Here is a 143874-nt window from a genome sequence, read left to right on the forward strand (position 1 = left end):
CCTTGGAGAAATGGCTGATTCCAGTTCTGGGGCAGGAAATATATAAGATGAGCCTGGAGTATCTTGTTGCATCAGAAAGTGAGGAAACGATCAAAGACTCCTGAAAACTCCTGGGATCACATCAAAAGAACTCAGTGGCTCCAACCCACTGGCCAAAACATCGGACAACTTGAACATCAGAAAGAACAAAAATGAAGGGTTAAAACATCAACTATTGAAATCCATGAATTCATCATTGGTTATCTTTGGAGGATCCAGCTCATCATTTGAAAACTGGTAAAGAGAAAGAAGGGAAAGAAGCAGGCATGGATCCTGCCTTTCCCGTACAAACTGGACCCCACGGTAACCACGTAGATGGTAAGGGAATTTTTCATTATAGAGTCTTTCCAGCTAATGAATGAAGAAAGAATGATAGAATACCATTATTTTCTAACTCCTGATAATGGCAAGAGACAGAGATCAACGACAGCTGAAAACCATTTGGCAAAAAGCTGACGGGGATCTTTGTAATGGATGGATATCGTGTGCCTTCTGATGTGATATGATGTAGCATATTGAACATCAACCATGAAGTATTCTTACAAAAAAATGTTTAGTCCAAATCTGATCAAGCTTCAGACTTAACTGCCGGTTTATTGAAAATACTGGAGACAGAGAAACTTGTATAAATTAGAGTCCCGACAGGATGCAGATGGTGCACTCAGGTTAGGAAAATGAGAAGAGGGTTTATTACAAAGGTGAAGGCAGAACGTGAAGGATAGCGCAGGATCCTGGAATGAGGGACAGAGAAGCCTTTGCCAGTAGGAGGGAGAAAATACCAGAACCTGGAAGGGGAGAGGCAGTTGTGTGGAACAGCTGTCTTGAGAGGAACAGTTACCTTCAGTCAAGAAGCACAGCCAACCCAAGGTGGCCTTGCACAGAGGGAGTCGGGGAAATAAACACTTTGACCTCATTCTTCTCCCTCCCTCCCATTCCTACCAGGGCTCCCCATTGGCCAAAGCCAACTGAAACCAGAGGGCAAGAAAGCCTGGGTGATGGAGCCTACTGGGGCAGAGCAATGTAAAGAAGGGTGGAAGGTGGACCTGAATGGGGCAAGTGAGCAAAATCTGTCCCAAACATGATGACACCATAGGGTTGCCATCAGCAAAATCCAGAATGCAGAGAACTCGCCAGGATAAACAACCTTCTTCTTTTTTCTTCCATCAAATTACTTGCACAGAAGGGAGGAAAGGAACAAAGTGGGAGAACCTATAAATTAAACATTTTTCCCCTTAAATAAATTGCAAAGGGGATAAAAAGAAGGGGACCTGTGTATTAAAAGCCATTGGAACCATAACACAGATATTAAGTGTAGACCTGCAGACCCCAGTGCTGATAAATCAACTGGTAAAGAAGATATACTCCTGGCAAAATCTGGGAAGGCTGAACAGTGTCTGGATATTTGATTGTATGAAAGAATTATTGATAGGTTTTAATTTTTAGATATGACAGTGGTATGGAGAGAGAGAGAGAGAGAGAGAGAGCTTATGGAGGTGCATACTGAAGTATCTGCAGATGAAATGGTATGTCTGGGATTTGCTCCAAAATAATCAAGTGGGGTGGAGGGGAGTGGGAGGGAGGTATAGATGAAACAAGAATAGCCATGTGGTTTTTATCATGAATAGGGGGGATAGGAACATAATGGTGCACTATACTTCTCTCTCTACTTTTTGTATGTGCTTTGAAATTTTCCATTAAAAGAAACAAAAGGGGGCTTCCCTGGTGGCGCAGTGGTTGAGAGTCCACCTGCCAATGCAGGGGACACGGGTTCGTGCCCTGGTCCGGGAAGATCTCACATGCCGCAGAGCGACTGGGCCCGTGAGCCATGGCCGCTGAGCCTGCGCCTCTGGAGCCTGTGCTCCGCAACAGGAGAGGCCACAACAGTTAGAGGCCCGCGTACCGCGAGAAAAAAAAAGAAAAAGAAACAAAAGTAACACTACTCTTGTCTAGCTTCTTTTGTTTGTCTGTAGCAGTTTGTTGTAGACATCACTCAATATCACTGCATGTGGAGTTGCTTCTCTTCCATCCTTTAAAAACACATGTGCAAAAAAAAAATGTGTGTATATCTGCCACAAACATGACAAAAAACACCAGGAGAATGCATCCCGGATATCCACATATACGTACACTTTTTACACAAATATTAGCACACTATATAACAGTATACCTTGGAGATCACCCTACATCAATACAAAAACAGCTGCCATGTTCTTTTTTCCCTGTATTTATTTTTATATTATGTTTAATGAATAATGCATTCACAAGATTCTGAAAAACCACCCTCTAATCCTCTGCTCTTTTATACTAAGAAATATGATATAATTGCAAACATTTTCCCATAATGGGTGTTTGTTGTTTGACTTTGTGGAGGTGTTTTTCCATGCAGAATTTGTTACGGGCTCAAATCAAGCAATCTTTTAAAAGTGCTTTTGGGTTTCATGTTATCCTTAGAAAAGCCTTGCTCACACTGAGAAAACGAAAAACAAAACAAAACCAAAGCCCTACTTTTTCTTCCTATATACTTAGTTATTGTAAACATTTTATGTAAAAAATGAACTACATAATGGCATAAACGTAAATGGACAACCTAACAAGTTGTAAAATGAACAGTTGTGCAGTCACAATGGTCAAGAAACAGAACATTGCCACTCGCCTTCCCCACCAGGACACTCCAGTACGATCTTTCTCGATCAAAATCTCCTTTCCCCTTGTAGGAAACCACTATACCAATTTCTATAGTATTCCTTTTCGTGCCCTTTATAGTTTGACCACCCAATTATGCATCTCTAAACATTGTCTTTACTATGCATCCATGTTGCGCACAGCCATGGTTCATTCATTCCCATTGCTGTATAGTATTTTGTTGTGTGCTTGTACCATGATTTATTTATCCGGTTGGAATTCATCTTCGTGCAGGTTTGTGGTAGGACTCCAGTGGAATTTCTTTTCAGATGACTAGTCAATTGTACTAACAGTATTTATTGAGTAATCCATCTTTTCTCCACTGATTTAAATGCCATCTTTATTATTTATTAAATGACCTTATTTTTTCGGTCTACTTTCAGACTCACTCATCTGTCCCATTCATCTCTCTGTCTATTCCTGAATTCATAATGAACTATTACTCTCACTTTATAATACACTTTGAGATGTGGCAGAGTTTATCTTTTCAAATTTCTCTCTCTCTCTCCAGGACTTTGCTTGATTTTCCTGCATAATCTTTGGAGTCAATTTGTTAAGTTCCAAAATAATCCTGTCAGAATACTTAATTGCATCCCATTAAAATTGTAGATTGAAAGATGAAAGATGGTATTTTTTCTTTATTGAATCTTCTAACCAAAAATGGGAATGTACCTTTTTCCTTTATTCAAATAAGACTTCGAAAGTTGCGTTCATATATTTCCATTCTTTGTGAAGCAACCCATTCATTTAAACATTTGAATAGTATTCCATTATGTTTCATGCCATAATTTATTTAATGATTCCACTCTTGAATGGCATATTAATAAATGTTTCCAAGATTATTCTCTTACAAATAGTGCTGCAACAAACATCCCTGCATACACACATATTCAGGAAGGATACACTACCACAAGTGAACCTGCCAGACCAAAGGAGATTTTAAATGTTGACAAATATTGTCAAATCACTGTACAAAAACAATATCAATTTACACTCTCCCTAAAGGTATCCACGCATTTTTTCACACTTTGACCAATCCTACATATTTACAATTTTAAGTGCTCTTTCTAATAATCAGTAAATTATATCACACTGTGGCTTAACGAATACTTCTTTGATTTCTGGTCATTTATATTTCTTTTGAACATTCCCCATTCACATCCTTTGCCTGGTTTGATAATGGGATATATATCTTCTTCACATGGATTTTGTATAGGTTCTTTATTTTGTGTACTTTCCTTTTATTAAATTATGAAACATTTAAGTTTCTTTTAATGTCTCACATTACGGTTTTCTAATTTTCCCCATAAAGATATCATGCAGGTTTATTCCTAGACACCTTGTAAGCTTTTATTGTTATTGTAAATGGCATCTTTTGTAAAAGGACAATTTCTAATTGTTTGTTACTGGTATATAAGAACATAATTGATTTTTATCATTGGTGTTTTTTTAATTGATGTTGTATCTAACAACCTTGAAGAACTCTTATTAGTTCTAATGACCTGAATGGAGAATCTATTGGATTTTTTTCAAATTTATTTTGGCTGTGCCAGGTCTTAGTTGCAGCACATGGGATCTTCACTGTGGCATGTTAAGTTGCAGCTTGTGGGATCTTTTTAGTTGTGGCATGCGGACTTCTTAGTTGTGGCATGTGGACTCAGTTGCGGCATGTAGACTTCTTAGTTGCGGCATGCAGACTCTTAGTTGTGACATGCATGTGGGATCTAGTTCCCCAACCAGGGATCGAACCCAGGCCCCCTGAATTGGGAGCACAGAGTCTTCCACACTGGACCACCAGAGAAGCCCCACTACTGGATTTTTTTTTTTTAATTTACTTATTTTTTTTTTTTGGCTGTGTTGGGTCTTTGTTGCTGTGTGCGGGCTTCTCATTGCGGTGGCTTCTCTTGTTTCAGAGCACAGGCTCTAGGCATGCAGTCTTCAGTAGTTGTGGCGCATAGGCTCAGTAGTTGTGCTCACTGGCTCTAGAGCGCAGGCTCAGTAGTTGTGGCTCACGGGCTTAGTTGCTCCGCGGCATGTGGGATCTTCCCGGACCAGGGCTCGAACCTGTGTCCTCTGCATTGGCAGGCGGATTCCCAACCACTGCACCACCAGGGAAGCCCTGGATTTTTTTTTTTTTTTTGCGGTACGTGGGCCTCTCACTGTTGTGGCCTCTCCCGTTGCGGAGCACAGGCTCCGGACGCGCAGGCTCAGCGGCCATGGCTCACGGGCCCAGCCACTCCGCAGCACGTGGGATCTTCCCGGACCAGGGCACGAACCCATGTCCCCTGAATCGGCAGCGGACCCTCAACCACTGCGCCACCAGGGAAGCCCTGGATTTTTTAATGTATAAAATCACAGACACGTGTAGTGTCATGTGGTCAACAAGTAGTTAAGCAAGTCTTGTGACGCAGGAAATGGGGAGAGAGAGACAGAAGTGCAGACGCTGGAAGAAAGTGGAAGAAGTTGGAAGGAAAAGAGAGAGACAGAGAGAGAGTCAGAGGAGAGAGAGGCAGGAGGTGGGCAGAGGGCAAGGACTTTGGGCATGTGAAGTAAGTGGACAGGGCAGAAAAGAGGGTTTAAGCAAGTTTCTGGGTATTTTGTATTTCCCTTCATGGTGTTTGAAAAGAAAGTCGAGTTGTAACATTTGGGGGTGGAGCGGGCTGGACCGTGCTTGCATGATGACAGCAGAGTTTTGAGGCTGGACCTCATGGATCTGGCTTATACCTGCTACAAACATGCACAGACCAACCATAAGACTGGCTCTAGAGCAAAAGAACAAGAGAAAAAAGAAAACAGGCAAAATACTATATTGATATAATAGAACAGAGAACTGGACTGCAGAGAGGCAACATCATGGCCGTTCCAACATAAAGAGAAAAACCAGGAAATTAAAGAATAGTTTGCGATCATGAAAAACAAAAGAATTTGGTGATAAAATCATAAAATACATTAAAATAAAGTTAAAATCTATAATGTCCTTGATATACAATACAGGATTAGAGCAAGAATGTAAAATAATAATTATTTTATAATAATTAATAAATAACATTATTTAATAATGACAATATTATTGTTGTTGTAGTTGTTATTATTATAGCTTTCTAGACAGATCTGGGTTGAAATTCTGGATCCTCCACTCACAAGCTGGATGAATTTGGGCAAAGGAAGGCAATCCGTGAGATTACGAGGCCAGTGAAGAAGGCAAATCCGTGATAACAACACAGGCTTGTAAAAACAAGGCAAAACATGCACACTGGCTTAAGACCACGGGACATCTAGGCCTCAGCTGGGATTCCTGGACCAGGAGGCGTGGCCGCGGTGGGCTTGGTCTCTCATCCTCAATCTACCCCAGTTTTGTCCACAAGGTGGCCGTGTTCCAAGAGAGCCAGGCTCAGTACACAAGCACTTTTCAAGCTCCTGCTTTCATCACATTTGCTGATGTCCCACTGACCACAGCGAGTCCCACAGACAAACCCCAAGTCAAGGTGGGAGGGAGCTACACAAAGGTGTGGATATCGGGAGGTGTGGCTCCTTGGGAACCATTAGCGTGATGGCGTAATCATGTAATGTAAATACACTGAAACGTGCAAGGCATGCTTGGCCCTCAGCCTGTTCATAAGCTCAAGTCAGACCTTCCCCGGAGCAGCCCAGGCACAAGCAGGTGAGACCAGCAGATGGGACCAGAGCTGGTGCGATGTGAATTATTGCAGGGGACTGATGCTTTGATGAGAGGGTTGAACCAGGGGTGGGAGCGGCACAGAGGAGGTAATCAAAGGTCCAATAAGGAAAGAGGTGACAAACACAGGCTCTGGAGCAGGCAGAACTGGGTTTGAGTCTTGACTCTGCCACTTACTTGTCCTGTGGCACTGGGCTAATAAATTCCTCACTCCGGCCATTGGTTTCTTCATCTGTAAAACCAACCCCACAGATGGTTGTTAAGAATTAAATAAGATCAGTAGAACTTAGCCTGGCACAAAGAAGCAGTCCATAAATGGCAGTGGTTGTGACCAGTGTGACAAGGCTGGTGGTAAAGATAATGGTGGTCAACTGGGGACAGGGTCAGGGATGCTCTGGATGGGTGAATAAGAGTGCCCATTAGAGAATGGCAGGTGAGGGTGTCCCAGGCAGAGAACACAGCGTATTCAAAGGCACAGGGGTAGGATGAGTACAATGTGCTTAACAAACTCTGATGCCATTGGAGTGCATGGGGCAACTGAAGGAGGGGTGCCAGGGCACACTGTGTTTCCCCAAGATACCCGTAGTAACATCTCCGACCCCACATAATCTTCTGGCAGTGTGACTGTTATTGGCTGAACTGTGTCCCCCAAATTCATATGTTGAAGTCCTAACCCCAGTACCTCAGTGACTGCATTGAAGATAGGGTTTTAAAGAGGTGATAAAGTTAAAATGAGGCCATTAGGGATTAGAGCTCTAAACTCATCTGACTGTTGTGCTTATAGGCGGAGGAAATTTGGACAGACAGAAGCACAGGGTGTGTGAGCACGTGGGAAAGACTACATGAGGACACAGCAAGAGGGCAGTCGTCTGCAAGCCAAGGAGAGAGACCTCAGGAGAAAACAAACCTGCCGGCAACTTTTCTTGGACTTTTAGCCTCCAGAACTGTGAGAAATAAATTTCTATTGTTTAAGCGGTATTTTGTTATAGCAGCCTTGGCAAACTAATACAGTGACCTTGACATTCCTCCCATCCAGTGGAGGTCTATGTCCTCTCCCATTGAAGCTGGGTGGAGACACGCATGCTGGAACCCACCTGTCATGTTGTGAGGAAGCCCAAGCTAGCCTGCACAGAGGGACCGCATCGAGAGAGCCTATGTGGGCTCCTGCTGACCATCTAGCTGAGGTCCTAGCTCACAGCCAGCACCAATCGTGAGGCATGTGAGTGAAGATGCCTCCAGATGATTCCAGCTCCCAACTGTTGAGTCCTTCCAGCTGATGCCCCAGACACGTGGAACAGAGACAGCCTGTCCCTGCCATGCCCTTTCCAAATTTGGAATTTGGCACTGAATTCATGAGTACGATAAAATGGTTGTTTACCCCCCTAAATTTTGGGATAGTGTGTAACACAGCAATAGGAATTCCCAAACACTCTTCCAGAGCAGCTACCACCAGCCCGGCTTTCTCATATGAAAGCAAAGAGCACCATTCTCCATCCAGTACAACCCAACCCACCCCCCAGCCCTGCCACCAACTTGGCTAGAGAGCTATTGCTGCCACCTGGCGGCCAATAGAAAACATACACTGTTTTCTCTTTAAAGAGAAACATTTTCATTCATTCTACAAACATTTCACAGTTCCTGCTGGTGGTGGGTCAAGTGTAGTTTTTTTAAAAAGCGTAATCTAACGTTACTGTTTTGTGTATGCTTTCATCTTTGGTCATGAGATTTCATTTATAACTCCACAATTCCTTACATTCTCTTCCCAAATCCAAAATTCTCTGAAAAGTGAAAGGTTTTTCATCGGTTTACAAAAGCTCACTGAGTAGCTAAACCTAATCTGAACTGACATAAGGCTATTTATATTCTTTCATTAACATTTCACAGCAGAAATATTAATGTTTGATTATGGGGTGCTGACCCAGGGATGTTATATAGTAGATCGCATTTGTTCTCATGGTGTGGTCCCCAGGCCAGCAGCAGCATCACCTGGGAACTTGCAAAACATAGGAATTCTCAAGCTCCACCCCGGACCTATGGAATCAAAACTTCAGGGATGGGTCCCAGACTTCTGTGCTTCACCAAACCCTCCTGGTGATTCTGATTCATGTTCGAGTATGTGAGTCATTGATATAAAGTACATGCAACACATTACATTTATAAAACCCCAAAGTTCTGAACTCCAAAGCACATTTGGCTCCCTTGGTTTCAGATGAGAGATTTCTTGTGGACCTGTATTTTGAAATTTCAAGTCATATTAAAGGGAGCCATGAGAATTTTATGTTTAAAAAAGAGGGGGGGAAAAAAGAAAAAGGGAAGATATTCTTTGAAGGAATGGACAAAGGGTGTGATTAATAATAATCCAAGGGCTTCCCTGGTGGCGCAGTGGTTGAGAGTCCGCCTGCCAATGCAGGGGACACGGGTTCGTGCCCCGGTCCGGGAAGATCCCACATGCCACGGAGCGGCTGGGCCCGTGAGCCATGGCCGCTGGGCCTGCGCGTCTGGAGCCTGTGCTCCGCAACGGGAGAGGCCACAACAGTGAGAGTCCTGCGTACCACAAAATAAATAAATAATAATAATAATCCAAGCTAACTTTCGCTGAGTGTTTATAACCCACCAGGCACTGTGCCAGGAGCCTACCCTCACCAACTCCACGTGATGACCTTAGGAAGTAGGTATTTTTTTATCATGCCCATTTTATGAATGCAAAAACTGAGGCAAGGGGAGTGAGCAATTACCAAAGCTTGGAGGGGGCCACCACCAGGAGCCATGGTCTTCAGTAGTGGGAAACAGCCAACTCAGATGGTCTTGTTTCTTCTGCCCACTGATCGCCTGCTGGTGCCTCCCTTTGGCCAAACCCTAAAAGAAGCCAGAATACAAGGGAATCCCTACAGCTTAACCCCCAGCGATGCAGAGCAGAGTGAAGGATGGAGAATGGATCTGTAGCGGCCATTCTACCGCCTGTGTAAGTTTCATAATTGGATGCTATTTTGTTCTGAAAATATAAAAGTATCACACTGAAAGTATCCATCTGCAACTTGCCTTTTTTTTCCCCACTCACATTTTGTTTTCCAGATTTATCTATGTTGATACAGGTAGCTATATTTCAGTTCATTTTCTCTGTTGTTTAGAATTCCATCATATTGGGCTTCCTTGGTGGCGCAGTGGTTGGGAGTCCACCTGCCGATGCAGGGGACACGGGTTCGTGCCCCGGTCCGGGAGGATCCCACATGCTGTGGAGCGGCTGGGCCCGTGGGTCATGGCCGCTGAGCCTGCGCATCCGGAGCCTGTGCTCTGCAATGGGAGAGGCCACAACAGTGAGAGGCCCGCGTACCGCAAAAAAAAAAAAAAAAAAAAGAATTCCATCATATTAAAATACCCCTTAATTCATTGGTGTCCACTTCCTTATCGGCAGGCATTTAGAACGTTGCCAATCATTTGCGATTTCAGACAAAGCCGCCAAGAAATACCTGTTCCTACACAGGTGGGAGGCTTTCTCCAGGCCAAGTACCCTAAAAGTGGAGTTGCTGGGCCAACCTTCCTAAATAATGCTAAATTCCTCTCCAAGGCGGTGGTACCAGTGTTTGGTCTCCTAACCCCAGAGGTTCCTGTTTCATAGTCCTAGCCTGTCCCAGTATGGAAAGATCTTTTTTGTGGCCATTTCTGACAGCTGTCAGCTTTTCTCTCCTGGATGTTTTCTTTGCATTTCCCTAATCATTCTGAAGTTGAGCATCTCTTCAACCAATCTGTCATTTGGGGATAGACATCTTGCCCCCTTCCTCAGGTTTTGCATCTTTATCTTCCAAGCCTAGATTTCGAGAATTCCAAAAGACCTTTCCTCTCTTGTCCAAGGCAGCAACATGTGAAAAGTGCATTGGCTTTCCAGTGACTACCTGGGTTGTGAATATTACAGACTCTCTTTGCAATTCAGTACTGAGGAACCACTTTTTTTCCCTTTGGGTGGTGTCTGTCCTTCCCCAGAGGCAAAGAGTAACAAAACAACAATTGAGGGAAGACAAACTAAACCTGAGTTTATAATTTACAAAATATTATCTAGCTGCATTTTCAAGCGCTGTTTACTGAAGCCCCAGTGTAAGCCAGAACCCGTAATATGTTTTCCCTCAACAGCCTTGTAAAAGGTCAGGTCATTCATTCAACAAGTCCTTCCTGTGCTCCTCCTGTGTGCCAAGCTTTGTTAGGCCCCAGAAATTCAGCAGTAAACAAAACATACATGGTTCCTGATCAGAGATGCTCACCATCTATATATGAGCTGGTTAGGGCTGCCGTAACAGAAGACCACACACTGGGGGGCTTCAACAGCAGAAACTTATTTTCTCACGATTCTGCAGGTTAGAAGTCTGAGATCAAGGTATCAGCAGGGTTGATTTCTTCTAAGGCCTTTTTTCTTGGCTTGTAGATGACCATCTTCTTCCACTGTCTTCACGTGGTCTTTTCTCTGTGTCTAGTATCTTTTTTTTTTTTTTTGCCTCACCACATGGCTTGAGGGATCTCAGTTCCCCGACCAGGGATTGAACCCGGGTGCTGGCAGTGAAAGCCCAGAATCCTAACCACTAGGTCACCAGGAAACTCTCAAGTCTCCTCTTCTTATAAGGACACCAGTCATACTGGGTGAGAGCCCAACTCGAGGACTTTATTTCCCCTTCATCGCCTCTTTAAAGGCCCCATCTCAAATACGGTCACATGCTGAGGTACAGGGGGTTAGGACTGCAACATATGGATTGCATATGGGGTGGGGACACAATTCAGCCTATAACACTGTCAGATGGGAGAAGCAGACATGAATCCAACAGTCACAACCACGTGAACAATTACAGCTGTGGCTTCTGGGACCATGAGAACCAAAACCAGGGGGTTTGGCTGAGGGGCTTCTAGGAAGCCTCCTCTGAGGAAGTGACATTTTGGCTGAGACCTGAAAAAAGGGTGGAGGTTAAGCAGAGAACGAGGGGACAGCAGGCCAGGCAGAGGGAACAGAATGTGCTAAGAGATGGTAGCACCCGGCAGGGCATTGGAGGAACTGAAAGGCGGCTAGAGGAGGAGGTTGCTGGGGGCACCTCTTGGGATGGTGAAGCCTTGGGCCAGATAAAAATCCGCCCCCCCGACACCCGGCCCGCCTTAAAAAAATCCAGATCCCAGGCCTCATTCTGGATCTACTGATACTAAACCAGAATCTCCAAGGGGAGGGCCTCAGGAACCTGCATTCCTCCCCACACCCTGAATTTTTTTAGTTTGAAAAGATACCCCACTTGCAGAGAAATTGAAAGAAAAGTACAAGGAACCCTTGAATACCCTTCACCTAGATTCACCAATTGTTAACATCTTGGCCCATTTAGGCTTTTCTTTCTCCCTCCTTCGCCCTCTTCTCAGCAGGCATCCCCCAAGAATAAGATAAGGACCTTTTCATCCGTCACCACAATACCATTATCATGTCTCAGAATATTAACATTAATTCAGAAATGTCATCTAATCTACAAACAACAGTTCAATTCTCCATGGTCCAGAAAATTTCTTTTATAGCTATTTACTTTTTCAATCCAGGATCTAATCAAGGTCCACACATTATATATCTACTTTTGGTCATGTCTCTTTCATCTCTTTTAATCTAGAAGAACTCCCCAACTTAGAAAATATTAGCTTTTTAAGAGAGAGTCCAGGCTTGTGGAATGCCCCACATTCTAGATTTGTCTAAATTTTCCTCATGATTAAAATCAGGTTAAGTATTTTTGGCAAGAATATGACATAGAAGATGTCAAGTACATCTTATTGCATCACAAAGGGGCACACAATGTCAGGTCGATGCTGAGTTTGATCACTGGTTAAGGGGGGGACTGCTGGGTATTTCTATTGTGAAGGTACACTTTCCCCCTTTTTAATCAGTAAATGATCTGATTTTTGGAACCATGTGAATATTCTGTTACCCAACTTTCTACCCAATGGCTCTAGCATTTGTGGATGAATTGCCTCCTCAATCAATGATTAAGTGGTTGTAAAATGGCATCTGTATTTTTAATAAGTGCCCCAGGCAGCTATTCTACTCAGGGAATTTGGGAAACCCTGGGTTGTTACTATCAAGGCAACTGGAGGCTTTGACTAAGACGAACTGGTCACGAGAATCCATCAAATACACATCCCTAGGCCCCATCCTAAACTCAAGAGTGAGAGAGGGGTGCAAAGGACATGCCTAGGAATCAGCATTTAACACTCTCTTCCTTTCCTTCCGTGGGGTTATTCTATGCTCCCCAAAGTTTGAGAAGCACAGGTCTAGAGGGTGATCCTTAGCCTGGCTGCACATTGCATTTTAAACAACCCTGTCCCCGGGGTTTGTGATCTGTGTGTATGTTTAAAAGTAAGAGTCCCACCTCCAGAATCTGATTCAAACCGCCTGGAGAGCCTGGCATCGACATTTTTAAAAAGCTTCCTTATATATGGATAACTGAATCACTTTGCTGTACACCTGAAACTGATACAACGTTGGAAATCAACTATACTCCAATATAGAATAAAAAATTGTATTAAAAAAAGAATAAATGTGAATCATTAGCCATTATAGAGAAAAATAATTGCACACTGTGATATAAGAAATTGATTCTGTGTGGATTATTAACCTAAAACCTTAAAGCTAAGTAAACAAATTTCTTAAGAAAAAAAAAGCCTCCTTAGTGATTCCAACGTGCTGTCAAGTTGAGAGCCGCTGGGCTAAGACGGCTCTCTCTAAATGGAATATAAAAATGAAAACCCTACTTCCCCTTCTCCTCATTCCCCTTGAACACACAGCAACACAGGACGGAGCTCACCTGCCAGCCGAAAACATCTGGTGTTCTCTCTACGCCACTTACGCGCTCTTTCTTTGGGGCGCTTACAAAACAGGTCAAAGAAAGGTCACTTCCCTCAAAAGCACGGGGACATGGGAAAAAAGACACACACAAAGACAAGCAAGTATTGTACAATCGGAGTTTCACAGACCAGGAAACCGACACTCTGGAAGGGGAAATGACTGCCCAGCGAGTTCACGGCAGAGCCCAGACTCCTACCCGGGATGCCTTTCTCCCATCTGGTCATCTTCGCTTGAGCCCATGGGGCACCCTCTGCACTTCCTGCATTTCTGTTGGTTGGGCCTGGCCTGGAGCCAACATCTTCACCAGCAGAATCAGCCACTTATCCAGGCTTACTCTGGGCCAGGCACTGGACAATTGAAGTATAGTTGATTTACAGTGGTGTGTGTGTGTGTGTGTGTGTGTGTGTGTGTGTGTGTGTGTATTTGAGAATCATTTTGCTTTTTATTTATTATTTTTCGCTGCATTGGGTCTTCGTTTCTGTGCGCGGGCTTTCTCTAGTTGGCAGCGAGCGGGGGATACTCTTTGTTGCGGTGCGCAGCCTTCTCATTGCGGTGGCTTCTTTTGTTGCTGAGCACGGGCCCTAGGCACGCAAGCTTCAGTAGTTGCAGCGTGTGGGCTTTAGAGCGCAAGCTCAGGAGTTGTGGCGCACGGGCTTAGTTGCTCCACGGCATGTGGGATCTTCCTGGACCAGGGCTCGAATCCGTGTCCCCTGCATTGGCAGGAGGCTTCTTAACCACTGTGACACCAGGGAAGTCCCCGTTTTGCTTTTTAGATTCTTTTCCATTATAGGTTATTACAAGATATTGAATATAGTTCCCTGTGCTATACCGTAGATCCTTGTTGTTTATCGATTTTATATAGAGCAGTTTGTATCTGTTAATCCCAAACTCCTAATTTATCCCTCCCCCACTTTCCCCTTTCCCCTTTGGTAAACATAAATTTGTTTTCTATGTCTGTCAGTCTATTTCTGTTTTGTAAGTAAGTTCAATGTATCATTGTTTTAGATTCCACATAAAAGTGGTAGCATAAGATATTTGTCTTTCTCTGTCTGACTTACTTCACTTAGTATGATAATCTCTAGGTCCATCCATGTTGCTGCAAATGGCATTATTTCATTCTTTTTAATGGCTGAGTAATATTCCATTGTATATATGTACTACATCTTCTCTATCCATTCATCTGTTGATGGACATTTAGGTTGCTTCCATGTCTTGGCTATAATAAATAGTGCTGCTGTGAATATTGGGGCACATGTATCTTTTTGAATTAGAGTTTTTGTCTTTTCCAGATATACACCCAGGAGTGGGATTGCTGGATCATATGGTCACTCTATTTTTAGTTTACTAAGGAAACTCTATACTGTTCTCCACTGGATTAAGTATTTGTTGAGTGAATGAATGCAGCCAGCCCAGCACCTGCCCACCGGCAGACATTAAGAACCAGTGGATCAAATAACTACTAAAGTGAATCCCTATGAGGCTGGATTAGCTCATTTTTTCACACTCAGAAATCTCTAGACCTTCCTTATTCTGGAGACTTTGCATCACATCACAGCAACCATATAATTCACCCCAATTTTACCTTCTGTATAATTTATATGTAACTATGAGTTGGCATGAGTTGCAGTTGACTGGTTGACCCAAAGTTGTGTAGATATTTAATTCTATATTTGTAAACATCAATGTTTTAGATTTTATATGTTGGAGCCAATCCATTTATTTTCAGGTCCTCCAACATTTTCCATAGTCTATTAGAATGTTCATGGGCATTAGACCGTCTAATGGACCAAAGATGGCCTCAAAATAAAAGGAGGGACTTTCCTCCTGGGGCAGAATAGAGAGGTTTAGACATGGTCAGTGTTGCTTTCAAGGACCAGAGTATAGTTTGACCTTTTTTTTGGGGGGGGGGGATAAATACTTTATTGAGATGTAATTCACATACCATATAATTCACCCATTTAAAGTATACAATTTAATGGTTTTTAGTATGTTCATAGTCATGTAACTATCACTCCCATCAATTTTATTATATTTTCATCACACCAAAAAGAAACTGGTTATATGTCAATTATATTTCACTTAAAAAAAAAAAAAGACAACCGGTGCCCATTATCAGTCACTCTCCATTTGCCCCCAATCCCTCCTCCCACCTCTAGACAACTACGAATCTACTTTCTGTCTTTATAGGTTTGCCTCTTCTAGACATTTCATAGAAATGGTATCATACAATACGTGGTCTTGTGACTGGCTTCCTTCACTTGGCATGTTTTCAAGGTCCATGTTGTGGCATGTATTGGTACTTCACTCCTTTTGATTGTCAAATAGCATTGCATTGTATGCACACACTGTTTTCCAGATCCATTTATCATTTGATGGAGATTTGGTCTGTCACCCTTTGTTGGCTATTATGAATAATGCTGTCATGAACATTTGTGTACAAGTTTGTGTGGACATTGTTTTCACTTCTCTTGGGTATATACCTAGGAGTGGAATTGCTGGGTCAGCCAGAAACTCTATGTTTAACATTTGGGGGGAACTGCCAGACTGTTTTTCAAAGCAGCTATACTATTTTAGATTCCCACCAGCAACGTATGAAGTCTCCAATTTCTCCACATCCTTGTCAACATTTGTTATTACCTGTCTTTTTGATTATAGCCATCCTAATGAGTTTGAAATTGTATCTCATTGTGGTTTTTTTGTTTTCGTTTTGTTTTTGTTTGGCTGCGTGGCTTGTGGTATTTTAGTTCCCTGACCAGGGATTGAACCCGGCCCCGGCAGTGTAAGTGCCAAATCCTAACTACAGGACCCCCAGGGAATTCCCTCATTGTAGTTTTGATTTGCATTTCCTTGATGGCTAATGATGTTGAGCATCTTCTCATGTACTTATTGGCCATTTTTACGTCTGCTTTGGAGAAATGTTTATTCTGATTCCTTGCTCATTTTTTAAATTGTAATTTGCCTTTTCATTACTGAGTTGCAAGAGTTCCTCATATATTCTAGATACAAATCAGATAAATCCTTTGCAAATATTTCCTCCCATTCTGTGGGTTATTGTATTTGTTTGCTAAGGCTGCCATATCAAAATGTCACAAACTGGGTGGCTTAAACAACAGAAATTTATTTCTCACAGTTCTGGAGGCTAGAAGTCCAAGATCAAGGTGTCTGCAGATTTGGTTTCTCCCAAGGCCTCTCTCTTGGACTTGTAGATGACCGTCTTCTTCCTGGGTCCTCACATGACCTTTCCCCTGTGCAAGCATCCCTTGTACCTCTTCCTCTTCTTATAAGGACACTAGGTATATTGGATTAGGGCCCCACCCTCAGGGCCTTAGTTTGACTTAATCACTTCTTTAAAGACCTTATCTCCAAACAGAATTATTGATACAGTCTGAGGTACTGAGGGTTAGGACTTCAGCATGTGAATTTTGGGGGAACACAATTCAGCCCATTACAGTTATCTTTTCACTTTCTTGATGGTGTCCTTTCAAGCACAAAAGTTTTTAATTTTAATGAAGTCCGACTTGTCTATTTTTTCCTTTGTTGCTGGTGCTTTAGGTGCCATAGCTAAGAAACCACAACTTAATCCAGGGTCACAACTTATGTCTATGTTTTCTTCTGCGAGTTTCATGGTTTTAGCTCTTATGTTTCAGCCTTATCTGTTTTAATTTTTGTATGTGGTGTGAGGTAGGGGGTCCAAACTCATTCTTTTACGTATGGAAATCCAGTTGTCCCAGCACCACTGGTTGAAAAGACTATTCTTTAAATTGTCTTGTCACTTTTGTTGAAAATCAATCAGTCATAAAAATAAGAGTTTATATCCGGAATCTCAGTTTTATTCCATTGATCCATGTCTATCCTTATACCGTACTGCACTGTCTTGATTATTGTAGCTTTGTTTTGAAATCAGGAAATGTGAGTCTTCCACCGGATTCTGAGTATACTTGAACTTTGGATATCAAACATTGAGAGCAGTGTAAATGAACAGCACAGCATGGGGATTTGGACCCATACTCAAGGCATCATTTCAGGAAGCAGGCTCCAAGTTCTGCGCATGCCTTGGAGAGACGGATTCCCGCCCTCTCAGCCCACAGCTCTTCATGATAAATCAGTGAAAACATTCTGCAGCGAACAATGATCCCCTTGGGTTATTTTAAACATCACTTTAAGTCTTCCCTACCTGTCCTGCTCTCTAATTGCTCTTCTGAAACGGTGTCATTCACAACTGGATTATTAATGATCTGAGAGGAAGCCAGGGGTCAAATTGGGGAGGAGCTTTCAGAGAAACTGGGGAGGTTGGGGGCCCAGAATAAGCCCAATCCAGAGGTTTTCACTTCCCCAAGAAAGGTCACGGAGTTTCCTCAGCAAACAGGAAATCACTAAACTCAGGTTATACTGTCAGCCTCAGAAGAATGTTGCTATATAATAATAAGTAAGGGATTTCTTTGAACAAGAAATTGAATTGAATTAATTGGGTATCATCCCGAAACTCCCCAAACTTAAACCTTCTCTGTGCCCCACTGGCTGGCCCTGGGGTGCCTAGGGTTCTAGTCTGGAGGCTGAGAAAGCTCAGGAAACAAGGCCCTTTGTGCAGAAGAGAACTCTATTGTTCTAAAGCCCCTGTTCAGTGAGTGTGGATTCCAGAGAATGTTTGGGGATGGATTTTTTTTCCCTTTTGTTTGTTAACTTTCTCTCCTCTTCCTGGGGGGTGGGGGGTGGGGTGGAGAGAAGGGTCTTCTCAACAGCAACTTAAAGATAGTTAAATCCACTGTCCTCTAAAGAAAAGATGGTGCTGAGTGGAGGGGTCTTCAGCCCAGGAAAGAGGATTGAATTCAATGATAGGAGCCACCGGCTGTGTATTACTTTTTATCTCAGGGAGGCAGCCCCTTTCTAGATCCTGTACCTCCCAAACAGTGGCAGACGTCAGTGGAGGTACGACCACTTCCTTCCTCTTTCGCTTCACCTCCTTTCTTCCCAGAAAGAGTAAATGACGCGATTCTACGTCGCAGGCCACGGTCCCCATACTCCCACTAGTCTGGCTCTCGTCTCCCACCCCTCAGTTGGGGGACCTGATCCCACAAACCTGCCCCCAGGACAAGGCCTGGTTGGGCTCCTTGACGTCCTAGGAAGCCTTCCGACTCAGGCTTCAAGGTAGGAGACTTGAATTGCTGGCACTTGTACTAATGCTGTGTGACCTTGGGTGGTTTACTGCGGCTCTCTGGGCTTCCTGATGCCCTTCCATCAAATGGGAGCAAGAATCCAGTCCTGGGCTTCCCCCTTTCCAAGCTAGTAGTGTTGGAGGGTGGGAGGAAGCCCGTAAGGAAAACTCTTCCGAATCCTGGTCGCTTCTCATCCGCCTTCAATTTCCAGCTGCTCAAAGGGTAGGGTGGTGAAGGGGTGGGGAGCACCCAGAGACGCGAGGACCCTTCCTGGAGCTGCCTCGTCGGCCAGGCAGGGTAGAGCGCGCCCACTCCCTTCCCACGAGCTCAGGCCCCGCCTCGGGGGAGGAGCCGAGGGGCGGGGTGGAGGCTCGCGGTCGTGCGGAGCAGGCTTCTGTCGCCGCACTGGCAGCTGCGGCTCGGGGACGGACGGACCGAGCCACGGCCGGGAGCCGCCCGGGGCAGGGCTCGGGAGAGCGGGTGAGTTCCCCCGCGGCGCCGCCTGCTTCCCTGCGTTCTGCAGCTCGACAGGGCGGGGGATGAGGATCGCGGTGAGGAGGCGGTCCCAGCCTCTGAGGGTCTGGCTGGGGGTGTGTGTGGAGCTTTGGCTAAGGGCTGGCGGCAAGAAGGTAATTTGGGGGTGGGGGGAGCCTGGAAAGGTGGGTACCGGGAGCGCAGGACCCGAGAGTCGGGCTGGGGTGGGGGCGTTCTCCCGGGTCTTGCGCGCCAGAGATGAGGCCGGGGTACGGGGCGCAGTGGCAGTTTGTTGGCTGCGGCCGCCGTGGCCGGCTCTTGGGGCGGGCAGGGGGCTCCTTCGCGGGTTCTGGGCTCTTGGGTCGCCGTCTGCCGGGGAGCGCAATGCCGCGCAGAAGGAGCCACAACCAGCACCAGACAGCCCCGGCGCCCAGCCTCGGGCCCGGCACGGGGGCGCCGCCCCCTCGCGTGGCGGCGCTTGTTCCCCGCAGGCGGTGGCAGGGCGCCGAGAAGGCTCCTGCCTGGGCGGGAAAGGTCCCCAGGGCAGGCGCCCCCGCGTGCAGACCCGCCTCCTGCGGGATCCAGCTGACAGTGCCCCGCGGCCCCGGGGAGACCCCGCGCGTGGTTGTTCCCGGCCTCTCCGAAGGGCAGCCGTGCGCCCGCGGCTCGGTCCCCCGCACCTGGAGCTCTCCTCCCCTCCCGAGTCCCGCGCATCGACTCCTGCCGGAGGAGCGCCCCCGAGCGCCTAGGATGGGCAGAAACTGTGCAGCCCTCCCCGGAGAGGTCGCGCAGAGGGGTCTCCCCAAGGTCACCGGGGGCGCCCAGACTGAACTGTCCAGACTGTCCCGAGTGGAGAGCCAGGGGTGGGGGGGCGTCCTCTGCCCGCCTCCTTCCCTGAGGCCGACTCCCCGCCTCCTCCTTCTCCAGCCCGGACCGGCTTAGCGGGAGATGCTGAGGATGCAGCTCCCAGCCTCGGGCGGATAATTGGAGCTCTGAATCTGGCCCTCCCGGGAGGGCGGCGCGAAAAACCCGAGACCCGGTGCTCCCGGGCATCTCTGGAGCCCGAGGAGAGAGACGCGGCTCCATAAGCGCTTCTCAGAACCGAAAACCGAGCTGCTTGCGCGCCCATGTGACTGGATTCCACATAATGGGCCCCTGTTCTCTGTCAGAAGCGCCCACCAGCTCTCAGCGGCCCCGGGCACCAGGTGCCGCCTCTGAATCGCCCTCTGTGGAGGACCCGGACCCCCGAGGTATCAGGCGCCCTTGCCCGCAGGGCGCCCCCGGGAAGGGGCCTGCCGTTGGCCACTTCGGCCAGCGGGGGTACTTCCCTGTGGGCCCTGCCATTGCCCGTGTCTGGTGAAGCACCGGAGGAAAACTCTCCATCAGGGAGGCCTCCTCCGAGACTGGCCATAAAGCTTCTTAGCTCAGCCAGTGACTAGCTCTCTGCCCGAGAGCGAGGCCCTTGGCCTCGGAGCCTCAGTTGCCTCTAGGAAACGGGGCTAATCAGGCCGTGGGAGGATGGGGAGAGGACCGTGTGAGGTGCTGGGTGCAGCGGAGCTCGGCAGCGGGAGCGCTCCTCTGTTAATACCAGCGCCTCTCAGAACGCTTTGCAGTGGGGCGTGTCTCTTTTTAGGCAGGAGCTGAAGTAGAGCCCTGGTGGGTGGTTCTGCAGGGGCTGGGGGAGTTTCCACATCTTCCTCCCTCCGCTCTGTCATAAAGAGGCAGCTTGCGGGCGGCTGGTGGGCGCTGGTGAGACCTTTCAGCTCTCAGCCTGCTCCCGGACTTTCCCACACAGCCTCCCAGCCCCTCATCTCCCACCTGCCGCCAGGATGTTGGAGGCAAGATGTCAACCAGACACTTTGGACCTTCAACTTCGTACTCTGCTGTGAACTGGAGTCTACCCAACAGCGTCCCCCTCCCTGGAACCTTCCTGACCCCTCTCCTGGTCCCAGCTCTTGCCAGCCTCTGAATGTCTTCCTTCAGGAAGACCACTTGATCCCGCTCACCCCTCTTTTGGTCTCCTCCCTCTGTGCCGTTCACTGGCGGGCTCTGGGTTGGGGCTCCTTGCACCCTTGCGCCCTCTGAATCTATCCTGGCGTGGAGGGACATGGCAGGCAAGACCTAGTGCCTGCTCAGACTTCGTTCTCTTTGGTAATTGGTAATGGAGTGGAGGTTACATTTCTAATCCAGCTGTTAAGTCTGTTCGGGAGCCTGAGCCGCAGGGCTAAGAGGATGCTGACGCAGAAAGGTGGGTTTTTCCCCAAGGCAGTAACCTTCTGCAGAATTCATTTGGACTCTTTGGAAACTAGGGCCCCAGGTTCTTCTCAAAACCTGCTCCATACCCAGCGTCAGCATTCTCTAACCAACAGAGACTGCAGCCAGAATGGCTTTATGGATCACGGAAGGCATATACCTGGATTCCTGTGCTGTGTTTGGACCATCGGGAACCTCACCCAACCTTGACCCCTCTGCCAATCTAGCCACCCCCACCCCCATGCCACCTGCACCCAGGACTTGGAGCACTTGGTGTACAGTGGGTCCCAAGTGGCATTCTTCCAGCAGAGGCTAGGATGACCTTCTTCATCCTGAGTACATCCTAGACACTGGGATTTAAGGAGGACTTGGACAAGCTTGCCTCCTACAGAAAGCCACTAAGTTTGAAGAGCAAGGGAGTCAGATAGGCCTAGTTCAAATTACAGGTCTCTACTTAAAAGCTCTGTGACCTGGGTAGACTATTTACTCTCTCTGACTCCTGGTTTTCTCATCTGTAAAATGGGTGTAATCGTAATGCCTGCTCTGTGGGGTTGTGAGGACTCTGTGAGCCCGTGATGCACAGGAAGTGCTTCGTGCAGCACCTGGTATGGGCAGGAATGCAGGACATGGTTATCATCACCATCACCACCATTTCCTCCTTTGCATTGGGCTCTCACAGGTTCCCCCCTCTCACCCTCACTCCCCCACCCCCCGAATCTGGGGGACGTCAGAACTCTTCTGCCTCTAGCTAACAGGACACGGAAAGCCCCTTAGCCTGGAGGGGGTGCCGCTGATTTCTGGGAGTTCAAGTCCAGCATGGGCCTGTCTCTAGGAAGTCTGTCATTTGGCTTTTCTCATCTGGCTGCCGTTTTGCAGGATTTGTTGATTCGTTCAACAGATGTTTACTCCATTCTAGCTATTGTGCTTAGCGAGGGATTTCAAGATGAATCAGGCAGCTCTCAGGCTTCTCAATCTAGGGGCAAAAGGTGATAGTGAGGACCCAGCTTCACTGGCAAGAAGAGGAATGAAGAGTCGAGGGGTGGATGAACAGGTGGGCTCGGCTAACGAACCCAGGTCTCATTCCTGAATCCGCCACCTTGTAGCTGGGTGGCGATGCATTACCTCTAGGGTGGTGATGTGAGGAGAAAAGGGAGACCACATGGGCAAAAACCTCAGCTCAGAGCCTTCTAGATATTCATCAGTGCTTGCAAATGTTGGCTGCTATTATTATTAGTCTGCAGTGACCAATTGCAGACGGGCAAATTTTGCAGTAGGGGCACATTTGAGCCCTTCAGAGACAGATTTCCAGGTGGTGGCTAGCAGGGGGGTGGGCAGCCTGAGCTAAGAGAACAGCTTGTGCAAAGGCACAGAGGCTTAAAAGTGCTGGGTGTCTCGGAGAGCAGTGAGCAGGAGTGATAGCTGGAGCACCGTCCCCGTAGGGTGTGACTTAGGGAGGGGCAGGAGGCAAGGCCAGGGAGCAAGGCCATCCTGCCAAGGGGTCCCGAATGGTTAAACGCTTCCTCACCCAAAGCAGGCCCCCTGCAGCTAACGGAGATGTCTGATCGCAGCCTAGAATTAACTTCTGCAGGCGAGGAAGGGCTGGTCTGTGCACGTTTGCCAGTATATGAACTGTCCTTTCCTCTTCCTTCTACCTGGAAAGCACAGAGGTCCCCTCCTTCTTCCAGAGATGCTTTTGCTACTTCTGCGCTTGTTTCTCTCTTCCTGGGACGTTTCTCACTTGAAGGAAGGGGATGTGGGTGGAGGAGGCGTCACGATCTCATTCCCTCGTCCATAAGGTACCAAGGACTTTTCTGGATACTGGTCACTGACCAAGGTCTCTGCTCGTATTGCCATTGAATCCTCATACTGATTTATTGAAGTAGATGCGTTTATCCCCACTGAACAGAAGGGGAAACTGAGGCATGGGGGATGAGGTGATTTGCTAAAGGGCACTCAGCTTATAAGTGGCAGGAACTCATGTCTAGAGGTCTCCGAAGTTGCTCTGTGCTATGTGTACCGCCTCACGCGTGCCCTTGGTAAATACCTAAAGCTGACTGCAGAATGTCTGGTAGTACCCCTGGATGCTGGGCTGTAGGCATCTTGGCGATGGATCACAGTGGGGTGTGCTCCGGGTACCTGGGGACTGCCCCATTCTCTCCCAGCCCTGATTTTTGGGAAGGCCCTGCGTGCAGGCACTTGGCGATGGGGAGCTGTTCTTGGATGTCTCAGAATTCAGGGCTTCCTTCCTTGGCCCGCTGGGCCCCACGAACGTGCCTTGACGCAGGCAGTCTGCAGCTTGATTGATGTAGCAGGTGGCAGTGGAGCTCCACGGTGACCCCAGGAAGGAATGCGTCTTTTAGGATGGCTGGTTAGAGCATCACGTGACCACACACCCTACCTGTTTACAGAAGACATCAAAACAAAGGCTCGAATTTCCTTTTCTACAGGAGGCAAAGTTCAGGGCCACGGTTCAAATCCTGCCTCTGCCTTTCACTAGCTTTTGGGTGTTGGCCAGTTTCTTCACTTCCTTGCACCTCAATTTCTTCAACTGGAAATACAGATCACACACACACACACACACACACACACACATTCACACATATACATGTATATGTATATATATACAATTCAGAGTTGTCATAAAGGATTTTGTAATCACGCATAGAATTGACTTCCACATCATAAATATATTGATATCGTATCCACAAAATTTCCCTCCATGGCACTTAGCATAATTGCGATTATATGGCTATTTGTGGTCATTATTCTTTTACTCTGTCTCGCCCCCACTAGGCCAGTGGCTCTCAACTGGGGGCAGTTTGGCCCCCCAGGGGACATTTGGCAATGTCTGGAGACATTTTTGGTTGTCACCAAGTGGGTAAGTGCAGAGGGGGCGGGGAGCTACTGGCATCTGGTGGGTCAAGGCCAGGAAGGCTGCAAGATATCCTACAGTGCCCAGGGCAGCCCCCCAGAACAGAGAATTGTCCCATCCCAAATGTCAATAGTGCCGAAATTGAGAAAGCTTACACTGGACATGAGGCCCCTAAGGTCAGTGACTGTGTCTGATTCATTCAGCCCTGTGTCCCCAGTTGCCCAGCATGATGGCCGGCACACAGGAGACAATCAATATGCATTAAAGGGATGAATGAGTACTTGGAAGGCCTTATGTCCCTTGGAGTCCCAGAGGTTTGGCTTGCAGGACATTTTGAATGGACAGAAGTGATTCAGATGAACTTGAATGATGAAGAGCCAACTGGTCATTCAGGCCAAAGAAATCCAGACCAAGCTATTTTCCTTCTCGAGCAGGTGCTAGGGGGCCCGAATTATCAGCGCTGTTGCTACAATCACAGCTGCATTTTGCTCATACAGACGCAGGACCCACCTTTATCTGGACAAGCAGGCTGGGGCAGGGGAATGTAGGTGCTCATAAGGAACGCCCTGTCGGCTGGGCCCTTGGGATCTGCCAAGCTGGGGCGCAGCTGCTGTCAGCTTCCTGTTTTTTTCCCTTTCTGGTGGAATGAAGGAAACCCACTGAATGGCTATTTTTCCACTGACATTTACAGCAATGTGATAGGCCTTGGATTAATGAGGTCAAGCTCCAGTGTGAAATCTGCCCGATAACTTGAAGCTTGGCCAATAGGAAGACATGGCTTGTTTTCTTTGAGCATTTGATGTCTTTGGATGGCTTTGGCCAGGGAAGTAGGGGTCACGACTCTATACAAAAGAAGGGAATGTTTTACGCCCCAGAATCATAGAGGCCAGAGTTGTTGTCTCTTTTTCAATTCAGTGGGAAGGTTTATTTTCATGTGAGCTTTGAAATAATTCATTAAAGCAAAGGTTCATCGTGAGCCCCAGGCACCTGCTGAGCCTAGATCTGGGCTATTGAAAGGACCAGGCTGCTTTTCCAGGGCTCTCTGGGAGTTTGAAAGAAAAGAGTGGCCCCAAAGGGTGTTTGGACAGGTTAGAGGTGCGCATGGATTAGAACTTATTCTGACGGGGGAAGGGATCTTGAGCACAGGCCTCAAACTTGCTCACAGCCTTTGGGTTTCTGTAAAATACAGAATCTGATGCATTAGGTCTAGGGCCTGAGCATCTGCATTTATAACAAGCTCCCAGGGGGAGCCATTCTGCTGGTCTGCGAACTGCACTTTGGGGAGCAAAGGTCTGGGGAAGCCCAAGTCTACAGGTGAGGGGTCCCTGGTATCACCCACTCAAGCAAATCCAGCCTGTCGCGCCTGTTCGCCCAGCCATCTGCTCTGCAGGCTGGTTTGCAGGGGAGCAGACTTACTGCTCCCCTTCTCTGTGTGCCCAGACCTGGGACCAAGCCTGAAGGAAAGGCTGCTTGCCCGCAAGGAGCAACGGAGGGGCTTCTAGCACTTCCAGAAACGTGTGTCGGGGGACACACTATTCCTGGGTCACCTGGTCACCTGGGGCTTGTTAAACACACAGATAGATCCCTTGGCCCTAGCCCAGCCTACCTGAGTCAGAACCAGCCAAGGTGGGACCCTGGGAGTCTGTATTTTTAAAAAGTGTGCCAGGTGATCCTGGTTCACAGCCAGGCTGGCAGAGGGGAAGCCAAGAGGAAGAGCTGGCAGCACGTGGAAGTTAATTGCTCAGGAGGCCCGGTGTAAAGTTGTAGCATTGTGTATAGCCTGATGGCACACGGCTGAGGGAGGGACCTAAAGCTAGCCCGCTCCACTTGCCTAGCTCTGTACCCTGCAGGGTTGCATCTACCTGGAAGGAAGGGCATCTTTTTCTTTTTTTTTGCGGTACGCGGGCCTCTCACTGTTGTGGCCTCTCCCGTTGCGGAGCACAGGCTCCGGACGCGCAGGCTCAGCGGCCATGGCACGCGGGCCCAGCCGCTCCGTTGCATGTGGGATCTTCCTGGACCGGGGCACGAATCCGCGTCCCCTCCGTCGGCAGGTGGACTCTCAACCACTGCGCCACCAGGGAAGCCCCATCTTTTTCTTAATATTAATAATAATGGTTAACATTTAGTGCTTATTATGAGCCAAGCACTATTTAACTTTTAGTCCTCCTAGCAACTCTAAGAGGTGACCTTACCACGACCCTGATTTTACGGCTGAGGAAAGTGAGGTTCAATGACTTGCCCTTGTCACATAGCCAGTAAGTGGTGGAGTCAGGATTTGAATCAGGACATCTAGCTTCCAAGTCCTTTAACTTAATCATGATGCTGTCTGACTTTGGGCAAAAAATGCTGTTGCACTTCGTAAGCTGTCCCTGCCCTGAGGGAGTGCCTTTCTCTAGTTCTTCCCCAGATGGGGGAAAGGCTAGCAGTGACCTTGGCTGGCTCTGGAGTCAGACCTCAGTTGGATCCCTGCCTCTGCCACTTACTGTGACCTTGAGAAGCTATTTGCTAACTTTGCTGAGCCTCAATTTACCAATGTGTAAAACAGGAATAATAATCGTATGAGAGGCTATGATTATTTAGCCTGTGTCTGGCACATAGGATGTACTCGATACATTCCAACAATAATTATTACATTAGTGTCAGTGAAGTCAGTCACTGGGAGTCATAGCTTCAGAGCAGAGGGGATGGGCGAGCAGAGCCCTGTGTCACTTACATCCCGGGGACTGGGTCTGTTGTTTTGTTCACCCTGGTTACTTACGTCTATTACTTACCTAGGCACTCCTAGCCTTTGCTTCTTGGTGCTGGTTACAGGCCCCAGTGTCCATGCCAGCCTGGCGAGTTCTCAGAATTTCTTGGCTCCCAGAATGTTTCAGAGTCTCAGTCAGAACTGGCTTTATTTCCTGTCATCCAAGAGCAAGTAGAAGGCACACATTCTCACACTTACTTTCTTCAGGGCTCTTGGGTCTTCTTGGTGACTTTTCCTGTCCCCAGATTCCTTTCTGGAACTCTGTAGTCATCATTGCCCACCCCCCCAACCCATGAACTGGGCAGAGAAAAAACGCTTTAGAGTCATTGCCTATTGCCTTATTAAGAAACAGGGAAGAGTTTCTCCAGAATTTCATTTTTTTTTTAACGTATGAAATCAAGCTTTTGTTTTCTTATTGCTGTATTTTATGCTTTTTAATTATAAAAAGAAGACAAACTCATTATTAAAATTCAAACCGTACAGAAATGTGGGAAATGGAAAGGGAAATTTCCCCAATCATCATCCACTCATTTCTTTTTCCCCAGAAGAAATCCCTGAATGTTTTATGTCTTTCCATAAATTTCTTATGCATATACAAATCCACATGCATTTACATGTTTACCCTTTTTTCTTTTTAACACATCTGTACAACGCTTTTCTGAAACTTCCCTTTTCAGCTAATTTATCTTAGCATATGTCAACACATATAGATATACCTCAGTCCTAAAGGCTACACGATATTCCCGTAATAGAAATTTACCATAATTTGTTTTCTAGTCCCTTGCTGGCAGTGAAGATTATTTTGTTTTTTTCCCTACTACAAGTGTATGATGCTATGACATCCTTGCTTACACAGCATGTATCTTTGTACACTGGTATGATTTTATCTGTAAGGAAAATTCCCTGCAGTTTGAACTATGACATTGTCAAACTGTCCTCCCAAGAGGCCAAACCGATTTCATTTTTCTTTTTTTTTTCTTGGCACGGAATGCAAGATCTTAGTTCCCTGACCAGGGATCAAACCCATGTCCCCTGCAGTGGAAGCGTGGCATCTTAACCACTGGACCGCCAGGGAAGTCCCGAAAACCAATTTCTATTCCCTCGACCATGTGTGTGAATGCCTATTGCCCCAACCCCTTCTCCATCACTGAGTAACTTTAATTTTTGCCAGTCAGATAGGAATAAAATAGAAAGAATGTTTCTAGGTCAAGTTCCACAATACTTCAGATTTTATGACCCTTTAGACCGTGGCTACATAAAGATTGTTAAATATTCAAGAACTGCATTTTACTTGGCTTGATGCTTGGAATTAGAGACATAAAATTAAATTAAACCAGCTCCTGCCCTTAGGTTGGTCCCTGTCTCCTGAAGGAAGCAGACAAGTGGGCAAATAAAATAAGAACAAAGCTGTGCTAGAGAAATGCATAAGCTGAGTTCTGTTCGATAAACTCTTCATGGCTATCATAAACGAATTTGTAAAATACAGCATACACTATGTCCCGGTGCGAGGGGGGATACTTGAAATCCTCAGAAGAAAATGACTTGTTAGAAGCAGAAAAATCATGCTGCTTACCCCTAGTGGTGGCAGCAGAAGAGATGGGCAGCTAGGAAGGGAGAAGTAATTTTGAAATAGACTTTTTGGTAGTTTCCATGTTTACTAATGAGGTTTGTTTGAGGGAGGCTGTGCAGAAACCCAGCTGAGTTTGCAGCTGGTGCTGATGGCCAATCACTCGTACCTGGGCAAATGTGTATGTTAGTCCAGAAACAGTGAGAACAAAGGAACAGAAGGCTGGCTTTAAAAATCCACAACCTTGGAGCTCATAGAAGTTGGATGTGGGTGGCATGAATTGGCGGTTACTCCAGGGGTCACAGGGATGCGTGCTCTGAACAGTGCCCACTGTAGACTGGGTGCACAGAATGGGCGTTCAATGAATGAGTAAGCATCAAAGATGTCTGTGTCTTGTAAAAGGGCCTCCTACTCAAAAAGAATAGACCCATTTAGAAAGGGGTTATGACCACCTGATCTTCCCACCTGCGGGAGCCACGCCTTAGCTATGCATTTTCTTTGGGCTACCTGTCTTGGATAGCTCTTCATTCGCTGCAGTACCTTAAGAACAACACGCGACAAGGAGCAGCTGAGAATATCTGAAACAGTGCTGTGGAATGAAACTAACCATCATTTTACAGCAAAGCTTCTAAGCCAGGATCTCTGGAGCCAATTGCAAAGCATGCAGAGTTGAAAAAAGACTGTGGAGCCAGAGACGGTCCTAACTCATCCTTTCATGGATGGCAAGGCAGGGGCCAGGTAAGGTACATCCTGGGTCTGGCCCCCACGTTCCTCCAACAGCCAGGTCTATTTTGTCTGGTTTGATTCTATAGCTCTGGCTCCAAGTCAGAGGACCACTCCCTATGATACGACTGATGGAATAATGTCAGTGAATTTCAGTCTCTTGGTCTCCCACCCTCCTGTCTACCCTCTTCCATTTGTTGAAAATCTACCACATGCTGGGTGACTCTAGGGTGGGATGAAAAGTTGAATAACATCTATTCCTTGTCTTTCGAGAGCATCTAGTGCAATGGAAGAGGCAGATCTGAAACTAACAATTACTAGTTGAGAGCCACAACAGAGATGTGGTCAAACGCTTTGGAACTAAAGAGGAGAGAGAAACCCGTTTGGCACAAGGCAGATAAAGAACAATTCGGAGGGAATGAAAGGAGCATGGAGACAATATTGTGTAAATGAGACAAGGCAAGTCAAGTGCTGAGCACGGTGCCTGGAAAGCACTTAAGAGATGATAGACATTATCATTACAGCACTTGGGCTAGCTCTCAAAGAACAAGGAAAAGCTTGCCAGGTGGAGGGAAAGAAGGGTACTGCCACTCCATGGAAGAGCATGAATGAAGGTGAGGTGGTGAGTGAGGCAGAGAGAAAACTCCATGGGCTTTGTAGAGGAGAAATCTAAATCTGTGTTCAAATTCTAGTTCTGCCACTCACTAGTTGTGACTTTGGGCATGTCAAGGTGAGCCTCCATTTCCTACTCTATGTACTGGAGATAATGAGACCTGTTTTTAAAGGCTCCTTGTGGGGATTAAAGTTAATTTATGGGCAGTACCTGACACATAGCAGAGTCTCAGCAAATGGTGGGTACCATTGTGGGGTGTGAATCCACCAGACCTATTAAGTGTAGCTGGAAAATTGAGTGTTTAGTGGACTTGGGGAGGGTGGGAGGGAGGTTAGGACGACCAGAGGTAAAGCTAAACATGTCAAGGCCAGATACTGGATGGTCTGGTCCCTGAGGCTAAGAATTTTAGACTTTACAGGCACTGGGGAGACATTATAGGCTTCCCTACAAGGGAAATACAGGATCAGACTTGGGTGCAGAATGAAAACTCTGCCAGTGGTGTGGATTTGTGGGTTGGAAGGTAAGAGATGGAGGCAAGGAGACCATTTTGGGAAGTGTTGCCTCCCATGTTCCTGTCGTGACAACCCACAGCTCACATTAGCCAAGTGGAAGCTCTGTTAAGTCCTGCAGACAAGTGCAGCCTGGAGAGGCAAATCAGGGCAGTGCTACAGAGCATGGGCTTCAGTGTCAAGGTCAATGTGGATTTGAATCCTAACCCTGTCACTTACTGGCTGTGTGACCTTGGGCAATTACTTAACCTCACTGAACTTTAGTTTACTCTTCTGTAAAATGAAGATTAATAGTACCTTTCTCATAGGCTTATTGTGGGATTAAATGAGATAGTGTAGATAAAGCAGCTAGCTTAGCTCCAGGAATGTAGTAAGTGTTCAAAAAGAGTTAATCATTAAAAATTTTAAAATTGTTTATTTCACCACGGAACCCTTTTTCCATGTAACACCTGTTAACCTCCTCTGGAGCTACTAGTGTCCCACAGAAAACATCCTGCTTTAACCTTTCTGGAGAAGCAGCAGCACTTTCTGGTCCAAGAAATAAATAGTCAAGAGGGTTGCCAAGTTCTAACACAGTGGTTCTCGGATGCATATTAGACCCACCTGGGGAGCTTTTTAAAAATTTCAATGCATGGCTGCACCCCAGACCAACTAAACTGGAATCTCTTGAGATGGAACCCCGTCTTTTTAAAATTTTAATGGTTTGTTAAGGTAAAACAAACACAGAAAAGTACCCACATCCTAAGTGAATGAATTTTCACAGATTGAACATGCCCAGGTAAGCCATATCCTGCTCAAAAACCTGAATATTATCAGCACTTCAGAAGCCCTTCTTCAGTCCCTTCCCAGTCACCCCCACTCCAGAACCACAATTCTGATTGATAACAACAGAGATTCCTTTTGCCTGTCATTGAATTTTACATAAATGGAATCATGTAGTATGCATTTTTGTGTTTGGCTTATTTTGGTTAACAACGTGAGAGATCCAGATTGTCAAGTGTAATTGTATATTACTCATCCACGCTGCTGGACTATGTTCCATTGGGTGAGTACACCATAATTTTTTTTCCAAACTACTGTTGGTGGGCATTTTGGATAGTTTACACTTTGGGATTATTACAAATAGTGCTGTCAACATTCTTGTAAGTGCCTTTTGGTAAATGTATATAGAAATTTCTGTTGAGTGTATTCCTAGGAATGAAATTGCTAGATTATAGGGCGTCATATGTGCAGCTTTAGAAGGTATTGCTTGAGCAGTTTTTTAAAGTGACTGTACCAATTTATATTCCCACTCAGTTTATAAGAATTCTTGCCAACCACTGGTATTTTCTGTCTTAAAAAAAAAAAAAAAAAAAAAAGGCCACTCTGGTGGACGTATAGTAGTCATGCTCTGTGATCTTAATGTAAGTTCCCAGCATCTCCAGGTGATTCCAACTTTGTAGCCAAGTTTGAGAACCTCTTCCCTGACAGGTTTTGAAAAAGCAAAACACGCATTAATGGAACAGTATAAAGAGGTGTTATAATGGCAAGTGCCTCCCCATTGACTCTCTTTGACGTCTGTACCCAGAGTTTTTTATAGATCTGATCTGTCTAACCAGCAGGGGAGGCTGCTTTTGCTGTGGAAGGAGAATGTAGAGGTGTATTAAACCTGACAGCCTGTGCCTCATTCATGTGTACTTTATGTGGGCAAATGGTTCCATCAGGAGTGATCTGGAAGCTGGGAAGAGCCCATGACAGGACTTCGATCTCTTCTTCCAATTTAAGACCTGAAATAGAAAGGAGGACATGAGAAGTGACAAGTCGTCTATACAGATGTCATCAGATGAAAATATCTGGTCTTTGGGATCAGGATTTAATATTTTATGTTGTATTTTTGCTCCCAGCTTGCCCAAGACCTGGCACTTGGAAGGTGCGCCAAAAAAAAAAAACAAAACCAAAAAACAAAAAAAAAACAGTCATTGAAGTCAATATTAGAACTATGTAACTGGCTCTAGTGAAAAGCACAACTCACATGGATGCAGAGAAAGGTGTTGGTGGCGTGGATTTAGCTAATCTGATTAATAGTTTTACTTCTCTTCTTTGTGGTTTCTGTGTTGTGGCTGGTATTTCCTATTTGTTCGTTTATTACAAGCATATTTTCCTTTATACGCTTAAAGGAAATAGGGGTCATTTTGTGGATAGATCTCTATTGTGCCTTTCCTCTTGAGTTTGAGTCATATTTTCTGGTTTTTTTTTTTGTTTGTTTGTTTGGGTTTTTTTGGCCACGCTGAGGCATGTGGAGCTTAGTTCCCCGACCAGGGATTGAACCCACACCCTATACAGTGGAAGCATGGAGTCTTAACCACTGGACCTCCAGGGAAGTCCCTTTCCTGTTTGCTTTAAAAAAATTTTTTTTTCTAGTAATTTTAGGTTACATCTTGAACATCATGAATGAGACTTGAAGAGACTCTTGGTTCTATTATGTTCCTCAGAACAGTAATGACTTTTTAAAAATTCAGTTAACTTGACCAAACAAACTCTAAATTCAGTTTCCCCCTGGGTAGGCAGCAGCTGAAATCTTTCTTCAGTTCTTTTAGCCTTAGTTGGGCTGCTTGGAACCTGCCCTGCACATGCAGCATTCAGAGAGATTTGGACAGAATCTATACTCAGCATTTGGGGCTACCATCTGTGACTCTTTTCTGGGATGCTTTCTCCTCACTTCCCAACTGTAGTTGCCTGAACTCTGTCCTTTAATTCCTCAAACGGTAAGAGCAAAGGTTCTCATCCAGGTTGTAGCCAACAGGTACAACACTGACTGGGGCCTGCCCTCGGATAAAAAGCTACAAAAACATGGAATTCACCTAGTGCAAATTTCTTTCTTTCATGTGTTGACTCCCCTCCGGTTTCTGTCTGCTTGTGGTTGAACAAATTTAGTGCCTTCCAATAGGTTATGTGTGTGTGTGTGTGTGTGTGTGTGTGGTGTGTAGAGTTCACAATAGTTATATGGGAGGGGGTGTGTCCAATAAGAGCTACTCTGCCGTTACCAGAGCAGAACTTTTCTGATCAATAGTTTTGTTCATTAAGGGACCCTTAGGACCCCCATGCTTTATGGCGTAGCACATAGTAGATGGTAATAAATATTTGTTGATTGGTTAAATGAATGCAGCTTTAAATTAAAAGTGGAAGTGAATTAGAGGAGAAAACTGCCTGAAGAAAATTCTGAAATTCGTTACTTGTTGATGACATCAGGCATAAAATAGAAAAAGTGTTTAGCAATTTGCTGGAGAAAATGATGAGTGAGAGGATTGAAATTATATTAGGGCTCTGAGTGTAGACCAAAGTCTCTAACAAAGTGAACCTGAGATTTCAACACGAGGAGATAAGTTCAATTGTGATGGTAACATCACTTTCATGGGATTGAATCTATGGCTTATGGAGAATTTTCAATGGAATAAGGGGTCAGAGGGGAAGCAGAGGTATGCTTGGAGTTCTGTACACCCAAGAGGAGCCAAGAGGAGGGAATCAAAGTGAAGGGACTTTGGCTGGAGATCAAAGAGGGGAGGAACGAAAGCAATGTAAAGGCAGGTTACTACAGCTTGCTTCTCTCTGCATGGTGACCTGGAAGGTCACAGATCCCATACAGAGAGACTTCAAAGCCTGTGTATTGGATGGAAACTTCATTTACCCAAATGCAGAGGGTCTGGAAACTTCCTGATTTATTCTACTGACAGCTTCATCTCCCAGAGAGTAGAGGAGAGAAGACAGTTGCTGTTATGAATCTGGTTTGGGAGCTGTTGAGTAAAGTGAAAATGAGAAAGTGCTCACCAAGAAAGGGAACAGTAGTCATAGGGGGCTGAGCTCATAGGGCTTGGAAGGCAGAGTTTTATGAAATTTAGGATGAGATACTTATATTTCCTGCCTAAGCCTCCAAAGGTGATGACAGCTCCAATAGTAAGGGAAGTTATGACTGTAATCAGTTATCCTCACTCTGCATAGATTTCATTTATTTTCCTGCAAAGAGTTCTCTTCTTGCTTCTAGTCGTGCTTTTGTGGCCCATCTTTCCTGTCTGACATTTTCTCTATTTTCAAGCAGGGGAGATAATAAAAAATACTTAACCATCATGGCATATGATTGAGCAATCAGAAAAGATGCCAGCTATAGACAACGGGAATAGCCCTACTTATGGGTTCCTTAACCTGAGTCTCAGTTTTCTCCTCTTTGAAATGGGAACAACACCTACCGCAGAGTTGGCACAGTGATTCCAAGAGATGTTACATGTAAAGAATTTGACCCATGGAAAATGTGCTGTGCACAGAAGCTGCCATTTTTACCCTGAATTCTTTATCTCTGGGTTCATTTCATCTACATATTTTATAGGTTCTGAGATGCTTATGTTTTAGTTTTGCTTTTTTTTTTTTTTAAGTGGATCGGTCTTATTTTACTTTTTTTTTTTTTTTTGGCCCACACTATGCAGCATGTGGGAGCTTAGTTCCCTGACCAGGGATCGAACCCACGTCCCCTGCATTAGAAACGAGGAGTCTTAACCACTGGACTGCCTAGGAAGTCCCACTTACGTTTAGTTTCATTAAGCATATGTTTTTACTCTATACTGATTTCAGCAAGTATTTGCTTTATTACCAATTGATCTGTCTGGTTTGTTAGTCGCAATGTCCTCTTATCTCCTTGATGATTAATACCTTGGATTTTCTGAAATCTTCTTGTGTTTCATGAGGAAGATCTTTTAAAGCACTTGTGGTTCTCTTAGAGTTTTTTCCTGGTTCCTTCTCCTTTAATATATGTAGACAATGGAATTAGACAGACATGGGCTCGGATCCCAGCTCCACCACTTACTGGCTGCGCAGTTAATTGGTACCCATTGTCTGCATTGCTCTAGCCCTTTGTCTCCTCATTCTTTCTTCCTCCAGGGTAGGACTTTCTCCTTTGAGTCCAACTCTCTGTTTTTTATTGTCCTCGTTTCCTTGGAATTATTCTCCAAACCTCCATGAACAAAATACATGAAAAGCTTTTTAAAATTCCCATCCCAGCTACTTCCTACTTGGCTAAGAACACCCCTGGCTCAAGGGAAGGAGATAGCTCGCCAGGGATATCTTTGAGGTTTCTGAAGTGGAGAGAGGGACTTCCGCAGACCACAGTCCCCTTCCTCCTTTATGTTGGTAATGCTGTGAAACCCAGGATGCCTAGGATGGATGAGAGAGTGATCCCTGGCTGATAGTGGTCCCTGCCCCTCCCTCTTTAACCCCATCCAGTTACCAGCAGGACACTTACCTCCCTACTTTGCAGGGTCAGGGTTGGGAGGGGTGGCGATTCCACAGGGGCTGCCAACCTTTGCTTGATGTTGGCGCAGCGTACTGCTTCCCAGAACCAGGATCCGGTCAATTTAAGGGGATGGAGTCATGGAGGACAGGTCTTCATTCTACCCCCTAGTGCAAGTTATTGGAGAAATTCTTCCCAGAACCTAAGATATTCTTGATTCCTGTCTACCACGGAGGCCACAGTGACTTTTGTTCTTGGTTGAATGATACATTGATATTGAGGGACCCTTCCACTCAATCTGATAACTTTCCAGATGTCTGTGTTTGAGACTAGAGGATTTTGAACAATGGGGCAAAGGCAAGTATTGGAATCCAAGTAGGCAAGCGTGACGTAGAACAGAGTTGCATGCTCAGTATGCGTGCAGCCAGTTCCCACTCCTTTATCTGTGGCAGACATTACTAATCAATCACAGCCCTCATTCCTCCTGTTATCACATGTGGCCTCATAACCTCTGTCCTCAAAGGGCTCCAAGAAGCCACCACCAACCTAAGAGTTGGTACAACAGAGGAAAGCTCGTCCAAGGAGGTCATGCTGAGGGAGGGAGGCAGAGGTGGCAGAGGCCACTCCAGCCTTAGTCAGTGTGAATAGCCATCCCCTATTTAATCAATGTGTAAACCAGGAGGGCATTCTGTGGCCACACGTGGCCTCCTTTGGAAAATGATCCCTCTAGCTGCAGAGGGAGTTTTTATCTCTCTGCAAGGGAGGGGGTGGACCACACACCCCCAAGCCTGGAGAAGCAGTATGTGTAATTTGACTCCCGTTTCCCCGTGCTTAGCTATTACATAAGCTTCTTTAGAAGACTGGCTGGTTTAGCACCGTGACTGTGACTGACTAATGTGTTCGTAGACATCATGTCATCTTTGCATGTGCCCCATCCTTGGCACCTTTGTTCTGTCCCCTGCAGCCTCCTCCACAGTGGCATTCTTACCCATAAGTAGGTGGGCCTCTCTGTGGGTTCAGTTTCATGGAGAGAAGCTCAGCGTGGAAGATGGTTGTGTTCACGGGTTTTCCTTCACCCCTTCGAGCTGTGGCTTCCTTTGAAGTTTTCTCAGAGCTGAGTCTGAGACAGCTGCCTCACCTTCACAAGTAGAAATGAATGTAAAACATCATCAGTCAATATCTACTTGCAATGGTTCTTCCACACTGTCTAGCCTGGCGGTTACCAAGTGCTGGGCTGCAAATATACACGATAGAGTCTTACTGCTAATACAGATGATCTGTCTGCCAGGTTGGGATTGGGGTTCACTGAGCCAGTCCCACCTCCAACCCAATATGGACCTTCTCTCTCTGCAGCCACAAGAGTGACCGTGGAGTTCCTGGTGGTGGGGACCTCAGCATCACACCATGGCTGGGCTTTGAATCACCAGTGTTAGACAGTTCTTCCTCATTCCAGGCTGATCCTACTTTTTTTTTTTTTTCCCTGCGCCACGCAGCACGCAGGATCTTTAGTTCCCTGACCACGGATCGAACCCACGCCCTCTGCAGTGGAAGCATGGAGTCTTAACCACTTTCCGCCAGGAAAGTGCCAGGCTGATCCTACTTCTTCATTTTGCCTGTTTATGAGCCCAACTCTGCCCTCTAGAGAACAAAGCTAATCCTTTCATTCATGGCTTTCATTAAGGCCTGGTCCTATATTACCAAAATGGCCCAGCCGGTTTGGACAGAGGTCAGCTGGGCTGTTATCTCAATGCTGGACATGATTCTTTTCCTGAGAGAACTCAAGGTGCTTTAGTTGCTCGATCGATCACTCTGTTCTTGTTTAACTTGTGGTTTTCGAGTCCTGCCACCCTCCCCTCTCCTCCATCCCTGCCCCCCACCCCCCAAGGTCTTGCCAAATTGGGTTATAGTAAGTGGGCTTCAGAGAACAGTGACAAATCAAGGCCAAGCCCAGGGCCACCACTCAGAGGTCTGGATGAAGGAGCACAGCTGGGAGAGGCAGAGCTAAGGAGCAGACCCTCAGGGACCCGAGTCCCACAACAGATTTAAAACCAGGATGTCTGTCTAGGATGACTGTGCACGAAATCTAGAAGGTTCATTACAGCAGGGGTAGAACAGAAAGTCTACAAAATCCCATGAGAATGGAGTTGGTGGGGGGGGGGGGGACAAGGCTAACTTCTAATTCAGATTTTGGCGCACCAAGGGCCCCAGAAGTCTCTTTGTTCATGAGTAAAGCATCTTTATACTGGGGGGTGGGGAGTGAGCAGGAAAGGGGAAATGACGCTATTATTCAAAGGAACGTGCTGAGGGAGGGCAGAGGTGTGCATCCTTTAGGAGAGAAAGTGGGTCCCAAGTGAGCTCGGAGAAGGGAAAGCCGGTGCAGCGTTTTGTTTTGCTTTTTCTCTCGTGCCCAATGGTACAGGAGGCACGAGGCGCAAGCACTCACGGCCTTCCTCCAGGGTGCTGCCAAGGTTCGGTGGAGAAGAATAGCTGAAGAACAAGAAAAAAACTCTTAACACTTTCTGTTAGCAGTGTGAACTTTGAGGCACTGTCTGACTCATGTTTTAAAGTCTCTTCAATTTGAATTCACCTTCCTTCGTGTTGTTTTTCTCAAGGCACTGGGCTCGAGTCCAAAGATGTGTCAACCAGCCGCTCCTCTGGGATGGAGGCGTCGCAAGGCCTGGGTCCCCTTCCCCCCATCTCAGGGGGCGGGGCTGCCGTGGAAACCTGGCTTTGGCCTTCCCACCCTTCTTCAAGGCTGGCCCTCAGCTTGGGCCTGGAGGGCCATAAGATGGCCATTCTAGGGGAAGTGGACGTATCTGGTGATATGCCCCAGCAAGAGACCACTCATTCTGATTCAGGCAACGCCTCCTTCTGGGGCGCCCATCCCTGCATCCCTAAAAGTAGCATAAATGTCTGTTAGGGTACTTTTGGCTACAAGTAACAAAATCAACTGGCTTAAATAATAAAGGAGATAAAGTCCAGAGGTCCCTAAATTAAAGGACCCTGTTTCCCTCCTCTGACTCCCGAGTATTGGCGTTATCCAAAGGCGGGCTTCCAGTCGCAACTAGGGTTCATGCTTCCAATTAATGGGCAGTGGGAAGAGACAGCTTCTGATTGGTCCAGCTTAGGTCATGTGCCTCCCCCCAACCAATCACTCTGGCTGGGCTTGGGCCGTTGCTCGTGGACTCTGGCCAATCAGCACGGAGTGATACTGAGGGACCTACACAGACCATCACCAAGCTGTGTATTTCAATGGGCCCATGCCTTTCTTCTACTCGTTTCCTCAGAGACGTATCATACCCCAAACAACACTCTTATATAATAGCCTTCTTTTCATTTTGGGGGAGGGGAGGGATTCTGTAGTGCACCCTGTCCAGCCCGCCTCCACCTCGTCCCCAAGCGCAGCCCCTGCTTCCTTACACTGCTTGTTTTTCCTTTTCTGCGGCAGCGAGGGTTAGTGGATACACCAACAGGAATCCAGTTCAGCTTTGTCAAACAGCAGTCAGAGGATGAATCAAGGCTTACTCCAACTGCCTGTTCCTGCCTCACTGAGGGTCAAGGGCGTTGGCCTCAGACTTGGGGCTGCCCAGAATCGGGCTACTTTGGTTCATCCACCCAGACCTGACACAGCCACTGGTTGGAAAAATTACCGAGTACCGTACTTTGTTTTCCCCTTGCTTCTGATTCCTATTTTAAGAGCGCACACACTTCCTGGATAACCTCACCCCAACCTGGCCTCTGCGGGCCCCTCCCCCACCCACTTCTCTAGCGCAGCCATTCCATTATCTCGCGTCCCCACATCATGCCCAGTTCTCTTCAAGATGGTCCATCCGGATGTTCCCACAACACACTGGGCTCAGTATGTCTCCGTAGAGCTGGTTTTCCTCCAGTGAGGTCCTCCTTGGGGATCTCCTTTAAGAGTTAATGATGCCTGGAATTCTCTGGCGGTCCTGTGTTTAGGGCTCCAGGACGCTTCCACTGCAGGGGTCATGGGTTCAATCCCTGGTGGGGGAACTAAGATCTCGCATGCCACGCGCAGCGGCCAATAAATAATAAATAAATAAAAACTCCCCTACCCTTAAAAGAGAGAGAGAGAGAGATAAAAAAGAGTTGATAACGCCATTGCTCTCCTGGGTCCTGGCAGTTTGGGCTGTGTCCCCATCACCAACCAGGGCTACCTCTGGAACTACGGACAGGGGCACCGGGTCTCACGAGGGAGCCAGTCCACAGCTCATAGGAGCCAGGACTTCTGTGAGCTGCCCCAGCACCCAGGCCAGTGCCCTGTCTTGGGGGCTGCCCAGCTGCTGTGTTAACAGCACTGATGGCAATTCTTTAATTAGACCAAGCAGGGTTTTCTTGGACGGGGGTGGGAGGAGGTGTGTGGGTCTATTGGGGGAAACTAGGTCACCTGAAAACCAACAGTCAAGAGGGAGCTGTCCTGGAGCCCCAGCTCCAGGGAACCCAGAGGGGCGAGCGGGGTGGGAGCTGGCAGAGAGAGCAAAGTCAGAGAAAATGTGCTCTGGCCCCCTTTTTTGGCCCTTGGGAGGCATTGTTCTCACCTTTCTCCAGGGGGCTGGGCAACTGCCCTTAATTCCTTTACCCAGGCAAACTGTCCAAGCCAGGGAAGGCACAGCAGTGAGTGCCTTCTGTCTGCATCGGGCCCACCACCCTGAGGCCCAAGGAGGGAGCACTATACTGGGAGTCAGGCCCAGGGTTCAAGTTACTGCTCAGTCTCTGTATCCCGTGAGTATGTCCTCCACTCCCTTGTGCCTCTGTTTTGTCATCCATCCAATGGGTAGGGACTGTACCTGTCTTTACCCTGCTGTATACCTAGCTCTCAGTGCACTCCTGGCCATGTGATAGACGCTCAATAAATATTTTACAGATGAAGTAATGAGCTCCTATGAGTGCTTCTTTTATAAGATTGTTGTCACGGAGGATCAGTGACCAGGACGGTTTCCCAAATGTCAACCACAATTTTTGCCAGCCCGAAATACCATTAATATTTAATTTTTCTTTGCTACCACCTTGTAAGATTTCCACTGAAGTAGATTTATCTAAAAAGGAAATTTTATTTCACTACCATAAATAAACACTAACTGTGAAACCAAATCCACAGGGAAAAAAAAGTCATTGTTATTACATTCTGTCTTAGATACGATTTCTTGCCCAAGGCTATTAGCCTGAGGCCTGCTTTCTGTTTGTTTATGAGGGAAATTGACACAATTATAAACATGGTTATAAAGATGTCTATTAGCCAGAACTATTAGCATTTTCTTCTGGAGACAATCTGATGGACTGAAAAAGAAATGAAAAGGAGGTAACTTGGTGTCTCTGATTCCATGTTATATTAAATCTTGTCCTGAACTTTTGAAAATTCCCTCGGTATGGGTTCTCTTTCTACACTTAGGGAAACACCTGGCTGGGATGATAGCTGAGGAAGTTCTTGGAAAAGGATTAAGGGCTTTAACAGGGTGATGGATATGGTTATTCTTATCTTCAGTCTTAGCATGTTTTTGGTGCCTACCACTTAGTAGGTGATCAGTGAATACTTAATAATGAAGAAATGAGTAACCATCTGTGTACAGAACCTTAGGGCTGAAAGAAATTGTACAGAACACTTAGGCTGATCTGTCATCAGTAGAAATTGTATTCTCCGGTGAGTGACGGAGAATTTGCCACCTCCAGAGACAGCCACTGGACCACAAGCCCTTGTTCAATTGCTTGTTGGACAGCTCTGGAGGCCAGGTGCCTGTTTTGGCTTTGGTGCACACCACTGTTCCTCTATGCCTTGGTCCTGTTCTGCATCGGGGAGACTCACAGACTATCTTCTCTTTCTTGTGCAGCTTGGACTTGTGGATATTTGGAGACTGCTGTCTCATTCCGCCTAAGGCAGGGCTTGCAAATTGAAATGACCATAGGAGCTAGCAAGGGCTGCCAGTTAGTGAAGGAGGTCAGGTGGGAGTAATGGGGGGGGGTAGTGGGGACTATGGGAAATTAGATGGGCCCCATCTAAAGGGGACAGTCCTACTCCAGACCTGCTGATAATTGCCACGTGAGCCCAGTGTGGCCAGGTACTGAGATGTTCTAAGAAAGGCTGAAAATCTGATTTTGGATATAAAATCTTCAAGTTTTAAAAGTTAGCAATGAATGACAATTCTGTAAATCATGGTGTGGGCCAAAAACCAACCAAGCAAACACACAAACATGATGTGGACCACAGGGGACTTTCTGGTTCTCTGGCCTTGTACCACAGGTTGCTCACTGCTTCCCAGAAGACTTCTGTTCCCATTGGGCTGGGCAGTCCCATCCACTTCCAGCCATGTTTGTGCGTGTTGGTTCCCAGAATTTCCTCCATGGTGTCCAGCACCTCTCCATGCCTTTGTACATTGCCAAGCTCCCATGTCTTCCCTCTTCACCTGGTGCACTACTCATCCTTGGAGATTCAACTCAGTTGCCTTCTACTCTGGAGAGCCTTTTCTGATAACCTTAGGCAGAAAAGGTCTTCCATTTTTTAGCTGTGTGATGTACGGTAGTTTACTTAATCTCTCTGTGCCTCAGTTTTCTTATCTGTGAAATGGGGATGATAATAGTACCTATCTCATTAGGTCATCAGAAGGATTAGATTAGTTTACAGATAGATGACAGATAGGCAGACTTGGGTTTCCCAGAAGGCAGAGCTGATCCTCAACCCATCTCTGAACCAGGACTCATCACAGGGCAGGTTTCACTGTTTGATTCTTTGAAGAAGTGGGGGAAAGTAAATATGTGGTCCACTAGCTCCCAGTGAGTTCTGACCGTCATGATGATACAGCATGGTTGTGAATTCAACTCTTCTGAGCTCCTTACTTTTAAAAAGGACTATCTATCTAAATGACTAAAAAACAGTGAGCACGCCAAATTCTGGCAGAGAAACTGGATCACTCACACGTGGCTGGTGGGAATTAAAAAATGGTACAGCCACTTTGGAAAACAGTTTGACAATTTCTTATGAAACTTGTACTCTTGGATATTTACTCCAGAGAATTGAAAACTTATGTTCACACAAAAACCTGTACATGAATGTATTAGCCCCAAACTAGAAACAACCCTGATGCTCTTCAATGAGTGAATGGATAAACAAACTGGGGCACATCCATAAAGTGGGGGTACCACCCAGCAACCAAAGAGGAATGAACTACTGTTCTGCAAAACAACTTGGATGAATCTCAAGGGATGTTGAGTGAAAAAAGTCAATCCCAAAAGGTTACCCACTGTCCGATTCTTTTATATAACATTTTTGAAGTGACAAAATTCAAGAGATGGAGAATAGATTAGTGATTGACAAGGGCAAGGACAGGAGTGCATTGGGAGGGGGGGATGAGGGATCCTTGTGTGATGGAACTGTTTGTATCTTGACTCTGGTGGTGGATACACAAACCTACACTTGTGACAAAATTGCTTAAAACTAAACACACATACATACAAATGAGTACATATAAAACTGGGGACATCTGAATAGATTGATAGGTGGTATCAATGTCAGGTTCTTGGTTTCGACACTGTACTGTAGTTTTGCAAGATGTTACCTTTGGGATAAACTAGGTAAAGTTTGCACGGGATCGTTCCACATTATTTGTTACAACTGTGTGTAAATTTATAATTATGTCAAAATTAAAAGTTTAACTAATTGAAAAAGCATTGCAAGATACTCAACAAAACAAAAGGCAACCAAGGGCAGTTTGCTTGTTTCCTGCTGAGTCTTGCCATTGTCTTATGTTTATCCTTTTTTTAAAAAATACATTTATTTACTTATTTAGTTTCGGCTGCGTTGGGTCTTCACTGCTACATGGGGGCTACTCTTCGCTGCAGTATGCGGGCTTCTCATTGCAGTGGCTTGTCTTGTTGTGGAGCTCGGGCTCTAGGCGCGAGGGCTTCAGTGGTTGTGGCGTGCGGGCTCAGTAGGTGTGGCGCATGGGCTTAGTTGCTCCGTGGCGTATGGTATCTTCCTGGACCAGGGCTCGAACCTGTGTCTCCTGCAGTGGCAGGTGGATTCTTAACCACTGTGCCACCAGGGAAGTCCCTGGCTTATGTTTATCCTTGAGATCAGGTCCACTCAGACCCCAGGAGCCTTTGCCCTCTGAATATTGCCAAGCCAACCCCTTCCCCATTCCTCCTGTGTATGCTCCAGTCTCTTCAGGGAGAGACCTGAAGAACATTCTGAGCTCCTGAGGGTCCAGCCGAAGGCTGAATTCTGGTCTTTAGCCTCCTGAGGACCAGCAGCTCCAGAGTGAAGCAGGGAACCCAGGAGATTAACGATCACTTGCTGAAGCCCCGTGCTGTGCTGATCCCCTTTATGATAGCATTTCCACAGCACGTAAATGTAGACCTGTACCCAGCATCCTGCAATCTTCCACCAGCCTTGCCCCCATGGGTTCCCAGATGTGCTGCGTTTACGTGTCCCTGCTTTTCTTCCTCCAAGCTGTTTCTCTTTGCGATAACTTGTTTCTCTTTGGTGTAACTTTTTTTCGTCAGCTCTTTCTTCCTTGAACATCCTGTAAATTCTGGGAGGTGGATACAAAATTTAACAGGTGGGAAAACAGGCTTAGAAAGGCTCAAGTTGTTCCAAGACCTTTTCCTTCTGCATCTGAGAGCCCATAGGGTCTGCGCTTACAGGAAGACAGCACCCACTTGGCTTCACACTGAAATTTTGTTGATCTCATGTCGCCCAAGAACTGATGAGAGCAAGAGGTGTGAATTTTTTTAAAAAAGTCATCCAAAGGGGAAAACTTCAAAGAGGAAAACTTCAACTAAGGTTTTCTAGGTCCCAGTAGTTCAGCAGCTATTTGTGGGTCTTAGGACCCCTTTATACTCTTAAGATTAAGGTTCCCAACGAGCTTTCATTTATGTAGATTATATCTGTCAATATTAACCTATTTTGTAATTAATACTGAGACATTTAAAATATAATCCTCATTCCTTTAAAACTAACAATAAACCCCTTCTATGTTATAAAAATAAACCCGTATGTGTTATAACAATAGAACAACCTTATATGAAATTACAATATGACCACTCGAAAGCAAGGATTGTTATGTGACCGTGATGGAGGTTTTAGCTAACAGTGGTAATCATATTGCAGTATATCAAATCAACATGTTGTACGCTTGAAACTTACACAATGTCATAGGTCATTTATATCTCAATTAAAAAAAAAAAGGGACTTCCCTGGTGGCGCAGTGGTTGAGAGTCCGCCTGCCGATGCAGGGGACACGGGTTCGTGCCCTGGTCCGGGAAGATCCCACATGCCGCAGGGCGGCTGGGCCCGTGAGCTATGGCCGTTGGGCCTGCACGTCCGGAGCCTGTGCTCCGCAACGGGAGAGGCCACAACAGTGAGAAGCCTGCGTACCACACACAAAAATAATAATAATGATAAATAAAAATAAAAATAATAAAATAGGGGGAAAAAAGCGTTTGGAAAATGGGGCCGGGTGACATCATCAGATCGGAGTTTTGAGCCTGACAAGCATGTCCATGTGTGTCTCTCCCCTTCCCCGCCACAGGCTCCAGCATGCGGCCCCAGCCCCGCAGGAGCCCCCATGCTGCCCCGGCCCCCGGCGCGCTGTGCTAGCCTCCAGCCAGGGCGCGGGGAGGCGCGGAGGCCATGGCCACCCACGTGGACCTGCTAACCGAGCTGCAGCTGCTGGAGAAGGTGCCCACGTTGGAGCGGCTGCGCGCCGCCCAGAAGCGCCGGGCCCAGCAGCTGAAGAAGTGGGCGCAGTATGAGCAGGACCTGCAGCATCGCAAGCGCAAGCATGAACGGAAGCGCAGCACGGGCGGCCGGCGAAAGAAGGTGTCCTTCGAGGCCAGCGTGGCCCTGCTGGAGGCCTCGCTTAGGAACGACGCCGAGGAAGGTAGGTCACTCCTGGTCCTGGTTGGTGTGTGGCTATCTGGACCTCTTGGATTCTGGGTTCTTTGCCAGTGGAGGGGAGAGCAGGGTGGGTCTGGGAAGGGCTCTGAAATCTGAGGCTTCTTTTTGAAAACAAGAATACCAGCCTTTGGCTAATGAATACTCATTTTCCTTCCCTCCCACTAATATTGACTGTCAACCTACATCTTGTGCATTACTATTCCAGATATGGTGGTGAGCCAGTTGGATTTGGTTTCTCTCCTCCAGGAGCTCAGTACTCACAGGACTTTGCATTTCCTAAGCTCCTCCTCTGTACGGCAGAACTGTCTGCTGGTCCCCTTTATTCCGTCTTCACTTTAGAGGTAGATGGTTTAGAGGGGTGGAGAACAGCATAGGCTCTGAGGTTAGACGACCCAGGTCTCAAGCTGGTTTTGCAAATTATCCCCTGGGTGACCCTGCCAAATCTTTTCCGCTCCCTGTACCTTAGTTTCTGCCTCTGTAAAATGGGGATAATAATAGTATCCACCTCCAGGGCTTGCTGTGAACACCAAAATAGAGAAAACCTGCAAGTCCTTGACATGGTCCCTCCTGTGTAAGTGATTAGTATGTTTTAGTTTATTATATTGTTACTATATTTTATTTCATTATATTTATATACATTTATATAAAATTATACTTGTATAAAATTACATTTATTTAAAGAGTGTCCAGCAAGTCTAGAAACAGAGATGAATGTACACAATGTTGTCTAGGACATTTTCACTCTGTAAAACGGGTGAATAAATAAATAAATATGAACACATATATGCATTCATATAATCTGTTTCCAGATTTTATGGATACGCTGTACTTGTTATATTTTATTTATTTAGTTATTGTTATTATGTGTCTTATGATCCAGATATCATGATACCAAAGAGGCAGGTATAATAATACCCATTTTAAGGGGGAAGGGTGAGCTAAGAGAGGCATGGACATATATACACTACCAAATGTAAGGTAGATAGCTAGTGGGAAGCAGCCGCATAGCACAGGGAGATCAGCTCGGTGCTTTGTGACCGCCTGGAGAGGTGGGATAGAGAGGGTGGGAGGGAGGGAGACGCAAGAGGGAAGAGATATGGGAACATATGTATATGTATAACTGATTCACTTTGTTATAAAGCAGAAACTAACACACCATTGTAAAACAATTATACCCCAATAAAGATGTAAAAAAAATAAATAAATAAAAAATAAAATAAAGTAAAAAAAAAATAATACCCATTTTACAGATGGGGAAACTGGGACCCAGCAAGGTTCAGAAACTTGACCAAGGGAGGAGAGCTGGAATCAGAACTCCCAGGATCCAGGCTCTTGTCCCTGGCTTCATGGCCTTGTGGGTTTGCTCCCCATTGTAAGAGTGAACAGAGGATCGGTGATTTGGCCAAAGCCCTCTTCTCTGAGCATGCTCTGAGGGGTCACGCCTGTTCACTGTCCAGCTGAGATGTGTCCATGCATCCTGTGTTCCCCTCAGCAGGCTCTGGTCCCTCCCTGTATATGAATCCCTTCTGCCTGTCCTTGGAGGGACCTAGCCATGTTTCCTGGGTCCCTCTGGCCTCCTGTCTCCACACCCGCCACCCCCACCCCCCGACCCAGACACTTGGTGCTAAAGCAGCCAATAAAAGAACTGAGGGGTGGAGGCATTTACCAGTCCAAAGAGTATTAGGGTTTACAAGAGTATTAGGGTCCTCAGGTTCTAGAACCCTCTGAGAAGCACACTCCCCTTTCTGCCCTGGTTACAGAGAGCTGTGGCAACTGAGTAGAGAGGCATTCTCGGAACCCTCGGCTGCAAAAAGCGCAGCCAGAGCCTCGGGTGAGCAGCCCCTGTGAGAGAGGCGTGAAATCTAAGGCTCCAGGGATGTGGCCCTGCGAGGCTACTTCCCACGTGTCATTTGCCGGGTGACGCGTCGGGTCCCTCCCACTCAGTGGGTGGCACGTCATGACGTCTGATTTTGTCGTGGGCGGCGCTGCATCAGCCCTCCTTTCACACTCATCTTCCACCCCCTTCTCCCCTGACTGAGGCCCCTTTCCCCTCGCTGAAGGGGCTTTTCAGAGGCTCTGTGAGCTGGACGACAGGCTGCTTCGGAGCATCCGTGCCTCCCCCCAGCCTTCCGCTTCCCCACCCCAGGCCCCGCCCCCTGGCCCGCACCGCGGTGCGCTCCCACGGGTACAGGTTAGAAAGAGTGCTGGGCTTGGGTCCAAGGTCCAGGGGCCCCTCGGCCCTGCATGTGACCTTGAACAGCTTGTTTCACCTCTCCGGTCCGGTTTCTTAATCTGTAAAAGGGGTTTTGAACGCTTGCCCTCAAGGGGGTGTAGCAAGAATTAGACAAGATCCTGGATGTCACGGCTCTTTGAAAAGTGACCCTGAACCCTGCACCAGCGTGGTGATCATTTTAACACACTTTTCCCTCTGGTTTTTGTTTTTGTTTTTTTTTTTCAAGACTTTAATGTTTTTAAGAACCCAAATACATGCTTCTGGTAAAAATCAAACTACATAGAAATGTAAAAAGTCCCATCCATCCCTCCTCCCTTCCTTCCTCCCTCCCTCCCTTCCTCCCTTCCTCCCTCGCTTCCTTCCTTCCTTCCTTCTTTCCTCCCTCCCTTCCTTCCTTCTTCCCTACCTCCCTCCCTCCCTCCCTTCCTCCCTCCCTCCCTCCCTCCCTTCTGTGATTACTGCTGCTCTTAGTTTGATGTGTTTCCTTCTAGGCATTTTTCTTACTTACTCACGTATTTGTAGACTTGGCAAAATAAAGAGCTAGTTTGTGATTTTTGTTTGTTTTGGTTTTTATGTAAGTGATGATATACTCGATACATTATTCTGTAGCTATTTATTTTTACCCAACAGTGTGTCTTGGAGGTGTTTTCATGCCTAGTACAATGGGATAATAGATCTGCATTCTTCTTTTTAATTGCTCCGTAGTATTCTGCAGTATGGATTCACCAGCATTTTTGAACTACTTCCTTTTTGTTAGGCATGCAAGTGTTTTCAGTAGTTTTGCTTTTGCCACAGTGAATGTTTTGTGCACACATGCAAATGTTTATCTGTATATTAAATCTGAATAAGAAAAGTGATAGATCCCCCAGGCTGGTCCCCTGACAGCCAAGTGAGAGTGGAGGGCCTGAGCACTGCGTCCCGTGGCAGGCAGTTGGAGTGCGGTGAGAGGTGCCCCTGGGGTCCACAGTTATCTGGGCTTTGAGCGGGGGTGTGGAAGCTGCCAGCCGCCAGCAGGCGCTCTCACCAGACTATGCTTAGCAGCATGACCAAGCCCGGTGCTCCCAGCTGGCTAGGGTGGCTTCTGCATGCTGGGGAGCTGGTGCTGGAGAGTTAGCTGACAGTGGGATGGGAACGTGGGGTAGCAGCTCCCCCGCTCCCCTGAGCTCACAGCAGTGGCTGAGTCAACCTCCTCCACCTGCCAGGGTGATGTGAGTCATTCCTGGAGTAAGGCAGTGCTGGGGAACTCACTGACTTTCCTTCTCTGGCTCCGCATCGCCTCAGGCTAATGTCCGGGCACCAGGGACCCTCTGTGGCCTTGGACTTGCCTGAGCCCCGTGTTCCCGCTGCTGGATATCAGTTCCAGCCACCTCCACCTCCTCTGGCTTCCTGCCCAAGCCCTGCGTTCTCTTACCTTTCCACCTTTGCATATGCGGTTCCCTCTGTCTGGAACACTCTTGCCCTGACTAAGTGCTACACCCTTCAGGTTTAGGTCCTGTGGTACCTTCTTGGGGAGCTGTCTCTGATCCTTTTCTGTACCCTTTCCCCCATCACTAGGTAGAGCAATAACTCAGTACACAGCTGACGTTTACTGAGAGGCAGTGCAGTGTCGTGGAGAGAAGCATAGTCTCCAGAGCTAGTTATCCAGGACTCCCCATCCCAGCTCTGCCGTATACTAGCTGTGCAACCTGGGAAAGTTCATTAATTTCTTGGTGCCTCGGTTTCCCCCATCTGTAAAAACAAGGATGATATAGTACACCTGCCTTAATTTAATCCTGTAGGATTAAATTGGGTTGACACATGTGGGAGTGGTATGGTAAGAAGTACATATGCTATACATATGATATCACTTATATGTGGAATCTAAAATATGACACAGATGAACTTATTTACAGAACAGAAACAGACTCACAGACATAGAAAACAAACTTATGGTTGCCAAAGGGGAAAAGGGAGGCAGAGGGATAAATTAGGACTTTAGGATTAGCAGATACAAACTACTGTATATAAAATAGATAAACAACAAGGTCCTACTGTATAGCACAGGGAACTATATTCAATATCTTGTAATAAACTATAATGGAAAAGAAATAACTGAAAACATATATATGTATAACTGAATCACTTTGCTAACTAACACAGAAACTAACACATTGTAAATTAACTATACTTTAATTAAAATTTAAATGAGAAGTACATATGATATAAATTGTTGTTATCCTGAATTATCTATTATTCTACACTTACATAATCTATTATTAGTGTATATTCTGATTGTCATCATTATTATTATTTACCAAGTGCTTGCTTTGTACCAGGCTGCCTGCTTTACAGGCATTATCTGTTAATCCTTCCAGCAACCCTCTGAGGTAGAGAGTCAAACTCCATTTTTTAAAAACAGCTCTATTGGGCTTCCCTGGTGGCGCAGTGGTTGAGAGTCCGCCTGCCGATGCAGGGGTCACGGGTTCGTGCCCCGGTCCGGGAAGATCCCACATGCCGTGGAGCGGCTGGGCCCGTGAGCCATGGCCGCTGAGCCTGCGCGTCCGGAGCCTGTGCTCCGCAACGGGAGACACCACAACAGTGAGAGGCCCGCGTGCCACAAACCACTCCGCTCAAAAGAACCCAGCTCAATTGAGGTTTAATTTACATATCGTCAAATTTGCCCATTTTAAGTGTACAGTTCAATGATTTTCAATAAATTTACAAACTTGGGAATCCATCACCACAGCCTAGTTTTAGAATATTCCATCGCCCCAAAAAGAAACTTTAAGTCTATTTATAGTCATTCCCAGTTTCTACTCCAGCCCCTGCCCCAGGCAGCCACAAATCTATTTTTTGCCTCTATATATTTGCCTTTTCTGGACATCTCATTTACATGGACTTATACACTATGTGATCTTTTGTGATTGGCTTCTTTCATTTAGAATAATGTTTTCAAGGTGCATCTAGGCTGTGGCATGCATCAGGACTTTATTCCTTTTTATTGCCTTATAGTATTCTGCAGTATTGATGTGCCACATTTTGGGGACCCATTCACCCGTTGATGAACATTTGGATGGTTTCCATTTGGGGTTATGATGAGTAATGCTGCTAAGAACATTTGTATGCAGGTCCTTTTGGGGACATATGTTTTCATTTCTCTTGGGTAGTTACCTAGGAATGGAATTGTTGGGTCATGTGGTAAATTTATGTTTAACTTTTAAGAAACTGCTAAACTGTTTTGCAAAATGGATTCACAATTTTACATTCTCAGACTTCATTTTACAGGTGAAATTGTACATTGTGCCCTTACATTGAAGCTGTGAGAGGCTATATCACTTGCCAAGATCTCATAGGTTTTAAGTGTCAGACCTGGGACTTGAACCCAGATCTGTTGTCCCTGAAGCCCATGCTTTTAACCACCAGGTGGTCCTGGTATCTCTTGCTTTTTTTTTAAAAAAAAATAAGAGAACCATTCACTTGTGGTTCTGATCTGTGTCTCTGTGGGCCTTAAGGACCCTGGTGTTTCTGCTGGCTTCTTGGGCCCTTAGTATTGGGGGGGGTCCCTGGATAAGCTCTTCATCCCTATAATTTCTTTCCGTGGCCACATGAGCCAGCCTCTCTTGAAACCACCAAACACTTATTAAGTTGTCAGGGCTTCTGTTCTTCCCTCAGAATGTGTAGTGTTTCCTTTATGGAAACTCTGTTCACATTGAGGAGAAAGTTTGAGTGATTCTTCTATAGCCTGATTTTAACTCTTCAGCTGTTATTCTCATGGTAAAGCCTTTCAAACTTTTTTTTTTTAAAGTGGAAACTTTTCTTTAAATGAAATATTATGCAGAAACCCAATATGTAAAGCACATGAAGGAACTATTCTGGCTGAGGTAGGCGGGGGGTGCTGGCTCCTCAGCCACCTCCCCTCCCCCACCCCACCCCCACAGACTTCTCCCCAACTCGCAGGTGCGTTGGCGGACACCTGGGCTCTGCAAGCCAAGCTTCAACCATTGACTCATCTAAAGAAAACACAGCTCTAACTTTCACTTTTGATGATTTTGAAAAGGGAAGTTTCTTTTCTCCTAATTATAAAAACAATGCATCCTTATTTGCAGAAAAAATTTAAAGTACAGAAAAGAAAACATTAAGAAGAAGATAAAATCATGTTCTCCTACTGAAGAGCAACAATCACTGATAGTATTTTGGTGTAGTTCTATCAGTCAGAGTCCTGATCGGAAACAGAAGTTTCTCTCATGTGGGATAATTTGAGAAAAGCTTAATAAAGGAGCAATTTGCAGAGTTTAGGACAATAGTCTTCATACTTTATGGTCTCAAAGCCCCTTTATATTATTAAAAACTGAGAACCCCTAAGAACTTTTGTTTAACTGGGTTCTACATCAATATTTACCATATTGGAAATTAAAACTGAGGAATAAAAATAAATGTGTATTCACTGACTAAAACTTAAAAATAAATTCATTAACTGTTGTACTAGTTATCTATTGTCACAGAGCAGATGAGCTCAGAATTTAGAAACTTAAAACAATAAATATTTACTGTCTTACACAATTTCTGTGAGTCAAGAACCCCGGAGCAGCTTAGCTTGGGTGATTCTAACTCAGGGTCTCTCATAAGTTTGCAGTCACCTCAGGGTTTAACTGGGGTTGGAGAATCCACTTCCAAGATGCCTCACCCACATGGCTCTTGGCAGGAGGCCTCAGTTTCTTGCCATATGAGCCTCTCCCTAGGGCTGCTTGAGCGTCCTCTCAACATGGCAGCTGGCTTCCTGCAGAGCCAGTGACCCAAGAGATAGAGCAAGGAGGGAACCACAGTGCCTTTTACAACCTAGCCTTCTAAGTCACATACCATTGCTTCTGCCATATTCTATTCATTAGAAATGATTCACTGAGTCCAACCTACACTCAAGGGGAAGGGAATTAGGCTCTACTTCTTGAAGGGAGGAGAATTTGTGGACATGTTTGAAAACCACCACACATGTTAACATAAATCTTTTTATGAGGAATGATATTTTCTTTTTCTTTTTTTTTCTGGATTATCCATTTATTTTAAGGCAAAGTTTTCTTAAAACTGACTCAGACTTTGAATATATAATTTTAATCAAAATATTTTAAAAATTCTACTAAATATTCATATAAGAAAGTAAGTTAGACTTTTTCACAAATAATCAAGAAATGATATTTTCAAAACGAAAAGAAATAGAGAGGAGAGTAGCCTTGTTTTATGCTTTTGCAAATCTTTTAAAGGTCTGGCTTAATAGAAGACAGCTGGATTCTCTCATCCACTTCTGAGTTCAATCTGTTGTGATATGTTATTTTGGTTGAAGTAAATGAAGAAAATCTTACCTCACACAGATATATAGTTGGAAAAGGGAGGAAATATTTTAATTGCTTTTTCAGATAAATGTAGATATTCTTTGAAATCTCAATCAAATGCAACAGGTATTAGTTTCTTGAAGGTTAATTGCAATGTGGAATCTGCAACTGGATCAATTTTTAGCGTTTCTTATGCTATTACATTAAAATCCATTGGTTTGTCTTACATTCTGAATGGCTCTTTTATACATGCATACTTTTTCAACATAACGTATTGGTTTGTAGAAAGTATTGGTTCACTTTTTTGGATATGACACCAAAAGCAAAAAAAAGCAACAAAAGCAAAAGTAAACAAGTAGAACTACATCAAACTAAAAGGCTTCTGTACAGCAAAAGAAACAACTAATAAAACGAAGAGGCAACCTACAGAATGGGAGATAATATTTGCATACCATTATAAGGAGTTGATATCCAAAGTATATAAAGAACTTATACAACTCAATAGCAAAAAAGCTAAATAATCCAATTAAAAAATGGGCAGAGGACCTGAATCAACATTTTTCCAAAGAAGATATACAAATAGCCAACAGGAACATGAAAAGATGCTCAACATACTAATCATCAGGGAAATGCCAGTCAAAACCACAATGGGATATCACCTCATACATTTTAGATTGTCTATTAATCAAAAAGATGAGATAATAAGTGTTGGTGAGGCTGTGAAGAGAAGGGAACTCTGTGCACTGTTGGTGGGAATGTAAATTGGTGAAGCCACTGGGGAAAACAGTATGGAGATCCCTTTAAGAATTAAAAATAGAACTACCATATGATCCAGCAATCCCACTTTTGAGTATACATCCAAAGGAAATGAAATCACTACCTTGTAGAGATATCTGCATTGCAATATTCATTGTAGCATTATTCACTACAACCTAAATGTCCATCAACGAATGAATGGATAAAAAAATGTGCTACACACACACACACACACACACACACACACACACACACACACACACAGGATGGAAATTATTTGACCATAAAAGAGAAGGAAATACTGCCATTTAGGACAACATGGATGAAACTTGAGGGCATTATGCTAAGCAAAATGTCAGAGAAAGAGAAATATTGTATGATACCACTTTACACGTGGAAGTAAAATAGCCAAACTCATAGAAACAGAGTAGAATGGTTATTGCTAGAGGCTGGTAAGGGTGGGGGTCAAAGGGTATAAACTTCCAGTTATAAGACGAATAAGTTCTGGAGATCTAACGTACAGCAGGCTGACTATAGTTAACAATAATATATTATATATTTGGAATTGCTAGGAGAGTAGATCTTAAATGTTCTCACCACACATGCAAAAAGGGTAATTACCGGAGATAACGGAGGTGTTAACTAACCTTACTGTGGTAATTATTTTGCAATATATACGTATCAAATCAACACGTTGTACCCCTTAAACTTTCACAATGTTATATGCCAATTATATCGCAGTAAACCTGGAGGAAAAAATAAAGTATTGGTTGACTGAGTTATACAGATCTTCTAAATGTTGACACATTTCATTGTACAATATAAAAAATTTATACTTTCTAACCTATATGGAATATAATCTGCAAAAAAGAAAACAAAACTAAATCACAGTGCTGCACACCAGAAACTAATACAATATAGTAAATAAATTATACTTCAATAAAAATTTATATTTTCAACACTAATCTCACCAGAAAATTCTTCCAAGTACTGGGAAACTATAAGGTCATGGTGGTGAAACAAGTTTTTGCCTGAAAGCTCAAATTCTATCATTGGCAATAAACATTATCAGTGAGAGAGGATCTCTTTGTCCTTTTCAGAGAAAAAGACTGATAACCATTGTTTGTCCATGTTCTGGGGGGCACACACGGGGTGTACTCAACCCAGCTGTCTTCACTCTTGGTATCCGCATTCAAACGCAGAGTGACTGTGTGTGTATTTACAAAATAACTTTCACCCTAACATTTGTCAATTCAACAAAATTAGTCATCTACTCTGTGCTCTGAAGAACCTAAGCAAAGTACTGGTATAAATAAGGGCTGGGGTGGGAGGCCATGTGTAAGCTATGACACCAGGGAGAGTGCCTCTGAGGAGGTGACTTGGGCTGACCTTTGAATGTGGAGAAAGAGGCAGCCACGTGGGTCTGGAGGAAAGGGATGAGGGCATGGGACGGGAATGAACTTGAGGACGGAAAGAAGATGGAGGCAGAGAGGTAGCCTGGGGGACATTGACCCCTGAAGACTGTGGTAGGACGTGTACATTTTATTGGGTTGAGATGAAAAGCCACTGGTGGGTTTTGAGATGGGGAAGCATGTGGTGAGACATAGATTGTGAAAAGCCTTTGCTGGCTGCTGAGTGGAGAAGAGACAGTAGGAGTCTCTTCCTATGGGAGCATGAGTGGGAACAGGGAGGCCTTATCACAAGCTGTCTCAGAGGCTTAGGTGAGAGCCTGAGTGTTGGCCGTGGAGACGGAGAAATGAAGAGGTAGAGCCACCAGGGCTTGTGTGTCAGGTGACAAAGGGAAGAACTTAGAGATGACCCTTGGTTTTTTGACTTGAGCACCTGAGTGGATGATGGTGCCGTACTTTGAGACTGGAAAGACTGGGGTGGGAATTTGAAGAGAATCGAGAGTTCTGCAGGGCCATCCAAGTTGACATGCCTTTTTAACATCCAAGGAGGGGGGTCTCAGGGACGGATTTAAACATTTGAGAGTCATCAGCTTACAAATGCAACTTTTTTAAAGTGAAGGGACTGTCTGAGATCACGTAGGAAGTAAGACAGAGCAAAGAAGGAGCCCCAAGAGAAAGCCCTGGGACACCTTAAGAGCTACATGTTAAGCCAAGAAGAAGAGAACAAAGGGGAGCAGAAACCATCTGCCAGCGAGGAAGAAAGAAAACTAGGATGGTGTGGCATCTCAGAAGCCTAGGGAAGGAGGTGTTTTTAGAAGAAAGGTCTGTCTGCTGAGTCAAATGTTGCTTAGAGGTTGACTATTTTATTCTGTCTTTATATAGTCTTTGGAAAAGAGATTTTAAATGACAACCTCATACAGCTGTCTGAGTGTACCATAACTTACGGAACCACTTTCCATATTATTCGATTTTGAGGTTGTTTCTAAGTTTTGCTACTATAAATTATGCCATCGTGATTATCATTGTATAAAAGTACTTATCCACAGCTTTGATGATTTACTTAGAGTAGATTCTCAGAGGTTCAGTAGATCCAAGGATATAACATATGCAAAGCTTCAATATAAACTGCTTATTTGGTCACCAGAAAGGTTACATCAGTGTACACCCCTATCAGCAGTGGGTATCAGGCCTGCCCGACCTCTGCCTTCCCCATCAACACGGGTCAGTGGCACTAAAAACACACTTTGCTGATATATTTGATATATGAAAAATAGCTCTGTGGTCCTAATATGCATATAATTGAGATGTTTGAGGTTGAATACCTATTTATAAGCTTACTGGTCATTTCTTCCTCTGTTTAGAGTTTTGTCCGTTTTTTCTACTAGTGTGTTTCTTTTTCTTATTGATTTCAATGATTGTATATGTTTGTGTGTGAGGGGGAGAAGGAAAGGGGAAGAATGAAAACAGAGGGGGAGATGTGAACTCTGTTGTCATGTATGGTGCAACTATTTCCTGCATTATGTGTGTGTGTGTGTGTGTGTGTGTGTGTTTGCTTTAACATTTTGTTTATCACATATATATATTTTATGCCCTGGAGTCCTTAATTTTTATGTAGCCAAACCTAATATCTGCTTTTTTTCCCAATTATTTTGTTCTTTGCTTTTATCCCTCTAAAACAGGGGTCAGAAATCTGTGGCTGGAAAGCCAAATCTTCCCACCATCTGTTTTTGTAAATAAAGTCTTATTGACACACAGCCACAGCCATTTGTTGACATACTGTCTCTGCTTTCACAGCATAATGGCAGAGCTGAGTAGGTGCAACAGAGACCATAAGGCCTGCAAAGATGAAAAGATTTACTCTCTGGCCCTTTACAGAAAAAGTTTGCTGACGCTTGCTCTAAAGTGTTTCCTCATCCAGTGATGTATATTAACCTTTATGTTCTAGATTGTTGGGGCCTTATTTAAATAAATTAAATATGTAATCCTTCTGGAATTCATTTGAGTATAAAGTAATAACTGAAAAAACTGTCTATCTCTATATTGTTTCCAAAGAATTATCAATTGTTCAGCATCTTTCCCTTCCCCATGAGTTTGTGATGTCACCCTCATACTCTAGACCCTTATCTGTGAAGAAGGGTAACTTTCCAAGCTGTTTATTCTGTTCTAACAATCTGTTTCTGTGCCAGTTTTGCACTGTTTTGATCCTTGTAGTTCTATATTGTGGCTTAATGTATGATAGAAAAGTCCTTCTTCATATGGCTCTTCCTTTTCAAAATGTTCCTGGTTATTTTTGGCTGTTCACATAATATTTAAGACCTTTTGGGTTAGTTTTCCCTGCAAAGCTCAAAAATAGATTCCTCCAAAATTGATCAGTATTATAAATGGACACAGGGTTTCAGCTTTTCAAAATGAAAGGAGTTCTGGAGGTGGATGGTGGTGAATATATTTAATACCAATGAACTGTACACTTTAAACTAGTTGAGATGGTAAATTTTATGTTATGTGTGTTTTACCACGATAACAAAAATTGAAAAGAAATTTAACCAGGGACTGATGGGAAGGGAGAAAGAGACATTAGTGTCTAATGGGTACAGAGTTTCAGTTCGGGAAGATGAAAAAGGTTCTGAAGGTGGATGATGGTGGTGATAGTTGCACAACAATGTGAATGCACATGATACCACAGAACTGGACACTAAAAATTGTTAAATGTTTTATGTATATTTTATCACAATTTAAAAAGTTAATTTGGGCTAAACTGATCTTTGTCATAGTGAGTTTTTCTAAGTAAGTGAGTAGTACATGTCTCTATTGGGAAAGTATTCTTTTATGTCCTTTAGGAAAGCTCTAGGGTTTTTTGTTTTTTTTGTTTTTTCATGTAAGTTCTGTTCATATCTTGAAAGGAGGGCTTTAAGGTTTTGTATATTAACTTTGTATCAGGCCACTGAGCGCCTTAGTCTCAGCTTTTCAGTAGGTTCCTTGGGGGGTTTTCTGTGTAGAAAATAGCATTATTTGCAGATCGTAGGGTTGTCTGTTTATTCAAACCCTGTTCATTCCAGGGTTTCATTCAGCCTGTCCTGCCTGTATCATGTCCTCCCATCTCTTCTCCCCCTGACTATTACGAGATGTGACTTTGAGATTTGTGAACATGCTCTACTTTGTCTATACCTTTCCCCAAAGTCTGACCTGACCCACCCCAGGGTGAATGGCACTGTCAGTTTCCTCGTTCAGGTTGAGTGTGTCTGTTAGTATGACTAAGTTTCCATTGGCTTTTTGGGCAGCCACTGTTGACTCATATTGAGTTTATAAGAAACTAAAGCTCTCGGGTCAGTGTTCCATTAGTGGAGTTACATCTTCCTCATCTGGTCCTAATGCAGTTGATCTTTTTTTAAAAAAAACTATTTGTTGAGGTGTATTATTCATACAGAAAGGGGAAAAACTGGTTGCACTTTCATATGTTGAAGATCCGCATGCAACCAGCACTCAGATCAAGAGTCAGAACGTCGGCAGCACCCCAGCAGCCTTCCTGGACACACAGGTGATTTTCAACATTGAAGTCGAGGCTCTAAATTTATCTTGTTGAGTTTTGTTTTGTTTTGTTTTTTTGGCTGTGTTGTGCGGCTTGTGGGATGTTAGTTCCCAGATCAGAGATTGAACCCGGGCCCTCAGTGAAAGCACAGGGTCCTAACCACTGGACTGCCAGGGCAGCCGCCATCTTGTTGAGTTTTGAGCCCATTATCCACCTGCTCAAATAATTCGGATGTCTTGAATGATAAATTAAGACTGGTGACAGGAAATCCAACTCAAACTAACACGTGTGTACAGGGGACTACCAGTCTCTGAGTAGATGACGGTCAGCAGTTTGAAGTATATATCCTATCTTTTTTGCAAAACCAGTAGGAATTATTTCTCCTCTCAATCATGTCGTAGGTTCAACAATCCCAGAACTGAATCTCATTGGCTGAGATTGGCTATATACTTACCTCTCAGCCAATCACAGTGGCTAGAGCATGAGTACAAAGTTATGATTGGTCTAAACTGAGTCATATGTCCACCCTTGGAGTCAGCTCCTCCCAAAATACATGGACTGGTGCTTGCAGGTATGTTGTACCTACCCCAAGGAAAATTGGGATGCTATTACCAGAAGGAGGGAAAATGGATGCTGGCCAGGCTATAGTTAGATATGTCTACTTCAAATGAAATATTCATCAACAGTTTCTACTCCATGTTGTTCATAAATGCAATGAACATTTGCCTTCTAGTTCAGAATTGTCCAGTAGAACTTTTTCTGATTATGGAAATGCATTGTCCAGTATGGTAGCTGCTAGTCACATGGGGCTATTGAACAGTTAAAATGTGACTAGGGTAACTAAGGAACCAATATTTCAATTTTATTTAATTTAAAATAATTTAAGTAGTCAACTGTGGTTAGGCTGGAGGCTACTGTATAGGACACCACAGGCCTTGACCATTATTCAAATCCTTGACAGAAATGTTGAACATGGCCAAAGACAAGAGCTTGGGAGCACAACCCCAGAGACCGCCTTCATATTAAGGTATCACAGGCAATCATTACCCACTGGGGATATTTGTTCAACTGAAGTGGACTTAACTGTACTGTTATTTGTAGTTGGTATGTGGGAACACCTTTCTTTTCTACAGAAACTTGAAAGAAGAGTTCTCTCTGAGGATTAAATTATAACAAAACATGTCATGAATCAGAGTAGGGACTCTTGCACAGACATTCATGGAACACAGTCTGGACATCTTCAGACCGGCACTGGTGGTTCAATAGTGAATAAGAGACCAGGCCAGGCCAAGCTGGAGCTGAGTCTAGCAAAGTCATTTTGGAGAAAGCACAGTATTCACATGCTTCACAGTAGATAATGTTATAAAAAGAGCTTTGTCAAGAACAGATGTCTAGATTATTCTAAGTGAAATAAGTCAGACAGAGAAAGATAAATACAGTATGATATCACTTATATGTGAAATCTAAAACAACAAAACTCATAGAAACAAAGACTAGAAGAGTGATTACTAGGGACTGTGAGATGGGGGAAATGGGAGGAAGAAAAAAAAAGAAACCCGTTTTCTCTCACCTTTTATTTATTTATTAATTTTTTTTTTTTTTTATGTCAGGGAATTAGGATTATAGAGGTTTTTTTTTTAATTACAGAATTTCTCCCTCCCTCCCTCCCTCCATCCCTCCCTTCGTTCCTTCCTCCCCTTCTTCCTCCCTGTTTCTCTCCCTCTCTTCCTCCCTCCCTTCCTTTCTCCTTCCCCTCCCTCTCTCCTTCCTTCCTTTCTTTTTCTTTTTGACTGCGTTGGGTCTTAGTTGCGGCATGCGGGATCTTTTCGTTGAAGCACATGGGCTCTTCATTGCGATGCACAGGCTCCTCTCTAGTTGTGGCACGGGGGCTCCAGAGCACGTGGGCTCTGTAGTTGCAGCACGCGGCTCTCTAGTTGTGGTGCATGGGCTCAGTAGTTGCGGTGTGTGGGCTTTGTCGCCCTGCAGCACGTGGGATCTTAGTTCCCAGACTAGGGATCGAACCCGTGTCCCCTGAATTGGAAGGCTGATTCTTAACCACTGGACCACCAGGGAAGTCCCTCTCTCACCTTTTAAAAAATGTAATTTGTACACTTTGATAGACAGACTTGCTTATTTGTCTGATTTTTAATAATATCAATACTTCTCTGCAAAGAGAGAATGCAATGTGTTTTTCAATGGTAGAAAAAAATTGAAGAGCAAAAACTGAAGTTTCTACAGATCGTTACAATATATTCCCTTAGTTTTACAACAATTATGAAAGAAGTTATGATCTTGATATGCTTCTGAGTTTGCTGAAGCCAGTTTGAAAGCTCTTATTCCATTCCCTTCAACATACCTCTGTTAAACTGATTTCTCTACTGAATGCCATTAAAACAAAACAAGGAAGCATCATAGGTAAAAGTTATGCCCTGCAAATACTGTTGTTGTCAATTCAACTTAGGTAGCTATGTTAATAAGCAAGAAGCAAGCTCATTTTTTACATTAAAACCTTTAAATACAGATATAATAGTGTTTATTTTTTCAAAGAGTGTATATAGGCATTTAATATGGAGAATCAGTATTCTGCTCATAACTTTTTGTTTTATTATAATTGCAAAGAGACAAAAAGTTCTAAGTATAACAGGAATCTTTTTTTTTAATTTTAATTTTATACTGGGGTATCATTGATTAGTAATGTGTTAGTTTCAGGTGTACAGCAAAGTGATTCATTTATACATATATATTTAGCTATTCTTTCTCGAATTCTAAGTGTAACAGTGAATCTTTTAAATCAAAATATATACACACTTTCAACAATGTGTACAGTTTTGTACTTTTTTCCTTTTTCCCTCCATTGTTAGTTTGATTATATTTATTCAAGTGTAATTCTATGTCTGTTGAATCCAATTATAAACATTAGGACTTAAAAAAAAAAACAGATGCCTAGAAAAAGGAGGCTAGGGGATCATTTATGAGCAGTGAGATCTAAATACTGTCCAAGGGAGAGGACAGTATCACGAGCAACTTTGAAGATTACCATCCCATCGCTAAGGACAATCTGATTATGGAAAAGGAGACTTCAACCCATGTTGACGTAACGCCGTTAAATGTGATGATTATGTATCTCCTTGCAACGCTCTGATTATAATTTGGCGTGCCAGCCAGGTCTGCCTACAGATGCAGAATGAGTCGACCATGCTTAAATGAATTTCTGACGTGCAAGACAATTCTCTTCCTCACGTGAAACTGGCATTGTGGTTTTATTCACTAGCCTTATATGCTTGGATAGTGTGAGATAACTCTTGGGAGAAGAAACCACTTGTAATAGACTGATAAACCACGGTGATGCCATTCAGGGGGATTCAGCCAATTTGGTGCTCTCCTGGAACCTTCTTAAACCTGACACACCATGACACCAGCATTTCGCTGGGTGTTGATATGGAGATATATGAGAGGCTTGTCAAATGCTCACTGAAGTCTAGACACTTCCTAACGTTGGCATTTGTCAGTCTAGTGACCCTGTGGAGGAGATAAATGAGGTATTTTTAGCATGAGTTATTCTTGCTTGGCTTCTAGGAACCACTGTTTCTCTTCTAATGGAGTGAGAAAATGGTCAGTATTTCTGTCAAAGAAACTCAGAGACTCTTTAAATGCACAAACCCTAAGCCCTCCTCTCAACAATCTCCAAAGCCAAAGTCATCAACCATGGGGAAGCAGGTTGGAGTTTGAAAAATAGAAGAATGTTCCAGAATCTGCTCAGAGCATTGCATTGTCCGGTGCCTTCATCCCATGATTGTGCCAACAAATAGAGCTGGTCTCACTGCCCACCCCGTCTACCATATTTGATGGAGGAATTTGTGTCCAGAGCAGAGGGGAAGACTAGGAAAGGATAGATATGGAACCCACTAAGTCCAGGAGAGGGAAATGGAACTTTTGTCATTTACACGGGAAAAGCCAAATGAAACCTAAATCTTGATGGAGGAGTGAGGGTTTCCAGTCCCCCAAGAGAAACCCTAGGATACAGGCTTTTTGGCTTAATGACTGTTTCGGGTCCCTGGGCACCATGAAGATAGTAATGGCAGTCCTCTGGGTGAGTCATCATCAAGAACTATGCTGTACTGGTTGGTTGCCTATTATTATTATTATTTTTTGCGGTACGTGGGCCTCTCACTGTTGTGGCCTCTCCCGTTGCGGAGCACAGGCTCCGGACGCGCAGGCTCAGCGGCCATGGCTCATGGGCCCAGCCGCTCCGCGGCATGTGGGATCTTCCCAGACCAGGGCACGAACCCGTGTCCCCTGCATCGGCAGGTGGACTCTCAACCACTGCGCCACCAGGGAAGCCCCGGTTGCCTATTATTGTATGTATAACAAACCCTGAAACAAACCACCTAGTGGCTTAAAACAGCTTATTATTTTTCAATGATTCTTTGGATGGACTGGGCAGTTCTTCCACCAGTCTTGGCTGGGTTCACTCATGAGGCTGCAGTTAGCTGCCAGGTAAACCAGTGTTTGGGCTTAGCTGGGATGGCTGGGCTGCTCTCTCCATGTGGTGCTTCATCCTGGACTTCATCTAGCATGGTGGGGTCAGGGTCTCAAGAAGACAAGCTCTGATACACAAGCATTTATCAAGCCTTTGCCTGCATCGTGTTTGCTGATGTCTCACTGGCCAAAGTAAGTCACATGGCCAAGCGCAGAGTCTCTGTGGGAGGAGTCTATACAGCGTGTGGGTACTAATAAGGCATGATCCATTGGGGGCCGTTATTGTTACAATCTATACACATTCTAGACTTTGCTTTGCCCTAGACTGGAATTCTAGCAACACAATGTGTTTACCCTGGACATGGATCAAACACTGTGATTGGCTGTTGATTTCCCTGGAAATGTCTGGGATGTATTGGGTGGACCAAACACTGTTACCAGAGTCCTCTATCTGGGATCCCTGGGTCCTGGGTTGAGTATGCCAGTATGTGATTGACGTTGACTCTAAAACCACGTGGCAGTCAGAATTCAGTGCTGGGGAGCAGTGCTCATGCTTATTTAATTGTATTGCTTATTAGCCACATAGCCACGACTGATTTTTGTGATTTCATAATATTATGTTGAATCCCCAGTAATTGGGATTAAAGTTTGGATCAATGTTGAAACAGAACCAGGAACAGAAAAGTAATCATCAACCAGATGGAACAAATTATTAGTTCACAAATACAGCGTGCTCAATAGATAAAATCTTTCAAAATGCGGATGGCATAGGGGAACTGAATCAAATGGGGGACCTTGGTGGAAAAGTTGGGAAGTTTTGCAGAGAGGTAGGCAGACTTGGGGGCTTAAGAACAAGGAATCAGGCAAAACTAAGTTTTAATCTCTGTTTTGTGACCTTGGGTGAGTTACTTAATCTCTTTGTGCTCAAATTCCACATCTGTAAAGTGGAGAGAATAATGACTGTGGTGATGGGGCTGTGAAGATTAAAGGCTGGACAGTAAACGTAGCCAGTGTTGCTGTTACTATCATCTGCCACTAGCTTCATTCACAGTGAACCAGAAGCAAGGTTACTATCTCTTCCTTTTTCTTTCTAATCTTTCTTCTGCTCACCCTTACTGCCGTAATTACTCTCATTTTCTCTATCTCTGTTTACTCAGTGCCAGCCTCTTATCAGTGATTTACATGAGAATATTCTGGTTGTAGTCATTTACACTTTAGTGTAAAAGAGTTAAAAAAATGTTTTACATCAATTTTCATTGTAAGCCAGTGGAAAGTGAAAGGCTTTGGCCACCCCACATAATGGAACACTTAAAAACAGCCTGCATGAGGGAGCCCTTTCAGAGTCCCTAAAACGAAAGGACCTGCCCCCTGAAGAACTTGTCAGACCGTTGACTGAAACCATAGGACTCAAGGTGCCCAGGATTTCCTGGTTTCCGTGTGTCATCTCTTAATTCGTTTTGCTTGGCTTGAGCCATTTAAGTGTTTAAAACCCATCTATAATTACAAAGCTCTTTGGAGGGACCTTAATTGGCTTCTATACATTGCTTTCTCTAACCCTTAGGAGTTAACATGATCTGTTCCCTTGTCATTAAAACAAAACAAAACAAGACGAAAACCTGTATATTATGTCACAAAAGTTCTCCCGAGTTATTTGGCATCTAACGTTTTGCCAAGGAGGCATGGTGGCCAACCTTCATCTGAATGGGCTCGGTTTCTACACAGTCATTTCTTCCAGCTCATGGCTCTCTTCTCCATTTGCTGCCCACGGATGCTGAAAATAGCTTGTTTTCTGGCAAGCTTGGGATGAGATTCCTTATGATTTAATCAGATCCATAATGAAGCTCTCCCAGCTTTTAGGAGAGAGCATCCTGAACTGCAGGGATGGTTAGGGGCAGGGCCCTGGTGACGGGGAGGAGACTCTTGCCTCAGCATCCCGCCTGGAACCAGCAGAGCTGCTCCAAGGCTATGCCAACCAACCCGCCAGGTTCCTCCTGTGTGGTGGAGACTCCTGGCTCTGCCTGGCAATGTTCCATGCCTTTGTACCATGTGGGCTCTGCTTTCCCACTCCCTGTCACCCAGACCAAAGGCCTCTAAGATAATAGGCAGGAAACATTCCATCTCTAAACATCAGCTGCTTGGTCCAGGAAGAGACAGTTTCCTGCAAAGATAAGTATATATAGACTAGGACAGATTTGTCCCAACAAAAGCCAAGATTCCCTTGATTGTTCCAAGCTTGTGTTAAGTTAGAAAAATATAACTTTAGATAATATGAGGGTGAGAGAGAAGCTGGGGAGTGACAGAGTAACTGTGGGATGAGTGACCATGTGAGTGAGTGACAGAGAGTTGAATAATGAAGGAGCAGCTAAGCGAATGGGGAAGTAGCAGGAGAGAAGGGGAGTACCTGAGTGATGAGGGAGTAGCTGGAGGATGTAAGTAGATAATGAAGGTGAAGTACAAAGTGGGAGTTACTGCAGTGGGACAATAGAAGAGTCCCAGACCTGGAGTGGGAGCAAGTACTATTGGTAGTTCCAGTTTACAGATGGATAAACTGAGGCTTAAAAAGGTCTAGTAACTTGCCCGGGTAAGAGGCAGAGCCAGGACTGTCTGACACCAGAACCTGCACTCTGAGCCTTATCCTGCAATCATGGATCACACCCCTGTGGAGCGTTTATCCCTCTTCAAGAGGCTAGTCCTCCCCATTCACCATTTAACAGCACTTAGCAAGGTCTGGGCCAGGAATGAGGCCTCAGGGAGAGCGCCCTGCTTGAGGAAGGAAACTGAGAAACAAAACAAGTGCCCATGGCCCCTACCTGCAGGTGGATGCAGCTGCCTAGCAGCCATGTTGCAAACTCATTCCTAACAAGGTCTGTCAGTTGGAGGCACAATTAAGAACCAGTCTTGGGACTTCCCTAGTGGCACAGTGGTTGAGAGTCCTCCTGCCAATGCAGGGGACACAGGTTCGATCTCTGGTCCGGGAGGATCTCACATGCTGCAACTGGGTCCGTGTGCCACAACTGCTGAGCCTGTGCCCTAGAACCTGCGCGTGACAACCGCTGAAGCCCGCGTGCCCTAGAGTCTGCACGCCGCAGCTACTGAGCCCGTGTGCTGCAGGTGCTGAAGCCCGTGCTGCACAACAGGAGAGGCCACCGCAATGAGAGGCCCGTGCACCACAGTGGGGAGTGGCCCCTGCTTGCCGCAACTGGAGGGAGGCCACGCGCAGCAATGAAGACCCAACTCAGCCATAAATAAATAAATTAATTAATAAATTAAAAAAAAAAAAGAACCAGTCTTTCCCAGGGCGCACCCACCACTGGCAATCAGACCTCATTTGCACTGAGACATTTATAGTCCATGGTGAATTTCCATCATCTGTATAGGATGAGACATAGAAAGAGAAAGCTCCTGGGCGTGGAAAGTTTGTTCTTCTCTCTTCTGTCCTTTCTAGCACATCTCGAGACAGACACCTTGTCAAGGGTCATACCTAGCTGATGTTTTCAAAAGCATTTTGTGACACCAGGTGCCTGGAAAATATTATATGGCAATAATTCCAAGCCTCAGAAAAAAATTTTAATTCAAAATCTACATTTGGGTCCTAAAGAGCCTGCTCTTATTTCATGAAAGAATGCAATCATGCCATATATGACGTGGTGTCCTATTGCTGTCTCCAGGATAGGCCACTCACTCTGGGAAGCTCTTTGTTGGTAAAACTGTTTTTCACTATAAAAAGCTTAAGGTTAAGCTCTAATTAATGGGAGGGGTTGGATTTTATGCAGATAGATCGGTAGGTAAGTTTGGGGACATGTCAAATATTACCATCTTTGTCTCTGTAGCTGAAAATATATTCATAAAGCCCACATAACTCTGTAGATTTCTTCAAACTACGTTTCTGGTCTTGGTGTGCTCTGGCTAATAAACAGGTTCGGACTAATGGCACTCAGTGACTGATCATGGCATTGACCTGGGTGTCTCCCAGGGCATAGCGGATGGGGGTCTCAAATCCCCCACGTCATTTGAGCCCAGTCTCCTGGTGGCCATGGCTTGGGGGCTCTGTCTTGTCAGCTCAGGACGCCATAGCACAATACTATAGACTGGATGGCTTAAACACCAAAAGTTTATTTTCTCAAAGTTCTAGAGGCTTGAAAGTCTAAGATCAAGGTGCCAGCATGGTTGGTTTCTGATGAGAATCCTTCTCCTGGCTTGCAGACGGCTGCTTTCTCACTGTGTCCTCACGTGGCAGGGAGAGGGAGTGAGCAAACTCTCTGGTGTGTCTTCTTGTAAGGGCACTAATCTCCTCATGACATGACCTCATCTAAACCTAATCATCTCTCAAGGGCACGACCTCCAAACACCATCACGTTGGGGTTTGGGGCTTCAACGTATGACTTTGATGGGGGGACACAGTTCAGTCCATAGCAAGCACTTTCAAGTTGTCAGGCCAGAGGGCTGGCTTCTTTGGTGCTGCCGAGGTTTCCTGCAATGCTGGAGAAGCTGGTAGGGATTTCCCGAGGTGGGGACGCAGAAATCACCCAAGGCTGGGCGGGGGAGGGGTGGATTCCAGAGGGCTGACCATGTTGGAAGAAAGCTCACTGCTGATTGGGAGAGCTCTGGGGTCCCTAGATCCTGGCAGACTCAGGATGCATCATTTTGAGGGGAGAATCCCAGTCAGAGGGAAAGACTTAAACCCAATTTATTGGGCAAATGAATGGGCCTGGTGGCTGACACCCTCTTTGGGTCATGAGATTTTGAGGAGGGGGATATGATTCAGGTCCACAATACCATGGAGAGGGTAATGGGCTTGTTCTTCAAATCTCTGAAGTTACCCAGAGGGGTGTCTGGCTCTCATTGGTCCCCTGGGGCTTAGAGACTGCCGTGGCTCTGGGTCATGAAGTAGAGACTGTTTCTGGACTCTCTAAGAGGCCGAGGACTAGAGCCTGCTAGCCACAGGGACCCTCTGGAAGGCACACCACCAAGGGGTCTCCCTGGATGTGAGTTGCCCCTCTTGTCCTGCCCCACCACAGCACAGAATACAAAAGGTGTGGAAAAGAAGTTCCCTGACTTCCTGGTCCTGAGACAACCCTGGTCTGACCACAGAGCAACGATGTGCCTCTTATTTCCCCTCTGGTCTGTAGAGCATGACCTTGGCTGGTTTCCTTCTGCCTCAGCCCAAAGGTCCCTGTTGACAGGTTCAACTCCCTGCATGACTGTGGGCTCCTGCAGAGCAGGCCCCACTGCTCCAGGTGAAGGTGAGGGTGTGGGCTTCTCACGCTTCCATTTCTGTCTCCCTGCCCACCCCCCAGCCCTGGCCCCCTCCCCATGCCCCCTTGGACTCTGATGATGGAAAGAACCAGACGCTTTCCACGTTCTGTCATGTTCCGTCTCCCCGATACATTATGTGCGTGACTCTGGGCCTGTTGCTTTTCCTGTCTACACCTCAGTTTTTGCATCTAGACAGTGGCTATAATAATAATAATAATAAAATTTCTCTCAATGAAATTGTGAGAATTAAATCCAGCTGTTCTTCCATAAAGAACCAGTAATTCCACGCTCAGGTATTTACCCAAGATAATTGAAAACATATGTCCCCACTAGTACTTGTGCATGAACGTTCATAGCCACAGTATTTATAATAGCCCCAAAGTGGAAATAAGCCAAATGTCCATCAGCTGATGAGTGGATAAACCAAATGTGGCCTATGCACACAATGGAATATTCTGCCATAAAAAGAAACGATACATGCTATCACATGGATGAACCTTGAAAACATGCTAAGTGAAAGAAGCCAGACACAAAAGGCCATATATTGTATGATTCTACTTGTAGGAAATGCCCAGAAGAAGCTAATCTGTAGTGACAGAAAGCAGATTAGTGGTTACCTGGGACTTGGGGTGGCAGTGGGGAATGGGGAGTGGCTGTAATGGGTATGGGGTTTCGTTTCGGGGTGATAAAGTGTTCTAAGATTGATTGTGGTGATGGTTGTACAACCCTGTAGATACAGGGGGGAAAAAATCATTGCATTGTACCTTCTAAACAGGTGGATTGTATGGTTGTGAATTATACCTCAAGAAAGCTATTTAAATATGAAAAGTTGGGGGTGAGAAAAGAAACTTACCAGCACTCGCTCTGTGCCAGAAACTTAAAGTGCTTCATAACTATTCACCCATTGAATCCTCATAACGATCTAGGAGAGGTATTGTTGTCACCCCGCTTCCACAGTTGTGGAAACAGAAGCACAGAGAGGTAAAGTAATTTGCTCAAAGTCACACAAAGCTAGGTAGTGGCACATCTGGGGACTGAACGCAGGCATTCTGATGTGTGCCCTTATTACCACACCAAGCTGCCCCCCTTTTGCAGCAATCCCAGGTCAGATTGTGCATGACAGAGGGGTTCACAGGCCCTCCTCAGCCTGGAAAGACCTCCAGGTTCCCGCACACCTCTCACAAGGGACCTTCTGGGTGGGCTGTGGCCTGGGAGCAGTGCAGGGGGGCTATCAGCTCGCACTCATTTTGCTGTTGCTTTTGTGCTTTCTCGGTGGGAAGACGTGCATATTGTACTGCTGGTTTTGTGGGGAGGCGGGGAGGCAGCACCTGAGCAGAGCGATGCCCGTTACTCATCTCCAGTTTCCCTCTCCCGCTCTCCCAGACTTCGCTGTCAGCTCTCACTTTTGTTCTCACCCCTCCCACCTGCAGCCTCTTAGAATCTCCCCAACTGGCCAAGAAGAGCCAGCCTGTACCCTCAGCTTGCAACACCCCTCAGGCCAAACAGCCACCATTGCCCCCGGGTCAGATGGTTGCCCTCCACTGAAAGTTCCAGCTTAGCCAGGTTCCTTTGACTTACTTATGAAGCCCTCCAAGTCCCCTTGGAGCCAGACTCCTTATCACTGTCTCCTTTGGACACGCCCACGCCCATGAGGCCCACCCTCATTGCATCCCCACTGGTCAGGGCCCTGAGCTTTACGGTATGTCCACAGGCTCCCGCAGCGTGACTGTGTTGAGTGCTGACCCCAGAGGCTCACCACACCGACTCAGTTCAGAGTCACATCAGACTCCAAGGCTTGGTGAAGCCCCGGCAGCCTGGTTGGCCACCAAGGATGCACTGTGAGATTTTTCCATGAGCCAAGAGGTAGGACAGCACATGGAGGGAGGATTTGTGATTCAGCCAGACCTGGGGTCCAACCCTGATTTTGCCGTGGCCTCAGGCAAGTCACTCCATCTCTCTGAGCCTCAGTTCCACCATCTGTAAAATGGGGACACTAACAGGAAGCTGCGAGGTTTGAAGAAGGAAATGTATGTCATGTGCGCGGGCATACTTCCTGGCATACAGCAATCCCTGATAAACAGAATTTTTTGTTACTATTAGGATGTCCCCAGCATATATCTGGGCCATGGTTGATGGCTTCTGTTGAAGGCCTTGTGTAGCTCTGCCCCTCAGCCTGGACCTTCCAGCTGGTAATTTTTAGCCCCCAAGATGCCATTTTTAGAATCTGTTTCAGGCTGGTTTGTTCTCTTCTCGTTGGTGAACTCAGTGGGTTCTGCTTTGCCCTGTCCATGAGCTGGGCTCGAAGACCCAGAGGCCTTGACCCTGAACTGTCCATGACACATGGCCATGTCCCCCAAACCTTACCCCTCTCCCCCACCAGATGTGACTTTAAACTCACCCTGAGGGCTTCCCTGGTGGCACAGTGGTTAAGAATCTGCCTGCCAGCGCAGGGGACATGGGTTCGAGCCCTGCTCCGGCAAGATCCCACATGCCGCGGAGTAACTAAGCCTGTGTGCCACAATTACTGAGCCTGTGCACTAGAGCCCGCGAGCCACAACTACTGAGCCCGAGTGCCACAACTACTGAAGCCCGTGCGCCTGGAGCCCGTGCTCCGCAACAAGAGAAGCCACCCAATGAGAAGCCCGCGCACCGCAATGAAGAGTAGCCCCCGCTCGCCGCATCTAGAGAAAAGCCCACGCACAGCAACGAAGATCCAAGGCAGCCAAAAATAAAAATAAATTAAACAAACAAAAAAAACAGCTCACCCTGAACCTCTGAGCCCAGCCTTTTGGGGAGAACCGGGGGATCGGCCTCTCCGTAGAGGAAAGCATTGCCCACTGGGGTGGGCTGGGCAGTTGGAGAGTCAGACCTCGGTCAGTGACCTGAACCCGGGTACCAGGGTGGGGAAGGTGTGGCTCCTAGATGTGTCTACAGAGAGCCAGGCTCTGAGATGCAGGTAGGAAGTGGGCGTTTCCTAGTGATTCTGAGGGACTAACAGTCTCTGACCCACTTTGGGAGCTCCTGGCACGCAGAAATCGATTTACAGACTGGCACATTCCACTTAATTAGCCTGGCCTCCTTCTGGCTGGGAAAGCACCATTTAATGGGCTGGGTTGGCCTGAAATCATGCCGGTGGCCTCAGCCCCAGTCCCTCGGGGCTATCTGTCTCTCAGGCTCTGTCCCCTTAGCCAGGCTGGAATTCAGGACGGCCCGAGTTTCCGATTTGGAGCGTGAGACAAATTCTACCCTTGTATGACCCCAGGGGAACACCTACTTGAACCTGGCAAGTGTGAGACAGCCGTGGGTCCTGGGGTGTGAGGGGACCAGAGGAAGAAGTAAGAGCTTCGCCCCAGCACACCCTGTCTCCCCACAGATCTCTGACCTCTGGCAGACACCTGGCCCACGCCCTGCACGCTGCTGCGTCCGTTGCAGCACCACCTGTGTACCAAAGCCCTTTGACTTCGCAGATGAGGGGACAGACTCAGCAGCGAGGGTGTCCGTTGCCCAGAATTCACACAGCCAGAAGTCAGTGCCTCTGTTCTTCCCTCCAGGGCTCCTGGCTTCTAGTGCAATTCCAACCTGCCCCTGCAGCACCTGTCTGTATTTTGAGAGTAGCACTCGTGTTTCAGAAGCTTGTGAAGGCTTGATTCCTGCTTCTGGTTTTGGAGGGAGGGTGATCACTCAGGCTATGGGCCCCTGGGGAAGAGAGGAAGTTTCAGATCCTGGGTGTGCGGTCCTCTGTCGGCCGAGTGTGTGTGCAGTGGGAAGGGAGGTGCCCGCGGGTTCTAGTACTTACTTGCTAGGTGAACTTCAGCAGTGAACTTGCTTCCTCTGAGCTTCTTTCCCTCCTCTGTAAAACGGAGTCACAGCAGCACATATCTCAGGCTTCTGGTGAGGATTAACTAAGATGACATACCCAGCGCCTTACACTTAGTAAGTGTCCCCAAAACAGGCAGTGGCTCGCCAGTGCTCATATGGTGAGCTTCTGGGGACCTGGCACAAAGCGGAGCTGCTTGCTTTCCCCTCACCCCATGGACGTCTGAGGTGCAGGCCAAGTAAAATTCATATAACATACAATTAACCATTTTTATTTTTAAATTTTTGGGGCGCCATGCCACACGGCATGTAGGATCTTAGTTCCAAGACCAGGGACAGCATGCATGCCCCCTGCAGTGGAAGTGTGGAGTCTTAACCACTGGACCACCAGGGAAGCCCCTAAAATGAACCATTTTAAAGTGTACAAGTCAGCGACATTTAGTGCAGTCAATGCTGTGCTACCTAGTTCCAGAACATTTTCATCACCTCAAAACCCCATACCGCCCCCCCCAAAAAAACCCATACCCGTTAGTAGTTACTCCTCTGTGCCCCCCTCCCCCCCAGCCCCTGGCAAACACCAATCTGCGTTCTGTCTCTATGGATTTGCCTATACTGGACATTTTGTGTAAATGGAGTCATACGATATGTGAGCTTTTGTGTCTGACTTTGTTCACTTAGTATAATCTTTTCAGGGTTCATCCATGTTGTGGTGTGTGTCAGCACTTCATTCCATTTTATGTTTGGATAGTAGTCCATTGAATGGATATGCCATATTTTGTTTACCTGTTCATCACTTGACGGAGAAAGTGCTGTTTTTAAAAGGGATTTGAGGAGAGGGCAAGGCTGGGCCCAGACACACACACACACACACACACACACACACACACACACACACACACACAGAAACATGCACACACACAGGCTGCAGCCCACCCTAAGGCTGATGGTCAAAGTGCACTGTGGTCACAGCTCCTCTGGCCTCGTCAGCGCATTAATGCTCAAACATTCAACCTGGTACTGATGGGGACGACAGAGGAAGTGGTTCCGGGGGGTGGGGATGGTTAAAGATCCACCAGGCCCAGAGGAACAGCTTCCTGTGTGGTCCAGCCTGGGAGTCACCAAAGTGCATGGGTCAGACGCAGGGCTCTGGACCGAGACGTTCTGGGCTCAAATCCTGGCTCCTCTGCTTTCTGGGTGACCTTGGGCAAATCACTCAACCTCTTGTGCCTCAGTTTTTCTTTTGGTTAAATGGAAATAATAATACCTCCTTAAAAGGGTTGTACTGAGAACTAAATGAAGCCTGGCTTTAGCACATGTCCACCACAGAGGAAGACTCCAATGCACGTCAGCTCTCAGCTGTCATCATTCTTCGATTATATCGGGAGATGTTAAGCCCTAAAGTTGCAGGCTTGTGGCCATACTGAGCCCCTGACTGGGCTGGGTCCCTGCCATGCACCCTCACGGCATGGTACCCTCTATTTGAGTGGTTGTCTGGTTACCATGCATCTTGGTGACCCTCTGCAAGGCAAGGGCTGGGTCTGGTTTGGCTCAGCCCAGTATGTACATCTGGCAAGTGCCTGTGCCCAGCTGCATGCCCACGGCACTTCTGCCCCTGATCTCAGGAGTCCAAGGTCCCACCCCAGTGGATGAATCCCATGTCTTGTTATTCTGAAATAATTTTAAATTCACATGCAGACTGAAAAAATAACAAAGAGATCCCTTCTACCCTTCACCCAGTTTACCCCAATGGTAACTACATCTTACAGAACTATAATAGCACAAGCAGGAAATTGACATTGATACAATTCATCAACTGGACTCAGTTTTTGCCAGTTTTCATACCCTCATTGATGTGTGTGTGTGTGTGCGTATGCGTGTGTGTGTGTGTGCGTGTGCGTGTGTATTTAGCTCTCTGCAATCTCTTAAAATCACCGAGGTAGACTTGTGTGACCGCTACGCATACAGTCAAGGTATAGAATTTTAAAATATTGATGACACGTTGAAATGATAATATTTTGGAGTGAGTGGGTTAAATAAAATATATTATCAAAATTTCACTTGTTTCTTTTTTAATGTTGCTACCAGAAAATTTAAAATTACATATGTGACCCACATCTTGTATTTCTACTGGACAGTGGTGGTCTAGAACATTACCATCACTCCAGAAAATTCTCTCATGCCCCTTCCCAGCTGGTTCTCTACTTCCGCCCAGGCAAATACTGTTCTGATTTTTTTTAAACCACTACAGGTTAGTTGTATTTTTGGTTTTGGTTTGGGGTTTTTTGAAGTGAAATCCACATAACATAAAATGAACCATTTTAAGATCAACATTTCAGTGGCATTTAGTACATTCACCGTGCTTTGCGACCACTTCTATCTAGTTCCAAACCCTTTTCATCCCCCCAAAAGGAAACTCCGTGCCCATTAAGCAGTCACCACTCATTCTCCCCTCCTTCTAGCCCCTGGCAACCACAAATCTGCGTTCTGTCTCTATTGGCTTACCTATTCTGGAAACTTCATCTAAGTAGACTCATGCCATATGTAACCTTTCGAGTCTGGCGTCTTTCACTTAGCATCCTGTTTTCAGGGTTCATCCACATTGTAGCATGTGTCAGTACCTCATTCCTTTCTGTGACCTAATGTATGTACACACTGGGGTTGTTTCTACCTTTTGGCTCTTTTGGGGGCCACTGCGAATAGTGCTGCTATGAACATGAGTGTATATATATTTGTCTGAGTCCTTGGGGTTTATATTATTTGAGGTATATACCTAGGAGTGGAATAGCTAGGTCACATAGTAATTCTATGTTTGACTTTTTGGGGAACCGCCAGACTGTTTTCCACAGCAGCTGTACCATTTTATGTTCCTACCAGCACTGTATGAGGGTTCCAATTCCTTCACATCCTCGTCAACACTTATTACTGTCTGCTTTTTGATTATAGCCACCCTAGTGGGTGTGAAGTATACGGTTAGTTTTGCTTGTTCTAGAACATCATGTAAACGCAATCACAGCCTGGACTCTTATGTATGAGGCTTCTTTCTCTCAGCCTATACATGAGGAGACATGAGGTGTGCGATTTAAGTGACTGAAAATTCCTGTCATGATCCATGGAGTATATTAAAGGGGAAGATAAGGTTCTTTAAGCCCAAGGTGGCAATTCACTCCCCTACTGTGAAATTCCCTGCTATGAAGGAACAGGTAAGGTTGCTCTGGTAGAGAAAAAAGGACTGTGACTTGTTTAGTAAGGTCAGTCAGGGAAGTCCTCTCCAAGGAGATGACCTTTAGGAGACCTGAAGGATGAGAAGGAGCCAGCCATGTGGAGAGATCGAGGTTGAGCCAGAGGAGAGCATTCTAGGCAGAAATAATAGCATAAGCAAGGGCCCTGGGGCAGGGAACGCCTCCAGTGGTTCAGTGCGAGGTTGGGAAGGCTGTGAAACCAGTGGGAAGGCATCAGAGAAGTTGCTGCTGGCTGCTGGGCCATGGTGCAGTGGCCATGACCTTGTGTTAGCTGCGAGTGGGTCCCGGGGACACGAAAGGCCACGCACCGTGCCAGCCTTCTTGCCGCCTTCCCAGCTCCAAGGAGCAGCTCCTCCACAGTGACCCTTGTCCAGGGTCCAAGGCAGGCTTGAAGCCTGGGTCTCACCGACCCACATGTACCCTCATCCTCCCAGGCCCCTGGGGGCCGGTGGAGGTTGGGCAGGGTGCAGTGTATGGCTCCGCCTGCTGCCCTCCCCTCACTGGAGAACTTGGCACTAAAGCTCCAAGCCCAGATCCATGCCCTGGCCAGCCTCCTGGAGCTTCAGGAACAAAGTGTATTGCACTCAGAGTCCTGGCGCTGGGACATGAGGGCACCTGAGCCCCAAATGCAAGAGGAAAGCTGACCCCAGCCCCGAGTTATGTAACGACATCTTTGGAATTTGGCTACTTTTGAAATGAAATGGGAAAACTACACGCAAACAAGCAGGTATGGGAATTAAATAGGAGAGAGACTCCCCCAGGGCCACCTGTTGGTCAGTCTGCATTCTGAGCACTGACTGTTCATTCAGCGGATGGCTTGGCACCTACTGTGTGGCAGGTCTCGTGGTAGGAGTCTAGAGCAGATGTCCAATAAATGTTTGTGGAAAGGAGGAGGTGGAGGTTAGAATTTGAGGAAGGAAGGAAGGGAGAGAGGGAGGGAGGGAGGGCGGACAGAAGAAAGGGAGGAAAGATAGATGGACAGAAACGCCCCTGGAGCCCGTAGTCCTGGGACTAAATATTTACAACCCGCTCAGTGCTGGTTGACAGAAAAAAAAAAATGTGAGCCACATACTTAATTTCAGATGTTCCAGTAGCACCTTCAAGGAGAAAAGAAACCGGTGAAATTAATTTGTATACTTTCTTTAACTCAATCTGTTCTTTCAACATATAATCAGTACAAAAAAATTATTGAGACATTTTCCCCATCCTTTTTCGGTACTAAATCTTCCAGGTCCAGTGCGTGTGTTACACTCACAGCACAAATATTTCAATCTGGGTTGTGCACATCTCGAGTGCTCCGTGGGCCACCGTGAAGGGTGACGGGCGCTCCGGCTGAGGTGCACACGGCCTGCTGAGGGCACTTAATTCAGGGTCAAGGAGGTGGTGCATTCAGTCACGTATTCATTGGCTCATTTAATGTTTGCCTCGTGATTGTTGAGCGTCTCCCGCACTGGCGTGAGGGCCTGGGTGGGGATCTGGATGGTGGGAAGAATATTCCAGACTGAGAGCAGGGCAGATCGCAGGCTTGAGGAGAGCAGAGCTGGTGTCTGCCTTGTTCACTGCTGTGTGCTCACACCTGGCACAGAGTCAGTACCCAGTGAATATTTGGCGGGGGAGGGGGAAGAGAAGTTGGGTGTTTCTCGGGCACAGAAGACACAGAAAGGAGTGAGGGGAGAGGAGATGGAACCTCAGGATCGCCGGGAGCACGTGTTAAACCATTGATTGTCGCGCCTTCCCCCCCAACTCCTGATTCAGTATTTCTGAGGTAGAGCCACAGGATTTATGCTTCTAGCAAATTCCCAGGTGCTGCCGTTCCTGCTGGGACCGCACCGTGAGAACCACTGGGCTGGCTTCTGACGGCGTGGAGGCAGTGGGGAGCCGTGAGAGGTTTTTGAGCAGGAGAGAAGCACGTTCAGGTCTGTGAGTTAAGAAGCTGTATGTGGCTGCTGTCTCCTCCCCCACCTCTCTCCAGCCAGGTCCCTGATACCCTCATCTCAGGAAGGTGCCTCGAGACCTGGTCCCATCCTCATGCAGTGGGGAAGATGGGGTTGTGCCCCTAGAACAGGAAGGAGACTTAGGTGATGACTGACGTGTTTTCAGCACTGTGGGCAGAAATAGAAACCCTTAGTCAGCTCTAGGGTTTAGTGAAGAATTTCCCTGGTTAACAGAAATTTGACTGACTCCGAGGGGAGAAAGCGCAGGTGCTAGGACAGCTAGGAGGCCTGGGCTGGTAGCTGAGTGGTCCCCACTCAGGGTCCCTCCCAGAGTTGTCTTCAACACGTAACCCAGGTTCCCATCATCCGAGGGCTTGTCTGCGGCTTGAAGCTCTGATTCCACAATGGCTCCAACATGGCTGTTGGCAGGAGGCCTCAGTTCCTCATGATGAGGTCTTTCCAAGGCCGCTTACGTGTCTTCACAACATGGCAGCTTCTTTTCTAGAGTGCGTGGTCCAAGGAGCAAGATGGGACCTGTGACGTCTTCTGTGACCCAGCCTCACAGGTCACACGCCATCCTGCAATGACCCATGTCAGTCAGTCCTGTTCAGTGTGGGAAGCAACTGCACAAGCGTGTGAAATCTTAGGAGGAAGGGATGCATCTTGGGGACTGGATGCCACACCCAGGATGCCCTTTGGCTCTACCTTGTGGTCAGCTCACAAGATCTCCAAAGATGTCCACCACCTGGAACCACCACTCAGTGCCTTGGAGCTTGAAGACTGGGCTCCACGTTCCTGTGGGATCACTGCTGGGATGGGAAGAGACAACTAGCTAAATACTACTACTACTACTACTACTATTGTTATTTATATCAGTACTCTATAATCTACTTCTCAGATAACCTTATGAGGTTATAATTCCTCTTTTACAGGTGAGGGAACTGAGGCTCAGATAGAGGCAGTGACATGCCTGAGGTCAGATCACTGGGAAAAGGGGTCTGAATTCTTAGCCACTCCACCTGTGTTTTCATGCCAGGCTCAATGCTTAGGTAGATTGCCTGTCCCTCAGCGGTACATTTTGGTGGCTTCTCTCCAGGGTAGGAGTGATTGTAGCAAAGGGCAGACTAGCCCTTTTATCTGTCTGGCTCAGAGCCTGGTGCTGGGTGTGATGGCAGAACAGGGATGCTCCAGGCTGCAGATCCCCAGCTCCCGAGACCTAGGGTCAGGTTTAGTTCTAAGACATGATATCATCATGGCAGAGCAAGCCCAGAGTTCAAGTGTGGGGCTACTGGAGTCTCTTACCAGATGAGTGGCTCTGGGCAAGGTAATTAAACTCACTGTGCCTCAGTATCCCTGTTTGTAAAATAGCCTCAATCAGAGCGGCTGCCTCCTTCCTGCCCAGGGCAGTGGTCGGGCTTCAGTGAGCTAATTCCTGCACAGTGCTAGACACACAGTAAGTGCTCAATAACGTGAGCTCCTGCTGTCACTGACTTGTTAGACACTGATGTATCTGCTCTCTGTTCCCCCATCTGGCTGAGTCCCGGGGACAGGAGGGTTGAAGGCAGTCCCTTTTTATCTATAGCTGGGAGCTCCAGCAAAACGATCCCCAGGTCCCAGGGGAGGACATTCCCAGCAAACGACTCCCAAGTCCCAAACTTAACCACCTCCAGCAGCTGCCCTGGTCCTTCCCCAGCCAGGCCTTGCTAAGGACAGTGGGTTCCAGAAGCTCTGGAAAACCTGCAAACTTGTTCCTCTCCTAGCCCAGCCAGCTCTCCTCTGATAAGAGAGTGGATTTTTCCATTTCCTGCAGCAGAAATGCTCCTGTTTCCCCCCTGCCCATCCAGCTGCCCTGATTTCTGCTCCTGAGCAGGCAGAAGATGGGTATCTCAACATTACAGGAGATGGTGCAGCAGGAGGGGAGAGTACAAAGGACCAGGGACCCGGGGGCAGGTGGGCCTGGTGGCAGGCAGCATACCCTATTGAGGACAGACATCTCTGTTCTGATGTGACAAGACAAGACAAATAAAACCCCCAGCCAGCGAACAGGAAGCAGGGTCCGGATAAAAATACCATCTTTTTTGCAGCTGCAGCCTCCACTATGCAGGTTTCAGAAGGTCACGCTCTTGACAGGAAACACGACTGCTTTTGGAGGACAGAGGCGACTGAGTTGGGGCTGGGGGTGAGACGGTGGGGAGAAAGGTGAGTGACAGCTGGCTCTTGGGGACCTGTGCCCCCTTCATTCCTTGGCAGGTGAAGACGTTGAGCCTGATCTGCTCACGCACCTCCTGGCCACGATCCCACGGTCCGCCTTGGACATCCATTGATTTCTTCCTCTCCTACCGGAGACTTTTACTGTGAGAATTAAGTGACTGTGGTTTTCAACATGCTTTGTTAGCGGAAAAGCGCTGCGCCAGAGATCAGCAAACTTCTTTTGCAAAGGGCCAGATAAGAAATATTGTAGGTTCTGTGGGTGGTACAGTCTGTTACCACAGAGAAAGCAGCCGTAGGCAATATATAGAGTATGTGTTTCAATTACATTTCACTTACGGACACTGATATTTGACAGTCATGTAATTTTCATGAGTCACAAAATATTCTTCTTTGATTTTTTTCCCCCAACTATTAAAAAACACAGAAAGCATTCCTAACATGTAAACCGTTCAAAGTGGCAGGATTTGAAAAAAAAAAAAATGGCAGGATTTGGCCATTGGACCATAGTTTGTGAACCTCTTTGCAATACCAACAAAGGGGTTATTATTATTGGTGGTGGCTGTTTAACTTCCTACCCAACGTGGGAATCCCAGCTTCAGCATTTGCTTCGTGGGGTCAGCCAGCTTGAGACCTCATTTCTGCCCTAGAAACTCTTAGCAAAAATATAGTTCTTACCATTCGCCTACCATTCGATTTCTGGTTTTAGTTTTATAGTGAAATTAGAAAATCCTGATTATAAAGGTTGTCCATACCTAGTTTTAAATGTTTGGAAAATTCTGGCAACCATAAAATAAAAGTCCCTGATGGCCACAGTTAATATCTTAATTTTTTTCCCAGTGAGAAGTGTGTGTCTGTGTGGACACATGCATTTTTCCTTTCCAATCGAGATTGCATTGAATGTATAGTTTTGGTTTTTTGTCTTTTCATTCTATGTTATATATCAAGCATTTTCCTATGTCATTAAAAATTCTTTAAGATACCAGCTGCAGAATATTCCATTATATGGATGTTCCATATTTTACCTAAGCAGTCTCAAATGTTTAAACATTTGGGTTGCTTTCAATATTTCTCAATTATAAGCAGTGTATGTAAACAATGCTGCTGTGAACAACCTTGTCAATAAGTCTTCCCCTCCTGCCCCCAACCTGATCTTTTCTTTAGGCTGTCAAAATTGTGGTTTTGACTTATATACTGACAATTTGTGTTGCACTGAATTTTGCTTTACTGATTATGATTTCATAAGTTTTCCTAACTGCTAACAACTTCGCTTTCCCCACCTCATCAGGAGCCCCGGGCAGCCACTGATCTGATTTCTGTTTATGATTTTATTTTGAAGTATTTTTCAAAAATCAACCTAAAGTTAATTACCTCCTCTTCTTGCCCTGAATTCTATTCTGTATCACAGTGATGTCGCCACCCCCGCATTCCTTGTGTTTGCATTTGCCTGTTTTATATTTGAGCATCCTTTTATTTTAAGTCTCTCTGTTATTTTGTTGGGATGTATCTCTGGTTAGCAGCACATAGTTGAATTTTTTTCTTTTAGGCAACGAAATCTCTACTGCTTTATAGGGGAGGATAAATGATTTTGTTTATTGTTATAATGTTTGTGTTTTGGTCATCTAATTTCATGCTTTGTGGCATTTATGTTTCTGTTGTTTCTCTCATTTTGTGATTTTCATGAATACTATGTTTACTTGCTTTTATCTTTTCCATTGATCCGGAAGATATAAATCCTGATTTTAATTTCTCTGGTGGTTACCTTTAAAATGTTCAAAGATCTTGTTTAATTTCCTTGGTCAGACAGGCGGAAGGAAGCCCAGATTGCGATTTGTCCCTGTCCTGTATAACTCTGTGTTGAGGGAGAGAAGCAAGACACAGCACCTTTAGGAAGAAATCGGGAACTGGGCAGACACGCATGGGAAGTGGGGGGCTTTGGGACAGCAGAGGGGGATCAGGGAAAGCAGACGGAAGGTTCAAAGTGAGCAGATGGGAGCTAAAGGAATTTCCCCCTTCATAGGAAACTTGTTTTCTCTGCCTAAATATTGATAGGAATGGATTTTATTCTTGGTTATATTTGGGTGAGGATCTTTTGTCGCTAGTTATGCCGGAACCACCAGTTGTGCCTGGAATCACCCAGACCAGAAGTGAGTTTCAACATTTATTAGCTAAGTGAGCTTGAGCAAATCGTAGTTTTCTTTTGAATCAGTTGATAATAGCACCTAAGTCATAGGGTTGTCGTGGGGATTAACTGGGCTGAGACATGTTATGTCAGCATAGTGCCTCACACGTGAAAAGTATTCAACAAATGCTAGATGTTGTTATGACAGCTGTGAAGCCATTTTAGCGTTTATGTGTATGCAGCACCTACCTGCAGGCCTGGAAATATTTTTTATCTTTTGCTTCCCTGGAGATACGATATAATTGGGCTGTTTAAAAAAATTAAGGAGGGAGAAGCAGAAAGAGCAATGAGGTGAGAGAGATGGAGTTGGGGACGCAACAGGAATTCAAGAAGAGGAGTGCAGGGCATTTGGGCAGAGGGGAATTGGGATAAAAGCTAATACCTTGGAGAGTTCCTGGGTGGCCAGGCTCTGCAGGGTGGAAGGGAGATGGGGTTCCTGGGTCTGCAGGGAAGCAGCAGGAGGAGCTGCTGGGAGAATTCTGGAAGCAGAATTAGTGAAGGACAGGGACCTGGCACAGCTGGGGGCTGATGTGCTCATGAATGCAATGAGGAAGTTCAGGGTCGTGTTTCTGGACCAGCAGTATCCTTGCCTTGAGTCCCTGAGATAAATTCCTATGGGCGTGAGAGGGCGGGGAGGCCACAAGATACCTATGGCATGAGGGAGCTGACAGAAGGGGAGGAAGGGAGAGGGACAGAGGGCAGTGTACACAGGCACAGTCTGGAGATTCGATGGAGAAACCTTGCAGACCCATGTCTTCTTCACATTAGATGAGTTAAACGTAGTTCTCCATCCCTTGGAGGAAATCTAGTACATAAATGTCTGCTCCTACATTATGAAGAGATTCCTTTCCCACCCTCACTTTTCAGAAAGACTATGCATTTTTCAAGAGGATTAACTGTAGCTTATCCCTGGTTTCTTTTTGTTTGCTTAGTTATTTATTTATTCTTCATTTTTTAGAGCAGTTGTAGTTTCACAGCAAAATTGAGGGAAGGTACAGAGGTTTCCCATACACCCCCTGGCCCCATACATGCATAGCCCACCCCCATTATCAACAACACCCATCACAGTGGTACATTCGTTACCATTGATGAGCCTACAAGGACACGTCACAGTCATCCAAAGACCATAGTTTACATTAGGGTTCACTCTTATGTTGTATATTCTATGGATTTGGACAAATATATAATGACATGTATCCATCATAAAGGTATCACACAGAGTATTTTCAGTGCCTCCCGAAGCCTCTGTGCTCTGCCTCTTCACCCCTCCCCCCTCCCCAACTCCTGGCAACCACGGATCCTTTTACTGTCTCCATAGTTTTGCTTTTTCTAGACTGTCATATAGTTAGAATCATACCGTATGTAGCTTTTCACTCTCACTTAGTAATATGCATTTAAACTCGATAGCTTATTTATTTTTAGCACTGAATAATATTCCATTGTCTGGATGTACCACAGTTTATCCATTTACTTACTGAAGGACATCTTGGTTACTTCTCAGTTTTCGTGATTATAAATAAAGCTGCCATAAATATCTGTATGTGGGTTTTTGTGTGGACATAGTTTTCAACTCCTTTGGGTAAATACCAAGGAGTGTGATTGTTGGATCGTATGGTAAGAGTAGGTTTAGTTTTGTAAGAAACCATGGGAAGTGACCATACCATTTTGCGTTCCCACCAGCAATGGATGAGAGTTGTCTATATTTATGTGGGTCTATTTCTGGGCTCGCTATACTATTCCACTGATCTATTTGTCTGTTATTTCACCAATATCATACTGCTTTGATTACTATAGCTTTATACTAAGTCTTAAAGTCGGGTAGTGTCAGTCCTTCAACTTTATTTTTCTCCTTCAATATTGTGTTGACTATCCTGGATCTTTTGCCTCTCCATAGAAACTTTAGGATCAGTTTGTCAGTATTCATAAAATAACTCATTTTTGATTGGGATTGCATTGAATCTATAGATCCAGTTGGGAAAAGCTGACATCTTGGCAATATTGAGTCTTCCTATCCATGAAAATGGAATACCTCTCCTTTTATTTAATTTTTAAAATTTCATCCATCAGAGTTTTGTAGTTTTCTTCATACAGATCTTGTACATATTTTGTTAAATTTCCCTGGTATCTTCAGTTTTATCTTCTTATAGAAGAAAAACAATTTTTCTTGTTCATTCTCTCAACAAATATTTGTTGAGCTCTTACTCTAGGTGCTGGATACCCCAGATAAGAAGACGTACAAGATTTGCCCCCATAGAGTTTATATTCTAAAGGGTCTGAAATCATTTTTCTGGCACACACCTAATACTAGATATAAGTTACATATGTCCAGAGACATCTGGGTAGCTGATACGAGTCTCTGTAAAAAACTCCTGCCCAGCTCAGCCATGTGCCCTGGGCATGGAGGCTCTAGAAAAGAGATTATAGCTTCATGTCTGGTGCACCCTTGGCCATCTTGTCCTCACAGTCATGTGGACATCAGAGATGCTAAAACAGAAACTGGCCTCTTTGTATTATATAAGCCAAGGGATGAAGATTCTCTCTGAGATGGAAAAGTCTGTGGCCCAGCCCAGCCTGGGAGCCTTGCTGTCCAGAGGACAAAGCATAAAATATCCCAAGGGAGGATGCTCTGGCCAGTTCTGAGGATTGAGTAGGAGCCAGGCAGGCTCTCCTGACCCCTCTAATCCTCACATATTGACCAGGAGCCTATGTCACAGTAGCTGGAAAGTTTGTGGTTCCTACTCCTCTACCCCTCCAGAGCTGATAGTCTAGTAAAGACACAGACAAATCCATACACAACTACATTATGGTGTTAAGTGTTCTTGTGGAGGGAACAGAAAACACATGAGAAGGGTACCTGGCCCAGCCTGGGGAGGCTTCATGGAGGAAGTGACACTTAAGCTGAAACCTGGTTAAGAATTAGCCAAGTGAAGTGAAGGCAGAAAATGACAGACAGAGGGAACAGCACACAAGAAGGCTTACAAATGCAAGAGAGAGAGTGGTGCATGGGTGGTCCTGAAAGGGTCCATGGTGGTGAGGATGGATGGTACCAGGAGAGGTGAGCAGAGGCCAGATCATATACAGCCCAGTGGCCAGTGGCCTCCTCCTTCCTTCCCTTCCATTAAGTAAAGATTGAATACCTACTGTGTACTGTCTACCATCCTCGGCCCTATGGGTACAGCGATGAATGCAACAGGTGCTTACTGACCTCACAGATCTCCCAGGCTGGCAGGGGAACGAGCTTATAGCAGGGTGCTCAAGGTCAGCTTGGAGCCCCTTGCTCTCCTTTTAAAACTGAGGTGTCATTCACATACTACAAAATTCCCTCTTAAAAGTGTGCAATTTGTGGTCTTTAGTACATTCACAAGGTTGTACAACAATCACCACTAACTAATTCCAGAAAAACTTCATCAAAAGGATACCCTGTATTCACGAGCAGTCATTCCTCATTCCCTGCTCCCTTCAGCCCGTGACAACCACTAATCTACTTTCTATCTTTATGGATTTGCCTATTCCGAACATTTCCTGTAAACGGAATCACACAATATGTGGTCTTTCATTACTGGCCTCTTTCAGTTAGCGTGATGTTTCAAAGGTACATCTATGGTGTAGCACATATCAGCATTTCATTCCTTTTTATGGCTACGTAATATTCCACTGTGTGACTATACCACATTTCATTTATCCATTCCTCCATTGACGGATATTGGGCTTGTTTCCACTTTGGGGCTATTGTAAATAATGCTACTATAAAATCTGTGTACAAGTTTCTGTGTGGACATATGTGTTCATTCCTCTTGGGTCTATACCTAGGAGTGGAATCACTGAGTCATATGGTAACTCCATGTTTACATTTTGAGGAACTGCCAGACTGTTTTCTACAGCAGCTGCGCCATTTTACATTCCCGCCAGCAATGTATGAGAATTCCGATGTCCCCACATCCTTGCCAACACTTGTTATTGTCTGACCCCTCTTCTCAAATGGGCCCTGGAGGGGGGCTACCTAAGGAAGAGCAAGGCCTGGCTCCTGGGGCCTGGGCCTGGGGCTGTGACTTTGAGTCCACCCTCCACCATGGCTTAGTCATCGCCCGGGATCCGGGGGTGCACTTCCTGCCTGTGGGATGGGCTGCACCAGTTCCTGCAGAAACTGTTAGACTTGACTCCACCCTCAGCCCAAGGCGGCTGGGCTTCCCTAGAAGCAGCTATTTCTGGCTCTTTCTGCTCCAGGGAGGAGCAGTAGTGGGTAGAAAGGTTGAAGTTGCTCAGTGGAATGATTTGGGAAGCACAGTGCACTGAGGACCCGAGACAACCTTGACTTGGGAGGAGAGGAAAGAGGCTGAGAGTGCTGGCCCTTCTGGCATGGTTAAGGCAGTAGGCTGGGCCCCCTGCAGCCCTGACAGCACCCTGAGGAGGGGCAGAGGGGGAGGGAGGGCCGGAGGAGTTGGTTTGACCAGACCGCAGGTGCTGGACCCCATGAGACTGAGCAAAGCAGACCTGGGATGTGAGGAAGGGGAGGAAACAGGGCCAGCAGGGGGCATGACTTTCCATGGAGGAGGTGCAAGCCTAGTGAGTGGGATGCAGCAGCCAGAGGCCGACCATGAGGATGCTTGGCATCAGGGATGGGGTGGGGTCTGCCTAGAACGGAGAGGCAACAGGAAGACAAACAGAGGAAGTGGTGGAGCTCAGGCTCGAGTCAGCCCCCGAGTTGCCACTCATTTGTCATGGGACCTCAAGCTAAGTGTTAACTTCCTGCCCCAGTGTCCTGTCTGCAACCTGCTCTAACAAGAAGGTTCTGGGATGACTGTTAGCGATCGTTGTCTTTATTATCATGTACTGAACAATGAACTATTGGCAGTGGTCTTGACCTTTCTTCTAGCTTTTTGTCAATGGCTTTCTTCACGCTAATATCTGCATCCATCTTGCACATCTCTTTGCTGCCCACCTTCCCTTCCCCGTGTCCTTGTTTGGCGCAATTTTAGCAAAGTGGTTAAGTGTTCAGCCTTTGGAGGTGTCCAGACCTGGGTTAAAATCCCAGCTCTGCCATTCTCAGACACGTGACCTTGTGCAAGTCATTTCACATGTTCAAGCCTGAGCCTCAGTTTTCCCATTTGTAAATTGGGGTGATGATAGCAGGCAGTTAATTTATAATAGCAAGTCATTAGTCCTCATAACTGGCTTAGGAAGACTAATGGATTTGATAGACAAAGTGCTTGCTGTACAGTCAGTGCTGGATTGTAGAAAGGACACCAAAGGTGAAGGAAAGAGGAGTGAGGACTGGTCTCCTGGGTGGGAGGGTCATGATGGTGCCTGGGGCCTGGCCTGGAGGTGGGCTCAGGGACTCCTACGGTCAGCTGCCATGTCTGGCTGTATCGCCACTGGAGGCTTGGGGAGGGGTATGCGCTGCTTCATTTCTGTGCAAAATCCATGCCAGTTGCTTTTTAGTCCTCAAGTCACACTCTTTGTGTTGTGTCTGCAGGACTATGCACGTGTCCCCAGGGAGAGACCATGTCCCACCGTCCCAAAGCCCCCTTGAACAAGCAGCCTTGTGGGCCCCCAGAGCATTGCGCACTCCCTCCATTCCTTCCTGACTTTGTTCATTCACACAATAGATTTTTAAAAATAAAAATTGTATATATTTGGGCTTCCCTGGTGGCGCAGTGGTTGGGAATCCACCTGCCAATGCAGGGGACACGGGTTCGAGCCCTGGTCCGGGAAGATCCCACATGCCGTGGAGCAACTAATCCTGTGCGCCACAACTACGGAGCCTGCGCTCTAGAGCCCGTGAGCCACAACTACTGAGCCCACACGCCGCAACTACCAAAGCCCACGTGCCTAGAGCCCGCGCTCTGCAACAAGAGAAGCCACCGCAATGAGAAGCCCGCGCACCGCAACAAAGAGTAGCCCCCGCTCTCCGCAACTAGAGAAAGCCCGCGCGCAGCAAGGAAGACGCAACGCAGCCAAAGATAAATAAATAAAAATAAATTTAAAAAAATTGTACATATTTAAGGTACACAATGTGATGTTTATCTGATTAGTATAGTCAAGCTAATTAACATATCCATCTCCTCATCTAGTTACTTTTTCGTGGGGGAGGTGTTGGTTAAAGGGTACGAAGTTGCCATTATGTAGGATGAATACATCTGTAGACCTAACGTGAAGCGTGATGACTATAGTTAATAATGGTGCTGCACTGAGTACCAGAAATTTGCTAAGGGAGTAGATTTCAGGTGCTCTCACTGCAATAGATATTTCTTGACCCCCTGCTCTGAGCCAGCCTCCATGCTAGACACTGGGGATACCAGTCGATGGGGTTCCCCGCCCTCATGGAGCCCCCAAAGCTAAACAAATCACTATATAATTAATATATGCTAACTAATGACCCTATAATTATAAATTGCCGTAGGAGCTACTGTGAAGCAGAAATGCAGGGTATTATGGGAGAGAATAACTCAGGCAACTCGATTGAGATCACGGAAGGCCTCTCAGAGGAGGTGACATTTCAGCTGGAATTGGAAGGAAGAAGAGGAGTTTGCTGGCCCAAGTATGGGAAGAAAGAGGGCTCTAGATGCGGGAAACTGTGTGTAAAGGCCCTGAGGAGCTCAGTTTTTGTTTCGTTTTGCTTTAAGAAATGGAAGAAACCAGTGTGACTGAATTGGTGAGGGTTTCAGGGAGTGGGGTTTGGAGGGAGGGACAAAATAGGGGTGTGGAGGGTCAGAAACTAGATCTGACCTCCTAGGTCAGCACCTAGGTGGTAGTGGGAGGATGAGGCTTCATTCCTGGGTGTTGGGTGGGAAAGGAAGCGAGATGGGAAGGGAGGAGGGCTTGGTGAGTGGGTGTCCTGTGAACGTGATAGTGGAAGTCATGTGGCCAGGCGACAGCAGCTCAGCCCCAGGGCGCCCCCAGCGGATGTAGGTTGTCCAAGGTCCACCTCCAGTAAGCAGACACCTCTGCCTTGCTGTCCCTGATCCCCCAGGGCAGGAGCAGGGCCCACACCTGTGGTTGCACGTCACTCACCAGCCCGAGGTCAGGCGTTCTGCTCTGTGGGGTGGAGTGGGTCAGGTGGCAAAGAAAACACAAGCTTGTCAGCAGTGATTTCTCCCCAAAGGCAGCCGCCACCAGCTTCCTGCCGAGATGGGCCAGTTCAGCCTCGCTCGCTACAGCTGGAGATGGAGGGGAACAGATGGGCCTGCTTGGCCCAGATTCCAGCCAGATTGCCAGGGAGTTGTGGGTGGAGCGACAGGCTTGGCGCCAGGAGCAGGAATACATGAGGGGAGGGCGGGAGCCACCTCTTTGCCATCGCAGAGGGGTCTTGCCTTCACGGGGGGTGGTGGGGACATTGGCTGTGGCCTCACTGTGGTCCTTGGGCCAGCAGATGCTCGGAGCTCCCTGGAGAGAGATGACCTCTGTCTTTTAGGACCAGGCCAAGGGCTCTTGAGAAATGCAAGATATCCATGATTACATCTCCAGCACCCAGTACAGGGTGGGACCAGGCAGGAGCTCAGTGGTTGTTTTTTATTTTTATTTATTTATTTATTTATTTTGCGGTACGTGGGCCTCTCACTGCTGTGGCCTCTCCCGTTGCTGAGCACAGGCTCCAGACGCGCAGGCTCAGCGGCCATGGCTCACGGGCCCAGCCGCTCTGTGGCATGTGGGATCTTCCCGGACTGGGGCACGAACCTGTGTCCCCTGCATCGGCAGGCGGACCCTCAACCACTGCACCACCAGGGAAGCCCTATTTTTAATATAAATGATAGTAGTATCTTTCGGGCATTGTCTTACTTAATCCTCACAGCATCCCCACAAAAATGATGCTGTTGTGATCCCCATTTTACAGATGAGGACACTGAGGCACAGAGAGAAGGAATAACTTGCCTAAAGCCACAGCTAAAGAAATGTGTGAGGACAGAGGGTCACTTGGACAAACTGATGGGCAAGCCTGGTGTTGGTGCTTTGGGGGCAGACCTGAGGGTGGGCAATCAGGAGAAGTGGTGGACATGCCCAGCTGGAGAGGAGAGCATGCCCTTCTTGTCTTTGTCCTCTCTGAGCCCCAGCCAACCCCTCAGATCCCCCTAAGCCAGTTACCTCCATTGTGCAAGGTGCTTGGAGAGCAAGAGAAGAGCCTGGAGGGCTAGGAGCATAGGATGGCCAGGTCAGGTTGACCAGGCTGCACACTGCACAACTCCAGAGCTAGCCATTCCCATAGACTATGCTGAGAACAGTTTCCCCCGGAATTGTGCAAGGTGGTAGCCCTGTAGGTGGACCACACCATGCAGGACCGTGAAGACCAGGGTCATCAAATCTTTTCTGTAAAGGGCCAGATAGTAAATATTTTAGGCTGTGCGGGCCATACATCTCTGCTGTAAGTACTCAACTCTGGTGTTGTAGGGTAAAAGCATTCACGGGCAATATGTAAATCAATGAGTGCGGATGTGTTCCAAGAAATTTTAATTTATGGAAACAGGCTGCCTGCCAGATATGGCCCTTGCACCATAGTTTGCTGACCCCAGTGAAGGCCAAGGAAGGATTTTGAACTATTCTAAGAGCAATGTGGAACCACCAGAGGGTTTTAAGGAGGGAGTGAGAGAAGGCAACTTTGTGTTTAATTTGGCCCCTGAGATGTCTGACCATGACCCCGGGACTGCCATGTTTCTTCTGTCCTGGTTGTGGATCCCTGAGCCCTTCTGTCTGCAAGAAGAGGCTTGGCCTGGGACTCGAGGGCCTCTGATGCTTGCAGAGCAGAGGTCACTCTGTCCACTCTCCTTTCCCCCTCCTCCCCATGCCAGCTCCTCTCAGCCCGGCTCTGGTTACTCCAGCAATGCTGGTTCGCATTCCTGGCCTCAGGGACAGAACAGAGCAGCCTTGTGGCTAAGAGCCTGGGCTTAGAAATCAGAGGGTCTGATTTCCTCCACTCGGTTGCACGTGGCTGTGAACTGCGCTTCCCTGACCCTCTGTCTCCTGTTCTCCGTAAGAGGAATAATTAGACATGAACCCATGAAAGAAAGTGGTTCTGCATGTACCTGGGTGCATAGGAGGCGTCCAGTAAGAACACACTGTAGATAGAAGAATCATTTTTCTTGCTGAACCCCAGAGGCAGGAAAACCTGGCCAGGCCCTGGGTGGTGGGGTCTTTGCTCCAATGAGTTGTGTCCAGAGCCAGGCTCCCAGCTAAAGCGTTAGTAGAACCACGGAGGGGGCCTTGGCTCGTGACTATGGACAGCTCCTTCGAGATGAGGATGACTTGTCCCACCTCTTGGGCTGAAAATAACTGCCCAACATTGGAGTAATTACATGTCTTAGGCTCCCGTGCCACACGGAGAACACCCCGATAATTACTGCACACAAAGGATGCTTCTGGCATCTGATGCTCCATTTTTGCCTCAAAGAGTGTCTCCTGGACCAGAAGCTTGGTCCACCACCCACCCCCAAAGGAGAACCTTCCAGAAACCCATCCTGCATGGGGGCATCATGGTCACTTCCACTCTCCCAAAGGCCAGCTGTCAGGCCCAGGACAACCCCACCAGCCCGTGGACAGGCTGGGCCACAGTCTTCAGACATGGCCTTGAGGCTGAGAACAGCTACCGTCCATCCTGGTAGGAGGACCCTGCCGGCAGCACTGCATGCTCCAGATGCGAGCCATACGGGTCAGCACTACAGGGTGGTGTGCTGTGCTCGGAGATGGAGAAGCTGTGTACTTGGACTGAGCTAAGGGTCTGCCAATTAGGTCAGGGTCCTGGAAAGGTTGTTGAGGATTTACCATGTGCCGGGCCTTAAGGAAAGAGCAGGAAGTGCCAGGTCACTGTCCTGCCCTACAGAGGCAGACCCAAAGTCTACCATAATTACTCAAATTGTTACTTAATTACGGTTGTGATAAGGCTATACATGAGATGTATAGAAGTTCAGGGCATGCAGACCAGGGGGAGTGCCTTCGTCTGGAGAGTTTGAGGGGAGATGTACAGGATGAGTAGTGAGACAGGTGTGTGTGTGTGTGTGTGTGTGTGTGTGTGTGTGTGTGTTAGAGATGGATGCATGGATGTGGGTGGATAGATGGTTGGTGGATGGGTGGAAGACTGGATGGATGCTTGGATGAGGGTGGACGGGTGGATGGATGGGTGGATGGGTGAATGTGTGGATGGATGATTGCGTCTTCCAGGCAATGGGAACAGGCTATGCAAAACTCAGAGGCCAAAGGAAGTATGGTGACTCCGTAGCTGAAAAAAGACCATTGTGGAAGATGTTTGGAGTTTAAGAAGTGAGACTGGAGAGGTAGGTAGGTTAGGAGTCCTGTGTATAGCTGAGCAAGCTGTGCACTGCTCTGCCCTGGGCTGGGGGGTGCCAGTCTCACAGACCACAGTGTGAATGGTTCCCCCTGGAATTGTGCAAGATGGAGGTCTGCAGGCAGGGAACACATCGTGCAGACCTTCTATGCCATAGTAAGAGTTTTGGATGTTGTTCCCAGAGCAACGGAGTGCCACAGAAGGGTTTTAGCTCTTGGCGATGGGGCTAATTTCCATGTATAATGCCCCAAAGCGGCACTGTCCAATAGAAATTTCTGTGAAGATGGAAATGTTCTATTTCTGCACTTTCTAATATGGTAGCCACCTGTGTCTGTTGACCACTTGAAATGTGGCCAGAGCGACTGAGAAAGTGAATTTTGAATTTTTATGAGTTAACATTTGAAAGCCATATGAGCTAGATGTGGCTAGTGGTTCCAGAGGACCTGACTGTATCTGGTATAAGCTCCTGTCACTCTGACCCCCAGTAGCAATGAAAGCATCTAGGGCAAGTCTACCGGAGATGTCACCTCTTGCCAGGACGCTGGGTGGAGGCCTTAACCACCCCTTCACAGGGGCCTCTGTTCACACTCAGGCCAAGGGTGCCACTGGGGCTTTGGGTCCGGGAGCTGGGACTAATGAAGACGGCCCCCATCCCCGCTGCTCCAGAGATCTCATCTTCTTCCCCAGCACCCGCTGGGGGTGCTGAGCAGGTATTCAGCCTGCAGAATGGATGGCCTTCCCTCCGCCCTTCACAGGTCACTCGAGTTTGTTCCTCCACAGCAGAGGCAAATCTAGGAGGAAACCACTGCGTCCCTGCCCCATCGCGTGGGTGGTGGGCTGTAGTGTGGAGATAGCACCCCCAGCGGGCATCAGGGGCTGTGCAGTTTGGCTCGTGCTTTGAGGAAGCCAAACTGGGTGGGAGTGGGAGGGGGCTCAGAGGGGCCAGGCCCAGCCTGCTTCTCCCATTTGCAGGACCCAGGCCTCAGTCCCTGGCATCATGAAGGCCTCACACACAAGCCAGCTTGTGTAGTCAAGTTCCTCCATTTGCTCTGCAAACGGCCACCCCTTGGTCACCCCTGCAGCATAGAGGTGTATTTTCCCACTGCATGTGGTCCACGCTTGGGAAGGTGGATCTGGGGAAGAGACCTGTGCAGGCCCTACCTTCGGGCTTGGAGACATTTGAACAGGGAAGGGTAAGATGGGCCAGGAGAGGAACCATGGGCTTTAATGGACTCCATGGGCGCCTCACCCCATGGGAGCTGTGCAGCTGGAGGCTGGCCAGAGATGGGTATCCTAAAGCTTGGAGGCCATGGCAGGGGCTCCTACTGCTGGCTGGAAGGGGCCTGCAGGGCTGGTGGGTTCGCTCGTTTGATGTCGGTCTCCTGCTACCCAGACTCTGAGCCACACGAGGGCAGAGCCCATGTCTCGTGCTCCTTGGTGTATCCCAGCATCATTCTGCATGCTGGCATACAGTAGGTGCTTAATATGTGTGTACTGACTTAATGAATGAACGCACTGAAGACTCCCTGTGCTCTGGCCCAAGTTTCTGAGCAGGTGGACTTGAATATATTGATACGATGATGTACTACCTGTATGTGTGTGCTGACCCTCCCTCTTTCCCTTTGCCCTTGGGTCCAGGATGGGAACTAGGGCTTGAATGGGTTGGGGAGGATGGAGAAGGAGGGAGGGTCCCCTTGGAAAAGGGGAGGGAGTGGTCCTAAGCAAGAGGGATTGGAGTCTGTGGCTAGAGTTCACTTTGCCCTCCCACGCCCCAGCTCCCTCACCCCTCCCACCATCCCTAAACACACACACACACACACACACACACACACACACACACACATTAGACAAAGGTCTCAGGATGGAGGGCAGTTAAAGCCTCTGCTTTAAAACCTCAAGGCTCAATAGGGCCAAAGCAGGGACATTTGGCACCTATGGGTGCAGGGACCTGCAGTGTTAATCAAAATAACAACCTCCACAACAAGTGCAGATGCTCAAACCATGTGCCAGACACCATGCTAAGACCCTGCCACAGCTCCCCTCAGTTATTCCACATGATGTTCTGGTGAGGTGGGATTAACATCATCCCCATTTTATAGAATAGAAAACTGAGGCACAGAGAGGGAAGTGTCTTTTTTTTATATATATATAAATTTATTTTTGTTTATTTATTTATTTTTGGCTGCATTGGGTCTTCGTTGCTCTGCATGGGCTTTCTCTAGTTGTGGCGAGCAGGGGCTACTCTTCATTGCAGTGCACGGGCTTCTCATTGCAGTGGCTTCTCTTGTTGCAGAGCACGAGCTCTAGGTGCACGGGCTTCAGTAGTTGCACACAGGTTCAGTAGCTGTGGCTCGTGGGCTCTAGAGCGCAGGCTCAGTAGTTGTGGCACACGGGCTTAGCTGCTCCGCAGCATGTGGGATCTTCCCAGACCAGGGCTCGAACCCGTGTCCCCTGCACCACCAGGGAAGACCCAGAGGGAAGTGTCTTGACTGAGGTTGCACAGCCAATAAAAACAGCATCTACATTTGAACCCAAGCCACTGGACACCAGAGTGTATGCTTTCAGTGACTAGAATGTTCTCCCTCTAGACAACAAATGTAAATCGCTTAGCTCTGTGCCTGGCGCACAGGAAGTGCTCAATAACCGTTAGCTCCTGTCATTATTATGCAGAGTAAGACAGGCAGGGCTGTTCACCTCTTGGAAATCCTGGACAAGAGATCTGTGTTCTGTGCCTCAGTTTCCTCATCTGTGAAATGGGGAGGTTTTGACACTTACCTCTCACCCCTGTTGTAAGAAGTAAACAAGACTGTTTGTGTCAGGACCTGGGGGAGAGCGGGTCTTATCTGGGTCCCCCGCATCCCTGCACACCTGAAGTGTGACAGGACAGTCACTCCTGTCCCCTCTGTTGCAGTGCGCTACTTCCTGAAGAATAAGGTCAGCCCTGATTTGTGCAACGAGGATGGACTCACAGCCCTGCACCAGGTAAGGACCCACTGGGGCCCCTGGTCCACTGCTGTCCACCTGGACAGGTACCCCATCTCCCTGCTTTTTCCTGCCCAGAGCCCTCAGGGAGGAACGGGAGGGGAGCCGCAGCTACCACATCTGAAAGGCTCTTGTCTGCTTTGGAGACGAGTGTGTCTGTTACAGACACGCCCACAGAGCCCCATGCCCACATGCGTGGCACACACACAGCCTCCGCGGACAGGGAGCCTTTGTACGCTGCATCCTCACTGCCTGGCGAAGGGTTTGACAAACAAAGCAAGTTTGTCTGGAGCTTGACAGTTTCCGAAGCACATTTGTTCACACCCACCAAGGCATCCATCCACCCCCATGACAAAAGTGATTGACAGGGGGCTTATGTGACCTTCCTCAGGTCACACAGCCATGAACTCTGGCCAGGAATCATGTGCTATCACATCCTCTTTAGGGCAACGAGATGGGCCCAGGCCCCTTTGGCTGGGGAGGGGCTGCTCTGGCTGTCATTTGTCACCTGGATGCTGCAGCAGCCCCCTATCTAGTCCCCAGCATTCAGGCAGCGCTGCCCCTGATTCATCCTCCAAGCAGTGGCTGCAGGGATGCTCAGACCCAACATTTGCTGATGCTACTCAAAGTGCTCTGGTGTCTTTCCATAACGCTGGGGGTAAGGAACTCCCCTGTGCCCCTGCTGAGCCCACCATGTTTTCTGGCTGCCTGGCCTCCAGCCACTTGACTTTTCGGTCCCTTGCACACATGGTACTGCTCCCCGTCGCACTTCACGCAGCGCTCGGGTGCGTGCACAGCAAGAGCCTGAGGGCTCTGCTGTTATATCCGTATCCTTTCTTCTGAGCATCCCTTTGTCATTTCATCCATTAGCATGACTGTTTAATGCTGGTCTCCCGTTACCCAGACTCTGCGCGGCACAAGAGCAGAGCCTGTGTCCCTTTCTCATCGGTGTATCCCAGTCTTACTCCCCATGCTGGCATACAGTAGGTGCTCAATATGTGTGTGCTGATTTAACAAGTGAGCACGCTGAGCCTCCCTGTGCTCTGGACCAAGTTTTTGATCAGGTGGACTTGAATGCAGCCTGGCGGGTGGGAGGCCAGGCAACTGGAACCCCGGGCTGGGGAGAGCCTCTCCATCTCCCTCTGAGGGCAGGAAGGGTGGGCAGAGACTGGCCATCCCCCTACCCATGAGCCCTGGGGACAAGTCTCCACCCTCAGCCATCAACCCAGGGGCTCCCCATGTGTCCTCTTGGCTTCTCTTCCTGTCCCGCAGGGCTTCATGCATCCACAAATTCTAGCTGTGTGACCTTGGGCAAGTTATTTAAGCTCTCTGTGCCTCACTTTCCTCATCTGTAAAAGAGGAATAACAAGTATCCATCTCGTTGGGTTGTTGTGAGGATTAAATAAATACACATAAAAACCCCATAAGCATCACTTGGCACTGGGTAAATATTAGTTATTATTATCATTAAAATTTGTCACATGTTCACTTCTCGGCAAAGCCACTTCACTTATGTGAAGTGTGGTTTGATCGTCACAGCAACTCTTTGAAATATTATTATCCCCATTTTACAGCTCAGGAAACTGAGTTCAGGGCAGCACTGTCCAATAGAACCTTTATGGTGATGGAATGTTCTGTGTAACGACACTGTCCGGTATGGTAGCCTCTAGCCCCACATGGCTATGGAGCCCCGGAAGTGTTGTTCTGAGGCTCAAATGAGGCAATGCATGGCTAGCAAGATGCGTGGCCCTAGTAACTCCTCAAAAAGCATTAGCTCTTATTATTGACAATGTGACATATTATTACTGCTCTTGCTGGGGCTGTTGTTATAGGTGTCATCATTATTGTCACTACTGCTCCAATACAAAGAAGGAGCACAGTAAGAAGAGCTTTCTGTGGGTTTTCTGCTCTTGGCAACGGGGAGCCTTTCAGAGGTTTGTAAACTGAGAGCAATGTGGCTGGATTAACAAAGAAGCTCTCTCTGGCTGAGGTGTGTGGAAGGAGAGTGACAGGGAAGCAGAGAGAGATGATGAAGCCTCAGCCAAGGCAGTGGGGATGGGACAGCGACGCAGGAGATGGAATCCACACCTGGTGATAGATTGGACGTGGGAAGTGACGGGGTGGGAGGAGTCATCCGATGCCAGGTGTCATTGCCCACCTTGGGGAATGCAGGAGAGGAGGCCGGCCCACTCCATCACGTACCAGCCCCCATTGCACTCCTGCATCCAGGTCCCAACCCAGCCCTTGCTCAGGTACAGACTGGCCCAGCCCATGGGCATGTTTTCTGCAGCCCTCAGGGTGGGATCTCTGGCCCTCCTGTCCCCCGATCCCAGGGGCTGGGCTGCTTCTCCTCCTATGGACCGGGCCATCCCAAACCCAAACCCATCTCCCGGTGACAGCCTGGGGACCCACGCCTTTCCCCGACGCCTCACTCTGGTGCCTTTGGGTGCCCTCTGCCGGCGTTGCTGTGTCACTGCATGGTTCTCCCGACTACCTGAGGCAGCACCCAGCTCCACTGGGTCATACATGCCCCTGCTGTCCGGAGAGGTGCCCCCAGAGCCAGCCAACCCCAGATCGGCTGGTGCAGAAAGAGAACCTGGGTCCCTGGCACCATCTGTGCAAACGGCTGCTTCTTTCCCATCTGTCCCTCTGGCACTGGCCCCTGGTTCTGCTGAGAATAGGGGTGGAGGCCGTGGTGCCGCCCCATCTCCATCCCCATCCCCACACCCACCTGGGGCTGTGGGCTGCCACAGGTGCCCCTGCTCCTTCTGTTGGCATCCAGTCACCTCTCCACAGGCCTACGGTCACTTCTGTAGGTTGGACCACCATCATCTCCTACATGGGTGATTTCAGCATAGTTCCTCACCATGCCTCTTCTCCCCTGCAAAGCTTGTGATCGCAATCTCCTCCACATGCAGCCAGAGGAGGGATTTTTTAAAAAGCAAGCTTGACTGTTCTGCTCCTCTGAGTATAACTCTGCAACATCTCCCATTGCACCGAGGGGTAAGCGCTTCCCTGGATGGGCAGTTCTGAGCACTTTGTCCCCTGCTGGCTTCTCCAGAGGTCACCTGGGATGCATCCTGTAGTCTGTAAAGTGGTTTCCTGTCTTCCACTTCCTCTGTCCTCACTTTTCGCTGCTCATGGCCCTGGCGTGAGGCCCCTCTGTCCGCTTGGAATCTTTCACCCTCCGTCCCTGGAGTTTGGGAGCTCCAATGGCTGTTGGAGCCCTGCATCTCTCTGGGGGCTGCCCTACGTGTGGACAAGCAGAAGCACGGACACGGCTGTCTCCTCTTAGGGACTGTATTAGGACCCCTTAGAGCCTCACACAGAGCTTGGTTTTCAGGGGCGAGGCTTGGTTACTTGGGACTTCCCCAAGAACTAGCTTCTGGGTCAGAAATTCCTAAGTCAGAGATTCCAAACTGTGATCTAGGAGGTCACTGCTGTCAAGGGGGGTCTCCCCCATCCCCCCCATCCCCACCCAACCAACACATGCCCCTGCTTCAGCCCGAGCAGCCCTGCTTGAATCGATTGGTTATCTAAGTTAGAGTTCTCCGTACAGTTTTGTTGGAAGGAAGCCTTCTGAAATTAAAAAGAAAAGGTTTTAAAGCCTCATTCCAAATTTCATCCCATTCCACCAACATTTGCAAAACATCTTATAGACGACTTTATTTTTAGATTGTCTTTGTATTTTTATCTCGTATATTATTAACTTACTCACAAGGAAACAGACTCAGAAAGGTTAAGTGGCTTGCCCAAAATCACACAGCATGTACGTAATGGAGCTGGATTCAAACTCAGGCAGCTTGGCTCTGCTGTCCTTCTTGTGGCCTCTCGACGGGGAACTTGGTGTGCCCTCGTCACGACCCAGGGCCCTGCCGGGAGCTGACCCTGCCTGTGTCCACCTTGCAGTGCTGCATTGACAACTTTGAGGAAATTGTCAAGTTGCTCCTTTCCCACGGTGCCAATGTGAACGCCAAGGACAACGAGCTGTGGACGCCCCTGCATGCCGCGGCCACCTGCGGCCACATCAACCTGGTGAAAATCCTCGTTCAGTAGTACGTGCCCCTCTCTCCCCCAAGAACAGCCTTCCCTCTGCCTTTGGTTTTTTCCAAGTTCTATTTTTTTTTTTTTTTTTTACTTTCATCTCCTCTCTCTCTTTTTTTTCTGTCTCGTTTGGTGCCTGCCACTCCTTCTCTTTTTCACCACATTCCCTTTCCATCCCTGTGTCTTCCTCTCTCGTTTCCTCTCCATCTCTGTCTCTTTCTTCCTTGGTTTCACTCTGTCTTTTCCACCGTGTCTCTCTTAATTCTCTCTGTCTTTCCTTTCATTCTCTTTCTTTCTACCAATATTATCGGGTAAAATATACCTAACATAAAATTTACCATCCTTGGGACTTCCTTGGTGGTGCAGTAGTTAAGAATCCTCAGACCAATTCAGAGGACACGGGTTCGAGCCCTGGTCCAGGAAGATCCCACATGCTATGGAGCAACTAAGCCCATGGGCCACAACTACTGAGCCTGCGCGCCTAGAGCCTGTGCTCCTCAGCAAGAGAAGCCACCGCCGTGAGAAGCCCGCGCTCTGCAACGAAGAGTAGCCCCTGCTCGCCGCAACTAGAGAAAGCCCACGTGCAGCAGTGAAGACCCAATGCAGCCAAAAATAAATAAATAAATTTATTAAAAAAAAAATTTACCATCCTTGTGTTACAGGCATACATCCCATTTGGTTACAGTGTATAATCCTTCCAATAGGCTGCTGAATTTGGTTTGCTGGTTTTTGTTTTTTGGGTTTTTTTTGGCTGTGTTGGGTCTTCACTGCTGGGAACAGGCTTTCTCTAGTTGGGGCGAGCGGGGGCTACTCTTCGTTGCGGTGTGCTGGCTTCTCATTGCAGTGGCTTCTCTTGTTGCGGAGCATGGACTCTAGGTGTGCGGGCTTCAGTAATTGCAGGATACGGGCTCAGTAGTTGTGGCACACGGGCTCAGTAGTTGTGGCTAGCAGGCTTAGTTGCTCCGAGGCATGTAGGATCTTCCTGGACCAGGGAACGAACCTGTGTCCCCTACATTGGCAGGCAGGTTCTTAATCACAGCACCACCTGGGAAGTCCCTGCTAGTATTTTCTTAAGAACTTTTGCATCAGTGTTCATAAGGGATATCAGCCTGTAGTTTTCTTGTAGTGTCTTCGTCTGTCTTTGTATCAGGGTGTCATTTTCTTTTTTCAATCTCTTTTTCTCTGTCTGTCCCTCTGAGCCTGAATTCATCTCCTCCATGCTTATGTGTCGTTGCCATTTTTGCTTTTCTTGCTATATAAAAAGAAAGCAAGCATACTTCCTTGGCTCTGCCCCCCCCAACCCCCACCAACTCATGTCCACCTGCATTTCTCTGGGGCAGAATGTGCTTTGGGGGATACCACGTCACAATGCCTTTCCCAGGAATAAGGCCATTTCCCTCTATAGAGCTCTGACAGTCTTCTCCCATGCTGAAATCCCTTCTAGTCTGCTTAGTTTCTATAAACACACAGAAAAGGTACCATTAAATTTCAAGCGTATTTAATTGAATTCATCTAGTGATTGGAGGGCACTCAAGCTGGGCCAAGCCCTGTGCTGGGCACAGAGCACTCAGAGATGCTAAAGTCCTGAGGAACCACACAGGAAATCAGGTGATTTCAGTACCAGAGCCAAGACGGAGAGAGACCCATGGGTTGGGGTCCCAGGAGAACATCTGAGTGTAAGGATTCAGGAATAGTGGCCGAGTGCAGATGACCTTTGGCAGAGGTCTCAGCAGAGCAGCCAGGGCCCATCAGGCGGCTACTGGGGGGATAGAGATGCTGCCCTGGCTCAGAGAGGTGGAAGAGCTTACCCAAGGGCACACAGGAGCTCAGAGAGGTCACAGTGGAGGGCTGTTAGGCCAAAGGACTGGCAGGCGGTCCATGCCCACACCTCCGATGAGAACCTGGGTGTGGTTAAGTCTACAGGAACATCAGGTGACCACAGTCCAATCTGGGATGGCGCGAGAGGAGAAGGGAGTGGTGCCAGCCTGGTACAGTGGGTCTCCAGCACCCATGTGTACCAGAATCATGGGTTTAAAATACATAATCCTCAACCCCACCCACCCCGCCCCCCGAGAGACTCTGTTTCAGGAGGTCCAGAGTGGAACCCAGGAAGCTGCATTTTATTTCAGTGGTGCCCGGGTGATGCTGCCGCAGGGCATCCCAGAACCATGCACATAGGAACCAGTGGCCCAAAAGGCAGATTCTGCCATGGAGTCCCAAGGCTCTGTCCTGTCCCTATCCTGGTCAGCCTTTTGGGCAGGGACTTAGAGGAGGAGGTAAGGGATAGCTGAGGTTACAAGGAGAAGTGAAAAGAGCTGGCCCATGAAAGGGCCAGGTTTGAGTCTTGACCCTCCCACGTCCTGGCTGTGTGACCTCAGACAAGTGACTGAACCTGTCTGAGCCCTTGTTTCCCTTGCATGAGATGGGGCCAATAATACTGAACCAAGAAGACTGTTAACGAGGATTATATCAAATGATGAGTGTAAAGGGCTTAGATCAAGCCTGGCTCTAAGCAGATGCCCAGGAAGCAGTGCTGCTGCCATTAATGTTGTATTTTCTTATTTGACATCTGTGCCCAAGTGCCTGCCTGCTGGTTCAACAGAGCGGGAAGCTGGGGGAAGTCTGCTGGCACAGCTCTCCTGGGATTTTGGCCCCTTCCCACCTGGGGCCCCTGAGATCCTGGAGAGGCTGTCCTTGCTGGGATGCACCATGGTCGGGTTGTGGAGGTTGGGGTGCATAGTGGGGTGGGAGTGAGAGGCTGGATGGTAGAGGCAACCAGACCAACCCTCTGCGCACAAAGCTGGCCCTCACCCTGGCCCTCTCTCTGCAGTGGGGCTGACTTGCTTGCTGTCAACTCTGATGGGAACATGCCCTATGACCTCTGCGAGGATGAGCCCACCCTGGATGTCATCGAGACGTGCATGGCGTACCAGGGTAAGGGCGGGGCCGCCTGCGGTGGAGTGGGCTTAGTGCGGGGCTGCGGCTCTCTCACATCAATGCAGCTGAACAAGTTACCTAGCAATGTGCCTGTGCTCAGTGCTCAGGAACTGGGATGGGGCCCCACGATGGTTGTTACCCACGTGATGGGCAAGATGTGGACACAGAACAACCCTGGAAAACGTGCTGTGCACAAGGGGGGCGTTGCTCTCATCTGTGTCACCCCCCCACACACGGGTGGCCTCAGCTGGCCGGGTCTCTTCGTCAGCTGTGGTAATTTCAATTCAATAAACATTCACAATAAAGATATATTCCCATTTGGAAAAAATAATACAAAGTCAAGAACATTTGCGGCTGCCTTCTCTGTGCCAGGCACCACACGGGCTGCCAGGGACCCTGGATAAACAAGATGTGGGCTGTCCTCAGCTTACAAATGAGCTTCAGAGAGGAAATGAATGCAGCAGTCAGAGAGATCTGCCCACACTCGCCACCCCAGTGCATACCCCTGAAGGACCTCCTCTTTAGAAATAAATCTCAAATCCAGACCCTGGACTGCAGTCCAAGGTCCTGCCCGGGCTCTGCGCTTGTGTTTCTTCCCAGGTGGCTGCGGGAACTGCCCTTTTGGCCTGCCCGTCCCCTGGCCCTGGCACTTTCCTTGTTCACCTGCAGAACTTCCTAACCATTTCTGTGCCAATCTGGTGAATCTATGGACCCTTCTCAGAATAATATTTTTAAATGCAGTTATCAAAGCCATAGGATTATAAAGGAAACCACTTCTATTAAAGTAGAGCTCCCCAAATATTTTTAAATGTGTGAAATAGAAACGTTATTGATTCGTGAAACAATAAGATAACATGATATGAAAATACCTACAGTTTCTGTTGGTGACAGAGTCACAGGCACTGCCAGTTCTACTGTGAATTTGGCGTCCGTTCTAATGGAAGGAAATGCTACATTTCATTTAAAGGTTAATGAAAATAAACAGGTCATTCTTTTTCTCTTTCAAGTTTATAGACCTCCCCTGAATTCTATCCAAGAATGCTTGATCTCATGGACCTTTTTTTTCAGAGCAAATCACTCTCTCCTTAAATACCATTAGCAGCTGCTAGCAACACTTAAATTTTTAGCCAGAGATTCAGGCTTGAAAATGTGTTTCTGTGTCCCTCAACCTCGATTTATTCAGCTCTCCATTCAAAAGTTGTATGCTCAGTAATTCAGTCATTGCCGTAATAAAGATTCATTGAGCATCGTGCCTGGTGCTGCAAACACAGCTGTAGACGAAATAGAAGAAATTAACAGAGACCTGGTCAAATGGAGTGGTCAGGGGAGACCAGCTGAGGAGGTGGTCCAGGCTGGACCTAAAGGATGAGATGGAGCCAGGTATTTGAGCAGTTGGAGGCAGGTAGGTGGATGGTAGGGGTGGAAGAACTGTGTGTGTAACAGTAATCAATGTTACTACAATGCCGACTGGGTACCAGGCAGGAATGGACCTTGTTTGTGGCCCAGCACGTGGTGTTTGTATTCACTGGGCCTGGGAGAAATGATCTCTGAGCATATCTATCTACCCCGTTGACTGGCAGACCCTCAGAGACAGGAGTCATGCCTCCCCAATCTTCCCCCCCTCCCCTCCCCACTGGGTTCTCTGCCTGGGAATGCTGACTCAATGCACCCTTCCCCACTGCAGGCATCACCCAAGAGAAAATCAATGAGAAGCGGGCAGCTCCCGAGCAGCAGATGATTTCGGACATTCACTGTATGATTGCAGCCGGCCAGGACCTTGACTGGATAGATGCCCAGGGTGCCACACTGGTGAGGAGAGGGGCCAGGCTGGATTGGGCTGGGGGGGGGTCAGGACCAGAACCCAGACCAGCTAGAACTGAACTGGGCCAGTGCCGGTGGAGGCCAAGCCTATATACAGTTGGGGCCTGTCCATGGCTTTGGACCTCCCCCACCTCTTGGGGCCAGGGGTGCCCCTGGAATGTGGGAAGTTAGTAGAGCGGGGCTCAGCCGCTTTGAGAAGCTGGGGCTGGGAGTCGGGAGCCCTGGATGGGAGGCTTGGCTCTGCCATCTGCCTCTTCTGTCTCTAAGTTTCTCCTTTACCTCAAGCTCCAGGTGTCCATCCTGAGTTCATTATTTCCGCCTCCTCCTGTGATGTCTCCTGCCTAAGGACTGGTACCCTGTTTGTCTGCTCACCCAGGCCATCTTGCTTTGCACTGTTCCCTCCCCTGCCTTAGTGTACCCTCTCCCACCCCAGTGCTTTGCCTCGCTGGCTGTCCCTGACGTTGCCGCAACAGCCTCTCCTCTGGGTTCCCTGACTTCAGAGGCCAGACACCCCCAGGCACCCATTCATCACTGGTTCACCCATCCATCCATCGGTTCTCCCACCCATCGACGTCCTCTATGCCGCATGCGGTACTAGACCCTGGAGATGGAGAACAATGGAACCTTCTCTCTCTCTCTAATCTGCCTCGTTAGCTCCACTCACCCTTTCGGCTCAAGTGTCAGTGACTTGGGAAACCTTCTTGATCTTTCCTCATAGGCTCTCATAGCATGATACAGCTCAGTATTGCGGAAGGTCTGCTTCTGCAGCCTCTAAACTGAAAATTGGAGCATGGCCTTGGAAGCCCACCCCACCACTCCCAACCTTGCCCATGGCTGGGCCCTGCCCTAGGCTTGTGGTCTGTGTGATCGTGAGGACTCAGGGGTTTCAGAATCTTCAGCTCACCAGGTAGAGCTCAGCAGTACCAAGTTCCCTCACCGTCCCTCAGGCCTGACCTGGTGGCCCAGGTGTGACAACTGGGCTTCTCCTACCTGTTCCTGAGCCCTACCCTCTGCCTCATGCCCTTTTCTTTTCTTTTTTATTTAATTTTAAAAATATTTATTTATTTTATAGTTAATTTACAATATTATATTAGTTTTGGGTGTATAACATAGCGTTTCAATATTTTTATCGATTATACTCCAGTTAAAGTTCTGACAACGCAATAGCCAATATTCCCTGTATTGTACAATATATCTTTGTTGCTTATTTATTTTATACATAATAGTTTGTGTCTCTCAAACCTCTACCCCATCTTGCCCCTCCCCCATCCCTCTCAATATTGGTGAGTCTGTTTCTGTTTTTTTATATACATTCATTTGTCTATTTTTTAGATTCCACATGTAAGTGATAACATATTTGTCTTTCTCTGTCTGACTTATGTCACTTAAGTGTAATACCCTCTAGGTCCATCCACATGGCTGCAAATGGCAGAATTTCATTCTTTTTTATGGCCGAGTAATATTCCATTGTCTATATATACCACACCTTCTTTATTCATTCATCTTTGATGGACACCTAGTTTGCTTCCATATCTTGGCAATTGTAAATAATGCTGCTATGAACACTGGGGTGCATGTATCTTTTCAAATCAGTGTTTTCATTTTCTTTGGATATATACGCAGCAGTGGAATTGCTGTATCAATGGTAGTTCCATTTTCAGGTTTATGCACCTCATGCCCTTTTCTATGAACAAGGTCCCTGCTCAGATCACCTGCTCAGCCCAGAACTCAAGGACAGAGTCAGGTAGTTGGATTGAGCACTGCTGCATGAACGCTGTATGAAATCGTGGCCAGGCTGTATCAGGGAGTTGCCCACCGTAGCTGGAGCTCCTCTGGGTCTGTGGCTCAGTCCTCTAGACACAGGGGTCTGCTCCGCTTGGGCTAGCCTCATAAGTGGCTCACCCACATGGGCCGGGCACATACTAGGTCTCAGGTCTTCCCAGTAAAGTGGGGAGATGAATAGTACCTTCCTTAAGCATTGTTGGGAGGACTAAATGAGATTCTGCATGTAGGTACTCAGCACAGAGTCTGTAAATGCTCAATAGATGCTAATGATTAACACATTATTATTGTTAATACTAGCACTCTACTGTATATAAAATAGATAAACAACAAGGATCTGCTGTATAGCACAGGGAACTATATTCAATATCTTGCATTGTGAATCAACTGTACTTTAATAAAACAAAAAACCACCAATATTGCTCTCCCAGTCATACCTTTTTATTCCCAGCCATGGATGTGACCCCACAGCTTGTAATGTCTGGCTGTCCAGCTGTGTGTCATTCCCAACCACTGGCAAGCAGCAGATATTTATAAATCAGATAATGATACCAACTTTCACGTGTGCCTGTACCAGATCACACCCTGAGTTTTTTCTACAAATTAAAAAATAAAGGAAAACCTCTATTTGCCAGAACCTTACAGCAACCTGACCCCAGGATGACGCAGCATCTGGCCATCAGGGCTCTGTTCTGAAGGCCATGCTTTCCTTGTCCCACTGGCTGGGGCTCTGTCGCCCCAGACCTTGGCCCCCCCGAGAGCCCTCTGATTTCCTCCCAGCCTGGCTTCTGCTGGCCTCCTTGGGCTCTCACCTGTCTCCCACCTTGTCTGGGCATTTGGTTTCTCTTTGCCTCGTCTCCTTCTCGCTCCTCCATCCATTCCCACAGTGCATCTTGTCATCACTTATGGCTCTCTCAGGATGTTCATCACTTACTGAGGGTTCGTCACGTGCTAAGTACTTTATGTGTTTTCTGGGAGATTGGGCAAGTGGACAACTGAGGTCTGCAAGGTGGTATCCATCACCAGAGGCCTTAAATGGTGCCAGGTAAGAGAGATGGGGCCTCAACATGAGCTTTCCCTTATTGGATGTATTGGGTATCTATTGCTGCATAATATACTAACACAATATATAACATCTCAAAACAACAATAAATATTTATTATCTCACATCGTTTCTGTAGGTCAGGGAATTGGGAGCAGCTTAGCTGGGTGGCCCTGGCATGGAGTCTCTCATGAGGTTACAGTCAAGATGTCAGCCAGGGATGCAGTCATCTGAAGGCTTGACCGGGGCTGGAGGACTCACTTCCAAAGTGGCACATTCACACGGCTGCAAGTTAACACTGGCTGTCGGCAGGAGGCCTCAGTTTCTCATCTCTTAGGCTCTCTCCTTAGGGCTGCTTAAGGGTCCTCACAACATGATGGCTGCCTCCCTCTAGAGTGACTGATGCAAGAGAGCCTAAGGTGGAAGCAGCAATGACTTTTATAATCTCAGAAATCACACACCACCACTTCACCACATCCAATTTGTTTGAAGTGAGTCACTTGTTCTGGCCCACATTCAAGGAGGGAGGCATTAAGCTTCATCTTTTTTTTTTTTTTAATTTAAAAAATTTTATTTTTGGCTGTACTGCGTGGCTTGTGGGATCTTAGTTCCCCGACCAGGGATTGAACCCAGGCCCTTGGCAGTGAAAGCGTGGAGTCCTAACCACTGGACCACAGGGAATTCCCTAAGCTTCATCTTTTAAAGAGAGATGTGTCAAAGAATTTGTAGACATACTTTAAAACCACCCTATTGGACCTCTGAGACCCCTTCTACAGGGCTCGATGCAGAGCAGGGACTCAGTAAATGCTGTTGCCTTAACTATAGGGCTTGAAGACGGGAGAAAGGCTCGCCTGTCTGCCTTACCTTCTAGTTCCATGTTGCAGACTTACTAATGCTCTGTAACATGGCTGGTATTTCCACTGCATTCTATTCCATTCTGCTGGCCCCAAGTATGACCTGGGACTTGGGTCAGGGACGGGCTCTCCTGCCTCCAAATGAGGGACCAGCCCCACGTCTTTCCTCTCCGTCTTTCCTCTCCTTCAGCTACACATAGCTGGAGCCAATGGATACCTGCGGGCAGCCGAGCTCCTCCTGGACCACGGGGTGCGCGTGGATGTGAAGGACTGGGACGGCTGGGAACCCCTGCACGCGGCTGCCTTCTGGGGACAGGTAGTTGTCACCCACAGGGCTGTGAAGGAGGCCATCACAGGGTCAACCTGCTGTCCTTTGGGCTGGAAGTTGGTTCAGAAGAACACAAGACCCACTTAGGGTGTTGGCTACAGCTAGTATGTGGGACATGAAAAGACCTAGGGAGTTTGCAGAAATGATTGACGAGTTGTGTCCTAACAAGACGACAATCCAATTTGCTGGAAAATTCCCCACATTTCTGCCTTGAATAGTTTCTCCATTTGGCTCCCAGATAGAAATCTCGGTGGCTTTCACCATTCCTCTTTAAACACCTGACAGCTCTGGAGTTATAGCTGACTCCTTCTTCTGTCCCTTGGTATGGCCCAGACATGCTGGAGGAGGTGTCAAGCCAATTGCATTTGCCGGGATTCCTGGCTTTAGGGGGCAGAGCCTTCCCTGGGAGTCAGCTTTGCCCCACCATTCTTTGGATCACATCCTAAGAAGCTTTGAACACTCTCTCCACCTCCTAGGCTTTCTGAGCCCTGGGCAGGGGGGAACCTTGGCTTCTGCCTGTGTTTCAGATGCAGATGGCAGAGCTATTAGTGTCCCATGGGGCCAGTCTCAGTGCTAGGACGTCCATGGATGAGATGCCAATAGGTAAGTTCAGGACAACACTTGGTACATACATAAGCATTCATCGATTTTTTGATGAATAGAGGATAAATGGTTAAATATATGGTTGGATAGACAGTGGGTTGGTGTGTGGATGGATAGTTGGATAAATGAATAAATTAATGGGTGGTAGATTGATGGATGGATGGATGGATAAGTGGATGAATGTATGTATGAATGAATAAGAGGATGGGTGGGTAGGGGATGAGTCTCTGGATGGATGACTGGTTCAGCGAATAGGTAGACGGCTGAATGAAAGGATGAGGTGGATTGAGTGGGTAGGGATGTATGATTTCAGCATCTTTTCATAAGTTCTTGCTTGGGTTACATGGGGTACCTGCTTGTTTCTCTTGATACTTTTTGTGGGGAATTAATGACTCCTCTTGGAAGCTATCAAAGGTGTCTGAATCCTTCGGTCATAACTGGGAATTGGGACTGTACATGGGACGTGGGTTTCCTCTTCTTACACTCCTCTAAGGATTGAGTCGTAGCCCAGGAAATAAGGCTGGCACTGTTTTCTCCCCTCCACCCATGTCCCAAAAGATGCTGGGAGTTTTCAGTGGGTTGGCGTGGCAGCTCCTCTGGTCTGGAGGGCCCTCAGGGGCCACAGCCCCCTGTGCTATCCCCCACCATGGGCTCCTTTGCCCCTTCAGACCTGTGTGAAGAGGAAGAGTTCAAGGTACTGCTGTTGGAGCTAAAACACAAGCACGACGTGATCATGAAGTCGCAGTTGAGGCACAAGTCATCCTTGAGCCGGAGGACGTCCAGTGCGGGCAGCCGCGGGTGAGTCAGGGGCAGGGCAGCCGGGGCGCCCAAGGATGCCCCCACCCATGGCGCCTGGATGCAGCCTCTCAGCATCCCCCCACCCCCACTCCCCTTAGGAAGGTGGTGCGTCGAGCCAGCCTGTCGGACAGAACCAACCTGTACAGGAAGGAGTATGAGGGAGAGGCCATACTATGGCAGCAGAGGAGCGCAGCCGACGATCAGCGGACCTCTACCTACAATGGGGACATCAGGGAGACCAGGACAGACCAAGAGAATAAGGACCCGGTGAGTGCCTGCCTCCTGCCTGGCCCCCGTCTTGGTCACTGCCGTGGGGGGGGGACAGGGCCCCAGCCTGGTGTTGCCTCTTCATCTCAGAGCCTTCAGAGGGAGGTCAGCTGGCCAGTGCCCTTAAACTAGCTGGATCCTGTCTGATGTGGGCAGCTACCATGGTTAATGGGGCAAGCGTAGGGTGTGTTCGTGTCAGAGCTGGGAGACTTGCACACAGTAGGGACTCATAATTGCCAGGGAGTGAGTGATCACCATGTACCTGCTTGGGCTCCAGCAGAAGAGAGATTTAGTTCTGAGCTTCCCAGAAGAGACATTTAGTAGGGCAGCCACCCTGGGAGAGAGGGCACTACAACTTCTTCGGGGGAAATATAACAAGATGTTGAGAATTGTGTTGAGACATCAGGTTGGAAGAAAAATTTTGAAAAATAGTAAGGGGCTGGCAGGACATCTAAGAAGCCGGCTCCAGGAGGAGCCAATGGTCTGGGCATTCAACCACTTTCCTAAGAGGATGCTGTATTAGTTTCTGAGAGCTGCTGTAACGAAAGACTGCAAACTTGGTGGCTTGAAGCAACAGAAATGTGTTCTCTCCCAGTTCTGGAGGCCAGAGGTCTAAAAATCAAGGTGTCAACAGGGTTGGCTCCTTCTGGGGTCTCAGAAGGGAAATCTGTTCCACGCCTCTCTCCTAGCTTTTGACGGCTCAGGCATTCCTTGGCTTTTTGCTAGCAGGCCTCCAGTCACTGCCTCTGTCTTGACATGGCCTTCCTTGTATATGTGTGTGTATCTCTGTTTTCTCTTAGAAAGATACCAGTCATTGGATTAGGGCCCACCCTCATCCAGTATGACCTCATCTTTTTTTTTTTTCCTAACATCTTTATTGGAGTATAATTGCTTTACAATGTTGTGTTAGTTTCTGCTGTATAACAAAGTGAATCGCTATACGTATACATATATCCCCATATCCCCTCCCTCTTGTGTCTCCCTCCCACCCTCCCTATCCTACCCCTCTAGGTCTCATCCAATGTGACCTCATCTTAATTTAACTGATTACAGCTGCAAAGACCCTACTTCCAAATAAGGTTACACTCAGAGATGTGGGGTGGGTATGAGTTTTGGGGGGACACCGTTCGACTCAGTACCGATACACTCAGGTCCATGCATGGCTGCAGCCTTGCTGAGAGGAGTGAGCAGGTTTGGGACCAGAGCAGAATTGCTGGGGACAAGAAGGAAGAGGCTGACCATACCAGTAGGGGTCTGCCTTTGTGGTTCTTCCATTACACGATGAGCAGTTGAAAACATTTCTAGCAAGTGTTGCTTTGGAGGGATGCAAAATGTCTCAGTGGGGCCCTGCTTCCCTGCGTGAACAGGGAGGTCACATGAGGGCTTGTCTTGCCAGCTGGAGAGAAGGCAAGAGAATCCCCATCAAAGCACTGGCTGGGATGGAGCCGGCACACATGGAGCTTTTGTCTTCCTTCTTCCCTAAGCTTTGGGGGTTGGGAGAGAAAAGAGTTGTAGATCAAAATCGAATTACATTTCAAATGCCTCCCAGCTATGCTTTAATTATTTTTTCTTTGTGATTGATGTGTAACTTGTGTAAAGTACACAAATCTTAAATGAATTTTTCAGTAAACTTACAAACACATACCTTCCGATGAAAGTATAGAGCATTTTTGTCATCCCAGAAGGCTCCCATGTTCCCTTTTCCAAGGACTTCTCCCACCCCAAAGGTAGCCACTATTTAACTTGGAGCACTAAAGATTAGTTTTGCACCTGCATCTGCATATGAATGGACCCAGGCAGTCTATGGTCCTCTGTGTTTGTTTTCTTTTTTTGGGGGGTGGTACGCGGGCCCCTCACTGCTGTGGCCTCCCCCGTTGCGGAGCACAGGCTCCGGACGCGCAGGCTTAGCGGCCATGGCTCATGGGCGCAGCCGCTCCGAGGCAATGTGGGATCTTCCCGGACCGGGGCATGAACCCGCGTCCATTGCATCGGCAGGCGGACTCTCAACCACTGCGCCACCAGGGAAGCCCTGTGTTTGGTTTCTTTGTGTCTCCGAGATTCCTCCATGTGGTGGCATTCAGCAGCATCTCATTCTTTTTCATTGCTCCGTAAATTCTATTATTTACATATTCTACAATTTATGTGTCCATTCGTCCGTTGGTGGACATTTGGGTTGTTTCCAGCCTGGGCTATTTTGAATAAAGCTGCTCCAAACATCCTTGTATGTGTCTTTTGGTGACACAAGCACTGTTTTCTGTAGGGTATTTACCAAGGAATGCGGTATGAGTCACGAGGTAGGCGATATGTACCTTTCAACGATCCCGCCAAGCAGTTTTCCAGAGCAGTTGTACCTGTCTGCTCTCCCTTCAGCAGTGAATGCACCTTTCTTGCCAGCTGTTGGTATAGTTAGTTCTTTGCGTGTGAGCCGTCCTGGTGGGGTTGCTGTGTAGCTCAAATTTTTAGTTTGTTTTTCCCTGATGGTGGATGATGTTGAACCTTTTCTTGCGCTTATTGGCCAACTGGTTATCTCTTTGTGCTTCATCTGTTCTTTAGCCCTTTTTTATTGGGCTGTTTATCTTTTCCTTATTGATTCATAGGAGAGACTGAGATTCTTAAAGAAACCCTCAGGGGTTTCCCTCTCCACGCCTGCTCCTTTCCGTGTGTCTATTCAGATCTCAGAGGCCCCAGGATCCTCTCAGAAGTGCTCATTGATGTAGAGTTTCATAAACCATTAGCCCTGTAGGGAAAGGGTGGGGGGATATGGATGCTGGAGACCAGCCTGAGTTAGGTCTGAGTTTGCTGTTGTTGTTAATTTCTGGAGATTCCTCATCAAGGCTCCAGTTTGTTTGGAGTTGAGTGAAAGCAATCAGATGGGCCACTTGGCCTCAGGGGCTGGGGTTTCAGACCAGGGAGGAGAAGACAGGGTACAGAGATGGCATAGCCAGAAGCAGGCAGTCCTCTCCCAGGTGCTCAGAAGTCCTGTCCCAGGGAAACTGTCAGGGTCCAGGGTCCCTGTCCCAGCCCCAGAGGGAACAAGGAGATCACAGGATACAGCTACAAAGCTCAAAGCTCCTTCCTTTTTTGTTCCTACTACCTTTCAAGGCCTTAGGTGCTGTCAAGGACGTAATAGTCTATAAGGTAGGGATTCTCAAAGTGCGGTCCCTGGACCAGCAGTGTCAGTGTCACCTGGGAACTTGTTAGAAATGCAGATTCTCAGGCCCCGCCCCAGATGTACCAAATCATAATCCCTGGGGCTGAGGCCCAGCACTCTGTGTTTTAACCAGCCCTCCAGAGGATTATGATGCACGCATGGATTTGAGAACCACTGATCTAAGGGGGTATTTGCTCAGCCTGACTCCCAAGTCAGGTTTCTGCCAAGGCTCTGTGCTGTTAACCCCCGGGGCTGGCTTGGGTACATAGTTTTGGCAGAGCTGATTCACTGATAGCAGGCACAGCAGTAATAAGACCACCCCGTCTCTTCAACCAGTGGTTCACAATCTTAACTGTAGAAGAAAATCACCTTGGGGTGGTGTTTTGTTTTTGTTTTGAAAAAACCTGATGTCCAGGCTGCAGTCCCAACTGATTAAATCAGAATCTCCAGGCTTGGGGCTCAGGCACTGTATTAATTAATTAATTAATTAATCTTTGGCTGCATTGGGTCTTCATTGTTGCACGCGGGCTTCCTCTAGTTGCGGCGAGCAGGGGCTACTCTTGGCTGCAGTGCGCGGGCTTCTCATTGCAGTGGCTTCACTTGTTGTGGAGCACAGGCACGTGGGCTTCAGTAGTTGTGGCACGCGGGCTCAGTAGTTGTGGCTCGCGGGCTCTAGAGCGCAGGCTCAGTAGTTGTGGTGCACGGGCTTAGTTTCTCCGTGGCATGTGGGATCCTCCTGGACCAGAGATTGAACGCTTGTCACCTGCATTGGCAGGCGGATTCTTAACCACTGCGCCACCAGGGAAGTCCCTATTTATCTATTTAATGAATAGACTTTATGTATTTATTTACTTTTTGACTAGTTTTAGGTTTACAGATAAATAAGTGGGGGGAATTCCCTGGTGGTCCAATGGTTAAGACTCCACGCTTCCACTGCAGGGGTATGGGTTTGATCCCCGGTCGGGTAACTAAGATCCCACACGCTGCGATACAGCCAAAAAAAAAAAAAAAGAAGAAAAAGAAGTGGGAAGTACAGACAGTTCCAATATACCCTCGTTATCATGCCCCCCTGTTTCCACTATTATTAACCGCTTGCTTTAGTGTAGTATACATGTTATCATTGATGAGCCAGTATTGATACATTATATTAACTAAAGTCCATAGTTTCCATTAGGGTTCACTTTTCTGGTTGTACGTTCTATGGATTTTAACAAATATATAATGTCATATGTCCATCATTAAAGTGTCATACAGAATATTTTCATTGCCCTAAAAATCCCTGATGCTCCCTATTCATCCTTTCCCAACCCCAGGCAATCACTGATCTTTTTACCGTCTCCAAAGTTTTGCCTTTTCCAAAATCATACAGTATGTTGATTGAATCACACAGCATGTTGCTTTTCAGTTCGGCATTGCATGTGTTTAAAATCTCCCAGATGATTCCAATATGCACTCAAGGCTGAGAACGAGTGTCTTCCATCCCTGCTGCTCAAATTATTCGCAGAAACTTGTTAGAAATGCTGAAATTTGGGTCCCAACCCAGACCTAGTGAATCAGAATATACATTTTAACAAGAGCCCCAGGTGACTCATATGCACATGAAAGTATGAGAAGCACTGATTTAGACCATCAAGAATCTGCATCCTCCCATCCCGTTTGTCATCAGTTTGCCTGCATAGTTCAGAAGAAGCCACTGAAGAAACAGAAGAAACACACACATAAATGGAAACTTGCTATGGGAAGCATCCCTCTCCTTACCATATTTTAATCTAATTATATATTTCTTGGAGATCTTTCCAAGAAATCAGATTCTTGGAATCACAAGTCAGCACATAGAGACTTCCTTCATTTTTTCCTACCAGCTCCAGAACAGTCTAATACAAGTACTTGCCATAATTTCCCACCTGCCTAATGACGGTTTTCATGCTACCCTGAGGGAATCTATCTGTGAAACAGAGTCCTAGAAATGGGCATGCTTGTGCAAAGTATATATTTTTCTTAAAAAAAATTTTTTTTTTTTTTTGTGGATGGTGTGACATTGCCCTCCAAAGAAGTTGTGGCAGTTGACACTCCTGTCCACTTCCCGCACCCCTGCAAGCACTGAATAATAACAAACTTTAAAAATATTTGTCAGGAATTCTCTGGCAGTCCAGTGGTTAGGACTTTGTGCTTTCACTGCTGAACGCCCAGGTTTGATCCCTGGTCAGGGAACTGAGATTCCACAAGCCACTCAGTACGCTTCCCCGCCAACCAAAAAAAAAAAATGTGTTGGGACTTCCATGATGGTCCAGTGGTTAAGAATCCACCTTCTAAAGCACAGGACAGAGGTTCGATCCCTGATCAGGATCCGGGCAACTAAGCCCGTGCGCCACAACTACTGAGCCCGCGTACCACAACAAAGACCTGACGCAGCCAAAAATAAATAAATAATAAATAAATAAATATTAAAAAAAAATTTGTCAATGTGATGGGTAAAAATGATATTTTGTTGTTTAAATTTTTATGTCGTTAACTATTTGTGAGATTGAAAATTTTTCCTATATTTATATGCTATATAGATCTACATTTTGCTGTGATCTGAATATTAATGTCCTTTGCCTGTTTTTTCTGTTGGGCAGTTGGGCTTTTTCAAATGGACTTTTAAGAACTCTTTATACATTTGGAAATTAGTCCCTTTTCTCTTATAGGTTGTAAATATATTTCTAGCTTTTCATGTGTCTTTTGACTTTGATTTTTGCTATGCTTTATATTTTCGTCACTGTCAGATGAATCTACCTTTTAGTCATAGTTTCTAGGCTGCAGCTACTTTTTAAATTTTTTTTGCGGTATGCGGGCCTCCCACCGCTGCGGCCCCAGACGCGCAGGCCCAGTGGCCACGGCCCACGGGCCCAGCCACTCCGCGGCACGCGGGATCCTCCCGGACCGGAGCATGAACCGGTGTCCTCTGCATCGGCAGGTGGACTCCCAACCACTGCACCACCAGGGAAGCCCATACGCTGCAGCTACTTTTAAAGCTCTTTACCCAGGGATTTCTAGGTATAAAAGATCTCTGGGTAAGAGCGTCTTCCATTTGTAGTGGAGATATACCAGGGGCTAAGAGGAAGGATTACAAGTGACCCAACTAAGATCGACTTACACAAAAAAGAGATGCATTGGCTTATGTAACTGGAAAGTCTGGGGCCAAGTGGATCCAGGGGCTCAAAACATATCGTCAGGATGCAGTCTCTCTCTCTCAGTCTCTGTCTCTCTCTCAGACTTCCTTAGTGCCGGCTTCACAGCCAAGTAGACCCTTTGAAATTGTATCTCCCCAGTACATCATTCTTACCAGCGTAGTTCCTACAGAAATAGATCTGCTCTTTCCCAACTTTTCTAGCACAAGTCCCAGGGTTGAGTTTCACTGAACCAATTTCAGTCAGGAAGCCACCCCTGAACCAATTCCTGTAGGGAGTTTATTGATTGGCCAGGCCTGGGGTCATGGTCTTTTGCTGGGAGCAAAGGTGAGAGTTGGTCAACTCTATCAAAACCCATAGATTGGTGAGTTCCCCAAAGGAAAATAGAAGTCTTATTACCCAGGTAGGGAAAACGGATGAGGACAGGCCCAAACAACCATGCTTTCAGCAGAGGCACAAGTGGGGTATGGGTTCAGATCTTCCAGCCAGCTGGTAACGTTGTCCTTCTCACCCTCAAGAACCCCAGGCTGGAGAAGCCCGTGCTGCTCTCCGAGTTTCCTACCAAGATCCCACGAAGTGAAATGGACGTGCCTGTTGAGAACGGCCTCCGGGCTCCGGTCAGCACCTACCAGTATGCGCTGTCCAACGGGGACGTCTGGAAGGTGCATGAGGTGCCGGACTACAACATGGCCTATGGCAACCCTGGCATGGCCGATGCCACCCCGCCCTGGAGTGGCTACAAGGAACAGAGCCCCCAGACGCTTCTGGAGCTGAAGCGGCAGCGGGCTGCAGCCAAGCTGCTCAGCCACCCCTTCCTGAGCACCCATCTGGGTAGCGGCATGGGCAGGACGGGTGAGGGCGGCAGCGAAGGCAAGGCCCCTTTGATCGGAGGCAGAACTTCCCCGTACAGCAGCAATGGGACCTCGGTGTATTACACAGTCACCAGTGGAGACCCCCCACTCTTGAAGTTCAAGGCCCCCATGGAGGAAATGGAGGAGAAGGTCCACGGCTGCTGCCGCATCTCCTAGTCCCTGAGGGATGGAGAGGAGGGATGCTTTGGGGAGAGGGTCCCTGGAATCCAGGCCAGCCCAGCAGCCCTGGCTGGGGAGGCTTCAGAGGGCAGCTGGGGAGAGGTGGGCTCTGCTTTCCAGAGGAACGCTAACCTCACCTCTCAGCCAGCTGCCCATAGCATCACCACTTCCCATGGTTCTGCTTCTTGCCGCACTGTCTGCCATCAAACACAAGGCCCATAGTGGCTTCCTGACTCATCCTGCTGTCAGATTTCGGGAGCGCGGGCTGGGACTCCAGTTCTGTTGTTGGTAAAGGCTTCTCTGGACCAGTACTCACATGTGACATATCAATACACACACACACACACACACACACACACACACAATCAACATGTGTAGGGATGACACAGCTGGGCTCACGGGAAGCAGGTGGGACTGAGAATTTGTGGGCTCTTCCCAAGAGGACTGAAGTTAAGACTCAGAGTTTTGTCGCCACTGCCAACATGGCTTTAGCAGGGGAGGAGGCCTGCTAAGCTGATACCTGTCAGCCTGCCCAGAGCCCTACCAGGGTTTGCTATCATCATCCACATCCGGCAGGAACAGGAGGTCCTCTCTGTGTCCAGAGGGAGCTATGCGCCCACGTGGGGTGGATGACACGGGCGTAGGCCTGCTCCCCACAGCCTTGCTTGTGCCAAGCGCCAGCTGTGTGAGTGCCCAGGGGCCAAGGTGGAAAACCTGGCTATTCCAATCCTGGAATAATCCAAATCATATTTTGGTCTTGGGTGGAAGCATCAAAAAATGGAGGGGAGAGAGAACAAAGGTAGTGTTTCCAAAAGTGCATTTGATGAAAGAATTCTTTTAGGCTACAAAGCTCCAGGTTGAGAAGAGGGTCCACTGGATTAGCTTTCTTTCCTGAACAGTATCACGATCACTAGGTTTTACTGACTGGTGTTGGACAAATGAAGCTAAGCGAGAAACTTCAGTTGGAAGGGCTTTTCCAGGGAGAGAGGCGAATTCATGTTGTTAATTTCTGCAGACATCTCTGGTAACCGTGACAGAGCCCAGCGCCCTGGCCAACCTTTGTGAATATTTGGCTGATTTCAGTCCAGCCTGTCTCAGCCGGCCTTCCTCAGACTAAGCCATCAGAGTGAGCCGTGGGGGGCTGCTGGGGCCCCTGCCTCTCCCAGAGTGAATGCTCAGCACGCCCAGCCCAGCTTTGCTTTTTCTGGAATGCTTGGTGAGACGGTTTGCCAGTTGGCCCTTGTGAGTTCCTGTCTGGCCCAGGAGCTCCCATCCTGCTCCTGCCAGAGTGGTGACAGCCCAAGGCTGAAAATCCAAGGTGCACATGGTCCAACACCCTGCACTGCATTCAGGAAAGCAGTGGTGGGGCTGTAGTTGGGTCTTGCCCCAGCTCTACTATTTCATAGCCCCAATCTTTCTGATGCTGGGGAGGGAAGCCTATGAGAGACAGGCTGCCTGCCACCTCTCCACTGCATTCTCTCATGAGCCCCTTTGAAATTGTTGCCCACGAGTTGGGCGCTATCCGTGGAATCGGCCCAAACCTTCTGGTATAACTAACGAACTGCAGGTTTGTTTCCTGCTCTGTGCACCCTTTACTTGTCTAAAACTACCTCTTTAGAGCTCTGAAGGGGCCCCTGAGGTCCAGATTCTGGAATTTGGGGGACAAATCTGGGTTTCCTTTAACCCTTTTCTTTCTGAGTTTATGAGAAATTCTCACCAAGGGACATCTGGGCCAGAGGCTGGGGCTGGAGGAGCCCCCTTGTGCCACAGTCCTAGTAATGAGGTCTGCTGTTTGTCCCAGTCCTCCACTGTGGTCGCCATGGCTCCCATAGCCCAGAGGCAGAGCTGGATCCCAAGGGCCTCGCTGATGCTTTACCAGGAGCAGGGCAGCTGGGTCAGAGAACAGTGCTCCTGGATGCAGGGAGAGTCACAGCACCAGGCCACTCCCACCCCAGCTCCAGGACGGATCCAGTCCAGGGTGGAAAGGCAGGTCAGGTGACTTCAGACAGGTGTGCGTGACACCTGCCACATCCCTGGGGTCTGGGGCTGACTCTCCATCATCTTATCCTATGGCTGGAGCAGGGAAGGGATGATTCAAAACACACATACCTTTTAGGCTTTAAAATAGTGTTCAGATCAGACTGACACTGAAATTCCTCTTGAGCCGACTTGAGCTGCAAGCTGGGAGGTACTGAGGGAAGACGCACGCTCCTAGGAGAGAGCTGTGTACGTTTTCAGATCTGTTTGCTCAGGGGCCAGAGACTGAAGGTATTTATTGCCCGCTCTGAGCCCTTCTGGCTGTTCCCTCCTTCCTCCTTTGCTTCCTGCCTCCTGGGCCATTCCTCTCCCACCCAGAAGGCTGGGACTCCCAGCTGATCCCCTGACAGGAGCCAACTGCAGACTCTTGGGCTTTAGCGCGTGTTTTCAGTCAGGGATAAACCATTCCCTTCAAGTACCTGGGGGAACTTTCCCTGTGGGTCTCCTCGGTGTTGAGGGACAAGCTGGGGCCAAGGTCATTCATTTATTCACTCATGTAGTTTATTGAGTAGCTGTGACTCACCAGGCACTGTATTAGGTTCCAGGGATAAAGGAGGAATGAGAGAGTGAGGTCTCATCCTTTGATGATGGTCATGACCATCCTCATGGTCATGAGCATCAACAGCCCCATTCAGTTCACCTGAGACAGAAAGGCTGCATCCTAGTCCAGCAACACTTTGCTTTTCTGCTCCTAGAATCCCTAGCGTATGAATTCCTTTATCTGGGAAGCTGCTGACATCACCACGCCTGGATAACACTTGCCACTAAATGGAGATGCTGGATCTTGGGTTCCAGGCAGATACCACCCCAAGTCCACCTGGGACTGTCAAGGATAACTGCCTTTAGGCCAGCATCTTTCAGCCACTGTATAATACCAGTTTGAAGTCAGTGTCTAGAAGAACAAGGAGTCTGGAACTTGTTGCCAAATGCATCTCAGGTTCTTAAGCTCATTGTCTCTTCCTCATTTTTGCTCATTTATTACCTAGTCCTGCCCCACCAACGGATATTGGGAGGAAAAGGAGCTTCTCCTTTAATATCGAAAACTTTCCTCATGAATCTGCCTCTATTCCTGGCAGGTGTGGATCAAGAAGCAGGGAGAAAGCTGGCAAGGTCGACCAGATGCCCTGCTCCCGCTTAGACCCAGGTCTGGTGGCAGTTCCTGGCAGGTTAAAGGAGGCTACTTCTAAAGCCTGTGCCACATGGCTCCCTCTGAGCTCTAGCCCTTGCTCCCACCTTATGCCCCCAACAACTGAAAATTGGTGGCTATCACCAGAGAGTGAGTTTCTGGCCTGAGAGTAGCTCCAGGAAGTTGAGTGCACCCTAAGCCCAGGTCTTCTGAAGACTTCAGGATGTAGTTCTCCATCAAATATGCAGCATTGGTGAAACTGCTCTGTACTGTTTGATCAATTTCAATAGGCTTAGAAAAGTTAAAGCTGTGTCCTCTGTCCTGCCCACCAGTTTGCTGGCCTTGTAATAACATGAGACCATTTTGGTTGTTGGTGTCAGATATCTTTTGATCTTGAGTTCTCCCTTCCACTTGCTTTCCCAGAGCAGAATACTGGGACACTTTCCAGAAGGGCGCTCCTTACAGGATGCCCAGAAGGACTGTATTTAACTCTTGCTATTGTGGCTTGGGGACAACCTCCCCTCCCCCAGGGCACATAAGAGCAAAGAGTCATGTGGTCAGTGGGTGACTCTGCAGAAGTGACCGCCTCTGCTAGAAGCTTTCCTCGACAGTCTCTTGTTGGCCAGTTGGCCGGAGGGCCTGCTTCCCATGGGCATTGCAAGTCCCACAGTGCGGGGCCTGGCTCTGTGCACCCAGGAAAAGTCTGTAGACCCACAGCCCTCCGCAATAATTCACCAGACCAGAAGCCACTGATGTACAGAGAACATTTAAGAAAAATGTATTTTATGTGAAAAAAAAAAGTTAAAACTCTGTATACTGTATCAGCAGCTTTGTGTAAAAATGGCAATCAAGAGAGTCTAATATATTTAAAACTTTTTTTAAAAAAAATCCTTGTGGATCTTTGATATTGTATTGAAGTAACTTCCAGGTAGCACCACGCCATGCAGCAGTGGTGAGCCCCATGTTCGAGACTGTGGCTCGACCACACCCCAGAGGGGCGCGCCCCTGGAGTTGCTTCCAGCTGCCAAGGCCTGTGACAGAATTCGCTGTTAAGAGTTTTTAATTAAGATTATTAAATTCCTTTTAATAACACCTGTTTAGTGTGGCTGTGGTCATTGCTCTGAGCTCTCTTGAACCCTAATGATTTGAATTCACAAAACGGTAGTGCCTGGGATAAAGGGCAGGGGAGGGTTCCAGGTCCCTGATCCCACCACAGAGGGCTCTCCCAGTTGGCCCCTGAATCAGAGGGAGCTCTGAGGGCTCAGATATGGAGAGGTATCTTTCTAGACTGCAAGAAGGTGAAACCTGGTGAAGTCAAGAAAAGAAGGGTGGTTGAAAATGAGCTTCACTCTGTCAAATGCTTCTTTTGAAATTAACATGGAGCCCTATAATAGCTCATATAACATTTTTCCCCACACTTTCAAATGGTTGTCTGATGACACATTTATACGTAACAGGGCTGCCCTTCTCTTCTGTTCTCTTCTTGGAGTGCACTGACCTGTCCTATCCTCTTCTCCCCAGTCCACCCCAGTCCTTCTCCTCATACAGTTTATAGTGGGGAAGTAAAATACTACATACTACTTCACATTATTACAACAATTCACCTTGCCTAAGGTCAGAAGTGAGACAGTGGTTATTCTCACTTCTGACCTTAGGCAATGGAGAGATTGACAAACTCTATGATTGCACAGCCCCAGACAGTGGTCATTGTTTTCATCACATACAGAAGTTTGTTGGTGTCTTGGAAGAGGATGAAAAAGGATGCTGTCTTGGACCCCTCTGGATGCTGGCTGCCAGAGCAGGGACACATAGAAATCTCCACACTTGGGCTTGAAAAATTTCATAAACAGGCTGGGTATGGGGAGAGAAGGGAAGAACGGAAGTATCTTTGTAGCAGCGGACATTCATCCATTTAAAAAAGTATATTGAGGACTTCCCTGGTGGCGCAGTGGTTAAGAATCCGCCTGCCAATGCAGGGGACACAGGTTCCAACCCTGGTCTGGGAAGATCCCACATGCCACGGAGCAACTAAGCCCGTGTGCCACAACTAATGAGCCTGTGCTCTAGAGCCCACGAGCCACAACTACGGAGCCCATGTGCCACAACTACTGAAGCCCACGTGCCTAGAGCCCATGCTCTGCAACAAGAGAAGCCACTGCAATGAGAAGCCCGCGCACCACAACGAAGAGTAGCCCCTACTCACCACAACTAGAGAAAGCCCGCGTGCAGCAACAAAGACCCAACGCAGCCAAAAATAAAATAAATTTATTTTAAAAAAGTATATTGATACATGATAATGGTAATGTCTCACATTTATGAAGCACTTTACAGTTGTATATATGTCTTCTCATTTACACAAAGAAAATGAGGCCTAAAAATTGGCTATTAGATTTAACACCGTGGAGCTCATGACGATCTCTTTTTTTTAAGATTTTTTTTTTACGTGGACCATTTTTAAAGTCTTTATTGAACTTGTTATAATACTGCTTCTGTTTTTTATGTTTTGGTTTTTTTGGCCGTGAGGCATGTGGGTTCCTAGCTCCCCGACCAGGGATCAAACCTGCAATCCCTGCATTGGAAGGCAAAGTCTTAAGCACTGGACTGCCAGGGCAGTCCCTCACAATGATCTTGACAAGAGGTTTTGGTTGGCCAGTGTAGGAATCAGCCTGATTGGACAGGATTCAAGACAGAATGGGAAGAAGACTGGAGATGGCAAGTAGAGACAAGTTGTTTGAGGCTTTATGCTATAAAAGTGAGAGTGAAATGGGGAGGAAGCTCTAGAGGGATGTAGGGTCATGAGTGTTGTTTGCAGGATGAAAAATATTACAGCATGTTTGCATGCTGATAGGAATGAACCAGTAAAGCAGGGAAATTGATGATCCAGGAGAGGAGGGAATTGCTGGAGAGACATAGGTTAGTAGTAGGGGGATTGGCAACTACTGCCCAAATGGAAGGACTGGCATTAGATAGGCTCACAGACAGCTCATCCATAGTAACGGAAGGCCCAGTATGTGGGCAGAGATGCAAACAGGTAGGAAGATGTGGTGGGAGCATGTGGAACTATCTTCCCTGACTGCTATCATTTTCTCAGTGAAATAGAAAGCAAACTCTAAAAGTAAGAATGAGAGAGGAAAAGGTAGAGAGAAGTTAGGGAAATAGAGGCTAGCAGGCAACCTTAAAGGCCCACTTGAGACCATGAATTTCAGGCACAGCTGGTGGGCATGACTGTGTCTTTCTTTTCCCCTGCACTGTACGGCAGCCTGGGTGCAGGAGGAAAGTAGGTGGAGAGTGGGGTTTAACCAGGTTTGGGGTTTTGCCAGGCAAAAAACAAGGAGGTGAGGGACTTCCCTGGCAGTCCTGTGGTTAAGACTTGGCCTTCCAATGCAGGGGGTGCAGGTTTCATCCCTGGTTGGGGAGCTAATATCCCATATGCCTGGCGGCCAAAAAGCCAAAACATAAAACAGAAGCAATATTGTAACAAATTCAATAAAGACTTTAAAAATAATACACATCAAAAAAATAAATCTTAAAAATGAAAGAAAACGATCAGGTGAGAGAAGAGAAAGCTACCTGAAGGTGTAATCAAAGGAGTGGCTATTATGACGGACCGGTATTTTTGAACGAATGAATGAATGATTTCAATACTGGGGAGTGGCTGGCCTCACCCAAGCTCTGAGAGACCCGGAGAAGCACGGTCAGTGGGGTCAGTGTGCCCCAGCAGGTCCCAGCCTCTCCTCCCAGTTCACATTTCTGACCTCCCTGGGCCTTGTAGGGCCGCGCTGTGGGGCGGCCGGCAGGGGGAGCGCGAGGATGCCTGTGGTCGGGCTCTCCGGCTTCAGTTCGGGCTCCCTGCCTGCCCCACCGCCCCGTGGTACCGCCCCGTGGTACCGCCCCGTGGTACCGCCCCGTGGTACCGCCCCGTGGTACCGCCCCGTGGTACCGCCCCGTGGTACCGCCCCGGGTACCACGGCCACTCAGGCCTGACATCTGCTCTCTAGTTGATCTTGATGAACTCGGCTCCCCGCAGGACCATAGCAGGAACGCTACCTCGGAACAGGAACGTAGTCGCCAAGACTAAATTCCGCTGGGCAACCACGGAGCAAGAACGTGGTCTCAGCCGCAGTCCCGGGCCTCTACGGAGGCGCTGGGTGGGGCAGAGCTGCGGGGCGGGGCGGGGCGGGGCGGGGCCGGGCCGCGCCGCGGGGCAGCCAATAGCACTTAAGGGGGCGGAGTCGTAGAGGCGTGCACTGCTTCCGGACTCTGCCGTCACAACAAGGCAGCCAATGGGAGAGCCAGGGAGGGGCGGCGCGGCCAATGGCGCGGGCCGGTTAGATTCAAAGGTGCCTATAAAGCGTCCTGCATTGCCGTGGTGGTTCGAGCCGTCTTGTGTCAGAGCGCCGCCATGGCTTTGCGGTCCGATGGCCTGGACGAACTGCCCGCAGCGTGCCTGTCGCCGTGCGGGCCGCCCAACCCGGCCGAGCTGTACAGCGAGGAGCGGCGCTTGGCGCTCGAGGAGCTGGTGGCGGGCGGCCCCGACGCTTTCGCGGCCTTCCTGCGACGCGAGCGCCTCGGCCGCTTCCTAAATCCCGACGAGGTGCGCGCCATCCTAGGCGCGGCCGAGCGGCCCGGCGAGGAGGGCGCGGCAGCGGGGCCCGAGGATTCCTTCGGCTCGTCGCACGACTGCTCCTCCGGCACCTACTTCCCCGAGCAGTCGGACCTGGAGCCGCCGCTGCTGGAGCTCGGCTGGCCCTCCTTCTATAAGGGCGCCTACCGCGGGGCCACACGCGTCGAGGCGCACTTCCAGCCCCGCGGCACGGGCGCCCGCGGCCCCTATGGCTGCAAGGACGCGCTGCGCCAGCAGCTCCGCTCGGCGCGAGAGGTGAGCGCCGCGGCCCGGCTCCTCGGGTCACTTCGGTCCCCGGTCCGACGGGACACTCCCTTCAAAAACGGGAAACTGAGGTCTGCTAGGAGCGCGAGCCGGGTGGTCCCGGGGTGCCGGCTCGCCCCTCTCAGCGTGTATCCCCTCGGATCCCCGATCTCCTCCCGGGCCGCTTCTCGTGGCAGGGGAGAGTGGGAGGAGTCTCGGTCCCCAAGAAGGCGGATTGTGCCCAAGTTCCAACTCCTAACATTCACATTCCCTGGGAGGGTGATCAGAAGTCCTGCTAGTTGCAGCTTTCAGTTAAAACCAGTTGTCAGACTGGCTGTCAGCCAACTCTAGATCCCGCTTTCAGGAGCTTCTTAGGAGATGCAATACCTAAGAAGCGCATAACCTAGGGGAAAATTCCTGAAAGTTGTCCCCAGAGACAACTGCGGGGCATTAGGAGTCTATCATTGCTAGTCACCTGCACGTGCCTTTTGTTGTACGTACCAGAGTGGCAAAGTGACCCCCGACCCTTTTTCCTCCTGCAGGCCTGGAGGGGAAGTTGCTCCTTCAGTGAATGGGTGGGGAAGGGAGTTTGCGTTTCCATAAGCTGGAAAAAAAAATGCAGATACCCCTGCATTCAGTCATCTCTCTCTTCACAGTGGGTTTTGGTGCAGTTGTCTGACTCTTAGTGTGACAAGGTATTGGGGTGCAGTGGGAGGTTTTGTTTCTCTGCCAGCCAGGATGAGACTGCAGCAGGGTGCTGGGTACTAGGGGTCTGGGAGGAAGAATGCAATCCAGAAGGTGGGAGGGGTGGGTAGGGTGTGGCAGCAGACTCATTCCTCCAGAGCCATGATCAAATGCCACCTCGCTTGCTGACTGGCAGTGCCCAGCTTCCTGGCTGTCTGCCTGTGCCAGAGACATGGCAGGTAAAGCCCCAGGCCACGGTAAGACTTGGTAGGGCTCCTACCTGAGTGTGTCTAACTGTGGTTATGATATCTGTGCATCAAGGCAGTTGAAGTAGCCAAGAAGGGACAAGCCCTGACTTACCAGTGTCCCTGTGCCGGGTGCTCTTTGCCTGATGGTGGGGTTGCAGTGGGTAGGGGGTACGGTAGGCTAGTGCCTTGCCTTTGTGGGCTCCAGCTAGGCTATTCTCAGTCTTGCGGTGCTTTGGGTGTGCTGAGGGTCCTTTTGATGCAACAGACACTTGTGGGTTCAGCGGGAAGATTGAAAAGATGGAAAAAGACACCATTTTAGGATAGGTGTGCATTCCCAACGATCACGTCTAGGGGGAGAACTTGGGCACTTGGAACTTGAGAAAAGTAATGAACGGGTCTTCATGAAAGAGAGAATTGCCCTATCCTCTTGCTTACATCCAATTTTTAGTGGTAGTGGAGGGGCACTGGAGCTAAGACCAGAGGGAAGACTGTCCATCAACTCATGCTGGTCTTAGAAGGGGCTCAAGGCTGATGCTCAGACACCTTTGTCTTGTAGGCATTCTGTAATGCATTCCTGGGTAGAACCTCCTGCCGTGCTCTGTGCCCTAGTCCAGCTTCACACTTATATGTTCAAGATTCTGTATTTGGAAAACTGCCCAGGTGGGCAATTTTAACTGAGAAAGGTGGTACGTTACCTTTAAATCTGATGAGTATTTTCAGTGTCTCTGCCATATGCCAGATTGCTTGCTTATTCAGAGCCTACTGTGTATTGGACACTGTGCTCCAGGGGCTGGGGCCACAGCTGAAGGACACGATCCTTGCTTGCACTTGAGAGTTGACGGTCTGCTGGCGGGAAGCAGTGAGGAAGTTGCTGCAGGCTGAAGAAAGCTTTAGGGGTGATGGTGACCTTGGAGCTGGGTCCAAGAGGATGGGTGGGGCTTGCCAGACCAGAGGATAGGGACCGGCCCAGAAGTGTGAAAACACCTGGCCTTTTGGGAGGCAGCCAGGTTCCTCACAGCTGGAGCAGAGAGTATGTGGGAGTTAATGGTAGGAGAGGAGGCTGAAGGGAAAGACTGACGCAGACTGTCGAGGGCTTCGCACGCTACTGGAAGGAGCAGTGGGGAGCCATCGCAGGTTTAAAGGGAGGAGAGGAGCTGATCAGATTGGGGTTCCTGAGCGGTAAATGCTGGCGAGAGCAGGAAGGGGGATGGGTTAGAGAGGGGCGAGACTGGAGTAGAGGTGGTAGTAAGGAGGGGCTTAGGGATCTACACGTGAGAAGGGGGTCTGTGCTAAGGCAGTGCTGGGGCTCGGGCAGGGGAAGAATTTTAGGTAGAATTGACAGGACTTGGTCATGTCACTACTTAGGAAGGGTAGTGAGAGAGAGGGCAGGAAAGTAGGCAAGGCCAAGGAGAAGGTATAGGAAGAATTGAGTTTTTTTAGCTTGGGTGAGTGGTGATGCCACGAAATTAGAATACAGGAGAAGAATGAGACTGAGGGTAGGGATGGGGAGGTGAGTGGGATTTGAGACACGCTAAACTTGAGGTCTCAGACACCATCTCTTTTATGTAAAAAAAAAACAAACCCAAAACCCCAAAACATAATCATGCTTTCTCTGCCGGGCACTGTTCCAAGTAACCCTAACGTAGGTGCGATTATTAGCTCCATTTGCGGCTGGTGAAATTGAGGCATAGAGAAGTTAAGTTGCCCCGAGGTCACACAGCCAGGGAATGACAGAGCCAGGACTCAAACCGAGGCACAGCATCTCTTAACCGCTATCAGCCACCATGCTCTGCCTTGTGCCATGTGGAGGTAAGGAGGCGTCACTGTCCCCAGGTGGACGGAAATCTGTGGAGGAGACAAGTGTTAGAGAGCTAACCTGGTGGCTGGTCCAGTGCGGCTGCTCCAGGTAGAGGTGTGGGTTGTGTACACAGGAGCGGCTGTGTCACTCCGAATACATCCTTTGAAGTCCGGTACCTGTGACGGCGAGGACTGTGGAGATGTAGGTCTCAGGCTGTTTCCGGATGAGATGAGAAGCCATTCTGCGTCTGTGTTCATATGGCAAAAGCGCTTGACGGTGTGATTGAGCACTTTTAAAGGGTCAGTTTCTGTGCTAAGCCCTTTACCTGGACTCTCTCAGTTAACCCTCCCCAACCTAAAAGGAGGCCACAATTAAGAAGAGACCAGGCACAGAGACGATAAGTAGCTTCCCCAAGATACAGTTAGTGTGGGACAGAGCTGGGCATGAGCCCGTCTGCCTGGCCCCTGAGCCCGGGCTCTCGACCACTCACCACTCCACAGGGCCCCCTGCCATGAGGGAGGGTTGGTGCTTTGGTAGTTTTCAATAAGCTGGGTTTTTTTTAAGGGTTTCTTAAGATTTGAACTTTTAATTTCCATGTTGCATATTGAAGAAAAAGGAAAATGGTGATGACAGGACTAGATCTCCCCTTGGCAGGAAGGAGACTGGAGTGGTCAGGGTACAGGCACAAGAAGCCAGTCTCACTTGGTAAATGGTGGTGTCTGATCCTAGCTCTGCGGCCTCAACGGATGGTTCTGGGATGGGTCCTCATCCAGGACTCATGTTGCTTTTGAGCCGTTCAGGCTTGTAGGGCCTCTGGCACCGAATAGTGCTCGGTAGGTACAGCGGAGAGCTCTCACGTGCACCTTTGATCATTCAGCAAGTGAGTTTGCCTGCCTGTCTGCTCAGCACGGACTTGTCCCAGGGTAGGTGGGACCAGGGCTGTGAACCTGCCAGTTCTGCCGTTGGCTCAGTTTCTGCGCACCTTTCAAAGCGTGGGTCTGCTGCGTTGAGTGAGGTACAGCACCTAGAAACACACGATTTATGTACAGCGTGGCTTCTGAATACAAGCTGACTCGGTGCTCAGTTGAGCTTCACCAAAGCTGGAGGAAGTACTGTTTTGGACTTTTTTTTTTCCCCCCTTTGGACTTCTTGAGAGCTGAGATGTCTGCTCTTAGGAGAATTTTGAACTACACAGGATTTCCCCCTTACACACATACTCTAGAATCTATCCCTGTACTACTGTATTTGTTGATGAGTCATTCATTTCTTTGTCTCTGTTGCCATGTGAATCAGCGTTGGGCTGGGCTCTGGCCCCCACAGATCGGCTGGGAGTGGAGACCTTGCCTGGAAGTGCTGTGTGCCCTTACTTGGTGATGTGCTGTTGCCGAGGCTCTTGGGATATTCCTAGCGTCTGGATGGGAGCTCACAGACAAAGCTCACCCTGCTAGGAGGTCCTGCACTCTCCAGAGCCATCGCTCTTACCAGCCGCCCATTCCCTACAGCTTTTGTTCCAAAGGGGCACTTTTGCTATGACCTCACCCTTGGGCATCCTTTTGATAACCTGAGCATTTGTAAAAAGCTGTCGTTGTGTTGACAAAGAGTCCTGCCTCCTAGGAGGAGTAACAGCTGAGGAATCTGTTGGAGGCCCCTGGTGTGCACGTGGATGTATCCAAATTAAGGCCCTCCTGGCCTTGCACAGTCCTCCTCTGAGTTGCAATTGAACCTGTGCAGTGTGAACAGTTCCTGTTCGGAACCCAGGGCAGGCTTTCTCAACCTCATCACTATTGACGTTTCGGACGGGATAACGCTCTTTGTTCTGAGCGGTTGTCCTGTGCATTGTAGGATGCTGAGTAGTATCCCTGGCCTCCACCCAGTGGATGCCAGAAGCACTGGCCCCCGCCAAAAAATGGTCATCACATTCAAAAATGTCTCCCCTGGGGAGGGGGTCAGGGGAAGAAGGAGTTACTGCTTTAGTGGTTAGAGTTTCAGTTGGGGGTGATAAAAAAGTTTTGGAAACAGATAGTGGTGAGGGCTGGCGACATTGCAAATGTAATTAAGGCCACTGAATTGTATGCTTAGGAATTGTTAAGATGGAAATATTATATATGTTATATATTTTACAATTTTAAAAAGTGTCCCCAGACATTGCCAGATGTCCTCTGAGGGGCAAAATTGCCCTTGGTTGAGAACCACTGTCCTAGGAAATCTCACCGATGTGTGAGATGCTGCCCACTAGACTAAGTGTGGCTGCTTTTTATCCCTTCCTTTTGGTTCTATGTGTCAGGTTAAGGATTTCGGAGTCTTTCACCATTTCATTTCTTTCTTCTTTTTAATTGTGGTAAAATATATGTAACAAAATTTAGCACTTTTTTAAAGTGTACAGATCAGTGGATTAAGGACATTCACCATCACCACATGCAACCATCACCACCATCCAGGTCCAGAACTTGTTCATCTTCCCAAGAGGAACCTCTGTTCCCACTGAACAATAACTCGCCATTCCCTCCTCCTCTCAGCCCCCAGCAACCACTATTCTGTTTTCTGTCTGCCATTTCATTTCTTTATTCTTTTCACCTGGCATCCACTGGGCAGTAGAGAAGCTGCAGAATTATTCTCTGGTTCCTTTATGGATAAAGGATAAGTTCTCTCAGGAAGAAACGTAGTAGGCCTACTGGCTTTTTTAAAGTCCGGATGCAAATGATAGAACCTCTGGAGGGGAATCTGGCAATATTCAGCAAAATTTCAGTTGTATTTACCCATTGACCTAGCAGTTCCATGCCTGTGTATCTGTCTGAAAGATACACTGGCGAAAAATATGAATAGGCCTATGCAGTTGGCTGTTTGTTGCAGCACTGATTATAACAGCAAAAGGCTGGAAGGGCTCAAACATCCGTCAGTGGCAGATTGGTGAGTAAACGGATCCTTCTGCATAGTGCAGCGCCTAGCAGCTCTGAAAAGGGATGAGCACTAGCTCTGTTTCCTACGATTAAGTGGCTAGAACCGCAGTGACCAATGCAGCAGCCGTTGGCCACCTGTGGCTATTTAAATTTATGTGACTTAAAAGGAAATACAGAGCTTCCCTGGTGGCACAGTGGTTGAGAGTCCGCCGGCCGATGCACGGGACACGGGTTCGTGCCCCGATCCGGGAAGATCCCACACGCCGCGGAGCGGCTGGGCCCATGAGCCATGGCCGCTGAGCCTGCGCGTCCGGAGCCTGTGCTCCGCAACGGGAGAGGCCACAACAGTGAGAGGCCCGCGTACTGCAAAAAAAAAAAAAAGGAAATACATTAAAAAACTCAGTTCCTCTATTGCACTAGTCATATATCGAGTATTTAATCACTGCTTATGGCTAGTGGCGGCCATGGACAGTGCAGATACAGAACCTCCACCATCTAAGAAGTTTCTGCCGGGACAGCACTGGTCTAGAACGACGCGTATCATACACTGCCTTTTATCTACAGGGGGGATATGAGCATATACATATACATATGTATACACACATACACACATATACGTACTCGTTTAGTAACATAAATGAGTATGTGTACACATGCATACTTTTATTTATATTTTTTAAAAAATTGGAGAAACCCAAAGCTAGTTGAAGTTATTATCTTTGTGGGGACGGCAGAAGAGAAGGGACAAGGATGGAAGCTAGGTGTCTCTGGATGTAGCTTGTTTTGTCGATTGGACTTGGGAGCCAGGCAGATGTTTTACATAATTATAAAAAAAAATAACTCACGATGATAAGCCCCTTCCCCCCACAAAACGTCTCTTGATGCTTTCCCCTCCCTTTGAAAAAGCCCAGCCCGCCTGTGTACTTCATGCTAGAATAGTGCAGAGGAAATGTTGCTGTATGTGGCTGGTCCCTGCACCCCTGGGGCCATTGAAAAATTGGTTTACCCACCGCTGCCTTCCCAGAGGAGCCCCAGGCCACTCTCTGCAGATAGAGGCTCCATCGGCAATTTAATCTGATACTTAAATTGCTAATTTTATAAGAGCCCATGAAACTTAGAGAAAACAACACGCACCAATGAATTTAGGTTTTGCTGTGGAAATTGACGTTCTCTTTGTCTTTAAACCCTGATGTTGATATCAAGATCATTATTGAAAGGTTTTATTTTAATTTTTAAAATAATTTATTTATATTTGGCTGCGTTGGGTCTTCGTTGCTGCACGCGGGCTTTCTCTAGTTGCGGTGAGTGGGGACTACTCTTGGCTGCAGTGTGCGGGCTTCTCATTGCGGTGGCTTCTCTTGTTGTGGAGCACGGGCTCTAGGCACCTGGGCTTCAGTAGTTGTGGTGCGTGGGGTCAGTAGTTGTGGCTCATGGGCTCTAGAGAGCAGGCTCAGTAGTTGTGGTGCACGGGCTTAGTTGCTCCGTGGCATGTGGGATCTTCCCCCGACCAGGGCTGGAACCTGTGTCCCCTGCATTGGCAGGCGGATTCTTAACCACTGTGCTGCCAGGGAAGCCCCATTATTTAAAGATGTTAAAAGAAATTTCCAGGAGAAAATTTCTGTTCTGTTAAAAATCTGTAATACATGGGGTGAAAATATAGGTCTTTTTTTTTTTTTTGGCAAGAAGGTCTCCAGAAGAGGCAGGAGCCCTGGGGACTTGAATGAAGTCGAGTCGGGTGTCACTCAGTCTGCGTGATCAATTCAGCAGGCAGGCTCTTGTCGACCACCAGACAGGCTGATGCATCTTTGCGCGTGTGTAGACCTTTGGTAGAATTCCAAGCATCTCTCACATGTGTCCTTGCTTTATGACCATGGGTGGGAAGGGAGAGAAACTGAGGTGCAGTGAGAAGGGGTGAGTGACACAGACTTCCTGCTCCAGGCAGAGGAAGAGCTGGAATGAGAACAGGAATGACCGACCCTGAGTAGCCCCTCGAGGCTGCTCAAGTGCCTGCTCAGAGCCCTACCCCGCCCATCGAGGGTGTGTGCATCAGATGATAGAGCTCGGAGGAGCTGTGTTTGAGGATGCCGAGCTCAGGTAGAATGACTTGGCCAGGGTCGGTGGCAGAATTAGGACTAAGACTATGACAGCTGCCATATAAGGGCTTTCTGTGGTGCCAGGAACTGTCAAGTGTTCTCTCTTGACCAAACCTACTGCAAACACTACAAGGTGGGTAGCATTATTTGCATGTTGTAGAAGCCAACAGAATGGAAGTAACTTGCTAGAGGGAACATGGTGATGAGAAGTGGAGGAGCCTGCATCCACGTCCAGGTCTAGCTCTGTAGCCTGTTCACGTAGCATCTGTGCCTCCCAAGGTTTCCTGATTTAGTCAGTTCAGAGTTAGTCAGCAAAACTGCCCGCAGAAAGAAGTGCCTGCTGTCCTAGGGCATTTCAAGGTGCCTGACGTTCGCTCTGCAAGTTGTTTTGTGTTCTTAGTGATCATCCTTTGTGATGGGCTCAATCTCATATACTTTATGCAATACTCTACTGATCCTTCCAGGATTTAGTCTAAGCTTTCAATCATTTGAAGACGGAACATTAGATTTGTTTGCAATAATGTTTAATCTAACACTTTTTTTTTCTTTTTTGGCCGCACCGTGCAGCATGTGGGATCTTAGTTCCCTGACCAGGGATCGAACCTGTGCCCCCTACATTGGAAGCACGGAGCCTTAGCCACTGGACTGCCAGGGAAGTCCCAATCTAACACTTTTTAATAGGTAGCTCTGGGGTCAGCTGGGCTGAAATTCCAGCTCCTGTGTTTGCCTAAGTGTGTCACCTTGAACAAGTCACCGAACCTCTGCACACTTTATTTTTCTTATCAGTAAATTGGAGATAACAATTAACGGGGTTTTCAAATCTCAGGATACCTCTTTAGAGCTTCTGGCAAACAGAAAAGATTTCAGTTCTGTGTGAAAAGTAACATACACAGGGTCTGTGCAGAATACCCTGGGGACTGCTACCTGTAACCACGTGGATCACCGGGTCCCATGGTATAAATCATCGAGGGACGGTTAGGAGTGACTGAGGGAGGAAAGGCTTGAGGTTTTGTCACCTGCGATGATGACATGGGACTTGGTGCAGGAGTGGCTGCTGTAGATGTGGCTGGAGAAGAGCGGGAACAGCATGGGGACTGGTAGCAGACCAACCATCCAGGCTCCGACAGCTGGGTGTTTCCTCTTTAGGTGTCATGTTAGGACCAACGTGCGCTGAGTTGCAGATGGGCTTTTGACCCTGGATCGGACACTCACAAGCCACCACTTGCAGAGCTTTCCACCTCTAGCAGAGCGGGTAGGCTCTTTGTAGCATAGGCTGGGACAGGGCAATACCCACCGTGACCATGTGGGCACTAGATGAGCATGGGATGCCCACCTGCCTATGTGTCTCTCCTTTGTCCATCCCGCAGTATGACTCAGGGAGTGGGAGTGATGACTGCTTTCAAGTCCCGGTGCTCTTCTAGGGCCCAGCAGCCTGCAGCATGGACGCCAACACCTAGGAGATGTGGCCAGCTCTGCAAAGCAGACACTCAGCTGGCTAGCAAATGAGCCCAGGTCATTGTTCAGAGAAGAGTCTGTCCCTTCACAGACTTAAGAAGCCCCAGGTCTAGTTCAGCTGCTCCAGGCTTGGTTGCATGGGGGCGGGGGTGGGGTGGGGCTGAGGGCAGAGAGTAAGGGGGAGCGGGGATGGGGTCTGGAAGGAAGGCGGGCCTTCCTGCTGACTGCTTCCACCCATAGGGCTGTTCTTCCTCCAGAAGTCTTTTAAAGGTCCTGCTCTAGAAAGAGGAGGGGATGTTGGATGCAGGGGGAGTCAGAGGGATAAGCATCTCCATCTACCCTCTAAGTACCCCGTGGGCGTTCAAACCCAATTATTTTCAACACACAGGAAAGGTTGAAGCTTCAAAACCAAACAATGAAACTAACAGCAAATTAGATACTGACTCACTACCTAACAAAGGTGGTGTTTGCACAATTGTTTTGTTAAATGATAAATCAAAATTCAGTTTGGCAGGCGCCTTATACTGTGGGCCCCGCTCCTGGGGCCCTGCTTCCAGCAACCCTCCAGCTCCTCGGCTGTGTCCCGGTGGCACCTGGGTGCACGTCCATCGGCCCCGTCGCGCTCACTTCCTGTCTCTCCTGAGGACGGGGACTGACCCCGGATTGATTTTCTCTCACTTTGTCTTATGAGCTCGACTCATTCTCACATGTGTGTATTCAGAACCCCTTTATGAGGTTTTACTGCCACCTCAAAATCAGTTTCAAAACCTCTCTCTCTCTCAAGATTGTTTGTTTCCTGTTTGTGTGGACCTGAATCAGCCTCCCTCCACCCCCATCTCTCCTCCCTCATCCCAGGGAGAACATTGCTTACCTTTCCCACGGGCCTCTTTCCCTTCTCTGTGACCCTCATGGCTTCCTGCCTGGCCCACCATCGAAACCTCTATCACTGATTTTTATTCTTTCAGTCTTTAGTCCTCCTAAACATTTGCTGAACCTAAAAAGCTACCTAAGTGCCTACTGTGTTTCAGGTACGTAGGTATGTGGCCCTGTGTTGCAGGAGGGGGGCCACATCTTCCAGCATCAGCTTCTTCTGTCCTGTTGGGTTCATCACTAAACTCATCACTCATCCTAAACCTCCTCCCCTCCATGGCCTGTATGATCCTGACACCTTGGTTGGCGTCCAAGGCCTTCCATGCTCCTGCACACTCACCTGTCTCTCAGTCACGTCCTGCCGCTCCCTCTCGTGCATACTCTGCGTTCCAGCCAGCCTGGGACATACCCCATCATTTCCTACATCTTCCTCTGTCATCATGCGGCTTCCTGCCGGATGCCCTCCCCTTTGCTTCTCCCCTGTCCAAATCGTCCTGATGTTTGATTCAACTCAAAGGCCATCTCCTCCAGGATTCCTCCTTTTCTCTCCTTTGGTAAACATTTGAGGGCCTGTGTTGGGTCTACGCCTGCAAGGGAGATGCTTTACTGTCTCCCCCTCCCCGAAAGCGTTCCCCTGATTTCCTTGCCTGTTACAGTAAGTATCATTTTCCTTCCCTGCAGCCTGTGTCCTCTCTTTGTGGGTAAGTCAGGTGCATGTCGAATCCTTTATAGCCATCTTTCTACCTAGCACAGGGTTCAGCCCACAGTAGACTCTGAGGTGCTGGCTGCATTTGAACACCTATTTCATGCCTGAGCGAAGCCCTTTCCATGCTTTGTCTCATTTAATCCTCACAACAGCCCTGTGATGTGGATGCTAGATGATATTATCCGTATCTTCCAGAGGAGGAAACTGAGACTCAGAGAGATTAAGCAACTTGCCCAGAGTCACACAGCAGTAAGCCACAGAGCTGGGAACTGTGCCCACGCCTTTCTGCCTTTTAACCAATAAGTTGTTTGGCCTGAATTAGTGGGATAGATACATCTCCAAATAGGATGTATAAAAATGCATTGGAGGATATAAACTTTTGAAGATGCCACCAATTTAGAAGGAACACTTTTTATTTTCTATATCATTGTCTCCAGTGGGGTTTAGCTGTACCCTTTGCCAAGAATAGCTCACAGCTGGGGCTTTGGCAACATTAGAGAAAGGGAACCAGAGAGATAAATTGTCTTTCCCAGACTCCCTCACAGCAATGACTTCCTGGGAGCTGGCATTTCTGGGTCCCTCCTCCTGGTGGACAAGACTCTGAGGTGTTAGAGATGGACAGTAAAATCGTCTCTTTGTCTCTGCACTTCTTTTTTAAAAAATAAATAAATTATTTATTTTGGGGGGCTGCTTTGGGTCTTCGTTGCTGCACGCGGGATTTCTCTAGTTGCGGTGAGCAGAGGCTACTCTTCTTTGCAGTGCGCGGGCTTCTCATTGCGGTGGCTTCTCTTGTGGAGCACGGGCTCTAGGTACGCAGACCTCAGTAGTTGTGGTATGCGGGCTCAGTAGTTGTGGAGCGCAGGCTCCATAGTTGTGGCGCACGGGCCCAGGTGCTCCGCGGCATGTGGGATCTTCCCAGACCAGGGCTCGAACCCGTGTCCCCTGCACTGGCAGGCGGATTCTTAACCACTGCGCCACCAGGGAAGCCCCTCTGCACTTCTTTGATACCCAAATACTTAAGGGGTAATGACTCTCGGGTACTGGCCTGAGTCCTCTGGGCCCCCAGAGATGAATCAGTCCTGTTGAGGGGCCTCTGCTCTCACAGACCTGTAAGTCAGTCACCTTAACGTTCAGGAAAGGATTTAATGTGATTGGAAGAGACTCATGTTTTTGCTGATGAGGTTACGAGGAGGGTGGTACATTGCAGCTCCAGCCTGCAGAAGAGTTCCAAACCTTGGCTTCGGGGAGCGGTTTCCTAAGTGACAGTCCTGGCTCTGACCCGATGCAGGGGCTTGTACGAGACCCGCATGTTTTGGTTCCCCCGCAGACCTGCCAGGAATTAGCTGACGGCCATGCTTTCAAACCTGCAGAGGGTGTGATTAGAGGCTTTGCTGCTGGAGCGGCCTCTCTTGAAGCAGGAAAGCCAGGAGCTGGGAGATGTTTCCCTGCGCTGAACTGTCTGGACGGCTTAAGCTCTGGACTGGTCAAGCGAATCAATGAACAGATACCAGAGGGATCTCTTGTATGGGCATTTGATGTGGCCTAGTCATTTAATGCTCACAACAAATCTATTTTGCAACGAAGGAAACAGGCTCTCGAAGCAGCTGTAATCTACCCAAGGCCACGTGGCTGAGGTGGCCCTTAACTGTACTGTGTGCTGAGTGGGGAAAATTGATTAGGAGGTACAAATGGAGCCGGCTCGTTGGGGAGCAGAAAGGACTGGTCCAAGCTGCAGGGCAGCATCCTTAGGACATATTTCCGTGCTCTTGTTGCGGGCTTGCGCTGCGGACAGATACCAGAGAACTTCAGATACCACCTTTTACAGAGGAGGGGCTGGCGCCCTGGGAGCCATTAGGTTAGATCCTGACAGGTGGAGGGAGCAGACGTCATGAAGAGGTAATGCGCAGCAACAGTCAGGAGGTGGGAGAATCGACTTGCCTGGCTCAGTCAGTTCCAAGCCATGAGTTGGTGGTGGATGAGGTGGCCCATTCTAGATTATGATAGAAAACCATATTGTGATCCAAAACCAGACAATAAAATCAGACTTGGAGACTGTTATACCCAGAAGGGGGGCCTCAGAGAGACTCTTAAGTTTTTACATACCTGTTTTACAGACATGGGCAACAAGCCACGTGTCTAAAATGATGGTGGGTTAGCTGCAGAACCTAGATATCTTGCCGGTCTGAGCTGAGCTTGTGAGACGGGGGTTTTAGTAAAGGAAGAGAGTTGAATGGAACAAGTTCATAGGAGGTCAAAGTAGTGGAGGAATCTATAGTTTTGAGAAATTTGCAGTGTGGAGGAGAGTGGCTGGGTCAAGTCCAGATTTGTGGCATACAGTGGCCTGAGCGTCTTTGGAGACAGACAAGAGTCCACGGTGAGAGGAAAACTGATACCGCAGGAGAAGGAAGGAAGAGTATTGTAGGACAGGGATCCTTTCCCAGCTCTGAGACGGGGTCCAGAGTCTGGACAACGAGCTGTAAGGTGGTGTCCTTGTGGGTTGACCGCTGGCTCTTCTCTCTGCCCCACACCCTAGGTGATTGCAGTGGTTATGGATGTTTTCACGGACATTGACATCTTCCGAGACCTGCAGGAAATCTGTCGGAAACAGGGAGTTGCTGTCTACATCCTTCTGGACCAGGCCCTGCTCTCTCAGTTTTTGGATATGTGCATGGATATGAAAGTTCATCCTGAAGAGGAAAAGGTTTGTGTTACACTCTTTCTAGTTTCACCACAATCAGCAAATAATGACTGAGCATCTGTGACCTCCCCGTTGGTGGTGGTGTCCCCGTTGTAAGGGAGGGACCTGAGGCTGTGAGAAAAGTCGTTTGCCTGAAGCCTCACAGGAAAGAAAGACAGAGTCAGGTTCAGACCTTGGCCTCTCCCTCACGTCACGATGCCTCTTAATGGGGAGCTTGTCTGTTGATGGCAAGATGCTGCCTTGGAAGCTGCTGCTTTTGACTGCAGCACTGGTAGGCTCCAATTTTAATTGTGAGGACCACTGTTTACGGAGTCCTGCTGTGTCCTTGGCACTGTCCTAGGCTCTTGACAATGTTATGCAACTTAAATCCTCACAGCAGCCCCATCAGGTGAGTGGCGTTATACCTGTGTTTCATATTGGGAAGTGGTGACACCAAGAGCCCAGTGTCTACAACTAGAAAGTAGTGGGATGGAGTTTCCCCATCTGTCGGCCTGCCTGCAGCCCCAGTGTTCTTAAATCACTGTCAGATGCTGCCTCTCGTTTCTCATTATTATAAAATTAGACTTTTTATGTCCTTTGCTCTGAGCATGAAAGTAATTTGAGCTTAAGTATTTAAATGTAAGGTTATGTAACTTAGCAAGCTTGTTCTCTTTAGTAGAAAGGCAAGAAAAATAGTCATTTATTACACCATTCACTTCTTAAAAATTAAGCAACTTAAGAGCTTCAGAACTTAACTCATCAACTTGGTTCATCACCTTAATTCATCAACTTAGTTTCTCACCTATGTGAGCACCTACTCTGAGCTACTCATTGTTCCAGGTACTGGACACAAGGCGACGAGCAAAGTGAATGAAGAGGTTGGACTTTGGTTCTATAGGCTACCACGCAGGGGACATGAACTTACCGCCTTGTTATTATCAAGCAATTTGGTTTACACAATTTTGACTGTTTAACTTCTCTTGAGAGCTCATGTTCGTTGTTCTCCCTCAAGAGGAAACAGGATTGGGTTTAATTAGGTAGCTACTAACTTGTCACTAGTGCTTAAAAGCAAATCCATGATGGAGGTAAGCCTTGGAGCTTGGAGACGGAATGAAACAGTCAGCCCTGTGACCTGACAGTCAATTTAAAAATGTGTCAGGTGGACCCAAGGGAAATGCAAGTCAGGCCTGGAAAGTGCATCGTCATCTAACCAGATGTTTAGTCCATACCTGCTCTGCCGCAGAGCCTGGTGAAGAAATTGAAGGTGTCGATGTTTAATTTCAAGGTGCTCTTGCTGTAATTGAGGCTGTGTGTGGGCAGCAGGAAGATCACAGCATAGCCCGGCCACGACTTTGATCGAGTGACTGGCTCTGATTCATCCACTCAGCAGAAATCTAGGAGGATTTGCTGACTCAGTTGCCTGCTGAGTTGGTTGCTGCCTTCGTGGGTGTCTGGATCCTCTAGGAAGGGTCAAAGGGAGATCTGTCTTTTTGGTCTCACCCATGTTCATCATGTCTTAACTTCTTCTTCGGGAAGCACCACTTTGCCATGGAGGCTTCTCTCACCAGGGCCTGTGTGTGCTGGTGAACCTGCCCCTCACCAGAAGAAGTGGGGGTGACTTCTTTTGCCCTGGTGCTGCGGCTGGTGCAGAATGTTGGGTGTCCTGCCTGCAGGAGCTTGGTCACACGTTTGTGTGCAGGCACTCAAAAGTGCTTTGATTGTAAATCAACTATACTCCAATGTAAAATAAAAATTAAAAAAAAAAAAATGCTATGACCACAATCACAGAGGCCTACATAGCATTCAGGTAAGTTCCAAAGGGAAAGATGCACAAAACCACACTGAAATCTGCCCACAGTGATATTCTTTATGCTTGTTATTATATGTTGACCCTTTGAAGATCTGCTCAGGGATCGCCCGGGAAGCCCTCCCCTGCCAGCTTCATGTGCACCTCTATGGAAGGTTCTAGGTTTTTTGTCTGTTTGTTTTAATTTTCATTTTGAAATAATTTTATTTACAAAGGAGTTAGAAAAATAATATTAGGCATCCCTGGATACTCTTTGCCCAAATTTTCTAAATGTTTACATCTTACAAACCTCAGTACAAATTCCAAAATCAGGAAATAAACTTGATATAGTACTATTATCTACTCTGTAGACATGATAAATTTCACTCATCATTCCATGAATGCTGGTTTTCTTATCCAGGATCCAATCTGGGACCATATCTTGCATTTATGTCACTGTCATTTCTCCTTAGCTTCCTCTCATCTGGAGCTGTTCCTCTCTTTCTGTGTCTTTTACAGTCTTGATGCTTTTGAAGAATACTAGCCAGTTTTCTGTAGAATTTGGGTTTATCTGATGTTTCCCCATGGTTAAATTCATATTACGCATTTTGGTAAGAATATCGCAGAAACAATGTTATGCTATGCCCTAATTTTTTTGTTTTGTCTTTTGTTTTTATTTTGAAGTAGCGATAGATTCACAGAAATTGCAAAGATAGTACATAGAGGTTTCCATGTATCCTTCACCCAGTTTCCCCCAATAGTTATACCTTATGTAACTTACAGCACAATATCAGGACCTGGAAATTGACATGGGTACCATGTGTGTCTATTGTTTCGTGCCATTTTATCACGTATACATATGTGTGCCCACCACTGCCAACAGAATAGAGAGCTATTCAATCACCACAAAGATCTGCCTCATGCTACATCTTTATAGTCACATCCACTCCCCTCTCCGTGCCCTCCCCTGCATCTTTCACCCCTGGCAACCACTAATTTGTTCCTCATCTCTGTAATTTTGTCACTTAGAGAATGTTATGTAAATGGAATTATACAGTGTGTGACCTTTTGAGGCTGGCTTTTTTTCACGCCCTTGATATCTGTCCAAATTGTTGTGTCTATCAATAGATTGTTCCTTTTCATTGCTCAACTGTATCATATGGTATGGTTGAACCATAGTTTGTTTAACCATTCGCCCGTTGAAGGACATTAGGGTACTTTTCCAGTTTTTTACTGTTATGAATAAAGTTGCTATGAATATTTGTGTACAGGTTTTTGTGTAGATGAAGGTTTTCACTTCTTTCGATGTTGTTATGTCTTGCTATAGTGTTTAATCATTACTTTTTTAAAAAATAAATTTATTTATCTATTTTTGGCCACACTGGGTCTTTGTTGCTGCGCATGGGCTTTCTCTAGTTGCAGAAAGCGAGGGCTGCTCTTTGTGGCGGTGTGTGGGCTTCTCACTGTGGTGGCTTCTCTTGTTGCGGAGCACCAGCTCTAGGTGTGCGGGCTTCAGTAGCTGTGGCACGGGGGCTCAGTAGTTGTGGTGCACGGGCTAAGTTGCTCCACAGCACGTGGGATCTTCCCAGACCAGGGACCGAACCCGTCTACCCTGCATTGACAGGCGGATTCTTAACCACTGTGCCACCAGGGGAGTCCTGGGCTATTATTTATTAGCAATGCTATTAAACTAAAGAGGAGGAGAAACATCAGCTTAGCTTCTTCAAACCTTTGTTAAAATGTTATCTGTCACTGGCATGTTTTCTTTGATGATTTTATCCCCCCACATTTTGTTTCAAAGTCATTTCTTGGATTCTATTGTTTAGTGTCTCCAAAAAGTGACTCTTCTAGAGCACGTGTCCACATAAACCGAAGGTCTCAAAAATAAGTATGCATGCATAAAAAAGCATGCAAGAAGATGAACTAAATGTTAAGTAGCGTTACTTGAGTCCTGAGAATCATCTGGCTTGCGTGCTGTGGGTGTTGTTACCGAATGGTGACCGTGAACCACTGACCTGCTAGTAAGCTTGTCTGTTTGGAAATTGTAAACTAAGGCTTCTTTTATCATGTGCTCACTGGATCATTCATTTCTTCTTCTCCCACTTCCCCCACCAACAGCTGATGACAGTTCGGACGATTACAGGAAATATTTACTATGCAAGGTCAGGAACTAAAATTGTTGGGAAGGTTCATGAAAAGTTCACACTGATTGATGGCATTCGTGTGGCTACAGGCTCCTACAGGTGAGTTTCCGACTCGTCCATGCTTATTAATCTAAACTTTTCAGAGGAAGTGTGCTATATAAAGGTAAAAGCTGCTTTTTCCTCTCAGTGTGAGCCTTTATGGGCAAGCCTTCTGCTATGTGTGCATCTGTGTGTGTGTGAGCTTGTTAATCAAAGCCTCCTCCTCTGGAAGGTGGTCGGGCTGGGATCCCCTCCCCTGCCTCGTGGTCCACAAACCTAAAGTACAGAGGCTGAAACTTGCCTGGAGACCCGGTAGTGAGGGAGTCCTAGATTCAAGGCTCAGCCAGGACTGCAGTGGTTGAATTGGGGGTTAACAGAGACAGGAACAGTCTCAACTCCTGTTCCTTGGGGCCTTTGACCCCCCACGTCCCTGCCCACTTTAAGGGAAGGGCAGTTGCAGGCATCAGCCTCAGTGCAGAGGGCACAGCTGAAGCAGCCCCCTTACTTTAATCCTTCACCTTGCTTCAAGCCTTGTGATTTGGTGCTTTACTCTAGAAAGTACTGATCCATGCTTCTGGCTTCACCTTTGAAGTCTCACGTTGGCACGGCATCTGAGGGTAGAGAGCAGGGAAATTGAATGGAGGGTGGAGACAAAGAGTGGTAAACACCAATCTCCAGAGGTTAAGATATACCATTTTTTTTTTTTTTTTTTTTTTTGCTGTATACGGGCCTCTCACTGTTGTGGCCTCTCCCGTTGCAGAGCACAGGTTGCAGAGCACAGGCTCCGGAGCGCAGGCTCAGCGGCCATGGCTCAAGGGCCCAGCCGCTCCGCGGCATATGGAATCTTCCCAGACCAGGGCACGAATCCGTGTCCCCTGCATCGGCAGGTGGACTCTCAACCACTGCGCCACCAGGGAAGCCCAAGATACACCATTTTTACTTAGGTCTCTCTGATGGTGGTGTGTTCTGCCACCTCTGTGTTAGACTCTGATGTTATATGTGAAGTGTGTCTCTACAGTTTAAAAAAGAAAAACGGGGACTTCCCTGGCGGTCCAGTGGTTAAGACTCCGCAGTTCCCCTGCAGGGATCATGGGTTTGATCCCTGGTTGGGGAGCTAAGATCTGCATGCTGCACAGCCCACCCCCGCCCCCCCTCAAAAAAGAGGGATAGAAAAACGTATATATATATATATTTTTTTTTTTCTTTTGCGGTACGCGGGCCTCTCACTGTTGTGGCCTCTCCCGTTGTGGAGCACAGGCTCCGGACGCGCAGGCTCAGCGGCCACGGCTCACGGGCCCAGCCGCTCCGCGGCATGTGGGATCCTCCCGGACTGGGGCACGAACCCACGTCCCCTGCATCGGCAGGCGGACTCCCAACCACTGCGCCACCAGGGAAGCCCCAGAAAAACATATTTGTGAAGAAGCACGCATCCCTGAGTGATAACTATGTGTCAGCCCTGGGTAAAGGTGGGTGTGCAAAGGCTTGTGCAAGATGAGGCCAGCAGATCAAGGAGCTCTTGGTGTCTTTCTTTTCAAACAGTACTGTCATTGCTTGGAACAAAACTTGAACTCTTCTTGGAGACTTTCTTTCATAAGATGTTTGGAAATAACAGGAGGAAACTAGATTTTCACCCGAAGTAGGATTTATCTGTATTACCCAAACTTAGCTCCAAATGGTTTTTTGGCTGTTCTAAAAAAGTATAAAA

General features: G+C 47.5%; 2 protein-coding genes across 3 annotated transcripts in view; both read left to right on the plus strand.

The window, feature by feature from the left end:
- The first annotated feature begins 45054 nt into the window (after positions 1 to 45054).
- On the plus strand, positions 45055 to 116739 carry PPP1R16B (protein phosphatase 1 regulatory subunit 16B). 2 transcript variants are annotated; one of them, XM_065892786.1, is made up of 10 exons: positions 45055 to 45304; positions 94844 to 94914; positions 98824 to 98969; positions 101789 to 101892; positions 103580 to 103704; positions 107585 to 107710; positions 108250 to 108325; positions 108994 to 109123; positions 109222 to 109390; positions 116230 to 116739. In XM_065892786.1, exons 1-10 carry the CDS (start codon positions 45055 to 45057, stop codon positions 116737 to 116739), a joined length of 1707 nt encoding a protein of 568 aa, XP_065748858.1. The 2 variants fall into 2 exon arrangements, with proteins under 2 accessions (XP_065748858.1, XP_065748859.1); XM_065892787.1 differs by lacking the exon at positions 107585 to 107710.
- A 7565-nt stretch (positions 116740 to 124304) lies between these two features.
- FAM83D (family with sequence similarity 83 member D) overlaps positions 124305 to 143874 on the plus strand; it is a 21721-nt gene continuing 2151 nt past the window's right edge. The window contains exons 1-3 of the mRNA XM_065893449.1: positions 124305 to 124784; positions 138057 to 138224; positions 142105 to 142229. Coding sequence (XP_065749521.1) covers positions 124308 to 124784; positions 138057 to 138224; positions 142105 to 142229 — 770 coding nt within the window. The 5' untranslated portion in view covers positions 124305 to 124307. The remainder of the gene's footprint in view (positions 124785 to 138056; positions 138225 to 142104; positions 142230 to 143874) is intronic.

The sequence above is a fragment of the Phocoena phocoena genome, chromosome 15 (assembly GCF_963924675.1).
Source record: "Phocoena phocoena chromosome 15, mPhoPho1.1, whole genome shotgun sequence".
In the NCBI taxonomy this organism is placed as follows: Eukaryota; Metazoa; Chordata; class Mammalia; order Artiodactyla; family Phocoenidae; genus Phocoena; species Phocoena phocoena.

Coding starts and splice junctions, on each gene's coding strand:
- PPP1R16B (XM_065892786.1), top strand. CDS start 45,055: ATGGCCACCCACGTGGACCTGCTAACCGAGCTGCAGCTGCTGGAGAAG. Junction 98,970..101,788: donor GTGAAAATCCTCGTTCAGTA/GTACGTGCCCCT, acceptor CTCTCTCTGCAG/TGGGGCTGACTTGCTTGCTG. Junction 103,705..107,584: donor ATGCCCAGGGTGCCACACTG/GTGAGGAGAGGG, acceptor CCTCTCCTTCAG/CTACACATAGCTGGAGCCAA.